Source organism: Lotus japonicus, chromosome 1, assembly GCF_012489685.1.
Source record: "Lotus japonicus ecotype B-129 chromosome 1, LjGifu_v1.2".
Lineage (NCBI taxonomy): Eukaryota > Viridiplantae > Streptophyta > Magnoliopsida > Fabales > Fabaceae > Lotus > Lotus japonicus.
Genome location: NC_080041.1, coordinates 35,277,042 through 35,421,220, shown reverse-complemented (window position 1 = coordinate 35,421,220; position 144,179 = coordinate 35,277,042). Strand labels below are relative to the sequence as shown.

Here is a 144,179-nt window from a genome sequence, read left to right as displayed (position 1 = left end):
AGCTCAAATGAGACAACTAAGGGCAATGTTCAACCACAAACTCAGAATCTCAAGAAATCCTATAAGTCTCAAGAATAAAACAGAAGTCTCTAAGCATGCTATGAGTGAAATTAACGCAGAACCAAGAATTGCAAGTGAGTCAGGATCCTCCAGAGAATTTTTATGGTGAAGGGTCAAAGATAGACCCTTAATGGACTCACCTCGACTCTTTTCTCAAGAGACACTCGGAAGGCCGAAGTCTCCTCCTCTCTTCCCCAACATGCAATCACTCATCCCCAAAAACAACCACAAGTATTCACAAAAGCATTTACGAAAACAGCACTAGTAGGGAAGCAAAACTATAGCGAAAACATGTGAGTATAGGGAAGTGAAGAACCCAAAAACGAAAACTTAAATAACAATGCATGATAAAAAGAAAAATAAAAACTATAAAAGAGAAAATATGTAAGAATGCATGAGCTAAACTAAGGGAAAAAGTTGACCTTCTTTACCGATTACCATGGAGGTCTTAGAGTCACCTCCTACTCTAGCATTTAGGCTCTCAATCCCTGCACAATGCAACAAACAAACAAGCAAAAATAACAAAACTTGGGTTGTCTCCCAAGCAGCCCATTGTTATAGTCTTAGGTAGACTATCCCCCTTATCAAGGAGGTTTGAAAAACATGGTTTCCAACTTCAGCACCTCACCACCTTGGTACACTTTCAACCTTTGTCCATTTACGGTGAAAGTGTTCTTGGTCTCTGGGTTTTCAACCTCAACAGCACCATGAGGGAACACCCTCCTGACCACAAAGGGTCCAGACCATCTAGACTTAAGTTTCCCAGGGAAGAGTCTCAATCTAGAATTGAAAAGCAGCACCAATTGCCCTGAGACAAATTCCCTATTCAAAATTTTCCTATCATGCCACTTCTTCGTCTTTTCCTTATAGATGCTAGCACTCTCGTAAGCTCGGAGTCGAAACTCATCAAGCTCATTCAATTGCAAGAGTCTCTTCTCGCTAGCAACTTTCCAATCAAAGTTCAATTTCCTTATGGCCCAATAGGCCTTGTGTTCTAATTCCACAGGTAAGTGACACGCTTTCCCAAAAACTAAATGGAAAGGAGAGGTACCAATCGGAGTTTTAAAAGCGGTTCGGTAGGCCCATAGAGCATCGTCAAGTTTCCTTGACCAATCCTTTCTGGAAGAATCTACCACCTTTTCAAGAATACGTTTCAACTCCCGATTAGAAATCTCAACTTGCCCACTAGTTTGGGGGTGATAGGGGGTAGACACTTTGTGCTTAACACCATATTTTTCCAAGAGAGACTCGAAAGCTCTGTTGCAAAAGTGGGTACCCCCATCACTTATAATTGCCCTAGGTACACCAAACCTAGTAAAAATATTCTTTTTTAGAAAAGAAACCACCACCTTAGAGTCGTTTGTTGAGAGTGCAGCGGCTTCAACCCACTTGGAAACATAATCCACAGCCACTAAAATATACTGGCAACCAAAAGAAGGTGGGAAAGGTCCCATGAAATCGATGCCCCAAACATCAAACAACTCAATTTCCAAAATATTCTTGAGGGGCATCTCATTTCTCCTTGAGATGTTACCAGTTCGTTGACATCTGTCACAACTCTCAACAAAAGCTCTACTATCCCTATGCAGTGTAGGCCAATAGAAACCACTTTGGAGAACCTTAGCAGCGGTTCTCTCCCCACTAAAATGTCCACCATAACTTGACCCATGGCAATGCCAAAGAATTTTCTCAAAATCAACTTCTGGGATACACCTTCTAATGACTCCATCAGAACAAACTTTGAAAAGGAAAGGGTCATCCCAGAGGTAAGATTTTGCATCATGCATAAATTTTTTCTTTTGCTGCCATGTCAAGTCATGGGGAATAAGTCCAGCAACACAGAAATTAGCAAAGTGTACATACCAGGGTAAGGGTTCCTCGGTGGAAACAGCTATGAGTTTCTCATCCGGGAACTCCTCTTGAATAGGTATTGGGCTGCACGCCCCACCTTCCAATCTTGACAAATGATCTGCCACGCCATTGTCCTTGCCTCTCCGGTCAATGATCTCAAGGTCAAACTCTTGAAGGAGTAAGACCCATCGAATCAACCTTGGCTTAGAGTCCTGTTTAGCAAACAAATGCCTCAAAGCAGCATGGTCAGTATGAACAATCACTTTAAAACCCAAGATGTAAGACCTAAACTTTTCGCACGCAAAGACTACACCCAACAATTCTTTTTCAGTTGTAGTGTAGTTCCTTTGGGCCTCATTTAACACTCTACTGGCATAATATATCACATACAACACTCTCTCTTTCTTTTGACACAAGACAGCCCCTAAAGCTAGATCACTAGCATCACACATGATCTTGAATGGTAGAGACCAATCCGGAGCAACAATTACCGGGGCTGTCACCAAACTCTCTTTAATCAACTCAAAAGCTTTCAAACAATTCTCATCAAAAGTAAAAGGTGCTTCCTTCTCAAGCAAGTTGGTCATAGGCTTAGCTAATTTGGAAAAGTCTTTAATAAACCGCCTATAAAATCCAGCATGCCCGAGGAAACTCCTAATACCCTTGATGTTAGTTGGGGGAGGGAGCTTTTCAATGACTTCAATCTTAGCTCTATCAACCTCAATCCCCTTTTCGGACACCTTGTGTCCAAGAACTATGCCATCCCTAACCATGAAATGGCATTTCTCTCAATTCAAGACCAAGTTGGTCTCTTGACATCTTTTCAAAACCAAGGCTAAATTCCCTAGACAAGCATCAAAATTTGGACCAAAAACAGAGAAGTCGTCCATAAAAATTTCGATGCAAGTCTCTATCAAATCAGAGAAAATAGCAAACATACACCTTTGGAAAGTAGCTGGGGCATTGCAAAGCCCAAATGGCATTCTCTTATAAGCAAACACGCCGTAAGGGCAAGTGAATGTCGTCTTCTCTTGGTCCTCCGGTGCAACACAAATTTGGTTGTACCCGGAATAACCATCAAGAAAACAGTAGTATTGATGCCCAGCCAACTTATCCAGCATTTGATCTATGAAGGGCAAAGGAAAGTGATCCTTTCTAGTTACCGAATTCAGCCTTCGATAGTCAATGCAAACCCTCCACTTCGTCACCTGACGAGTAGGAATCAACTCATTTTTCTCATTGGCAACCACAGTGATGCCTCCTTTCTTGGGAACCACTTGAACGGGACTTACCCATTCCTTATCCGAAATTGGATAAATCACACCTGCATCAAGCAATTTGATTATCTCTTTCCTCACCACATCCTTCATGGAAGGGTTAAGTCTTCTTTGAGGTTGGACTATAGGTTTGTAATTTTCTTCCAACAAAATTTTATGCATGCATATCGCAAGGCTAATGCCTTTGATATCATCAATAGTCCAACCCAAAGCTGACTTGTGATCCCTCAAAACTCTGAGGAGTTTCTCCTCTTCCAAGGGAGTGAGAGCACTATTCAAAATAACAGGTTTATTCTCACCTTCCTCAAGATAAGCATACTTGAGAGAGGAAGGGAGTGGCTTGAGCTCACTCTTCTCCTCAATTGGAATCTCCTCATCCCTAGTTAACTCTTCCTTCCAAATGCTTTTGGTGGCAAGAGATGAGACAGATTCTAATTGAGATAGAGTAGCATTAACCTCATGGTACAAAGAATCAAGTTCTCTCTCAAGATTTTGGTCCTCTATCTCTAACCCCTCCATGATTGTTGTTTCCAAGGGGTCCTTAATAGATATCCTAACAAACTCTTCACACACGAGCTCATCCACTACTTCACATCGGAAAACTTCCTCATCCGCTCGGTGTTTCAAAGAGTCAAAAATATTGAAGAGGACCTCATCTTCACCTACTTTCAAAGTTAGAGTTCCCTTAGCCACTTTAATCTCAGCCTCACCAGTGGCTAAGAATGGTCTCCCCAATATGAGAGGAACTTTAGAGTCCTCTTCCATGTCCAAGATGACAAAATCCACTGGGAAGACAAACTTATCCACCTTAACCACAACGTCTTCAATGATCCCGTAAGGGGTTTTCAAGGACCTATCCGCCATTTGCAAAGAAATCATAGTCGGGGTAACCTCACCTAAGTTCAACCTTTTAAACATACTAAGCGGCATCAAGTTGATACTCGCCCCTAGGTCACACAAGGCTTCTACCACAGTTAACCCCTCTATCTCCACCGGAATAGTAAAGCTCCCGGGATCTCTCCTCTTTTTAGGCATCTTCCTTTGCAAAATGGCACTACACTCTTCGGTCATCAAGATAGTTTCATCGACCTCACTCAACTTCCTTCTCTTACTGAGGATATCTTTCATGAACTTAGCATAGATTGGCATTTGCTCCAAGGCTTCGGAGAAAGGAATGTTAATGTGAAGCTTCTTAAAAACCTCTAAGAACTTAGAAAATTGTTTATCCAAATTTTTCTTCACCAAAGCCTTGGGAAATGGAATCTTGCGGAGTTCAGGAGTATGGGTATTTACAACTCTAGTCCTAGTGGGCCCTCTAGCTTTTTCCTCCATAACACCCTCATCTCTTTCTACCTCAGCTTCCTCACTTTTCTCTCCCTCAACTTTCTCCTCTGGCTCATGTAAAACTCTTCCACTCCTAGTGGAAACAACAGCAGAATTTTCTTGCTCAGTCAAAGTTAAAGGTTCGGAAGAGAACTTACCTTGGTGATTCTCGGACATTTGCTTTGCTAGCTATCCCAATTGACTCTCCAAGCTCTTGATAGCCATATCATGGCTCTTGTAATTGCTCGATGTATGATCGATGAATCTCTCAATCAGCTCCTCAAGACTCTTCTTGCCAACCGTCTTTACAACAATTTGCGGTTGGACAAGAGGCCCTTGTTCTGAGATTGGAGCCTTTCCTCCTTGAGTCAATGTTCTGACCTTGCCATCAACATCATTAACAGTACAACGGTTACTATCATGAGATTCACCACAAAATTTGCACTCCAAACTAGTTACTTTTTCTCCAATGGACTTGGCATCCTGAATATGTTTCCGCATTTCCACAACTTCCTCGGAGAGTTGCTTGTTGGAGGCTATGAGCTTGTCATAAGTTTCTGCTTCAAAAGAACTTCTTCGGATTTGGCGTTCATTCTCGGAGTTCATGGCTCTCATCGCCATTTTCTCTATCAAATCATACCCCGCTTGTGGGGGAAGAGCATCGAACTCCCCACTTGAAGCCGCGTCCAAGCCAAACCGTGATGAGTATAGTAACCCATCATAGAACTTCGCCACACATTCAGCTTGGGTAAGATTGTGTTGAGGACATTTCCTCAAAAGCTTCTTGAAATGCTCCCAAGCCTCATAAAGATTTTCATCTGAGGATTGTGTGAACGTCATGATGTCATTTTTCAATTTCCTCAAGAGGGACCTTGGGAAGAACCTTGTTGTGAATTTTTCTGCAAGGTCTTCCCAAGTAGTGAGACTCCCTTGAGGTTGTGAGTTCAGCCAATCCTCTGCTGCATCCTTCAAAGAGAAGGGAAATAGGCTCAACCGGATTGCTTCTGCAGAAACATTCACCACCCGATAAGTGTTGCAATTCCGGATGAACTTCTCCATATGAGCATGAGGATCTTCCGTGGAACCTCCACCATATTGGCTTTGGCTCACCATGTTGATGAATGCTGGTCTTAATTCAAAGTTCCCCACTCCTTCGGGAATGACAATACTTCCGGGATAGTCAAAGCTCATGGACCCCGAAGTTAGTTCCCGAAGAGTTCGGTTGGCATTCTCAACTTCTTGTTCACGTAAGCGGAGGGTGATACCCTCTTGGATCCTTGCCTCAATGTGGGCTTGCATCTCCTCCTCTGTCATTCGGCCACCCATGGTGGTGCCTCTCTTGAAAGCAACCTGCGTATGACACTCACAGAGAAAGATTAGTAGCACCAATTCTAGACAAGTTAAAACTTAAAATAAAACCACAAACTAAAAACTTAAACCAAAAACCACAAACAATTCCCCGGCAACGGCGCCAAAAACTTGTTGGTTCTCCTGCAAGTGTACAGAATCTACCCGGTTTTAATTTATCGAACCACAAGGAATTGGAATGCGAATTCGGTTTAAGAATCAAGTTCAAGGTTGGAAAGCAAATAAAATTCAGTTTTAATGATTGATTGTTCAAGTGATTGAGTGACAAACTTAAGAAATGTAAGTGTGTGATAACAATGGTGATCTTGCCTTGGGTTCTTGCTTAACTAAATCAGTTTTAAATTAACCTATTCTTCTCACAAAAATTCTGAGACTCTCCTTGATGTTATAGCCTATGTAATCATCTATCAATGCCTTGTATAGACAATCCTCTAAAGTCAAAAGATAGGTTCAATTCCTTGACAACCTAAACATTTGCTAAAGGCACTAAGCATGCAATTCAGGCCAACAAACCCCAACCCCTACTCTATTCCTAGTAGCAAGCATAGAAGAGGTAATCCCATATCATGTCCCTAATCTATAACAAATTTCCATTATATTACAGAAAAGCATAAAGCTAGCTCATGATCTAACTTGAAACATAAAGCATAGATATGGAATTCAAGGGTTTACTCAGAGGATTCATGTGAAGAAAAAGGAAATAAGATTAAAACATCAAGAGTCTTACAAGGAACCCAAAGCAAAAAGGTGTTTTAGCCAAGCATGGCTATGAAATCCATGCTAGAAGATAAAGATAAAACCTGGAACATGAGACCTAGGGAGGGCTCCCAAAGCTTCAGAACTCCAGCTCTCTCTTCTAACTTATGTAAAAATTGATAAAAATGACAAAAGGTACAAAAGAAATGGCAAAAAGCCTATTTAAAGGCTAACAGGTCGAGTCTGGGCGCTCAGGCGCCAATTCAGAGCGCCTGAGCGCCAATTGCTCTTAAAAAACAGGCTCTCTGGACCAATTGGCGCCTAGGCGCCCATCCCCCAGCGCCTAGGCGCTCAAGCTCGCTTGAAAATGACTTTTTGGCTTCTGAAACTCCTCTTTTCAATCCTCTTTATGTTCTTCATCAATTCCATGCTTCTTGGCCTTCTTTCTCCTTCAGTTTCTGCACTCCAAACCTAACCAACAAGACAAGGAAGATTCTAGAAGCTCCAAGAGCTCATTAGCACAAGAAGTCCTTCACTTAACACAACAAAACCATGCAAGTCCTAAACTTTACCTAAAATGCAAGAAAACTCCCTATAAAACTACTAAATTACCAAAACAAAATAAAAACTAAAGAAAAGATAAAAATGCATGAGAGTGCATGAAACACTACATGAGACTCAACAAAAAGACTCAAAACCTACAAAGAATTGACCCTAAAAACACTACTGAATCCGGGTCATCACCTCACAAGACTCCGAATCTAGACTCTTCATCATCTCATCAAGTCATAGATTCAGGGGGAGTCAGGGGGAGACCCCAGCTCAGAATCAGGTGCAATCCTAGATTCAGAAGGAGCAACATAAACCGTTACACAAGGATAAGTTTTATCTCTGATCTCGTCTCTCTTGTGTATTCAGTTTATTGACTAAGAATTGTTCATCAAAATACTTGTTTTGTCATCATCAAAAAGGGGGAAATTGTAAGATCAAGATTTGATCAGTGGTTGCATCTCTATATTTTGATGATTACAATTAAGGTTTTTGAGGATGAACAATTATGGTACTTTAACGTTTATCCTTTTAAGTTGTGACAAACAGGTTCTGATTCTGACCCAAGCCGATTCCATCAGAAGAAGAAGACCCAAGGGTAACCAAAAGAGAGTTCTAAAGCTCACCATGTTCGTTCAAAACAGTGGCAAATCCTTCAGAAGTTCTGAAGATAGAAGCTCTCAAGAGGTACTGAAGAACCGGAGTCAGAAGTTCTGAAGACCAGATGTTCCAGAAGGAACGGTCATGAAGTAGAAGACTCAAGTTCTGAATACCTGCAAGAAGTTGGCTCTGAAGACCCAAGCTATTCTAGCTCTGGCATTCAGAAGTTCTGAGGAACATGCCCAGAAGCAGAAGTTGCAAGGTCAGAGGATCCAATCTTCCGTCTGACTCTGATCAGAAGCTTCACCAACGTCTATCTGAAGCACTCCAGATCATAAGTCAGCTGGTGAAAGGACAGGTCGCTGTCATAGTACACATCGTACTGTCATAGCCTGTCCGCCACCTACTTCGTTCAGCCTAGCAGTCTGATATTACAAGATTGCCACTCCAACGGACAAAACCCTAGCAACAGCTACACCATATGCCTTGGAGTATATAAGAGCTGAACATAGAAGAAAGAACACAAGAAATTTTGCTGATATTCTTGAATCCATTCTAACCGATCTCTTGGCAATATTTCTTCATTGTTCTTGAACATCTGAGTTTACTATTTGCTTTTCAGAAGCATTTCTTGTAAACCCAAACCTTTTACAAACACTTTGTAAAGTTCCTTAAGAGACCAAGTTTGGTCAGGTCTTGAGAGGACTAAATCAAGTTTGGTTCAGTGTTTAGCTAGTCTTGAGAGGATCGGTTGATCAGCTTCTTGAGAGTATACTAGTGAGAAAATCAGTGTACTGTTAGTCACTTTGCAGGTTGCAAGTGCAGTTGTAACATTAATTGATTTTAGTGAATTGCCTTCATCAGAAGAAGGAAGAAATCATCTTCACGGGTGGACTGGATTAACTTGAGCTTTTATCTCAAGTGAACCAAAATAAAATACTTGTGTGCTCTACTTCATATTCTTTAGCACCTAGTTCTTATTTTTAAGTTAGTCAAAACTTAAAAAGGGGAAAACTTTTGTTTAAAAACTCTATTCAAACCCCCCCTTTCTAGTGTTTTTCGCACCTTCAACAACCATAGCAACTCAGCATCATAGCACAAGTAATTCATCATAACATAAGCATATAATTCAAACATGCATTCAATAACATGTAAGTAAATATCAATATGCTTTCGATCGTCATAACGGTTAAGTCATAGGTTATGTACCAAGACAAGGTCTTGTCTAACCCCCTTACCTCGAACTCTTAAAGGTTGATCGCTTTGAGATTCCACGTCTCCTTCCTTTGCATTATAAGTATACTAAGGTTATGACAAGTTCAATAATCTACTCATTAAGTTAATTATGTGTAATATATGCCTAATCACTTATGAACATTGCTTAGGTTAGCTTCTAAACCTATTAACCTTTATTTCCACTATCATATCCTTACCTACTAGCTTCTGACTTCATATCCCAAAGCTAAGCACTTTCTTGTTTCCTAGGATTCTCACGCCTAAGCTTACTTACGTACTAAGATTCATTAATGTTGAACTTATAACTTAGCTCTAAGGTCTATTTACTACCATTTCCTACTCTTTGAGACTAACTAACCTAACTCCAAAGAGCTCTGGTCAAAGAACTCTCCTTAAGCTTCCATTTTCATGGCTACCCGAGAAGGTGAAATTGTGCATTTCCCTCTCAGAGCCTTTCTTCCATTTCTGGGCATCCTAAGACGTTCTACTACCTTCCAAAGACATAAAACAAGCCTCATGGTGTTCCAATTCACTGCCATAACATCAATTAGAAGAGAAACCTGTGTTCAAAGGTTCAAATATGGGTTGCTTCGAATCCTAAGGTTTCAGGGTTTAAAACTAGTCTAAAGCTTCCTAAAATCACTCTAACATGCTCAAGGATGGTTTTAGAATCGAAAATCATGACGAAAAATGAATTATGGGCACTCACAGTTTGAAGGTCTGCCGGAGAAGATGAACTTCACTATGGTGGTGACGACGGTTGCCTCGCCGAAGTGCCTCTAAGTTTAGGGGCTGAGTTTAGGGGCTTGACCTACTCCTGAGGGGAAGAGAATGGTGGTGGTGGGTGGTTCTGGAACGGACGAAGTTGATCGAAAAAGCCAGTTGCAGGTCAGAGAAGCTCGCCAGAAACTGGAAAAGCTCGCCAGAAAACTCAGAGCTTCATCGTTTTCATGCTTTTCTCGCCTATAACTCAGCTAAAACAACCTAGATAACTTCCTCTCTCTCTCTCTCTCAGAAACTTAATGGAACAAGAATTTCACTCTAACTCTCAAGGAATAAGGAGGATCGAAGAGAAGAAATTGTGAGAAGTCTTCCCGGTTTTTCTAAGAATCTGAGCTCTCCTCTCTGCCTCACATAGTTTTGGGACTTGAAATGAATTTTTGAGGGTTCAATGGCTTCAGAAGATGCCATTTTATAGGTTGATAGTTGATTGACAAAAATAAAGCTTAACACTTAAGCATATTGTACCTCCAATGGAGCTTCATGCAAATGGATTATAACTTGGTTCCAGTTATGATGCAAGCTCTGAAAATGTCCAGAAGGGATTCCGAAGGGTTTATGGGAAATAAGAACTCATCATGGTCAGCTACTATTGTACAATAGTGACCTCTTCAATCGGAAATAGTGACACAATGCACCGGTTGGTTGATTATTTAATATGTCTTCAGGTCGGGACAAAATGGTTACTATGCTGCACTGTTCATGTCTGGTGCTGAGTTATTGAGAGTGTATTTTACTCTCTCAAGGCTCAATATCATCTATTATGAGTCTTCAGAGTCCTAGTCTTCCGAATTTGCTCGAGTTTCGATCAATCTGAGACAATGGTTTCTCATTGTTAGGAGAATTGATCATATCATCTTCGTATCACTCTATTCTCTCTTGAGTTTTATGCCCTATTGTTGGATTTATTAATCCAGCGTCACCCTTAGGATTCGATGGGCTTAACATCCCACCCCATGGCGCTTAACATCGCAGCCCCTTGAGGACTCTGTGCTATAAGGAAATAAAGTTGCACCCTCACTAACAGCAATTGCTTTTGGCGTAGTGGTAAGCGCTTGATCCAATAAGTGGTATCAGAGCAAGGTCATGGGTTCGAATCCCCCGGCTAACACTGGGGGGGAGATTGTTGGATTTATTAATCCAGCGTCACCCTTAGGATTCGATGGGCTTAACATCCCACCCCATGGCGCTTAACATCGCAGCCCCTTGAGGACTCTGTGCTATAAGGAAATAAAGTTGCACCCTCACTAACAGCAATTGCTTTTGGCGTAGTGGTAAGCGCTTGATCCAATACCTATTAGTACTTGTATTGTCAGGTTGCCCTAATTGACTTGCCGACTTATTGACTATTCCTAATCGAGTCCTATTATGCACATACATACTATGCACACACATGCACACATTCAGATACATATATATATATATATATATACTTATATTGTCATATAGTTAGCTTATCCTCGATATTAGGGTTAAAGTATCGATCATAAGGCCATTACCTAATCGGTGAGAGTGCGAAATGTTACATGTGACCCACCACCCACAACAACCATTGCCACCAATATTAGAGTTTGTTTCACTTTCACGCACAAGTAAAACAAGCATTGCAACAAAAGGGTCTCCAGTAAAATGAAAGTTGTAAACCTAAACCTCAATCACCCAAAGTTGTGTTAATTAAGATTAAATTGAAATGATGGAAAAACTCCTCAATGATAGCTCAAGTGCTAAGAGTTGGGAGACATATGATTTGAGGAAGAAAAAGTCCAAAAATCAATCTTTGGGGGTGTAATTTATATATATTTCCAATGTACCAAAAAAAGAAATGGTGGAAAAAAATAAGGTGTGTATTCATCGAGAAAGAAGATAATTCAAGATGTTCACGATGTACAAATTTTCTTAAAGGGATAAAATCATAAAAGGCTACGCAACAGGCGGTGGGTCCTAATTGCCTGATTTTGAGTGTGTTTGGTTTCACGTCCTCTTCTTCCAGAAGCACCAAACGTGGATCGCGAGCAAAATTTGATGTTTAGGTGCTCTATTTTGAAAAACGATTTTAGCCCCAAACGTGGATCTCTATGAAGCAGCTATGGGTCGCTTCTTCATTAGAGAGAATTGGTTCTCTCCACCTCTTGGTGCTACCACCACAACATTTATTGTTTTTGGAACAGTTCAGAAGTGTAGTCATAAACACAAAAGGTAACAATTTTTTTTTTACAACTTGACGCAACACTTCTTGGTTGTCTCATGTTCTGGCGTTAACTATTCCTTTTAGGGACAGTTTTTTGTATTCTCTAGTAACACTGTGAGAAAATGTAACCTATTGCAGAGAAAAAGCAAAATTATCACGTAATAATCGTTCCCTATTATTACATAGAGAACACTTATTTAGTGTTGTTATAAAATGTGTTGCCTAAAACGAATCATTTATAGCAACATGCACAAATTAATTCCCGAGACACTTTTTGTAAGATCAAGTTTTGATCATGTAGTACAACTCTATGTTTTGATGATTACAAGTTAACATTTTAGTATGAACAATTATGGTACTCTAACGTGTTTTCTGAATGTGCTCTTAACAGGCTCTGACCTTAATATAATCTCACACAAATCAGAAGCACTTTGCTTAAAGAGTGACCCTAGCAACGCTTTCGCAATCTCTATGTTCAATCTGAACAGTAGAAAAGCTTCAGAAGATCTGAAGTTAATCAAGCTCTGATATGGACTCAGCTCACTCGAAGTTCTGAAGATCCAGACGTTCTGATAACCCAGGCACTCTGAAGGTTCAGAAGCTCTGATGGTGTAGAAGACTCTGAAGATCCAGAAGCTGAAAAGTGGAGACTCTGAAGTCCAGAAGCAAACTGGCTCTGAAGACCAAGTACTTCTCCTCTGAGTTCAGAATCAGAAGGTACAACGGTCAGAGGATCCATGCTTCCCTCTGACTCTGATCAACAAGCTTCACAAGTTCCAACACGAAGCATTCCTCTGATCAGAAGTCAATAAGGTTAAAGGTCACGTCCCTATCCAAAGTACAAAAGCAAGTGTACTATCCTGACGACCTAACCTAACATTCTCAGCCACAGCAGAAGCTGGAAATCCCATATCTGCCCTCCAACGGTAGCATTCTCATGCAATGTTCAAACCCTAATCCTTGGAGTATATATAAAGGCTAAAGACTGAAAGATGTTGTTGGAAGAAACTTATACGCGCAAGCAATATTCAAATCTTCAAAGCAATCTTTCTTCATCGAATTCATTGTGTTTACTACAAGCTTTTAAGAAGCAATTTCCTTGTAAACAATATTCTTTAAAAAACATTTGTTTAGTTTACCTTTAGGAGATCAAGGTTGATCGGATCCTAGAGAAGACTAAGAGAGTGAATCATAGTGTGAGCTAAGTCAGTGTATTGTTAGTCACTTGTAGGTTTCAAGTGCAGTTGTAACAAATCTCTGATTAGTGAATTACCTTCATTCTAAGAAGGAAGAAATCACCTTCACGGGTGGACTGGACTAGCTTGAGTGATTCATCAAGTGAACCAGGATAAAATCCTTGTGTGCTTTTCTCATCCCTTATCTTAAGCAATTTCCTTGTGTTTCGAAAGATTTGTCAAAATCTTAAGTGGGAAGTTTTTATTCTGAAAACGCTATTCAAACCCTCATTTCTATCGTTTTTCATACCTTCACTTTTAACAACACTTTTTTTGTGTTCTCTAACACTGTGAGAAAATGTAACCTATTGTAGAGAAAAAGCAAAATTATCACGTAATAATTGTTCCCTATTATTACATAGATAACACTTATTTAGTGTTGTTATAAAATGCGTTGCCTAAAACGAATCATTTATAGCAACATGCACAAATTAATTCCCGAGACACTTTTAGCAACACTTTTTGCTTGTTGCAAATACGCATGTTACTAAAAGAAAAAAATGGTGTAGTGCCAAATGATCGATGCATTGCACAAATATAATGACACCATGATGATAGTGTGTGTTTGGATATATTAGGAGACCTAACTCAACCTAAAAACTAGCTCAAAAGTTGAGGTTTACACAACCATATATAAGCATTTGATTGGCTACAAATGTGAGACTCTAACACTCTAACACACCCCGAATGAAAAGGGTGGCCCAAATATGGGAGGTCTCCACAACAAATGGATCTAGGATAGGTTGTGATACCATATTAGGAGACCTAACTCAACCCAAAAGCTAGCTCAAGAAACCATATATAAGCACTTGATTGACCACATCTCTAGCTAATGTGAGACTCTAACACTCTAACGTATTTATTCTAACCGGATACTAATTTTTTCTTTTTATTACCATTGTTAAAGCGCATTTATCTTAATTCATATAAGAAAAGTTTCCTTACTTTTTTATACTTGTAGTGAGCGCATTGATGTAATTTGCTACATTGTACTATTCTTTCCCTTCTTTCTTCTTGTATTGGGTTGAAGTACCCCTTGTACTTCTCTTCAATATATTTCACTTGCTTATAAAAAAAAATCCAAACAGAAAGCCAAGTCATACAGTAACAATACAACATTCAACACCATACCACCATGGCACCATCATCCCATCATCAGAACCTTGAAATCATTCTCTAATGCAGTCCCATAAAGGGGAAAGCCCTCCACAGATTCTCTTGACCTCTCCACTTAATTTGTCACCTGAATGCCAATTCACGTCTTTTAATATACACTATTACATTAAAAAAAAAGGCGTGTCCAAAACGAACATACTAGTCACTATCAAACAAACATTTTAGATTTCTCAAAGGCACAACAAATTATTAAATAACAAAAAAAAATGTCACGATCATGAGGCATGACCGCACAAGAGTCCAAATTCCAAACCACTAAAAACAACACAAATGTGGTCTCAGTTTCACTCTATTAGATCATTCAATTCTCTAACGTGTGCTGCTGCTACTAACGGTAAACAAAAACCTTCGTTTCTTCTCACTCGGCAGTGGTCCACGTCATGTCGTTTTGGAAAATCCAGTGGCACACCTCAATTTTCCCGGGTCCAGCCCCAAGTGCCACGAAAGCTCCATGTTCTGGGCCCCACGCTGACGTGTCCAGGTGACAAATGGCAACCCCATGATTAATCTTCAACTTGGTGTCCACGTCAAGAATTTCAGCTTCATAAACTCTCACTTGGGGGACAGAGTGACAATAATACAGCAAGTAAGGGTACAAACTCTGGTGACACGAAACTGACTTCGTCACTTTTCCACCATCCACACCATAAACCCTCCCAATCATCACGTTCTTCCTCGAACCCTTCACATTCTCGGTGGCTCTCGCAACCGCATTGCGACCCACCACCAAGACAACAAACTCCACCATCTCCTCTAGCGACCCAACACACCGCTTTGTCTCGCCACGGCTCGGCAACCTCTCGCATTCCGCCAGCGCATTAACAATCACGCGCTCACTTGCGGATCCCTCCCTCGAGTGGAAAATCTCCCTCATTTCTCCGAGCCTCAACAACGAAAACGGCAATTTTGACGTAACTGCCAGGGGTAAAAACGACCTTTGAGGCATTTTATCCTCAATATCTGGCATAACTATCACATTCCCTTCTTTTAACATCGACTCCCTAAAGAATTTACCCGGCTCAACCCATCTATTTACAACTCTGCCACTGGTCACGCTGAAATTGCTGTACGCAGAAAACGACGCGCCTTGCTTGTTGTACCCTATGAACGCGCGTCCCAACCCGTAAATCTTGAACCCAAACACGGTCTTACCGGAAGAGCCTTTCCCGTACTCGGTGAATGTGTCGTTTCCGACGTTGAACGACTGGCCGTAGTTCACAAACGTGGCGGCGCCGGAGCTTGATTTCCCGGCGTAGCTCTGGAACGTGTCGTCGCCGACGTTGGCGCGGTTCCGGTAGCTGACGAATGTGTCGGTGGCGGAGGTGGATCCGGTGCCGTAGCTTTTGAAGCTGTTGCGGGGGTTGTTGCCGTTGAAACTGTAGGATCTGAACGAATCGTTCGTTTTTCCGGATCCTAACTCAGAGTAACCGGTGAATGAGGATTGCAGAATGTTGGATCCGGCGGCGTAGTTTGTGAAATCGCTGGTTCCGCCGCGGACGCGTTTGCCGTAGCTGGTGAATGATTGTGAGCCGGAGTTTGTTTCGTTGCCGTAGCTGGAGAACGAGAGCTTGTGATTTGCGGCGGCGGAGTAGTAGGTGGTGAAGCCGAGGTTGGGGACGTTGACGAGCTTGTCGTAGCTGGCGAAGTCGCCGGAACCGGAGGTGGCGCCGGCGCCGTAGCTGGTGAAGTTGGCGTTGGCAATGTTGCCGTTCTCGGCGTAGCTTTTGAACTGGTCGCCGTGGCGGGTTGTGGCGGCGCTGTAAATTTTGAACGAGTCGCGGTTGGTGTTCAGCCCGTTCGAGTAGTTCTTGAACGTGTTGAACCCGCCGGCTCGGGAGGAGCCGTAGTTGGAGAAGCGTTTGTTGGAATAGATGGTGAAGTCGGCGTCACCGCGGCCGGCTTTGGTAATGTTTGAGTCATTTTGGTTTTGGTCCTCGTCGAAGGAACATAATAAGTTTGGTGTGGTGCATAGGGAGTTGTGAAGCTCCTTATAAGAGAAGAAGGGTTTATGTTGTTTTTGGTTGAGGAGGTTCATGAGAGTTGCATATTGTTGTGGAGTGAGAGTGGAAGCTTTAGAGAGAAGAAAATGAGGAATTGTCTGCTTGTTGGAGATGTGTTTGTTCCAGTAACGAATGAGAGAGGCTTTGGGGCTGAAAGGGTTTACTATCTGCTTGGAATTTTCTTGTGTTTGTTGTGGGGTTCCTTTGCTGATAGTGGTTATTGCTAGAGAAACCTGCATTCATAAATATATTTTTTTAGAGACTAATCGAAGCGATAAGGGCTCAAATCGTAATCTAATGTAACATCAAGAAGAAATTAACAACTTTAGCAAAATTAAGGAGCAATGCAATGTAATGTAGTAAGGTTAATTAAACATTAGATAGAGAAATTGAAGTGAAAATTTTAAAAGATGGTGCAACTGAAGTAGTGTTTCTTACATGGAAAGATGAGAGTGACAATAGAAGGCAGAAGAAGTGAATCTTCATTTTGAATTGCTGAGCTTGTTGTGTACCTGATGGAGAGAAAGAGTGATATATAGAAGAAAAACTGAAAAACACAGGGACAATCGATCACTTGAAAGGGAAGGCTAATTAAATATAGAGAAGTGCGAAAGTTTTCAATTCACTCTCTTTCTATTTATTGAATGAGTGTCAGAACATGTTAAAATCAAATTGGACGTGGAAAGCATATTATAACCCTTTGTACTACTGAACTGCCATCAATAAAAGAGTCTGTTAAAGTGAGTATTACCTATCCTTCTCATTTGAATATATGGTCACCCCGACAAGGTGTGCTTTTCTCTGCAAAAGCATTGTATCAATCACCAGGAACTTTCCTTTTCCTTTTTCTTTATTGTTTCTTTTCTCTTTTTGCATATTATATACATTTTTGGGGATATCTATAATACAGCTGTGAAAAGTAAGAGTGGAATGATCTTTTCTTTTCCCCCATCCATTGCGCCTCAGGGTATGGCAAGATGGTGGTGGACTGGTGGCCTCGTCTTTTGTTTAGATAAAATGCAGGTGGTGAATCTAGAGCAAGCTAGGTTAGACATTAATTAGTGGATGACAAATGGTTCTAATGAAAAGTGAGCCACATCGAGTCTATAATAAACTGTAACCATTGGATGCTGACAATTAACGGATTCATAGTTTAACATTAGTACTACTTGGTATGGTTTAAACCATAAACAAAGAAGGTTTCCAATTATAAAACTCAGAACTTGGATATTCTAGATGTTTGCCTTTTGTCTTTAGCTATCCATTAACCGAGAAGACAGCTTCTATGCTCAAAAAGAAAATCGACGTTTATATAGCTGCATAAGGTATATCCACCTATTGAAATTATATAATGTAAAGCATGTGATATGTGTTGAAAATGGTATAGATAAGAGTAAAAGAATGAGAAATATAGAGAAGTAATTGGAAGGTGAAGAAAATAATGGGATATGAAAAAATAATGGGTTATACTATACTCTATTCAAACTATATTATCCGACGAGTGTTGGTCATAAACTCACAGTAGTAAAAATTAAAAAGTATATATTTGAATCCATAAGTCGTGAATTCAATTTCTAGGAACCACGTTATTCGGGAGATATTTAACCTTCACCATACTGGAGTTGCAGTTTAATTAACACACGGAAAAAAAAATCGAACTACATTTTATCATTATTATCAATTCTTTTTAAAAACTCAATCACTTAACTTGAAATCGTGACCATAAATGACGATTGTCATTTTCAAAGTAACAGTAATGATACACATACCTCAGCGTCTGTGACATATCAGCAACGACACGCGAAAAGTATAAAAAGAAAATTCTAGTTGGGGTTCTAAAACATTTTGCAACATAAATGTATGAGTAACAATTTAAAACCGCTATAAAATTTTCTTTTTCCTTTTTATATGTACTCTCGAGATTGTGGTCGTCGAAAACCGTCATATTTTGACACGGTTGAGATTGGGGCTTGAGGAGGAATTTGGTATTAGTGTGGAAGAAGCAAGTGCCCAGAGCATCACCACCGTTCAAGTCTTCAAGATGCTGCTGATATGATTGATAAACTTCTTGGGAGCAAGGCTTAAATTAGCTAAGAGGACATAACATGTCCAGTTTGGAGTTTTATTGTTTGTTTGATAGAAGGGGATTTTGACGTTATTATTTTGTCTTTTGTATTCCAGTTCTATTCTTTAAGTAACTGCTAGATACTTTCTGGACCATATTTAATTTGGATTACTATATATTACTAATCTGCAGCTTTTGTTTTTGCTGGTTTTCTCTAGCTGATTTTTTCTCTTTCTTTGTATAGGGTTGGGTACCCCTAATACCCCTTTATATATATAACATTTTAGCTTATCAAAAAACAAACTATATAGTTTTAATTTTGCAAGAAAAATAAATAAATCTATGTATGTTGAATGGTGGTTTTTTTTTTGACATATTTGAATGGTGGTTGATATTGTACATATGTGTACAAAAACCATTATTGTTGTATAAGTAATCATGCTCAACGGTACGATGCCATGGTGTGGATTACACACGGAGTTGCTTGTGTTAAAAGCAATCTTAGTAAATTGAATAAAGCACATTAATGATGTTTGGATCAAAGTGAAATTGAGGGGGAATGGGATGAGAAAAGAGAGTGTTACATTATTTGAGAGTAAAGGTTTGTATTTAGTTTGATTTAGTGAAAAAATTAAATAAGATGTGAGAAGAATGTAAAGTAGGTGACAAAGTTGCTTTTAATAGTTTTTGTTTATACATAGAAATCGGAAGGAAATAAAATTGAAGATATAAGTCACTCCAACTTGTTTCTTCTCATTGAGAAAAGTGAATACAGGGCATTTTATGTAAAAGACTAAAATAGTTATTATTGGCTTTCGACTAATTTGTTTGATTGTGCTTTTGGTTTTCGATTTTTGAAAACTATTTTTTAAATCAATTAAAAAATAAAATTTATATTTTTTATAGGCAAATATTAGAGACGCGTTTACACAAGGTGCTTTTGACCCACAATAGTGGGTTTTCCAGTTTTAAAACAAAATTCTTAATTATAACAATAATATAGCATTAATTAATATATGTTTCTTAATAACAACACATCTTCATCCTCGAAAAAACTTTCTCAAGAAATCTCCATCTTCCTCACCTTCAACCCAGCAAACCCTGAACCAACCCCCAACCCATCACTCCATCTACCTCCCACTCATCTTTCCTTCAAAAACCCAGCAAATCCAGAACCAACCCCCAACCCACCCACCACCAACCGAGAACCCACCATCACCTCCTTCTCCATCGTGACCACCACCACCTCCCTCCCCCCCCCCTTCTAAATCGCCACCACCACGCTCCTCTGCTTGCCACCGCCAAAAGCATTTTCAAACACAAGCCGGATCCTTGAATGCTTCAGACACTAACGATTAAGCACGCCTAGAGGTCGAAGTGTTTTAGAAGGCTCACCCACATAAGCCTAGATCCAGGTGATGAAGATGAAGCAAAGGAGCAAAACCATTTGAAGAAAGAGAAAAAATGCAAGGAAATAAAAATGGTTTGGGAGAAAATGGTATTAGAAGGAACGAAAAATCACATGCCTCTAAAAATTCCAAATCTAGTGGTGGTGGTTGTGGCACTTCAATATCCTTTTTTTTTTCTCATCGATACCCAGAACGACCTGCAACTCAAATCTGAAACCAAATCACCCAGATATGGTGGTGGTTATTATCGATCTGGTGGTGGCGGCTGTGGGGATTGTGCCAACGGCATTGTGGTCTTCATCAAAGGGAATCACCACCACATAAAGGAGAAGGATTGGTAGAGAGCGATATGGCTGACCAATTACAAACACTAGCAAAATTATGAATCTTTTTTACAGTTTAAATCCACATGTATAACGCGTCAACGGTCATGCCTGACTGAAGTGACAATGCAAGGCATCGGGAACGTGACACTACAGCCAAACACTATTTTCAGACAGAATTGAAAAATGGTCAGGTTCCTTCCTTCAATTTTTCCCATAGCAAGGTGATAGGGTTTCTCCGACGTAGTGGAGGTTCATGTGTTTGCTCATCCCCATTAACATTCAATAAGATGCCATTGGTGGATATAGGGATGGCAATGGGTCTACCCGCTTAAATTACCCACAATGGGTAGGGTAAAAACCCGCAAGATGACTATGGGTAACCCGCAAAAATTATCCAACCCGCCCCATACCCACACACACTTTATTAATTATTTTTATTATATGCATACACACTTGAAAGTATATATATCAACAAACTTAGTTAAAGTTTCAAACTTTCAAACTTACTCTTTTAAAAATGAATGATTTTACTTATTAAATACTTAAATAGTCTTTTGTGTTTTTAATTTATGCTCTTTATTTTATAATAGTAGTTATATTATTTTATGTTGGAGAATGGAAATTGCATTTTCATTAACTAAATTGCGTGTAATGGGAACGGGCATATAGGTACTTAGAGGGTACGGAGACGGGCATTCAAATTGCTACCCATGCGAGTATGAGAACGGGTACGGGTGTCTTTTGAAAACGCGGGTACGGGGACGGGTACTATAATACCCTACCCAAACTCTACAAATTTTCATCCCTAGGTGAATGTGATATGCAAAATATACAACATAAACCAATTAAGATGAAGATGAAGCAAGAAACCATGATGGTGGTGAGAGAGAGTTAATCGTGTTATAATTTTTGGGTAAGAAAAAATAGTGATGATGATGTGGAAAATAACTCATGTTTCACGTTTTTGGTTGGAAAAAGTAATAACAAATATGTATCGAGCTGTATGTAACTTTTGTCCTATTTTATATTTCTTCAACTTATTAACAATTGATAGTCATTAAATAAAAAATAAAAAATAATATTTATATTTATTATAATATGTAATATCTTGACACACGACATTAAGAAATATAAACTAATTAAATTAAAAATTATTATATATTGTTCATTTGATATAATTTATATGATGAAAATAAATAATAAATGGTTATATATATTTTCTAGATATAAAAAAGCATACAATAAGTACTGGTAGGGTCAACCGATTTTCGATACCCGTCCAAAACTGATTTTGAGTCGGTCTTATCAATTAGGGAAAACCAACAAAATCAGTTACCTTATCGGTTCTTGGTTCCGATCGGCCGGGCTAGTTGGATTTTTCTAAACGCTACATATTATTAGAGGAATGACGAGGAGGAAAGGGGTCGGGAGGGGAAGAAGTTTCATAATTTGGTTCAATATATTTAGAGGAATGAAGGAGCGCCTAAATACCTCCTCATTCGATTTTGCTCCCCTCTAATATTGAGGGATTTAGAAGAGGAAGAACACTCGTCTACCTCTTGTTCCATACTTGTAGCTCCTCTTGTTCCTCTTCGTGCATATTTCAGATACTCAGTTGCGTCTCAATGATCTAGTAAATGAGGACCGTTGAAATTTTCGGCAGCTATACACAGTGTTTTCGAAGGACATAAAAGCCACGATTCTATAGGTGAAATTGTGTTTGGTTTCTAGCCGTGATGATGCTTAGACTGGTGCAATAACAATAAGAGCGACTACATAATAAGGGATGCATATATGCTCGACTTCATTATCAGTTGCGCAAGACAAAGGACAATGAAAGTTGGCAGTGGATTTGGCGTATAAAGGTTCCAGAGAGGGTGAGATTTTTCATTTGGGAAACTTTGCACAATGCACTTCAAGTAAATGTGCACCGATTCCACTATAATATGGCTAACTCTTCATCTTGTTTCTCGGTGTTCAGCGGAGGTGGAAGATGCTCTTCACTGCCTTCGTGACTATCCACAATCTAGGGAGATTTGGATGAGGTTGGGTGCTTTCCCCGATTCGATTCGCAATAGACATGGTATTAAGTTCGTTGCCTTCAGAGTATATGGAAGTGGCGTCCCTCAAGCCTTAACAACATACTAACTAAGGCGACAATAAGAAGTCTCAATCGAGAAAAAGAGCTTTGTTATTCATTCCGAAGAGAAGTTTGGTGAAATGCAAGAATTGAGACGTTCCATTTATGGGTGCAAAGTTGGGATTTGACACCACACATGGTATGAGTTTTTTGAAAAACTACTTTGTGACATGTCATAATTTTTATGATTCGTCTTTTAATTGTTCGTAACATTAAGGATTTTCCCTCAGAAAATGTCACCTCGACTTTCTTTTATCATTGAACCCAATAAAATTATTAATATCAGCACTTATTTACATTTGTAATCTCTAATATTGAAAATTTGAAATGATATCCCAATTGGAGCTTAAACCCATGAAAACGTTTATTTTGGAGTGGTAGTTTTTTGACACAATTTCTTTTACTACCACTCTATATCTTTTTTTAACTTTTATCTCTTTCTTTAATTGTTATTTCTCCATCTTTTATCATACTTTTTGAGGGTCAATGCGCATTTTATTAAGATGAAAAAGTCGCATCTACAAAAAGAACGTTAGCTACATCGGGAGGAGATCATCCCACCACAAATTACATGGATAATTAACCGCAAGAGAAACTATAGTATGAGCTACATTATTTGCTTGGCTTTTGACATGCAAGAACTCTAGCTATGTTCCTAAATCGAGAAGCCAAAACCCACAGTTTGAATTACTTGTGCTGAATCTGCTTCAAAACAAGCTTCTTCAATCTCCATATCTAGCACAATGCAACGCCATGGCTTCCGCCACCAATGGACTTTGCCGCTGCATTTCAAGGAAAGAACCAGCAACCAGCAACTCTGCTCTAGACGATCGAGCCACGAATCCTAACATCAAAGGATGGCCCAAATACGGGAGGTCTCCACACAACAAATGGATCTATGATAGGCTCTGATACCATATTAGAAATTGGGTAGGCCTAACTCAACCCAAAAGCTAGCTCAAGAGTTGAGGTTTGCTCTACCCTTTATAAGCACTTGGTTGGTCAAATCTCTAGCCAATGCGGGACTTCTAACAAATCCAAAACCTGTGCGTGTTTCTCCAGACCAAACGGCATCAACATTAATTTTAATCTTCCCCACCGCCGGCGGCTACCAGCGAGGCACCTCCTTCTCTTGCTTCCGTGCACTACCATCCCCATCTTGCTGGTCTTGCCACTCCACAAGCTGCGACAATGCTAAAGACACACAAGTTGCTGGGTCCATGAGCTTATTGTTAAAAATTCTGTCATTTCGTGCCCACCAAACAGCCCACAAACAATACAGAATTTGAGCCACATCATCCTGCTCGTGCTTACTAAAGACATCCATCAACCACTGTGAAATTCTTCCCTGAATTGCTCCATTTTGTAGCCCCATAGGATGACTAAACCACAAGACTCTTGCCCAATTACAATGAAGCAATACATGCTCTTGATTTTCCTCCATTTGTTGCTCGCATAAAGAGCACTCAATTTGCACCTCAACACCACGTTTTGCTAAATTTGAGTTACAGGGAAGTATATTGTGAATAACCCTGTAAGCAGAATGTTTAACTTACATTAACAAAGAATGAACAAATCACCATTTTAATCATGAAAAATACTGGGGTTGTTTAAATCAACCCAAAAGATGATAATTAATTTTTTCATCAAAAAAGATCAATATAATCATTTTGTAACATTAACTAGGTAGGTACCCGTGCGATGCACGGATGCTATTTAAAAAAAAATTATATCATATTTTAAAATATATTAAAATATTAAATAACTTTTTTTACATGTTTCATTAGACCAAAAATGTTTTATCATCCATTCATATCTCATCATTTTTTTCTTTAATATTATTTATTTAAAAATTAGTTATTATACAATAAAAGTTTCATTTGATGTTAATACTTTATAAAATGAGTTTAATGGATAAGTATTACACTGACATTCAATCATTCTATGCCACATAGGACTAACAACTACATTCCTCTTTTATTTATGTTAATTTGAAATTGAGTTTTCTGATGTGAAGGAAAACAATTGAATGTTTATGTCAAAAAAAGTTTACACTAACGGTGTATCTACTCTTTTCTCTTCTAAATAACACTTCTTGTAAATGACAGCTCAATCTGTGAATGACAATAATATGTGAATGACAATATGCAGTTTTGGCTATTGAACTGATAATGTTTATTTGGGCAAACTAAACGTCACCTTAATTGATATAAGAACCAATTACTCTGTGAAGTCTACCTCATGAAGTTTTAATAGCAAATCACTACCACAATTGACATAACATTTTGGCTATAGCCATGTGCCAGCAAGCTTCTCAAAGATGAATTATTACTCGGGTTGGCAACAACTTTTGACATTATACATATTTGATGTCACCAAAACAAAAAGAAACTATTGTATGAGTAGTATTAATGGGAAGGATGGGAACGGCACCATTTTGTTCTATGATACCAATTATAGTTATCTTCTACTATCAGGTTCTTCCATTTTGAGTACTTCCATCAAGTTCTACAAACAAAGAAAAAGAATTCCAGCATGTACAGTTTCTACTACAACCAGATAATGTTTCTATAACTCTTTTAGAAAAATACTACTATATATTACTCAGAATTGATATCTGATTAGCCTCAATTCTAGGGCAAGGCAGTTTGTGCATGAACAAAGCTATTGAAATAGGAGAAAGGAACAAAATATAAAAATATAAAATGTACACATAGAGGAAAGCAGTACCTTTTTTTATGAGCAACTTTTGATACAATGAATTTCAACCGCTCTCGTACATGTTCATGTTTAAAGCAATTCGTAGTTGCATCTATGCTAGTTCAGGGGAGGACATGCTATTTTGGAAAGAAGAAAAACTAAATTCCACAAGCCTTTCTCAGAGCTCTCTTTCACTGCTTAAAATGACTTCTATCCAGATAGTAAATTGATTTTCAATTGCAAGGCAATGACATAGCTTTTCCAAGTTTTGAATCATTCTATTTATTCCAGTTATTTAATCAGCATCGAAGCTTTGCTAACACCGCACACCTACATATTATATTGAGTGAATGTAGCAGTTGAGAAGGAATGTTTGGTTCCTCAGAATTCCAATTGGATTTCCCTTTAAATGGCCCACATAGCTCTTCCATGTTTGCAGCTTCTAATAGATTCTCCATTGACATATTATCTTCTAACATCCACAATGCACTTCAGTCAATGAACAAATAGTAGAGGCTGAAGGAAGAATCTCAATACCTCAACTTGTCTCATAATAAGGGCTAAGAGAAAGATTCACATCTGAGATCCTGTTGAAAGATTCACAGTTGTAGCTAAGAGGGGTTGAAGAGTTCTCAGATAAAAATCCGTCAGATTTTGAATCTAAGAGCCACTCAGAGTCTTCATGTTCAAGACTGAGTAAAGAATTTAAGTAACTTTCTTCCTCGTGATCTAAAACCTCAGAGTCACACTTGTTCTTAGAGCAGCTAAAATTATCAGCAGCATCATTCTCTGACCTTGCATTTGGGGTAGCTGCAGAAACTTCCAATGTAGGTTTTATTCTGCAATCAATAAAATAGTTGACAATTTCTATTATTAGGACTTAGGAGGAATATTGTCTAACGCTAATTTCCTCTATTTGGGTTATCTTTATATGCGTCAATCAAAATATTAAGACAACCAAAATCAAATTAAAAGTTACTATGTGGGATATCTACTGCATGTGGATTGAGGTGATAGATGATGATACAAAAGTTTAAAAATCAAGAACAAAAATCAACTACCACAACCCAACTCCCAAATCAAATGATGCAAAGCTAACCAAGGCAGAGTTTGGAAGGGGATGGTGTGAATATCTACAAAATGCTAAGGAATCATGGGGTGAAACATAATAAGAGAAGAAATAACTAAACTACTGAAAGTAGGATGGACAAAAGTACTCTTACTATTCATACCTTCCATCTGACACCCAAAACTTCTTCTGCACTCAAATCCCATTCGATGAAAGAAGCACAAGTTTTTCGTATGAAATGAAAGCACACTCAGGGATGTAGATAGCCCCACCTAAATGTGTCGGATCTCCCGTCCGCCACATATCTATAGTTAAACTGTGTTTTGCCTGACAAAGAAGAAAATACAGTATGAGAGGCAAAATAAAAAACTCATACCAGACAACTTTGTGTGTTGTGGAGAGAGACTCAATATTGTTTGCAAAACATCACAACATTCTAGAGACAGAGCAGAGAACCACAAGAAAGAACAAAAATATTAACATGAAGATATGAATGTCAAGGTCTACCTTGATATATGGCGTTGCTTGTAAGTTTTCTTTAATCTTCTCCTCTAGTTCTACCTTTTCCAAGTTCTCAATTTCTAAGAAGCCAAACACGACCTAAAGAGGACATATTAACAAAATGAGTTAAGAACTACATAGACACGTGGCTAAATGCCAAAATTAAACCCTATTCATGGAAAGAGTCGGATTGCTTACCAACAACAGAACCCCACACACATCAGTTCTCAAGTGTTCAGGAACTGGAACCAGAAATTCAATGCTAAACATAGAACAAATAGATATTAGCTATTAAAAGAAAGTAACAGAGAACAAAAAAAATTAGTAGTCTACACCTCAAATAAAATTGAAATGACAGGAAATTGTGTTTGAGGAAAAAAGTACTGTACAAATTTTATTATTTGAAAACAAACAAAACCATCTTACTAACATTCATATTATGTATCAAGTTGCAATATATCATTTTATCCTTGCATCAAGACAATGCTTTTCATATTTTTAGTCATTATTGATCAGGGGGCATAGATAGAAACCAAATACTTGATTAACATTAAATCAAAACTTAATCTGAGGCCCAAACACATACCTCCTCCAAGTGGCTTCAATCACACACCTGCACTATCCGAAAACCGAAATCCAGAAAAGAAATAAGAACAAGTAACAGACTACATGCATGAAAAACACAATGAAAACTAAAATAAATAAAAAATACATAGAAGAAAATGGTGCAACAGAGAAACTGGAACCCTGGTTACTGAATACCAGGAGCCCCTTGTGAGCAAAGGCAGAAAATTTTAGAGAAAAAGAAACTGCAAAATGAAGAAAAGAAATTGGCGTGATGAGGGAAACTCAGACTACATATATCATATTAATTGACTCACCAGGCGCAGAAGGGGGCAGGGAGGAGAGAGAGAGAGAATATTACTGACTACATAACATCTAATATGACACAAAGTACAAGCCAAGCAACTCCAACAACTCTAACTGACTCACCAAATAACAAAGCTGCAAGTACAACCACTGTTGAAGGCTGAGTCAATTATAACCTGCAATATATCGAGGAATGATAACCAGCATTTGAGAGTGGTGGCGGCAGTGGTGGACTGGTGGTGGATGAGTTCGGGGTGGTTGATAACTCGGTCCAGCAGTTGCAGGGTAGCTTGGTCCACCCACATATGGGTTCGAGTAGTTTGTAGGAAATGGAACTGGATGTGAGTGAGGGTTATTGATTTGTTCTTGTTTTTCTAGTCCATGGAATGAAGCTAGAGCCATTTGTTGTGGATACGCTTGTCCAAATCCACCCTTCTTTCCATGATCTGAGAGAAATATTCCTTCCCCCCACCTGTATAACAAAATATAGAGCTGAAATCACTTGAAAATACTTTTAAAAATTTAGTCATGTCTAGTTATCAGTTGGTTGATCTTAGAAACAACATTTCACTCTAATATACAAAAGTAAAAGGAACTCATTCTATGGACTCAATTACAGGGTGAAGCTTATAGGAGTAGCTTCTGGGTTTCAGAGTTGATTTTGCTGAATGAGAAGCTGATCCAAACATTTAATCAAAACACAATACTCTAACTTTAGTTTTAACTTATAACAGACACACTTAATAACATGTTTGGTTCCGAAGTGAAATGCTCGATAACAGTTCTAGTTAAAAGCTAATAGCAAACATGCCTAGACTTATGTGGGAATGGTGAAACCAGACATTTACTTAAACTTCAATCAAAGTTGTCAACTTTTCCACAAAAGCATGACACCCAATTTGAGTATAGTGAATTAAGAACTGGGTAAGAAAGCAGAAAAAAAGAACTATAGTGGATCAAAAAGTAATTATTTTTATTTCATTTGAAGGTTGTGAAATAACCATATACCTAGGTGTGAATCTACCTCTTCCTTGTCCTTAAAAACACGAATTGAAACATCAACAAACCCACTTGGCATGTTGGATTTCTTCTTCCTCAATTGGTAACTCCCAACTTCCTCACGCCTCAAAATCTCAGAGTTTTGGAGCTGCTTGACAAGAAACTCCTTGAGAAGAACACTTGACACAAAGTACAAGCCCAGCAACTCCAAAAACTCTAACTGACTCACTAAATAACAAAGATGCAAGTACAGCCACTATCGAAGGCTATGAATCAATTACAACCTGCAATATATAGATGGAACATAGTCAAAGTAAGCAACATTGCTTACAATCAGAACTGAACTAAGAATTTGAATCAAAACAAAGTTCACTCAAAGAAAATTTCTCTTATTATTCTACACATTGAACCGGAACATGGTTATCAGATAATTGGAAGAATTCCAAGCGACGACATGCTGAAACTCTTCCAGTGACAAAGTAATCTCAAATCAAAGACTAAATTTAGCATTTAGCATATGCTTCCTAATCCAGGCTAAAACTGAAATCATGAAAATTTTGAAAAAACTATTTTGCTCATGAATGAAAGTATCACATTATAAAAGCAGTATAGATAATTAATCTACCTTTTCCAGCTTCCCTAAACTAATAAGCCTCCTCAACCTTGTACTCAATGCCGTGTAGAAATTTTGAGGAACTTTAATCTGAACTTGAAATTGAAGCAATGCATGCGACTTCGACTGAGAAATCAAAATAAAAGAAGTAAGAATCTGAATTGAAAATAAAGTACGTTGTGAGGATTGGATGTGGAACCTGAAGTAATAAGAGACTGAGAAATTGAAATCGGAATCGAATCCAATGCTCTACCTCGCAACCCAATCACGAGACCATCATCTCCTTTCTTGTCGCCACACCCCGCCATCAAAACCCCACCTTATCACCACCAAAGCACGAGAGTAATAGGTTATGAACAAAAAGCTTCGAATGTGGGTGGTTGGAGGGATTAAATAGATGAAGAAGAAAAGTTATAATGGTTTTAAACTATCAAAAAAGTATGCTCAAAAGTTCAGTTTTTCTGCAAAAGTAACATTAGATATCAGAGAAGATGAAAAAACATGAAAAGTACTCAGAAAAGTAGAAAAGTGGTGAAAACTGAAAAGGCAAATAAAGTTGATTACCACCAGCTAAAATAACAAAAAGTAACCACATAATAAGTTTAAAATAGACCTTCATTACATGGGAGAAAAACCCTTATGTGAGGGGGCGTTTGTTTCACGGATTGGAAAAGGATACCCGGGAATGTTGTTCCCGGGAATATTATGATGGGAATGCTATTCCCAGGCATCTTTAAAAAATCTGTTTGGTTCACAAAATCAATTCCCGGGAATCTTTTCCAATATTCCTGGGTATAATTACAATATATGTTTGGTTCAAAATGTATATTCCTGGGAATAGATTGGAAAATTCTTAAAATACCCTTGTTATATAACCACCATACTAACGTTTATATTTATTTGAAGAACTAAAAATGCAAGGTGATCCAATCGAAGTGCGTTACAAAGAATACACTGAGAGGGGTATAATAATTGATCAGTTTACCTATTGTATAAATAGTTACAGAGAAGCTACAATGTCAAAGGATCCTAAATTTGATCACATTGAGATCAACGAGAAACAAAGGTCTTAAATGAATGTGTTGAAGCTGAGAACTGGCTTAGGGAGAAGAAGCAACAGCAGGACTCACTTCCAAAATATGCCAATCCTGTACTCTTGTCCGCTGAAATAAGAAGGAAAGCTGAGGCTCACATGGAAAAAACTGTAAATATGAAGTAAAACAACATTTTATTATTTCCCCAAATTATGGTGCATGTACCAGTACTTTCCAAAGGAAACAATATTCAACAATCAATTCAGCCAGTACAGTGCCAGGAAACTCAGAATATGGGTAAGCAAGTGTTAAATAAATAAGGGATACCATAGGACCTACCAGTTCTTATATAACACTCATGACTTTGGAATGAAACAAGCACCAAGAGTGTAGAATAACCAGAGGAATGCTGCAACAAATCAGCACTAACAAGCCTCCTATTGAAGGTGAAAATTGCTTCCAAAATCCACTCCATGGCCCACCAAGAACACGCCAAAAGCCCACCCACAAATCACCAAAATTTCAACAGACCTTGATTAACCAAAGCACACACCAGTGAAGCCAAAACACAATCCAACTGAGTTCCTCAAATCCCAAATAGATACCATTTGCAGCACCAAAGTTTCCAACCAACAAAACCAATTAAAAACTGATATAAATATGCAATCTTTTTTTTGAAAATGAAAATATATTAGAAATAAGGTGATCTTGAGAACAAACTCTCTCAAGTGAGAACAACAACAAAGGAAGATACAATGCAAAAACAGAAAAAAAAAAAAAAAAAAAAAAAAAAACAGAACAAGAACAACAGACTAGAAAGCTAGAACCAAACTAACTAGTACATCAACTAACTAGAAATGAAAAGAGCAAGACCAAGGCAACCTCCAATAAGGTGAGTGAACCAGCATATCAAACGAAACCAGCCAAGAACTACACCAATATAGCTGCAGCAACATCTTAGAGAAGATGCAAACACCAATTTTGCAGATCGGTACCAGCTCAAAATGCAAATTTCACAGCATCAAATATTGCAGTTCTGCAGCAGCTCAATTTACCTTGTGATAGAACTGGGAACTCCAATAAATATGCAATCTTTCAGTTACAAATTCAAACACCATTGTGAAATAATACTAGAACTGCATATTATTCAAACTTAATTAAGACTTGTCCTTCTAAAAACGAAATTTAAATACTAAGTACTCATAAAATTAACAAATATAAAGCTAACAAATTCAAACACCATTGTTATTCAAAACATAGCGCACGAATTCCTCCTTCATTTCGAGTGTATCAACAGAAAAAAAGCAGTCGCTCAGATTACTGTTGTTGGTGATCAATATAGCTGCCTTTATCACATCCGCGTTAGACAATCCTTCAATTTCTCTTAACATTGAGTAAACTTGAGTCCTCCGATCAGCTGTCTCTTTCTCAGGTAAAAAGCAAGATGTTAGTCGGTTAATATTCTCAACAGTTCCAGCATAGAACTCACCAAATTTGCTCATTGAATTGGCTAAGCTTTCACTAATGTCATCATTCTGCTTGGCTTTTTTACACCCACGCCGTCCACCTCTAGATCCAGAAGCATCAAGACCCATTGGTCTTGCTCCTTGAGTGTTGTCATATGTAGGTACTTCTGGGAATTGAGACTCAATGTTGTTGTTATCATCTTCATTCAAATTTACTTCAGGCTCACCACCTTCTTCTGTTGGAAAAAACTCCTTCATCATAGCAAATGCGGCATCAGCTGGACTTTCTGCATGAGTTCCTGTTGCCCTATCTTTCCCAAACACAATATCCAGACTATCAAAGTGAGGAAACGGTTTGCCATACAAACCAACTGCAACAGGGTGTGACTGCATCAAACAAAAAAAATGTATCAAAAAGATGTATGAATTGTATGTTTAATTTAAAAAATACTATTATAAATGGTATATCACACATTACCTTGCACCATTCTCTGTATATTTCTCTTTCTACCACAATCATATTCCTAGTAGGATCCCACCCAAAACCACTTGCACTTGGACCAAACATATCTTTGATTGCAAAATATTGCTTCTTGATATGCTTTACTCTTGATTCGATGTGAGGACTTGCTTTCAGTTTGCAATCTGGAATCTTTGTTTGAAGATGCTTCTCCAATACTTTTGTATACCCAGGTTTAAACGAGTTAGCATCAGCTTTCCATCCATCATCCACCAATTGCAACAAACCAGCCACCAATACTGCATCTTCTTCTGCAGTCCATTGTCGTTTTTTTGATTGCTGTGATTCAGTTGTGCCTTCCATCTATATTACAAATACATTATTGCATAGATAAAACAATTATAAAAACCAAATTCACGATATATACATGACTGAAAGTGGACAGTACATTTAAAATAAAATTTACAAAAAAAAACAAAATAGCATGACATGACATAAAATTTATCAATGATGTCCAGCTCTCCATGTATTAAACATTTGTTGTGCTAAATCATCCCTCCATCGACTCCATGTATCACTTGGTTCCACGACGGTTATCATGTCACCGAACATGACTTCATTTGAGGAATCTAGATCACCTAAATTTGTTTCCAATGGATCCACAGCCATTTCTTTGCGGATATGGTTATGTAAAAGACAACAAGCAGTGATTATTCTTCCTTGGGTTTTAACAGGATAGAATGATTTTTCTCTCAATATAGCCCACCGTCCTTTCAAGAGTCCAAAACATCTTTCAATCACATTTCTAGCAGAAGAATGTTTCATATTGAAAAATTCTTTTGGTGTAGTTGGTTGTGCTCCATTCCTCCACTCACTTAGGTGATATCTTTGAGATCTATAAGGAGTAAGAAATCCTTCCCCATTCATATAGCCAGCATCACATAAATAATAATGCCCTATCATGAATAAAATTAATATTATTATGACAAAATACATAATACCATGGATTGTTTATTATATAAATTTGTACTCTATACCTTGAGGAACCTTTAATCCATTAGGTTGAGAAATAGCATCTCTGAGGACCCTAGAGTCAGCAGCTGAACCCTCCCACCCAGGCAAAACATATATGAATTGCATATCCGGAGAACATACACCTAACACATTCATAGCTATCTCGCCTTTCCTTGTTCTGTATTTACTTTTTTCAGCTTCGGGCACATTGACCCTGATGTATGTGCCATCAAGAGCTCCTAGACAATTCTATACATTTCCATAACTATAACAGTTAATACATAGCAACTAAAGTTTAAGTCAGATGTTAATAAAAAACAGATTTGATTAATTTTCTTATGTACCTGGAAGTATTTCCATCTTCCATCAGTGCTGTTTTCCAAAATAGGCCTAGGTTGTTTTAACAATTCTTCATGACACCTCAAAACTGCCAATAAAACTTTTGAAAAGTGTCTACTAATTGTTTCCCCCGACCTAACAAATTGTCTTTTTATTATTCGGTTTTTTGCATGATGTGCTAGTATGTGTAAGAACATGGCCACTAACTCTTCAACACACATATGCCTAGTAGGAAGTAGTCCACCTACAGTTCTCAACATTTCACACAGCTTATGAAATGCCGCTCTATCCATTCTTGTATTCTCAATACAAGCCACATCATTCATGAAAATAATCCTATGGAAATGGACCTCTCGAATTAAACTTCTTTCATAACAATCCCATGATCTCTTTCGCTTTTTCAACCGCCTACTTAGAACATGGTAGCATATAAACATCATAAACAAAGCTAAGCAATTCAACATCTGTAAATATATTATTAATATTGCTACAATCCTTTTCTTCCTTTGTCGTGGTTCCATCGATTCTGCCATGATCAAAATTAAATTATACTTGGAAGATCTCCATAATACTATCTCACATACACATAAAAATAGTAAATAAAATGGTTCAAGAAAAGGGATGGCAAGAAACTAAAACAGAACTGGAAACAATTTGTTCAGATTTAAATTTTGAAAGATCAGCATGCAAAACAAATAACCATTCCAATAACTAAGATACATGACAGACACACATTGAAAGTATAGGCCTATAATGGAATTCAGACTTAGTTAACTAATGAAAAATGAAGTGTAAGTTCATCTAAAAAGCTAAAGAAACTACATCTGTTTTGTTCCAGTAGCCCCTTGTGCATATATACCCTTGAGTAAATATTAGATGAACTCAGTTAAATCATTCGAGAATAGTATAAATGAAGAAAAACAAAAGTAGGAAAAAAAGTGCTTGAGATTGAGAAAGATTAAATTTTGCTTAACTACTGGGTATAGAGTTTATCATCCAACTTAAAAAAAGGCTAAATCAGTACAATAATCAAACACATACACAAGAGAAAAAGATAATATAAACTAAAGCAATTAATTGAAAAAATAACATTGCAAATTAAGGGTACCTTCGAAGGAATGAGAACTGAGCTAGTGTTGGGTCCAACTTCTCACACCAATTTAGATAGTCAGGGCCACAAACACCACCTAAAACAAAGAAGTAGGTGGGTCAATAGCAGCAAAGTTAGAAACTTGATGGGAAAATTGAAATGGATATAGAAAAAGCAAGTGAAATTTTTTGACTAAGGGGCGTTGGATATAGCAAAATGACTCTATGCAAAAGCAAATTGAAAAGGGGGTAGCTAGGTGAAAAGCACGACATATATATAGCAAAAGCAATGGGTATGTTCATCCGCACCACATATGAAAAATCTGGGCACAAAAAACGAAACTTTCTAACCTGCACAGAGCAAGGTGAGCCAGATCTAGAGAGGGATGATGATTGGAACTTAATGCAGGTCACAATATATACAACGACACTGAGGATTCAGTTAGAGACTTTCTGGGATTCCTCCAGAAAAAATTGTGGGTAGTGGCAAAACGGGCGGGATCCGTTCTTCACTTCCCGGGTTCAGCAAAAAAAAACGTGGGTAGTGGTAATTAGGGAATTTCCCACAAAAAATTCCATTCCCTTTTCTTCAGGAATGAGAAAGGCTTCTGAATGGGCATATGACTTACCCAGGAATGGAAGATACCCGGGTATATGTTTTTCAAATCTGCTACCAAACACTGGAATGTAGATTCCGGCCCAAACATTCCCGGGAATCCTTTTTCAATCCGTAAAACAAACGCCTCGTGAATAGTGGAAAAAATGTAAGCCCTTTGTAGTAGTTATAGATACTTCATGATGACTTATTGACTTCAATGCCCGTTTCAAACCATGCATAAAAAAAAACATTAAAATTGATCCTTAAAAATGACTAAACTAATCACTATTAAATTTTTGGATGATGAAAAAAAGGGTAAAATAAGGTGAAAATGAAGGTAAAGAGTGGGTGAGTTCACTTCAGTTATAACTAATCACTATTCAATTCCCTCCCTCGCTCTCTCTTGCCTTCAATGTCCAAATTGAAGATCAACAACTCATTTCATGAAACATCCTTCTCCATCTCCAATTCCCCTCTCCTCCAACTTCCATGCATTTTCCACTGCTGTATAACCCCCTGATACGACACCGCTTCATTCTAGGGTTTCCCCTCCCGCCATGGCCGTCAGAGGAGTCTATTTCAAATGGTTAGTCTCGATCTCGATCTTTCTCTCTTCATTCTCTTCATCCCAATTTGATGATCATCGAATCGAAACACGCTTCTTGCTTGCAGGTACGATGGCTTTTTCTTGTCCATGCTCGCCATCAGTGTGTATCCTTCAACAATTTTCACCTTCTGCTTGATTCTCCTAGTTTTTCTTTCATTCTTCCAAATTTTTCATTACTATGATGAGCAAAAAGAATGAAATTAAACATGAATTTCATCAAATTCAGCAAATGGGTTATCGCATAATCTGTATTTTCTTTGACAATTTGACTTATAGAGCTATTGTGGCTATTAATTGGAAGCGGTACCATTCGTGTGCTCACCCGTTGCACATTTGGATTGTGGTAGGGTTTTTTTTATTTATTTAATGATTGGTTTTTTGATTTTTTGATTTTTTGATTACTAGATTGCTATTTCTGGTTTCTTGATGTTGTTGACTCAGAAGTTATGCAATTGTTGTTTTTCTTTTGATGGTGCAGGTTCACTACACTACTGTTTTTGTTTTCCGGGTTTTGATGTTTGTTGATAATGGCCTTGCTTCGGGAATGGGTTTGTAAGGCCTTTCAATCTTTCATCTTTTGAGGTTATTGTTCTCGAATTTCTTATTCCAATTTGAATAAAGAAAATTGTAAGTGCATTTGTTAATATAGGAACTAGAAAGTCTGGGTGAAATTGGAGTACAATGAATGAATTGATGATATATGAGGTGTGGTATTTGATTGAAAATTAGGGATATCTGAATAAGGGTCAAGGGAGGGCTTGCATTTTGTTATTACTATTATTTTTGCACATAGAATAATCAGGGTGTCAACTAATAGATTGTTAATGGAATCAATCTAGATGAAATCAATGTGACCGTGTTTAGTATGGGTAGGACTTTTTGGTTTTAGCTTTTAACATTAGAGAATAGTTGTTCAGGTAGTGTAGCCATTTGCTTGAAATGGTGCGGCAATTCCTGCTATAGATAGCATGGCTTGGGTTAAGCCTATACTGTAGAAATGTATGGCCAAATTTCTATAAATAGATAGTCACTGTGTCCTGTGATTTAATGGGAAGTTACTTTTTATATATTACACTTTGGAATATGAAGTTTCCGGTTTTCATTTCACTTAATTTTACTTGACTGTTAAGGGTCAGAAACTCAAGTGCAAAATCATTTTTTTCGTGGCTGATTTCTCTGATTTCATGACATAAAACTCACTAAACTGGTCTGGATTTTTAGGAATTTGTGAAATCAATTTACTAATTCAGATGCTTTTATTTGTCCACTCTTTTGCCAATGCTTCTAGAGATTTTGGGTGGCAGCAGAGGTATGCTCGATTTTGTGGAAGAGTAGTTGTGCTTTCAATCCTTTCAATGCTTTTCTACCCATTTCTTTGGGCTTGGACAATAACTGGTACCCTGTGGTTCAACAATTCTAAAACCTGTGTACGTTTTATTTTTATATAATACTCAATGGTACTTTTTTAAACAAATGCATAGTGCTTAATCTAAATAATTATGTGCAGTTGCCTGGACTGGGTCAGAAATGGGGCTTCCTCATCTGGTTACTTTTTAGCTACTGTGGTCTCCTTTGTATTGCTAGCCTGTCAATCAGGAAGGTTAGCGGTTCTCTATGTTACCCATTAGATGTTTCTATGACTTTGTTTCCACTTTTCATAATTAAAATGCACTAAGAAAAACTTTTTTGCTTAACATGTCATTCTATTTTTGTTACTAAATGACCTATCAGCTGCACATGTTTGGAGAGGCTGTTTCCTTCATTGTTTCTTATCTCTCTTTTGGTCCTCTTTCAAGTTCTAGTTTGGTTAATTCCATGCAGTGGTTGACACGGAGACAAGCATATTTGTTAGATGCCCAACAGGGGATTCCTGTATCCGAATATGGGGTAAGTTTTACCTTTAGGTCCTTTACTGTTTTTCATATGTTTGACATATGTACCCATCTTGATGTAAACCAAAGAGCCCTTATTGGAGCTTATTTAGTGCATTTTCTAGCACTCACGGAAACTCCATTTTGTCATGGCATGAAACTGCTATGGTTGGCATCAAACAGGGGTATTTCTAAACTGTATCCTGAATGAACTTCTCTTCCTCTTCTCCCTATCAAAATGAAGGGACATAAAAATATTCTTATTTTGGAACTGTGTAATAACTTTGGTTCTTTCTTATGAACTTTAACTAATCTGGCAATGATGCATCCTGTAAGCTGCCCATTTGGAGACTGCTAATTAACATTTTAGATTCTTTGGTTTTGTGCAAATTGTCTACATCGTATAATGAATTCAATTTATCACAGTTTAGCTCTTCTAGATTCTGAATAAGTTATGCTGTCTTCAGCCACCAGTTTATGGTTGGCTGTTCTGTTTGTTGTCCTTATATAACACTGTTCTATTGCACATTGTTACTGAGACACAAATCCTTGTTATTTGGTAACAAACTGTTAATTAACGAGCTGTATCAATTTTTATCATATCTCATTATCTCATGCAAACTTAATATCCTCTATGACTTTCCCGGATCTCCTTCAAGCTGTGGAGAAAGTATTGTTACCGTGTCCTGCTGCTTGTTCTTTCTTAAGTGTTGTGCCAATACCATTTTTCTAATCGTGTCTCATCATTTCAAACATGTTTCTTATTTGGGGTCCATGGGGGTTTTTAGAAATCTAAGATGGTATTTGGTTTGTTTTCATGCTGTCATTTTCATCTTTTATTATATGTTTTTATCATAACAGCAACAATAACAACAAAAGTCCTACCGCACTAAGTGAGGTCGGCTATATGGATCAGAATACGCCATTGAGCTAAAACAAGAACCAGATTTTGAGGGATAGTATTGATAATGAGGCCATTTTTAACAATATCTTCCAATGTTCTTTTTGGTCTCCCTCTACCCCTCTACACAAGACTAAAGACCATATGTTATCGAATCTTCTCACTGTGCCTCCAAAGGTCTTCTCTGTACATGTCCATACCGCCTTAATTGATTTTCCGTCATCTTCTCCATGATAGGCGCTACCCCAATATCTCCTCTTATACGATCATTGCATATTCTATCCTTTCCAGTGTGGTCACTCATCCACCTTAATATTCTCATTTCTGCTAGTCATGTTTTTTCTCATGTTTTCCTGTTAAAGCCCTACATTCGCTACCATAGAGGATAGCAAGTCTTAAAGCAGTTTGGTAAAACTTTCCTTTGAACTTAGTAGGTACTTTGCAGTCACAAATAACTCCTAATGTTTTTCTTTGTGTAACATCTTTGTTGATTTCCCCATTATCTTGTATAATTGATCCAAGGTACTTAAACTATGAAAACTGTGGTATGATGTCGTTTCCAAGTTTTACTTGCAGATTACTTCCAACATCAGTCTTACTAAAATTGCAATGCATGTACTCTGTATTACTCGTGCTTAATTCTTTCTCCAACTCTCAAGTTTATAATCATTACGAAAATTCCACCTGATTTTCTTTTTGTTTCCTGTTTTTAAAATTTTGTGAAGGAAACAATGTAAACAACTTGAAAATGGAAACATGAAAATAGAAAAAAAAAACTCTACATTCCTATTTGATTCTCCATAGTTTAGGACTACAGGATGGTATTGGTAACTGTTGGTATTTTTTTGTGTCAGGTTCTAATTGAAATGATCCGAGTGCCAGATTGGGCATTTGAAGCTGCAGGTCAAGAAACAAGGGGCATGGGCCAAGATGTTACTCCATATCATCCTGGAATTTACCTAACTCCAGCTCAGGTTATTTTAGCTTATGTTTCTAGATGTCTTTACTCTTTATCATATATTGGAATTCTCATGAATTATTCATATCTTGTGCTTTTGCATAATTTGTCGGTTAGGATTATTTGTCAATTCTACTGCTGATTGTTGGGTTTCTTGTTGGAGTTGAATACAGAGAGAAGCAGTTGAAGCTTTAATTCAGGAACTCCCAAAGTTCAGTTTAAAAGCTGTTCCTACTGATTGCAGTGAATGTCTCGTTTGCTTAGAAGAGTTCCATGAAGGGAATGAGGTATACTTTTTCATAATTAAGGGTCCAAGGTCAGGCATCATATTATTTACTATGTGCTAGTGAAAAACATGCTTTTATCCGATTACTTGAATAGCTGATGGACCATGTTGCCCCATCTGACTACATATGGGGCCTATTTGGTAATAGTAAAAATTATACATAGATGCGCTTACTGAACATATTCAAGAGATGATGCAAACATGCATGCTTTTTGTAGATGATATGATTTTAGTGGGAGAGTTGCGAGAAGATATGAATTGTAAGTTAGAGATATAAAGACAAGGCTTAGGAAACACATGGCTTCCATCTATGTAGAAGTAAAACGGAGTATATGAATGCAAGTTTAACTAGAGACAAAAAACCCGAATGGTAGAGGTGAAACTTGGAAACATAAAATATAACAAGTATCACCCTCTAAGCTCCTTGGGTCTGTCACACGAAATGACAAGGAGAGGGAGGGAGATGTCAACCATCGAAATCAAGTAAGGGGGATGAAATAGTGAAAATTTGAGCATGATTTGTGAGAAAATAGTATTTCTCAAGCTTAAAGGATTTTACAGTTCAGTTATAAGACTGTCGATATTGCATGCGACTGAATGTTGAGCAATAAGGAGCCAACAAAAAAGTAAAAATACTCACAGAAATCAGAATGTTAAGATGAATGATGGTTATACAAGACGAAATATCATTACAAATGCCATCATTAAGAAGAAAGTTAGGGTAGCTCCTATTGTAGAAAAGTTGGTAGTCTCGCCTTTGATGGTTTGAACATGAGTAGATAAGGTCTATAGAAATACAAGGAGGGTTGACCTGATTGAGGAGATGTCAAATAGTCAAATAGTCAGAGATTGAGGAAAACCAAGAAAAACTATACGCTGAACAATTAAATGAGATTTATAGTTTAATGTTTTATTTTTGAACTAAATGCATGATAGAGAATATGGTGTCATAAGATTCGGGCACATGCTTATTGGAACTTATCTATTAAAAAATGCACTAATTAAACTCAAATAAGTGTTATTTGGTTTGCATCCAAACGTGTACCTACCTACTACTACTACAGTACTGCAGATTCCATCAATTTCTTTTCTTCGAATCTTCCATAAGTTCTGTTGTTTATCAAATTACTTTAGCTCTAAACTAGTAAGGGAATTTAGTTGTGATATATGCCAGTGTAATTGATTATTTCTAACTTGATGTGGTGAAGGTCCGTGGCCTGCCGTGTGCTCACAATTTTCATGTAGAATGCATTGACGAGTGGCTTCGACTGAATGTGAAATGCCCTCGGTGCCGCTGCTCAGTATTTCCAAATCTTGATCTCAGTGCTCTGTCCAATATCCATTCTGAGCCTCAAGTCTGAACGGTACCCTGTCATTATCGTGACAAGAACCACATAGGATACAAGCCATCCTTCTAGTCAGAGCTAACGTTCAAGTGATTACAGGACTTCTCTGGTCCCTTCAATATGTGTTGAAATTTGAGGGCCAGTTGGTGGTACAGACAATGCTTAGTAAAATGCTGAAAATGGGGTTGGACCTCTTGTGACTCAAAATATGTCAACTGAAGACCAGAGTGCTTCTGTGGAAAGCATGCCTGTCTTACTTATTTTTGCAATGTTTCTAAACTTCTATTATATTTCTAACCCATTGAGAAGTTGAAAGGGTACATATCCACATCCTGCCATTGCCTCAAGCTTTTAAAATTGGTTTACATTCTGACAAATCCATAAAGAAATGGATCACACCTCGCTTCTTCTTAGTGATGTTGTAGAAATAGGACTTGTAAAGATGAAATACTCTTTTTGCTTAGATAACATAGGTTAGAGGTGCAATTCTGCAATTGTTTTTGGTGATTTAATAACTAACAGTATGTTGTTTTTAATTGGGGCAATATTGTTTTCTATTTCTTGTAAGCTGGAGTTTGATATGGAAATGAAGTAGATATTTGGTTTTCTCTTTTCATTGGCCACTATACAGTTAATGGTGTGTCATATTTCGCTCTTCTCTATGTGTCTGCATGTTATGACTTACTCTAATGAATATCAGCTCGTGAAATGTTTTGCACACCAGAGGGCAGGGATTGCATAGCTCTTTTTTCCACCAAAATTTTAATTATTCTAATTTGTGTTTCAAAATAATCATTTCTTAAATTCAATAATTTTTTTTGCTATAGCCTTATTCATAATTTGGATAATTTTTTCAGAATTATTTGAAGTAATTTTTCGATGTATAAAAAAAAGAATTATTTGAAGTAATTTTTTGATGTATCAAAAAAAAGAATTATTTGAAGTAATTACTACAATTATATATCTTGTGTATGAAGTCATTGTCAATTTGTCATTCTCTTTTATTTGTCTTATTTCTCTCTTTTAAGCACAAATGAAGATACTTTACATAAAATTAAAATATAATAATTGATATATCAATTAAAAAATGTAATCAGCATGCACATAGTCTTAATCATAATATATTTTTGGAGTGGAAGTACCCACGAACGAACACGTTCAGGCCCTTGACTTCTGGTTCTGGTTTTCGTGAGTTTGATTGTGACTCTTGTGTTGTTCTTTTTAACTTGTAACATTTGAGCTGGTTCTTTCCTAGCCCTATATTCATATCCATGTCTTTTACAATAATTCTTGTCGTAATCATGAATACATAAAATACTCTCCAGATGGAATTTCAATTTTCGTACGTGAGTGAAAACACTGCGCCATGTCGGGCAGAAATTTTTCAAGAGTGACGGTTAGCAGTTAACAACTTTGATTTCACATTGAATTATTTCATAGTCACTTTATTCTACAAAATTAAATCACCCAATAGCTTCATTTAAAAAAAAATTAGGGTTCGTTGGGTATGAAGTAGTATAAGACCTGATAGTATAAGATTTAATAGTATTAGGTCTGATAGTATGAGATCTGATAAAAATTAAAATTTAATATTATACAATGTTTGGTTATACACTGTATAACTTATCATTTCGTTTAAACTAATATAAACATATGTTTCGTGAAATATTGAATAGCTATATATATTATAAAAATCTATATATATATGTAAAGCTCACTTGAGCTATAAGTATTAAATGCATTAATGATTAAACAATGAAGTTAAACAAATTTCTATTTAACTTTCAATATACATCCCCTTATTATTAATTATTAATTAATAATTGTTAAATTTTTCAATTTCTCATATTTTAAATTAAATATTAATATTATTTAAATTTTAATTATTAATTACATATGAGGGAAATTTTTAAGTAATAATAATATTTGGAATTGACTAACTTTACATTAATAACAATATTAGATAGTTAATATTAATCTTTTATACTTCTTTCTAATCGTAAAACTTTCTAATTTGTTATATATTAAACTTAAAATTAAAATTAATTTAATAATAATTATGCATCATAAGTTGAGGATTTTTAAAAAAATAACAAATAAAAATTATTACTATTTTTCACACTACCTACTAAAATGTAAAAGTTACTTTAAATCTTTGTATTAAAATTTTCCTTTGTATTAAATAAATTAAATTAAAATATTAGCTATTCAACTACTACTAAAATGTACAACTCAATTAAAATTTTGTTATAAATACACCAAAAAAACAAAAAAAAAAAATTGTATTATATACATTAAACTAAACTAAAAACTTATCTATTTCCTACTGTAACAAAAAAACTAAAAACTGATCAATAAAATTTTCAAATCAATTAGTTGTTAAACTACCAACTAATTTTCGTGTTTTTTGTATAAGGTAGAATAGAACATGACAGACGACTCCTGAAACATAACTCTTTAGTTCTCTAAAAAAGAGTGAAAAAAAAACGAACGAGACACTCTAATAAACAAAAACTACACTTTTATTTGAGGTTGGAAGGTTAATACGAGTCAATATAATAAATTAATAAAATATTTAATTAGATACAAAATATTTCAAAAGAAATATTAGTCATAGTCATTTATTTTTTAATTTAATTATCATAAAAAATTTAATTAAATAATTAAGCAGTAAAATCTTCCAGCGTTTGTATTAAAATAAAGGAATATATAACAAATTTCTTTGTAATTAATATGTTAATAATAAAATTAAAAACTGAAAAAAATTGTATTGTTAAAAGTAATTCAACTGCCTAAATTGAAAAATTGACTTGAATTTTGCATAAGGGGAAAATAACAAAAATTAAACTTGATTAATGACAATATAATGTTATCAATATATAATTTAGACAAAATAGTTTAAATTTAGAAATAACACTATAAGTTATTTACCATTAACTATAACATACGTGTGTTTTACATGAAGAAACAATCTCAATATAATTTTATGATCTTATTATACATTAGTAAAAACGATTTTGAGCAAGCTTAGTAGAAAAAAGTTATGACCAAAGTTGAATAAATATAAATTTACTACATAATACATGATCTATTTAATTATATCTTATTATAGTTGAAAAAAATGAAATTACTTTATTTTTTTCGATTTTAACATGTGTAAACCTGTTTGGGAAATTGAGATTGCCCTTCCCAAAAAATTCCTTTCTCAGTAAAAAGTATAAAAAATGGTAAATCAACTTTTTTTAATGGTATTAAAAACTTTTTGCTTAGTTATTTTTTCAAATGGATTGTATTATTTTTTACATTATTAAAAAAATAAATAATTAAATTTATAAAATGATCAAAGGCTGATTATTAAATATTAGTTATTAAATTTGAGTAATATTAATTATTTACAAAGAGAACTCTAATACTATTGAAATTCTTTTTTTTGGAAATTATTGAAATGTTGAACACAATTATTATTTTTATTTTAAAATAAAAACTATTTTAATATTTATTTAATAATTTAAACTATAATCATTATTATATAATGTTAAAAAATGTTATAAATAAACCCGTGCAACGCACGGGTATAATACCTAGTGAGGATGGTATTAGTGGGTGGTAAACAGGCGGTAGCCACCGATGTGGCTGCGATAATGGCGGTGGAGGTGGTGGCGGTTATGGAGGGTGGTGGTTGTAGAGGTGGCAGTGGTGATGTTGAGTGGCGGTTAAGGTGATAGCAGCGACGGTGTTGGAAGTGATGGTGATTATGGTGGTGGTGGTGGCAATGATGGAGGATTGTGGTGGTCGTTCAAGTGGTAGCGGTGGTGGTGGTGGTGGTGGAAGTGATGGTGAGAATAGTGGTGGAGGGAGGCGGTTGTGGCGGTAGTGGCGTTGGTGGGCCATGGCAGTATGTAGTGGTGGTGGCGATGACGATGGTGGTTGAGGTGGTGGGGGTGGCAGCGGTGGTGGTATTGGAAGGTGATGATGATGGTGGCGGTGGCAGTAGTGGTAGGTGGGGCGGTGGGCCGGTGGCAGTGGCGATAACGATGACGGCAACGACAGTGGTGGCTGTGGTGGAGGGTGGCGTTGGTGGATAGTGGTGGTGGTGGTGGTGGTGATGGTTGAGGGTTGTGGTGGTGGCGGTGGATTAAATATTTTTATGTAACTTTATGCATCACACTCTTATCATGTCTTATCCATCATCTATAGGGTGAATTAAATAATCCATCATTTTAATGTATAAGAGGGATTGATGTATTATAAGCTTATACAATACAATGTTAACACAAAACAATGGATAAGTCCCATAATGTATTGTATAAGCTTATATTGTCATGCCTAATATGGCGTGCCAAGGGGCCAAAGACACCAAAACACGACTTTTGGGCATTCCTTTCACTTTCTTCTTCTAATTTCTCACTTCCAATGCTAGGGCAAAACAATTTGAGGCTCTTGGGAGGTGGAATGAAGGCTACAGAGACATGCTAGGGCTTGGGATGACTTCCCAAATCATGGTCATGTCTTCCTTTGTTTCCTCTTCTCTTTCTTCCTCCATTGTATCTATGTGTAGCTCAACTCATGTGCTAGAGAGTGATTTTGCTGATTCTATGACTATGTAATGATTAAGATTCTTTTTATGTATGAGTTTTCATTTTCTCTTCATGAATCTCCTTTCCCTTGCTTTATTGTACCCAAATGCTTGTTTGTTTATCTATCTAATTCTTGCACAATTGGAAAATTGGTTTGATTTAGGGTTTTGAAAGAGGTTGATTGGGATTTTTGCTACCTTAGGGATAAGTGCAATACCTAGTTGTGATTGACTTGAATGTTGAAATATTAATGCTTTGATTGACTATTTAGGGTTAAGGGATTGACTCTTTTACTTTCAATTGATAGCTCCAATTATGTAAGGGATTAGTGAGTGAATAATTAGGCTTGGCGCCATGGGTAATTGAAAATAACTCATATATAATTGGGATGTTTATTAACATAGGATTAGGTGATGAAATAATTTCCTTAGCATGTGTTTCTTTGTTATTTTTTGTTCTCTCTTTGTTTATTTTTTCTTTGTTAACTTTTTCCTTATTGAAAAACTACAAAAACAATTTCACTTTTCACATTTGAATTGTCCTTCCATTAGAAACTAGCTAAATTGGTATTTAACTCACAACCCCTATGGATACGACAAAACCCAATAGTATACTACAATTGAGTCTTGGAAGAGATTTAAGAGTAGTTATGGTGGCAAAATAATTTTTTGTCAAGTATCATAAATTAACAATAATTTTAACATGGAATTGAATTACAAGAGAGCACTACAAAATAAATTTTGTATGTAATCCTAGTAATCAAAGTAAAAGGATCGCAGTCATTGTGGTGAGCATCTTACTTCTACTGAACATGCAAATGTAAAACTAAAAACTCCTATGAGAAGTTAAATCAGTTCAATTGTAAAGGAGAAATGTGACCCTGTCTTTTGATCAAGCGGCGCAAAATGAGAAGACTACTAATCTTCATTTCAAGGGCTTATGATGGGAAATAATCCTGAAGGTGATGGTGGAAATAGTCCCGGAGAAAGCAGAAACTCATTAATCCATGATTCTGAACTGGGAGGTAAAGGAAAACTTTCAAAAGAAGGAATCTCCATATCTGGTGATAATAGTGGATTATAGGATTGAGAGGATATGAGATTCATGTAAGTAGTTGGTGACGAAGGTGGGAGGAATTCAGATGTTATAGAAGGTAAAATAAGAGGGGAGCTTGCTTGTAGGGAAGGAATATTAGGCATAACTGTGTTAGCAACATGCGGATGAGCAACAATATTCATAGTAGGCTCTAGGGAATGAGTAGAAGAAACACTCAAAGCTAACACATGTGGATTTGTAGCAACATTCGTAGTAGCCACATGTGAATGAGAAGGAAAAGATGGATTAGAAGTAGAATTCGCATTAGGGTGAGTAGCAGCATTCGCACAGGGAACAGGTGGATGAGCAGCAATATTCGTAGGCATGGTAAGGTTATTTGATGTTGCGAAATGTAGCATAGGCTCATGTGGATTGTGAGTTAAAGAAGATGAAGGTGGATGATGAGACTGCACATTACACGACCCTTGTGGTTGCAGAGGAAAAAACTGTGATTTAATTTGATACTGGATGCCTTGTAAATCAGGATCTGTCATTGCATTCTGAGAGTACCTCTGGTAGGCAGACATGGGTGACTCAACTTGATTATTGTGTGTCATGTTCCCTCGATTTAGTTGCTGCAAAAGACTTGGTGACTCTTGTCTAAATGTATCACATCTTGGCAATGAAACATTGTTATTGTTAGGAATCGGCGGAGGGGTTTCCAACATCGGTGACCTCCGGACATGGGCTAATGGTAGTGGCCTCATCTTGTTCAACCTTGTGTTCTGCGATTTTTGGGGATTGTAAACAGGACTCGGAAGATTATCACAAGATTGTAACCCGGTATGCTTCTGGACAAAATCCTTAAAATCTTCCTTGTTAATGTGGTGAATAGGAGGCTTTGCCGGTTGTTGCCTGACAAGAAGGAAACCATCCACTTTGATGCGATGGGAAGAGCCCTTCCTTATGGTACTAGTTTTTTTGACGCCTAGGTTGTCTTTGTTATTGTTTTTCGAGCTCTCCATTAATTCCCGAAGACAAACACTACGGATAAAAACTTTTGAAAATCCCAAGAACTTCAAAATGTGATAAAAAAAAAACAACACTAGTCAAAACCTATTTACCCCTGGATCTCAAAGACTTTGTGGAGTCAGAGGATATCTAAACTTACAACAAACCTAAAGGAAAGAATTCAAGTTAGAATATCAAGAAGAGAATGATGTACACTTTTTAAAGACCCTCCCCCCAATACAATAGAATGAAGAAGAGGGAGTTTAAGAACAAATAATGAAAAGACACCGGAATAAGAATTGAGAAAAATGTATTGGAATTTGTCTGAGAGAGTCACACAATGAGACCTTTGGGAATAACAAGAAGGAAAAGATGAAGGGAAGATCAAAGAAGAATGAATGATGAGTATGAAGGAAAAATGTTGCATTTTATAGTATTTTGTGGTGAGTCATAGTGGAAAATGAGAATTTAAATAGAATGAAATCCATTTGCAACTTAATTCATTGGTCAAAGTGAATGTGGAGTCTCCAGTCTCCAGTCTCCTCTATTGAAGGAGTAATGCTCACAAATATGAGTCAATAACTATTTAATATATTATATAAAATATTTACAATTAATTATAATATAAATTATTATATAATACATGTATTTTTAGTACAATAATACTTTATCTTTCAATAGTTTGACCAAATCTTTTTTATTTTATTTAAAACTACCATCGTGGATAATAACTAAAGCACTAAAATTAATCTGCAAAATAAGGAAAGTAGAATTACATACACTTTTATGAGAATCTCCCTCCCACCAAATTGAAGGAAGAAGATGTGGTTTCAGAAAAGAAAAAAAAAACCCACTTTATTAACACAAGAAAGATTGGAGCTTAACTCAAATGGTCAAAGAATGATGGAGGAGGATGAAGAAAGTAGAAAATATTATTTTATTTTATAATATTTTGTGGCGAGTCAACGGTGAAGAATGATAATTTAAATGAAAGTTCTATTAAGATAAAGGATTATGTTTTACAATGACATAAATGGGTCAAAGTGAACAGTATGAAATCACTCACAAGAATTAAGAATAAACAAATAATTTGTTAGTTATTAAATAACAACTCTTACAAATGTTTGTTAAAACTATTTAGTATATTTTGTGAAATATTTATAATATTTTCAAATTTTTTATTAAATCATATGTATATTTTTAGTATAATAATTGTATTCTATTTCTCGGATTTGACCAAACTTTTATTTTTTTAGACATACTTTTTGTCTAAAATAACAGTTTTTATTTAGAAGTACGATATGATTATGAAAAAGGAAAAAGTATGCAAGTTTTTTTTTGAAAAGTATAAAAGAAAGTAAAATAAAGAAGTTGACAAGTGACATAAAAGAGACAAAAGGGTATTCATTCACTAATCTCAACCACATATCTCAATTACGGGGTCATATCGAGTGAGAGGGGTACCTTAAGTGAAAGTGGGAGAGATCATTTTTAGCCATTGAATTTAAATTCGTCTGCCACTCAGCAAGCTCGTCGGTGCTTCGCTCTCTGGCGAGGACTAAATTCAAACTTTCTACAATCTTGAGGACGAATATCATAATATTTTCCGGCGAGAGACCAAACACAAATGACCTTACCAAGAAAAGAACCAATTTGATGATTAACCCTCCATATATTTATAACTTTAACATTTTTATCATCAAAACATAGTAAGGATTTTTAGGTACCCATTGTAAGACCATGAAATAAATAACTAGATTATTTATTTAATTTTGTTATATTCATTAATTGAGTGTTTATATTCTATTATTTTTTATGTAATTTTTCCTGACTCGAATTTAATTGTGAATCATGAGAATTATTTATATGATAATTAATGTTCATAATATGTTTAATTATGACCTTATAGTCAGTTTGAATAATAGCACAAGTCATTTTCACATCCGACTAAGGTTCAGAGTGTCAGAAAAAGGCTAATTCCGCTACTAGAGCATTGTTTAAGTTATATTTCAAATCCACAAGAAAGTTAGACCCTTAGGGCATTTTTCTGATGACGTTTGTTCCGTTACGGAACTTTCGACTGTAAGCTCGATAGCTTTCACTTTCCGGAAACTCGATAAAGTTAGACTTTATCTTCGTAGGGACTTAAATGAGACCCTGAACCTAAGGTTTTTGTGTTCGGAACTTCTTCCGGAGTTTCCGTCCGCGTAATCTTAATTCCTTCACTGCTAGGAGTCGTTTTCATGAAGGAAGTTTTCTCATTCGACGTCAATTGCAAAAAGCGGTTTGCGGCATTTTGGAAGCAGGTTGCGTTCAAGCTATTTTCTCATTTTAAATGAGCTCCGAAATAAGTTTCGACTTTCTGTCGTCGAATACTTAATTGAAATCAGCAGATGAAAGTACCAAAACACCCGGACCCGCAAAATATTTCTTTTTCTTCTTTTCCTCCCCCTATAAATGGAGGAAATCGCTATTCCCCCTTCATAACCACCATGGAGCCGCACAAGGAAGAAAGAGAGAGGAGAAGAGTTCACACCCAGTGGCGGAGCTTCCTTATGACATAGAGGAGCCCTGACTCCCCCAACATTTCTCAAATCTTTTGGGGAATATTGGCTGATCTTCATGTTCTTGTTGTGGTGGGCTTTGGTTTTGTGCAATTGAGAAAGAGGAGAAGGATGCGGGGCTTGCTTATGAGGCAGCGGGCTCTACTCTTTGCTTCTTGTCTTATTGTTCTCTTGTTTTGCTGCTTTTCTTTTGAGCACCTCTGTTTTTGCTCTTGCTCTATTGCTCTTTCTTTTTCACTTTCTGGTTCTTGTTTCTCTTTGTTTTTGTTTTGTATGTGCACTTCTTTTAGCACCTCTGGTGCTGCTATATATAATATTAATTAACTTTCCAAAAAACAATTCAAGCTTACAATTTGTTACAGCTCCCCCAAATATTTCTTTGAAGCTCCGCTTCTGTTCGCACCCGTTCGTTCATTTCTCAACCGATCGGCTTGATTTCAGTTTCATCGGGAAGGTTAAGAGGTAAGGATCACCTTTCTTGCATCTTTTTCTACTTTCTCATGTCTTTTTTCATGTCTTTCTGTGCTCAAAGTTTGGAGCTTTTGAAAAAATTTGAGTTTAGCTTCATTTATTCTTTCAAATAACGTCTGTAACTTCTCTCTATTCCATATTCATAACCCGTACTCTAAGATCCTATTTTGGTTGAAGTATATCTGAATTTAGAGAGAAACTCATCTTTGCTCAAAAAATCAAATCTGTAACGTGCTAGAGCCTTACCCATGCTTAGCGCCTTTAGAATAGTTGTTGATAAATGCATTGTTTAAATCTAGGCTTAATACATCAGAAGACCCCTGTAATTGTAAAGGGGATCAAATCTAGGGCCTAGAAAAATTTTGCATCAAATTGGGTCCCTAGGAAAATTTTTTTAATTCAATTAAGGCCAAAGTGTGTCAGCCTTCAATTTTATCCTAGTCATCAATTCCACGTGGCTTTTATAAATTTTTTTAATTAAAAAAATTATAAAAAATTAATTTTTATTTCCAACTCAATTATTTAATCAGAAATTGTTTTTTAATTACTCAATTCCAAATTAAACCCAATCCCAATCTTCCCCCAAATTAAAACATTTTCACCCCCAAATTAAACTCAATCCCAATCTTCCCTCAAATTGAACCCTAACTGAGGAGAGAACAAGAAAATTCATTCTTCTTCTTCTTCCCCACTCCCACCCACCCAACAAACCCAGAAGCTTCAATGCTGCACCTACTTGATTTGTTCAAGCATTATGGAACCATTATATCGGTTGAGGTTCTTTCCTTCTTTCCATTTGTTTCATGTGTTGAATTGTTTTTTGATTTTTCTTGTTCATGTTATGGGTCTTCATCTCATGTCTTCACCTCATGTTTCTGGCTAGAAAAATAAATAACAGAGGTTGGGGATGGTGCTGGGGTGGAAAATATGGGTCTTCACCTCATGTTTCTGGGTTATACCCACAGATGTAGACTTTTTAGGTTCCAGAACAGTGGGAGGAGGGTAAAAGGTTTATGGGGTTGGTTTTTGGGTAAGGGGAAAAGATTTTTTGTGGATTGGGGTTGAAGATGAAGATGATGGGTGATGTTGAATTTGTAGTTGTTTCTGGGTTTATTTCTGGATTTTTTTAGTTGTTTTTTGTGGGGTTGATTTCTTGGTAAAGGGAAAGGTTTTTGGTGGTTTGAACTTTGAGGATGAAGATGAAGATGGTGGTTGATGTTAGATTTATTGTTGATCCTGAGAATTTTTTCTTTCTGAATTTGTTGTTGTTGATTCCATGGAGATGGAGGGAGATAAAGATAAGGATATAATTAGGATCAAAGTTAAATAAATTGTAATTTTTTAATATTTTTATTTTTATTTTTCTCCTTAAATAAATGAGATGAGTTGGAATTAAAAATAAATTTTTTATAATTTTTTAATTAAAAAAAATTAAAAAAGACACTTGGAATTTGGACTGGGCGAGCCCCTAGAGGGGCAACGCCCAGCATGTATCCCGCCCTGAGGCGGGGCCCTGGCCTTCAGATGGGCCTTGATCTCGGAGGCCCAATTGGCCCAATAGGTAGTACCCAAGCTCTATAAATAGGAGGTAGTTATCAATTGGAAGGGACTTTTGCCTCATTTGATAAAATAACACATGAAATTCAGCATTCTCTCTCTTACTCTCTCTCTAGCACAATCTCTCTACCCTTAGGTACTATACCTTCCCTCAATGTTCATTCCCAGAACATTTGGCGCCGTCTGTGGGGACTGTAAATTTTCTACTCCCATTCACGTGGATTGATTGTGCATGAAGTTACTTCTGATTGTGATTAGGCAACTCTCTGGTTTTCCGATTTTGATTCTGTGACTAGTGTTGGTTTTCCGATCGAGTTTGCATCGTTCCTGGTTTAGATGGAGACTCGACGCAGGAGGCAACATCATTCACCAATGCGACAGCGGATTTCGCCGCCTCGGCGGCCTCATCGTGTGGACCTGGATTCTCCGGTGCGAACGGCAGGAGTACAGTCGCCCTCTCATCCTCCTTCACCACCACCTCCTCCATCGCCTTCACAGGTGGGATCTCGGGAGCACTCACCAGGGAATTCACCTGCTCCGGAACAACAACCGGCGGTGACGCAGGAGCAATGGCGCCATTTGATGCGCAGCATTGGCAACATCCAGCAGCGGAATGAGCATCTACAGGCTCAGTTAGATTTCTACCGTCGCGAGCAGCGAGATGATGGAAGCAGAGAAGCAGATTCCGTGGCTGAGTTCCGTCCGTTCTCGGAAGATGTCGAGAGTGTGGCGATTCCGGATAACATGAAAACGTTAGTTCTGGATTCTTACAGCGGAGATTCCGATCCGAAAGATCATCTACTGTATTTTAATACGAAAATGGTGATAATTGCGGCGTCAGATGCGGTGAAGTGCAGGATGTTTCCATCGACGTTCAAATCGACGGCAATGGCGTGGTTCACAACTTTGCCGCGTGGATCGATTTCAAATTTCAGAGACTTCTCATCCAAGTTTCTAGTGCAATTCTCGGCAAATAAGAATCAGCCGGTGACGATCAATGACCTATACAATATTCGCCAGCAGGAAGGGGAGTCACTGAAAGAGTACATGGCAAGGTATAGCGCGGCGTCGGTAAAGGTAGAGGACGAGGAGCCTCGAGCTTGTGCTTTAGCATTTAAAAACGGTTTGCTGCCGGGAGGGTTGAACAGCAAATTGACACGTAAGCCGGCGCGCTCGATGGGAGAGACGCGTGCTCGTGCCAGCACTTATATTCTCGACGAGGAGGACGACGCTTTCAAAAGAAAGCGCGCGAAGTTGGAAAAGGGCGACACGTCGCCCAAGCGCGTGAAAAAGGATAGGAACGGCGAAGATAAGGGGGATGGCAAACAGCAGAGGCCAGGTGAGGGGAAGTCGGTATTCAAACCGACCAAGGAACAGTTGTATCCACGGCGCGATGATTATGAACAACGTCGGCCTTGGCAATCTAAGTCTCATCGCCAGCGGGAGGAAACTGATATGGTGATAAACACAGATGTATCGGATATGCTCCGAGGGGCAAGCGACGCAAATCTAGTGGATGAGCCGGAGGCCCCAAAGTATCAGCCACGAGACGCCAATCCCAAGAAGTGGTGCGAGTTCCACCAGTCCGCCGGGCATGATACGGATGACTGTTGGACTTTGCAGCGGGAGATTGATAAGTTGATTCGGGCGGGATATCAAGGAAATCGTCAAGGCCAGTGGCGCAATGGTGGCGATCAAAACAAAGCGCACAAGCGGGAGGAGGAGCGAGCGGACATTAAGGGCAAGAAAAAGCAAGAATCAGCGGCTATCGCCACAAAAGGGGCTGATGACACGTTCGCTCAACACTCAGGACCGCCCGTCGGGACCATCAACACCATCGCCGGGGGATTTGGCGGCGGTGGCGACACTCGTGCGGCGCGTAAGCGCCATGTTCGTGCCGTTAATTCCGTTCATGAGGTCGCTTTTGGATTCGTACACCCTGACATAACAATCTCGATGGCGGACTTTGAGGGGATAAAGCCTCATAAGGACGACCCGATTGTGGTGCAGTTAAGGATGAACAGTTTCAACGTTAGAAGGGTACTCCTGGATCAGGGTAGTTCGGCTGATATTATCTATGGTGATGCATTTGACAAGTTGGGACTAACTGACAATGGTCTAACTCCATACGCGGGAACCTTGGTAGGTTTCGCGGGGGAGCAAGTAATGGTGCGGGGATACATTGATCTAGACACAATATTTGGGGAAGACGAGTGTGCTAGGGTTTTGAAGGTAAGGTATCTGGTTCTCCAGGTGGTAGCATCCTACAATGTCATCATTGGGCGAAATACATTGAATCGCCTTTGTGCTGTAATTTCGACAGCCCACTTAGCGGTCAAGTATCCGCTAAGCAGTGGAAAGGTGGGAAAGCTGAAGGTGGACCAGAAGATGGCGAGGGAGTGTTACAATAATTGCCTTAACTTGTACGACAAGAAGAGTGCGTTGGTTGGTCATAGATGTTATGAAATCGAAGCTTCGGATGAAAATCTCGATTAGGCGGTGAGCAAATTCTGGCGAGCACGTTTGCTTTGGCGAGCTAGTGTTGTTGGCGATGGAGTTCGACGGCGAAGTTTGGCGAGTAAAGCGTTGCTATGGTTAAGATCGCTGGCCAACAAATTTTTCCAATTCCTTCAAACTTTTCCTCCATCTTTCATTTGATTCCCTTCTCAGTTGTTGTATTTCCTAAATTTCTTATTTTGAAGTTGGTATTAGAAGTTATATTGTCTTCACTGGTTTTGATTCAGGCAGAGAGGAGCAAATCGGATCAAAGAGAAAGAGTGGGTGAATTGAGGCACACCATTAAAGTTTTGTGAAACTTGGAAGACTCTTCCATAAGCGGTTTGTTATTGGGTGGGACAAGCTCCTGATGGCGCGATTTAGTTACAAAGTGAAACAAGTTTCACGATGAACTAAATTAGCCCCGGAAAAGCCCACGTAACAACCGGATTCATTGGCGATGTGTGGGGTACAAATTGCCCATTCTACTGAGCACCGCTTTGGTAATCCAACTGGCCATTGGAACCCAAAGCACTTTGAGTCCCGAAAAGGGACGATCACACCAAGGGTGGCGACCTACCGCTAGGGTGGTGACCTCATGCCAAAGGGTGGCGACCAAACGCTATGGGTGGCGACCTGTAAGACTCAGTTTAGACACACAAAAGTCGCCAAAAGGGTGGCGACCTCACGCTAAGGGTGGCGACCTACCGCAAGAGGGTCGCGACCTACCGCAAGAGGATGGCGACCTACCGCTAAAGGGTCGCGACCTACCGCCAAAAATGAGGGTAGCGACCTACCGCAAAATGGTGGCGACCTACCGCAAGAGGGCCGCGACCTACCGCAAGAGGGTCGCGACCTACCGCCAAAAATGAGGGTAGCGACCTACCGCAAAATGGTGGCGGCCTTACGTTGGGAGTGACGAGCAAGTCAAACTAATTTCTTATAAGGCTAAAGCAAGATGGTGATGACGATGCGGTGGCGACTAAAAGTGTTCGGCGGAAGCATTCCAATATGACTTACAAAATATCCAACGGCGATATAAAAAGCTATGGCGCAGGGTTGCTTAAACATATACGAATGGCGGAAAAGTACACTACAAGGTGACAGTAAAAGATAAAAGTAATGTTAAAAATTACATTATTCATTGTTTTCTTTCTCCTGTTCTTCTTCTTCCTCTTCCTCTTCTTCTTCAGTCGCTGTCCAGAGGTTTTGGTCAATCAGGGGAGGATCGTCGGGACCAACCAGTCCTGCGGCGGTTATCTCTTTCATTACTCCCATGGCGCTAAAGTCAAAGTTCGGGTACAAATGTTGGGCCTGATCTTTGGCGAGGTAGAAACCGCGCTCGCGGTTGTCAAGGGCGATGTCAGCGGCTTGTTCCCTCGCCTCAGTGGCTTTGGCCTTCTCCGTCGCCAGCTCGTCCTCTAGACTTTTGATCTTTGCCAGTTGGGAAACAATCTCAGCATCTTTTGTGGCGAGGGCCTCGGCATGAGTTTCGGTCGCTTTCTTGATCTCCTCGGACGTAGCCTGCATCACCGCCTCCATGTCAGATTTCGCCAAGGCCAAGGACTCCGCAGATTTTTTCTCTTGCTCCGCCAACGCCTTTTTCACTAACTCCAGCTCAGCGCGCAGTATGGCAAGCTCTGACTCCTTAGCAATCAGCGCCTCGCCTCGGGCGATCAAGTCCTTCTCAGCTTGCTCTTTTTCCTTCTTGCAAGCTTGAAGGCTTGCATCAAGCTCATCTGCTTCTTCCTTCATCAGCGCCAGCTGATCCTCCAGCTCGCCGATTTTAATCCCCGCCGTGCCAATCATCTTGTCGGCATAGACTTTGTCTTTTCCTGCCTGCGTCGCCAGTTTGTCGAAACGCTTTTCCCAAGCGGCGGCGGCTTCTTGATGCTTCGCACTTTCGGCCTTCAACCGCTCAGCTTCAACGTTGGCGGCATTGAGCTTCTCAAACGTGTGAGCAAAGATGCACCCAGCGCGTAGGAGGCAAGCAAGAGTCTCCTCCTTGGTGTCATTCAGGCCCCGACTCAAAACTTCTTTTTCTATGACGTCACGGTTGAGACCAGCAAGTAAGAATTCTGAGGGTTCAATGGCGTTGGGGAGCATATTATAATAGCTTGAAGAACCGACCTCGGGAGCAGGGGCTTGTTCAATTTGAGCCGCTTCAGAGGTAGTGGCAGCGCCAGGACAGGATTTTTCCCCTTGATGAGGCGGGGAAGGCATGGAGCCCGCATCACGTGTTGAGGGCGGGCTAGGAGGCGCCTCTTGGCGAGGGGGAGACTTTGGGGTTTCATTTTCTTTTTCCTTCTCTCCAATAGGAGTGTCGGAAGACGCAGCAGCTTTTGTGGCGTTAACGCCGGCGGAGGCGGCTGTGGCGCCAACAGAGGACTCAGCGGCAACAGCAGCGGTCGCACCGGCGGAGGCAGGAGTAGAAGCTGGTACGGCGGTTGGCTCGGTAGCTGCGGCGACGGAGGCTTCAGCGACATTTTTGCCTTTAGGCGCAGCAGCAGTGGTGGGCTGAGCGCCAGGGTTGGATGTGCCGGCGCCGGAGGAGGTTTTGGCCAATCTTCTCCTCTTGGGAGCTTTGGTGCTCTCGGCTTGGTTCTCAGCACCGCCCCGTTTTTTCGCGTCGCCCTCAGTGTTGAATTTTGGGGAAAAGCGAGCCATTCTCCTCTCGCGGGCCTTCAGGAGCTCGGCGTTCGTGAAATTCATATCTTCTGTAACAATAAAAAAAAAACGATCAGTGACAACATAGGAGTCGAGAAAGGAAATGTCAATAATAAAAGTGAGCTATGGGCAACCTAAGTATTTGGGAGTTCTTGAGAGGTCAGCGCCCTCAAGGACTGTTGTGCAGTCAAGGATGGGAAGTGGGGCAAGGAGATTAAGAAAGGCTTTATCGTTGGCGGACAAGGATTCCTCTGAAGGATCGGTGATCCCGTTGGGCTTCTCCGTCCAATAAAGAGGAAAGAGGGCGGTCCCGTCTCTGAGGGTGAATGCCTCTGGGTAGGCGGGATGAACCGCCACACGGAAGTACTTTCGTGCGAAGGAGGACTTCGCGTTACTTTTGTGAGGATGCAAACACTTCCGGCCGGCTCGGGCCTTCAAGGAAATCCATCCTTTGTTTTTGATGGACTTGGGGTCGACGTCGTAAAGGTAGAAGAAACTGGTGGGGGATGGGGCGATGCCGACAGCGGCGCTTAGGATTTCAAAACATCGAATGAAAGCCCAGGCGTTAGGGTGGAGTTGACAGGGAGCCGCGTTGATGTCGCGGAGGACGGTTTGGACAAAGGGCGAGAAAGGAAGCCTGATTCCAAGCTCGCTAAACATGTATTCGTACGCAAAGAAGAAATGGGATCTCTTTACGTCGCCGTCTGGCTTGTGAAGCCAGGGGCGATCCCCGGGACTGCAAACCCAGATCCTGAGTTTGGCGTTAAACTCATCGTCATTGGACAAGCCACCCAGGGAGTTCACGAATTGCACAATGGGATCGCTGTCTTGGAAGATGGAAGGTTGATCTATAGCCTCGTGTTTGGGGGCTACTTGGACTGGAAGGGGCAGAGTGGCGTAGGTTTTTAGTCGGTAAGCTGGGATCTCTGGAACCTCTAAACGGAGGCCGCCGGCAGCGGTGGAGTCAGGGTCGCTTTCGGAGGAGGAAGAAGAGTGATTAGGGGAGGTAGGGTTTGAAGCCATTTTTAGAAGACAGTGAAGTGAAAGAAAGGAAAAGATCAGTATGTGTGCGATGTAAAGATAAGGACAGTGGGACTCACCGGAGTAGGATGTGAAGAGTGGGTAGCGGAAAGGGTGATAAGCGACGGCTCCGGAGCGGAAGTGGGCAGAAGGAGTTTGGTAAGCGATTAGGGAAGTAAAGAGGGGTCTCGGAAAGGGATGACAGTGGGGAAGAAGGGTTTTTATAGGAGAAAGGGAGAAGCTGGAAGGGTGACGCGTGTTGGACGCGTGTGGAAGGTTGGAAGTCATGATGGTTTTGGGGAGGTGGGTCGCGTGCAAAGGGGAGTTACTGCGCACGATGGGACGGTTATGAAAGGTGAAGTGACGGTTCCGGAGAAAGAGGGAAATTGATGTAACCAACACATCACGTGGGGCAGCCACGTGAGGCAGATTGAAATTTGAAAGGGTTTTAAAATAAGGGAAAGCGCGGAAAGCCTCGCCACTATAAGGATCAAACGCCATCGCCTGACGATTGACACCAACAACGAGGTTCAGTCGCTCGCCGGGGTCACCGCCAGTCAATGATTGAATGATCGGCACATGACCCATGCCTGCCACCTTTCCCGCCGGCGAGCGATCATACACCTGCTCCAACTTATCACCAATACAAAGTAGTCGTTCTCGCCGCTTGCGGACTTGTGGACTTGCCAGCTCGGTTTGCTCGTCAAGTCAGTGGACTGGGTAACTGAAAATGCTAGTTTCCTTTTGCTCACGCCATGTTGGCGATATAGTTAACTTCTCTTTTCTCAAGCCATGTTGGCAGTGTAGATTCCGGTGTACGATAAGACATGTAACAGCATTTGAAAGACACCCTTAGCTCTCGTACCTCGAGCTCGGTGTCTTGTGGACTGGGCGAGCCCCTAGAGGGGCAACGCCCAGCATGTATCCCGCCCTGAGGCGGGGCCCTGGCCTTCAGATGGGCCTTGATCTCGGAGGCCCAATTGACCCAATAGGTAGTACCCAAGCTCTATAAATAGGAGGTAGTTATCAATTGGAAGGGACTTTTGCCTCATTTGATAAAATAACACATGAAATTCAGCATTCTCTCTCTTACTCTCTCTCTAGCACAATCTCTCTACCCTTAAGTACTATACCTTCCCTCAATGTTCATTCCCAGAACAGAATTGATGTCTAGGACAAAATTGAAGTGTGGCACACTTTGGCCTTAATTGAATTAAAAAAAATTTATTAGGGACCCAATTTGATGTAAAAATTTTCCAGGTCCTGAAACTGATTCCCTTTACAATTTCAGGGGCCTTCTGATGTATTAAGCCTTAAATCTATTCAAAACCTATTTAAAAAAATACCAACTTTGAGTTTTTGAGCTTTTAAAGTGGACCAAAAAGCCCTTATTCATGTTGTATGTCCCGTAATTTTACTAAGTGTTTTCCTACCCTAGATATCACTAAGAATGCCTAGGAATTAAATTAGATCGAAGAAAAAGTTTGGGAAACACTATTTTGCTTAGGTGGTCGTGAGCTCCTTAGGGGTGGGGGAGAAAATCTTTTTTCTCGAAAACTCTTTCATTCGTACTTATGTGTCAAACTCTAAGGCTTAGAAAGCTTTTTCCGACTTCGGTTAGGTTTATTAGATCGTTTTGTTTCTTAGTAACTAAGTAATGGTATTTTGCTTAAGGTTTGGATCGAGCTGAGTTGGGAAGAGAAGACTCGAAACAAACTGTGAAGCTGTAGAACAGAGGAGGACACCCCAGAGGTAAGGGTAACTCAGTATAGAAGTGTCATTTGAGTCTTTCATGCTTTAATTGAATTGTTTGCGTTTGAGATGAAGGTGTTTTAGTTTGATTGTCGTTTGATTATGAATTTGGCATGCTCTACTCTATTGTATACTTGCTAATTTTTAAGGAATATAGCTAGTTTACCTGATTTCCTTATTGTGTATATGGCATGAATTTCTCAATAACTTGCTTGAAGTGAATTCTATGAGAATCTATTTGTTGTTAATACTGTTTTGATGAGTTTTTAAGCATACTTAATAAGACTTATGCTTGTTGAAATTTGAAATAACATGTGATTATTCTCACTTGATTATTGGATTTGGAATTGTTGATCGAGTGACTATTGAAGTCACGGGATGTTGTTTACTAACTTTGGCATATAAGGCTTGAGCTTGAAGTGGAAATGTGATGGTTATTTGTCCTATGAGATTGTCTCATTGTTCGGAATGTCTTGAATTGCTCGAAGTGGCGATGTGGTGGTGTTTGTCTCCCGTGATCGTCCCGTCTTGCGAGACGCTATTGATCGATCCATCTTGGTAGTAACATATAGTTGCATTATAGGGCACTAACATTTGATTTTGTTGATATCTGATTTGATTCTATGTTGTTGGATGTGTTGTTATCTATCTTGAATTAAGTTGGTAGCTTACTTACCATGTCATGTATTAAATTCGAATAAAACATGTTTTTCTCTCTTATGTGAAGTGATTCCATGGAGTTAACCCTTTCTGTTTGCTACTTGTTGTTTGAGAGCTTAACGCTATTAGGTGATGAAGAACCTTCAATGAAGCTTAACCTATGTACGAGTCAGAGATGAGAACTTGAAGAACAGTGGAAGACTCGAAGAGTAGTGTCGGGTGTAAGGCTAGAGTCTTGGGATATAGAGCTTATCATTATTGGTTAAAGCTTGCATCATGATTTCATGAATTTATATTTGAGGTTTCGGGTAAGTTCTGGTGCATTGCTTTCCTACGGTTCCTCAATGTGGAAATCGTAGGGAGTATGTCGAATTTATGGTGTCATTGCATAATAGATTATTTGTTGAATCTCATTCTATTTGTTAGGTTTTGTATGTTGTGTTCATTCGTTCTTACCTTCGGGTACTTGAATTGTTCAAGGCTGGACGTAAATCTATATGTAATTGGGAGTATGCATGACATGTTTTGGAAATGCTTTGAAAAGAAAAAATATATACTCGCTTCTTATGAACCATTTTGGAAATCATTGCATATTTACTTTGGCAGATTACTAATTCTGACCCCTGATAGTTGGAGTGTTACACCCATCGTTAAGACTTAACATTGCTTCTTCCAGAGCCCGCACAACCCACCGCAAAAATATTTTGTAAACCAGCGAAACCTGTAAACTTCTACATCATCATACTATATTTATATGTCTCCGCATAATAAAGACCATGCGACCTTCATTATTTGTGAGCGATCAACACATTATTTGTGATATGCTAAACTTAATCACGTTGATTTTAAGAATTATTATGATGACTTAGCTTAGTTCTGACTTCGTACACTTATTTGAGTTTTTAATGGAAAAATGTTAACTCTTCATTTTTTTGCTTCCATGACCCTTTTTCACTATAACAGGTTAAATATGGATCTATAGTGATCAGAATGAGACAATTGATGTGTCATTGGAAAGCTAGAAGAAATATCCCAAACTTTTATGTTGAGCTCCACTACTTGATTGTTCTCAAAAAGGCAAAATCTAGTTGCAAGCTTGTTGTTGCTGGAACCTGTGAGTTTGAACGGGTTGGGCCAAAATGATCATAACTTGGGCTATAGAATTCCAAATTGGGATCTATTTGAAGTTTCGCAAAGCTAATTTAAAGAGCTACAACGTTCATGAAGAACTATTGAGAACAATCGATTTTTAATTGGGTCCCGCGAGAGTCTGAAGCTAACTGATAAATTGGGTCAACTGAATACTGGGCTGCTTACTCCTTTGGGCTTGGACTTGTGAAGTGTTGAAGAAGGGCAGATGAGATAAGTGTCTGAAGCTAACTGATAATTTTCTGTTGGTTTCCCCTATTAATACCATATTCTTAGGCTAAGTCAAGTCTCTCTAGATTCTTTTGATGCTTAACACTTGTTTTCTACAATCCTTATTTCGCATAGTTTCGATTGCTTTCGTTTCTTATAATTGTTTTGAGTTTTCACCCAAATTCATGGGTTGCTAAACTCCTTAGTCAATCCTAGGGTTTTAATCTTCATTTGTATGCAAACCTGAGGTCTTGCTCTTAATAATAAATATTTCATCTTTTTATTTAAATTGATTTACGTTCTTTTACTTCGTGCGTTTCATTTTCTTTTGGTTCATGACTGGTTAAATTCGAAATTATATTATGTTTAAATTATTCATTTAAGCGAGTTGGGATCAGTCAAGGATTCTTTAACTGATTGATGAAACGATGAAGCGATTGTGGATTATATTTTCTTAAGAACGAAAATCTCTACCAATGATAGGTTGTTAGCTTTGGGGATTCTAGGAAGAAGATTGTTCTCTTACTTTGAGGGAGCGATGACTCCTTTTTAACTTGAACAAATCAAATTCTGGACGATTGTACATTATAGAATTTGGATCTTCCAACTTAGGAGGTTCGACTCAAAGACTTTAATAGAAAGTAAAATTAATCTTTTGTGACCAAGAACGGTTTGCTACACTTAAATGAATAAAACCTGAGGATTGATGCTTTCCTGCAGACAAACAATCAACCAACCCCCTTGTTACTGTGTTCTGCTCTACTGCTTTTATCAATTGACCGAGTCCTCAAGATCGATCCTAGTGTTTCTACATCTTGTACTGCACCCTTTGCAGATTTAACTTTGACACGCACACACAACAATTTTTACAGATTTAATCTTTTACAAACAAGTCTAGAGCAGACAAGTTTTTCTTGTGTGAAACAATACTTTAATCCACAAGCTCTGAGCTAGATAATTCCATCTTTTCCCCGAAAAACTATCGCTCTCACTAGAAACATGAACATTGAGAAACATTCAAATATATCTTAGGGAAAAACTTACCTACAGTTGCTTATCTCAAGTTTATCCTGTTTTCCAATTAAATTTTGCCATGTGGATATTAAATAACTACAATTAACATAATACTAAACGGAAGTTATCTTTTAGATGGAACCATTATGCCTTGACTGACCTAGCTCACAAAGCATCAAAATTCAATTTCACCCATGAGCCACCATCCACACCTTGGCTTTCGCACACACCCAAGATCCTAAGGGGAGACTGTCGGCGACGAAGGTGTTGTCGGAGGAGGATCCGGCAACGAAGAAGACGGTGGAAACCCAAAGGGCGTCACCGATGTCTTTGAGGAACTCGAAGTAAGAGATGTCTTAGGTTGCGGTGAGGGCGTAGCACTCCTCCGACGAGGCTCTTAGGATTTAGGAACCACTTTTGCTCCCTGCACAAAGACACCACAGGGAAGCCCTCCTCCTTGGAGCCTTTGTAACCCATATCAAATGAGCTGTATCATTATCAATAATCTTGTCATTTTCGAGCGATAGAAACGCAGTGGGTCATGGCATTGTGCAAATGGAGAGGAAAACAGAGAATGGTGAAAAAACAAGGTGGGATGGTGAGAAAAATTGGGGACTCAACCATTATTGTAACACTTGCTGTAGAGCCACGAACAATGAATTGGGAACAATAATGCACAGGTAAAAAGAAAAAGTTAACCACAATCTAACTCCGTTACTCATTATTATAAAATTATACAGGTGGCAATATTTTATTGGAAAACATGACAAACTGAATATAAGCAACTGGAGGTAAGTTTTACCCTATATCTTATCATCTTGCCTATTTAATATTTTCAATTTTAGTTTAATTATGACGTGATGTAATAATACAACTTAATTGGATATTCGTGTAAAACATATTTTGTATAGTTATTAAAAAATTGAAATAATAAATAATTTGTTTAATTTACTTCTTTAACATACTCAACCCCCTCATTAGCAATATTTTATTCACCTAATAAACATATAAATAACAAAACAAAATTTAATCAATTCACTTTTTAAGCAATTCCAAACTTATAAAATTTTTAAAAAATTAAATCACATAAATATTTCCTTGTGAAATTGGTCTAAACTCTAAATTGCTGAAAATTTTGTCTCACTGCCAACACGAACCTTTTATCCGACAGCACACGAGAACTGTGGGGGTATCAATCTTCAATTTCATCATCATCATCTTCTTCTTCTTCTTCTTCTTCCAAACACAACCATGGTGGTCATGGTGGGTGTGTCTCAATCCATCTCTGTCTCTTCCCAGCTCAGAACCCCTTCTTCTTCTTCTTCCTTCGATTTCCACCCAAAGAAGCCACCACCAACCTCTCTTCTGGGTTGGCCCAACCCTCTTCAACCCACCCCTTCAATCTTCTTCAGAAGGAACCGCACCCTCCCACTCCACTGTTGCCGCTGCACCCCAGATTCCAACGATGCCACTGTCAACTGGGATTGGAACCGATGGTGCTGCCATTTCTCTGAAATTGAACAGGCTGAGAGCTTCGCCTCTGTTCTCAAGGTACCCTTTTGCTCTTTACATTCTTTATTGGTATTTTTAATAAAAGTAAGTTTTTTTTCAGCTAATTTTGGGGGGAAAATGTTCCCATATAGGAAAAAGTTATCATTTTTAGCTGGGGTATATGTTGTTTGTAGAATTGACAAGTGTTATGCAATGGGAAATTTGTTGCAGGGTTTCAGTGTTTTTTTTTTCCAAGAGGGTGGGGTGGTTTATGTGTAGATAGTTCATGCTTATATTGATTATATGGTTTGTAATCTGTGCTTTTCAGTTTCAACTTGAAGAAGCTATTGAAAAGGAAGATTTCCAAGAAGCAGTGAAGTTGAAGAGGGCCATAGCAGAAGCAACATCCAAGGACAGTGTTGCTGAAATTATGTCTCAGTTGAAGGTAAGAGCAGATTCTGTCTGAATATATGATAGTTATGATACAAATTAAAAAGTGCTTTTTTTATTTTAGAAAGGAGCTATACTTAGTAATTTCAACTTTTTTCCTAGAAGCTCAGAATAATATAGTATCAGTGAAGTTTAAATAAACACACACACAAAATTTGTAGGTGATATTTTTAAAATTAAAGTGATTTTCCATAAGAAAAGCTGAAACTACTCAGTTTCTCAGTTTTCCTACTTATGGTTTGGTCAATAATAATCTGTGTTTTTGTATGTTGCAGAATGCCATAGATGACGAGCGCTACCATGATGCATCAAAGTTATGTAGATACACTGGAAGTGGACTGGTACGTAACCTTTCTTGGTTGCTACTTTTTGCTACCCGTTATTCAAAAGCATTTCTCTGGCAGTTTTTTATTCTCACATTTGCAGAATTGCAGCTTCATTTTATATATTTTTACCTTTGAAGATGCAGTTTTTATAAATGTTCTTCTAATCTAATTGGTTTGGGAAAATCCCAAATAATAATATCGTAATAAGTTAATAACTGCACAATTGAACTCATATTTAACATGGCTCACCAAGCTTACATACATTCATTGGAGAAGATGACTAAAATATCCAGTGCTTAAAATAACAGTTTACTTTGTCTGCTTGGGATAGAATGGAGAAACTGTGTTTTGGAAAAGTTATGGGAGCGATATGGAGGGAGCAAACCTGCCAAAAGCTTTTTCACTCACTAGTGCAGCCTAACTTTTGATTTTTATGTAAAAAAAGATGGGTATTTTAAAATTGTTTTTGTGAAGGAGTAAATAAGAGATATATGTTTGGATAAAATTTGGAAATTGTCTTCATTCAACATATTATAGCTAAGAAAAAAAGTCAATGAAGGTTATGTAATAGGATAGTGACTCCAGAATAAGTAGTGTACTAGATAAACAGACAAGCTTGTGTTAGTAAATTTATGCAGTTGCCTGGAAAGATAAAGAGACCCCATCTTGAAAACAGAACTGTAGTATAATTCAAATGGTGGTTATGATTTGTGTTTAACAGAATCAGAGTGTGTGAGATGGAGAGAGAAAACAGTTAAGAGAGAGAGAGAGAGAGAGAGAGAGAGAGAGTGAATAACATAATTCTGTTACTATTGTTATTGATGAATTCATTGGGCCACACCACCTGCAGATGATTCATTCCTACAAAAATTCCACATTCTAGATGTCCAGACCTGGGCGTGAGGGGGTGTGTTGAGAAGTCCTACATTGACTAGGGATATCGTCAAATAAGTCTATATAAATGGTAGAGCAACCCTCACCTTCAAGCTAGTTTTTGAGGTAGAGTTAAGCCTAACCTAAATTCTAATAGTGTTGATTATGGTACTAATAATAAACTGTTTCAAAGACGTGTGGATTTCCCCCTTTTTTTGGAAAAATAATGGAACAACCCTCGTTCTTTTGTTTTGATATTTTGGATTCAAGTAAATCTTTTTTATGTTCGGAAATTGGATAAGAAAAAAGACTATTAAAAACTCAGATTATACAGACGAACAAGCAAAAGAAAGGTTCTGCTAATTGATATGTTTCCACAAATAATTGAAATTCAATTTCTTGGTCTGTATCTTCAATTTTTCAGCATATTTTTTTGTGAATCAAGCCCCCTTAGTGTCCTGTCCATTGACCATTTTTACCTTTTATACAGGTGGGTTGGTGGGTGGGGTGCTCAAAAGATTCAGAGGACCCCTTTGGTAGAATAATTCATATAAGTCCTGGTATGGGTAGATTCATTGCCAAGAGCTACAGTCCAAGGTATGCTCTTTCTAATCTCTATTTTTCCCACTGATTATTGGGGAGCACTGCTTACTCCTGTTTGCTACAGACAGTTGCTGACAGCATCTTCTGGGAGACCAATATTTGAAATCTACGTGGTAAAAAGTTCTGACGAATCATATCATATGCAGGTAATATTCAGATTTTCTAACTAAATGATGCATTTCTGTTTGAGAGTTACCAATACACTAAGGGAAAATAGAGTCTTAACTCAAATTTTGATTTGTTGGTCATTGATGATTTTGAATTATGTCAATCTGAAAGAAGAAACTTGTATGAGTAATATCTAAACATGAAATGAAATATTGAATTCGTACATTATATTGAAGTAAAAATTGGAGCTTTTTTCTTTTTGATTAGTTGACATGTCTTTACTGCGAGTCTCTATCCTTTGATACTCGACAGATTCTGAATTGTTGACTTATGTAGTATAAGTTAATGCTTATGATTCAATTTGGCAACAATTAATAGGTAGTGTATTTGAGACGAACCAAAGGAAATTCATTGAGTAAACCCCCATCTATACCTGCTAAAAGCCCATCCACACCCGAGGTCGAGAATGCATCTTCAGTTGAGGTGCAGGAACATGAAGAGAAGGCTGAAAGAAATGATGAGAAAAACAGCAACAGCGAGGGTCCAACTGAGGAGGGCATTAAAAGTGTGATAAATTTTCTTAAAGAAAAAATTCCAGGAATGAAAGTCAAAGTTATGAATATTAATGTTGAAGAGGAAGCAGCAGAGGACAGTGATTCTATAAAGCAATTGATGGAGGAAGAGAGTAATAAAACAAGCTCCAGTGAGAATCCTGAAGAGGAAGTTAGTAATCTGGATCTACCTGATGGGGTCACTCTAGAGGGAGATGGTGATGCCTCAGCAGAAGATAAGGATTTGGATATGAAGCTGTTTATTGGCGGGGTTGTACACAACACTGAAGATGCTGCTCCTAAGGATGAATTTATACGCCTCCCAGCTGAAATAAAGGATATGGAAAGGGATTCTTTCCTCTTTCATATTCCTCGAAGAAGTCTAGGTTATGATAGAAGAGAAGATAAAGTTGCCAATATTAAAGTGGCAGCTCTAGCAGCACAAGGAATTTCAGAGCTTATGCCTCCAGAAGTTGCTAAGGCATTTTGGAATTCTGACAAAGTCTCCTCTAAGGTGAGATTGGAATATGTACTATCTAAATCATTATTGAAGGAAATATACATTTATTTCTGTTGTTCTGTTAGGTCTTACAAATAGTAAGAATTAAGAAATGCCTGTTATGATTGTGATGATCCTACTATGGTTTTTATTTGTGATAAAATCATTTGGCTAGATTTTTTTAATGTATTTCACTAACCACCCCAAACACTCAGTAATATGAAACTAGAGGAATGTCGTGTATGTTTTGTAAACCTCAAGAGAGATTTATTGTAACTTACTCATTTATTTTATTGACTTTTGGTCTACTATTTAAAGATGTAAGTGTAGTACTGAATAAATGATACTTTATTTGCTGCAGGAAGATATAATTTTCCAATTGAAATGTATAACGAATGTAGAAATTTTTATTTCAAAACTGTCGTAATTTACTATCATGGTTATCATTGACAAATGCATCCATAGAAAATGATTTTCTTTTCCCCAAAGGATGGAGGTGGTAACTGTTGAAAGATAGAATTTTCAAAGAAATTGTCTAGGCTGCACATGTATTGTTCAATTTATTGGTTGATTTACAATCAAGGAGTAACCTCGGATGAGAAAAACTAATCTCTAATCTAATAAGCAGTTACTGATTTTTGTTATCTACAGCAACAAAAGCATCATTAGTTTTTAGTCTGCTTTATCGCTAGCTAACTACATGGTCACAATCTATATCAAAATTACTGTTGATTTTTGTAATCTAATTAATATTGATATAGTTCACTATATAGTCTACCATGATTGTTAACATTTTAACTCTAATTCAATGTCATTACCATGGACTCTGTTCCTGTGCATATATAACTATAACCTGAGTACTTTTCTTGTCAATGAACTGACTAATGCTTCACTTAGGTTTCCAAAAGTATACGTGAAATTCTCAAACTTGCTGTTAGTCAAGCACAGAAAAAAAGTAGATTAACAGAGGATACATGTTTTAGCCGGATTACCAGTTCAAGAGGGGATTTTGATCCTTTCGATGGTAACGTTTCTAGTCCTTGTGTCAATGATGTTCTTTGTTATTTGAGTAACATAATAGCTTAGAGAATGGACTGTGTTGGTTTAAATGCAGGACTCTATGTTGGTGCATTTGGTCCTCATGGCATTGAAATAGTGCAATTGAAGAGAAAATTTGGACATTGGAATGATGTAGACAACGAAAACAACCCTAAAGATGTGGAATTCTTTGAATATGTAGAGGCAGTGAAGTTGACTGGGGATCCTAATGTTCCTGCTGGCCAGGTTTATAAAATTTGTATATCCTGATCATTGTTGTCATATTGTATTATGTACTTCTATCAAGTTTTTTGTGTGATTCTGATAGGCAAGCAATTTTCTTTTTCTTTTGTGCATAGGTGACATTCCGGGCTAAAATTGGTAGAGTCAACCGCAACGCCAACCGTGGGATGTTCCCTGATGAATTAGGAGTGGTAATTTTTTCTCTCGTGTGTGTATGTGTAGGATATGTACATTTTTGTAGGGTGCATTCTTATTTGCAATTTTCACTCCAGCACCTGCACCTGTGGACTTGTTTCAGACAATCTTATTCTTATATGTTATAACCCTGCACCTACTGTCCCGCTTAATGTTCTTTAGTATTCAAATAAATATGAACTTTAAATGTGAGAGAGTTGAATTGCTTCTCATTATTGTAGTTTTAAATAACGCTATTTGACTATTTCATTGGCACTCGATACTTATAGGTAATATTATAATATAACCTTTTGTGTATACTGACTTACTAGTTTAAGCTTTTAGAATAGTTGGTTCATAACGTGATATCAAAGTTTCTATAACCAAATAGTTTACAATTTGAATATTTTCACCTTCATTTTTTTAACAAAAAGATTGGATTTTCGCATAAGTGAACCTTTTTAAGTCCATGCTTTAAGCGTGAAGGGATTTTGTTTTTGGGGGGGGGGAGGGGGGCTGTTAGAGATTTAATATAAAAATCATTTATGTATCTTTATCTAATAGTTCAAACTCTTGGAATAGTTAGATTGTGACAATTATTAAGAGTAATATCACATAATACATTAATAGAATTGGTTGCAGCAAATAACCAAGCTTTTTGTTCAATCTCCTCCTAGTTGATTGCGGATAATTTTATATGCACTTGATGATGTTCCTGAGACTTATATATGTTTTTATTGGTATGCATCTTTTCTTCTTTGCCTGAGTTTTCTTTTTTGAGGGGTCATTCTGTTGACTTTGGATTGTTTGGAAAATGTAACTGATCTTAAATACTGCACTCGTTTACCAACAGGTTGCAAGTTATAAAGGCCAGGGACGAATAGCAGATCTTGGTTTTCAAAGTCCAAAATGGGTTGACGGAGAATTGCTCCAACTCAATGGCAGGGTAAATTATTAGACAGATGTGTTAAACACACACACACACACACATATATATATATATATATATATTTCAATGTACAAGCATGGTTAGTGGTTTCAATTAATAGTCTATTTTTGGTACAATTTCTGTTAGACACTTTTATGTTCTGATGTTGTCATATTTAGGGCATGGGACAATACTTGAAAGGTGCAGATCTTGGTTTCCTTTATGCTGTACCTGAGCAAAGTTTTCTTGTGCTGTTCAACCGGTTGAAACTACCTGAGTGAGCCACATTGCCCTTATCCTGTATAATTATATACCTTCTCTGATGTGGGGTGGAACATGAAGGAATCTGACACTGGTGACAGGAGTAGTATGCTGCTACCTTTTCTATTGGGCTTGTTACCCAACACACGAGCACTTGTAATTTTTTCAGCCTCTGACTCCTATCACGAGTTCTTTTTTGTTGTTCCATTACCCAATCTCTTTGCTATGTCATCTTGTGTATATAAATTTTGCTGACTGACAAAATAGTGAGATAGGAACTCTAGAAGGACCTTGAGGGATCTTTGTATGTGCAATATGGGTTATGGCTGTGTTCCTCCTTTCTTGTTTGTGGTTCGGCTCAGGTTGTCTGCCTACATGAAAGGAAGCCATTGATAATTAAGTGTTGTAATAAAAGCTACAGGCATGTGTATTTTGTCTACTAAGGTAGCATTTGGTCAAACAGGACATAGAACTTATGTTCCATGTTTTTTATATTGTCAAAATGGAATGGAACATAATGCTCGTGGAATGGTACACTTTAGTTTCTTTGAAAATAGTGGAATCAAAGAAAACAGAAGAGAACAATATTACAAATTTCTGCACAGATAAAATTATCCCTAATTTACACTTGAAGCCTAATAGTTACATAACTTACATTATAATAGAAGAGAGTTTTATAGGGAACTGAAGTCTTATGTTTCTGTTTGGTATTAGTTTTATAGGGCATTAGTTTTAACACCCCCCTCAATTAATCATCCACCCTCCTTTATGCACCAAAATGTCTCAAATACCCTTAAAATTTAATTTCATTCCAAACATATCCCTTTTCCTACCTTATCACTACCCTCATCTTTGTTTGTCACACCACCCTTCACTTTTACTCTAATCTCATAGTTTTCTTCGTTGCTATTTTTCACACTTAATATATGTGAAAACATTTCATACTTTGTAAGTGTGAACCGAGGTATGTTCATTCCCTCTTCATCTTTTTCCTTTCGTTTTAAGTGTTTCACACTTAGAAAATGTGAAACATTTTCACACTCAAGTAAGTGTGAAAATTTCATTTTATCACTGTTGTTTGTATTTCACACTTTAGAGTGTGAATTTGGTTTGTAGTTCACACTATGGAGGGGGAAATAGTTGTTCCGTTCACACTCAAAAGTGTGAAATTTACTTGTTTGTGAATTTTTCTTTTTTATTCTTACTCTTTTCCATTTCAGGATAGCTAATCATGTCTCATGTGCTCATTGAGAAAGTCGATAATGTGGCTGAAGGGAATCATATCAAGGTTGATCATGTGAAAAAAGTAGATAATGAAGTGGATGATATGAAAGAATGGGGTCACATATTGAAGGAGGATGAAGATTTAATGAATGCAATAGATGACATGAATGCATTATCTCATATTGTTATGGTAGATTGTACAGAAAACCTTCACCACCGATAAGATTCACATATCTCATGTGCTTAATATGATATATACAATTGATTGACTTTATTAAATAATAAGCTAACCGTGTTTGTTGTTTGTAGAAATTCCAAAATCGGCATGAAAGTCTTTGATTGGGCTCGGTTGGTGGGGAAGGACAATGACTTTGTTGTTGTTATGATAAGGTCTGACTATGGAACCTTGCACGGGAAGGAAAGTTTGACATTAGGGTGTGAGCAGAGTGGTAAATTCAAACCATACAAGGAAAAGTTTGACATTAGGGTGTAAGCTTGTCTTTTTCGCACTCTTGAATGTGAAATTAATTATAAAAAAAAATGAAATTTTTAAAATTAAAAATAAAATTCTTAACAGTTGGTTCCTTCACACTTTTGAGGGTGAAATTTGAAAATATTTCACACTCTTGAATGTGAAATGAAAATATAAAAAAACCAAAAACTATTTTTAAAAATAAAATTATTAACAATTTAATAACTCACACTCTTGAGTATGAAATTTGAAAATGTTTCACACACTTGAGTGTGAAATTTAATTATAAAAAAACGAAATATTTAAAATTAAAAATAAAATTCTTAACAGTTGGTTCTTTCACACTCCTGAGTGTGAAATGAAAATATAAAAAAACAAAAAAACTATTTTTAAAAATAAAATTATTAACAGTTCAATAACTCACACTCTTGAGTGTGAAATTTGAAAATGTTTCACACACTTGAGTGTGAAATCTAATTCTAAAGAAACAAAAAATTTAAAATTGAAAATAAAATTCTCAACAGTTGGTCCATTCACACTCCTGATCATGAGTGTGAAACAGAATTGTGTTTCACACTCTTGAGTGTGAAACACAATTGTGTGAATCGAGTATGTTCATTCTCTCTTTATCTTCTTCCTTTCGTTTTAAGCGTTTCACAGTTAGTAGGTGTGAAAATACTATCACACTTTGATTATCTCTTTATAAGAGAGGGTATTAAAGGAATTTAAAAAATAAAAGAGGGTGTGGAATTAATAAGAGGGGTGTTAAAACTAATGCCCTTTGGTATTCTCTATTATTCAAAAGCCATTCATGGAGGGTTATAACTGATATATCCATGCATTCTTTACTTGACCTGGCACAAGTTTTCTAGTAGGACAGGGGACACAAAACAGGAACATATGATCTTAGGGTGTGTTTGGGGTAAAAAGCTTAGTTAAACGCTTATTCATAAACTCATTTGAGAAGCTTATTGAAATAAGCTAAAATTATGTTACGGAAAAGCATAAACTCTTATTCATCAATAAATCTGAATAGCTTATGGAAACAAATTCAACAACTTATAGCAATGCCAAAATTTATTTATATAAGCTCTCAAACAGTTTCATAAACGGTTGTGCTAAAAAAATAAGCTCTTTCAAACGAGGCATAATTCATAGCCGAACACCATGAAACTATCTTGAGTTTTATGCTTATGCCCCCAATCCCCATCATGCAGAATGAATATGGTTAAGGAAACGACATCTTAAAAGTTGCCTAAAGGTTATGTATATACTTATAGTGGTTTTGTTGTTAAGAGTCCTGTGAGAAAGCAATGCCATTTAGCATGTTGCCTTTGGTAGGTGTTTTTTAATGAATAAATTGATCTAAAACGCGCAGGATGAAACTAAAGTAAAGACTGAAGAACTTTGTGTCTATATCGCACTAAAGGTAGCCCACTCTCGAAATCAATCAGACACCTTTGCTGAAAAAGCTTGTTTAGGTAATTGAACCTACTTTATTTATTTATTTTTCGTTTATTTAAACCTCAGCAACTTTTAAAAAAAAGACTCCAACAGCTTATAATTGAGCATTGAAAAAGTAAGGTGTTATATTAGGCATTAAGTATCAAATCATTCACAATATTTTTACTTATTAAAGTAAGTAAGGCCTGTGTGGTACAAAAAATGTAAGGAAAAACTCTAAAAGTATTTGATCAACTTCGATTTCTTAAAATTAATTTTGATATTCAGAAACTGGCTTTTTTCTGAATAATGTGATAAATAATATTAATTGGAAAAAGGGGATGAAAAAAAAAATATTTAGCTGTCTAGGGTAGTTTCTGACTTATACTTTATAGCATTCGAAAGAATCCTTGCGAATGGTAATAGGACAAATATATTCAAGTGCTTTTTCAGTGTTTGAGACAAATTATGACATGGAATCTTGCTTTTTCAGTCTGGCATTCGGTTTGATTCTCGCGAATGCCAGATTCCTCTCCTTCCCAATGCACCTGCAGATCTGACCGTGAACAAAGACAAGGATTCGAATATATTCTTACGAATGGCTGACAAGTTGACATGATGGGAGACAAGGGAACAGAGGGGAGGGCATGCACTAGCCACCATGGCGAACCAGAAACTACCCCAGACAGCTAATTTTTTTTTCACTCCCTTTTTCAAATTAATGTTTTTTTTTTTTCACGCCATTCAGAAATAAAAAGCCTCAGAAACTACTCATAGAACTTTTTTTCAAAATTGATTTTATTTATATAATTAATTGTACATGTGTTAAGTAAGTTTGTAAAGTAATTGATAAAGATCATTCTGGGTGTGCTTGAATTATACTGGTGTTTAATGTAAACCCTCACTTATATAGTTTTTTTTATAGGCAAAAAAACCCTCACTTATATAGTGAATTGTAATTTTGGTTTCTCAAAACTATAAAAGTAAACACATACATAAAGTGATGACTATTAAAATAAATTAGTAAAACCTTTTTTTTTTGAAAGCGAACCCATTTTTCTTGGATATTAATTAAGTGTAATGTAATCAGACTTTTATTTCAATTTATAAGAGTTATGGTTCACTTTTTTATTTTAAATTAAGTGCACGTTACTTGCATAAGTGTCAACGGTATTCAATTTTTAAATTAAAATTAAAAAATAAATAACATGATTTATAAATTTCTGATAAGTTTTATGCATGACACATAATATTAGAGTCGTTATAACTAAATCACTTTTAAGACAGAATTTTGGCAGATAATTTTTAAATTAAAATAATGAATCGCAACACAAGATAATTTGGATTGAACATCATTTCACAAGATTTTTAGCAAAAGAATATATTAACTGTATGATATAATAATGTTGATATAAAATTTATCTTACTTGTTAAGCTTTTAATATAAAAATTTTCTCACTCGGATGTCGACACTTATTATATGTCTATCTAATATTTTTTATAAACTTTTCATCCTACCTATAATTATTTCTTAACTCCTCTTTATCTTCTTTTTTTACTCCGAATGTCTACACTTATTGAGTATGCTACCCAACATTTTTCATCAATGTCATCCTACCCATAATTTTTTAATTAATGATTAATCATTGTACTTATCTATGAATATGGTGATTATAGTAATGGTAGATGATTAAAGATCTAAAAAGTAAGTGGATCCTTCAAACAAATTACTATGTGATAAAAGTGAGGTAGGAATGTGAAAGATTCAACGTGGCATGCTCTAACACATAAAAAATCAAAAAACACACACAATCAAAAAACGAGTTATGATATATACACACCTATTCACTTTTTTTTCACCTATATTCTATTTATTTCTCTCTTCTTTATCAATCAAATCACATATTACATTTTTACTTTCTCTCTCCTTTCTTCTTATCTCTCTCTTCTTCCACCTTTTGAGGTGTGAAGATATAATTATCCTAAAAAAACTATAGCCTATAATAATCCTCTTTTACTTTTCACTTTTGTTTCCTTTTCCCACCACCCAAACACAACTTTAACTTTTTCAATTTTTCTCATTCTTCATTTCTCTTCCTATTAAAGCCCGCGAAAAGCAAAGAGGACTTAAACAGACAAAACTCAAAAATGAACACTCATCCAAACACTGCTTCCAATTCCATGAAGAAATCGTTATCAAGAGGCTCCGAGTCATCGACTCAGTTCGAATCGCCGCACCATTTTTCCTCTCCGACTCTATGGGTACCCGAATCGACCGAGTCGCCAGAGTATCGGTCACCTCAGAACTCACCGGGAGTGTGGGTCGACAATTCGTTGGCGGTGGTGCCAGTCAAAAAGTCCGCTCCCGGTCCCGGGAAAGCTTCGGAGCGCCAGAAGCCGCCGGAGAACGCGGCATCGGCGGCGGTGACTGTGTTCAACCCGACGACGACGAGGGAGGAGCCCCAGCGGCCGGCGACGAAGGTGGGAGAGCGGAGATCGAGATCGGCTCCGGCGGGGTGGAAGGCGGAGGAAGTGGTGAGGAAGGTGGCGCTAGGGTTTCGGCTGAGCGAGGTGGCGGTGTGTCTGATTTCGTTTTCGGTTATGGCTGCGGATCGGACTCAAGGTTGGAGTGGCGATTCCTATGATCGTTACAAAGAGTACAGGTATATTATACCCAAAATTTATAGATTTTGTTTTTTCAATTTTAATTTTAATTTATGATGTTTAATTTTTATGTAATTTTCTTAATTTATAATTCTCATTTTTATTAAGATTTCTAGCTAATTTATAAATCTCATTTTATTGGTGCCTTAACAGTGTAATAAACCCATCATTTGTTTTCCAAAAAAGTGTATATATCATGAGTTCTTTCAATTGGTATCTTAAGAAAATTTTAAAAAATTGATAATTAAAAAATTATTTATTTAAATATCAATATTAAGGAAAATTATGTGTAGAGATTTGCATAGTGCAGACGGATAATCCAACTGAAACCTAAAATGAGAAAATAAGTAATAAAAAGAAAGAATGAGATGTCTGATGGGTATTTGCAGTGTTTGTATGTCTGAGTATCATTACGATTTACGGCAATATTAGTTACATGGGTATGTTAAAAAATCATGATACATAATAGACATGGCACAATTCCATTGGTGGAAGACAGGATTAGGGTATAGATGATTTTGATCCATAGATAATTAGATATCATATAGGAAAGTCATGATGATTATTACCAGTAAAATGTGCAACTTATTTGCTACAAAATCATTTTGTGGCAGGTATTGTTTATGTATGAATGTGATAGGATTTGCACACTCAGGATTACAAGCATGTGATCTGGCATGTCAGCTAGTCACAGGGAAACACATAATCAGCCACCACCTTCGGTACCACTTTGATTTCTTCATGGATCAGGCAAGTCTCACATATGACTCAATTCCTATGCATTTAGTTATTTTCTGTCAGAAAGTGGGGGCATATTGTGGTCCATGTGAGTCTTGCAGCACCTGTTGCTAAGGGGCTTTTTTACTCCCAAATTAATCAATAAGCATTACTATGATTTGCATTACAGTGAATTCATTTTTATACTCTGGTTGTCTTGTGTGTTAATGTTATAGAGATTTTGCAGTTTGCACTAGAGCAAGAACTCTATATTTCATTCAGAATTGTAACATTTTTATGGCAAATTGCTGAGCAGGTTCTGGCATATCTTTTGATATCAGCATCATCCTCTGCAGCCACACGGGTCGACGATTGGCAATCAAATTGGGGGAAAGACGAGTTCACAGAGATGGCCACTGTTTCAGTTGGGATGTCCTTCCTTGCTTTTGCTGCCTTTGCCATGAGCTCACTCATCTCTGGTTACATTCTCTGTACCCGCAGCTCCATGTGAATATATTTCGCCGTTTCATATTATATACTAGTTGTCTATTTGTACGAGTTTTCTTTTGTTCTGCTGTGATGGAATGAACTCAAGAAATTGTTGATCCCTGTGATTATACATTGTAATGAGAGACTAATGTATATATACAGTTCAGTATAATGTTTGTCTTAGGACTTAGAGGGTGGAGAAGCAGAATTTCCTTGTTTGGTTTCTTTTGCGTAAATCCTCTGCGGAAAGGTCATCTATAGAGGCGTTTAACATACATTAGTAGAAAAACTCAAAGGGAAAAAAAACACAGTAGTGTAATTGAGAAGAAGATAGGAATAAAGGGAACTGAAAACTGATTTTTCATCCGTGAGTAATGTACAATAGTCTATATATATATATATACACACTTGTTATTGTATACTACTAGCTTAGTAGAAGATTAATACTGTAACAAAAACTTAATCTTCTAACTAAACAACTACAATCTCCTATCTAACTTGCACATGAATTAGTACTGCAATAGCTTGTAAGACCCTCCCACAAGCTGGAGGTTGGTAGATATCCACCAAGCCCAGCTTAGCTTAGTAAATACATCCGCCAACTGATCATGTGTAGATAAAGGAAGTAAACGCATCAAGCCAGATTGAACACACTCTTACGACATGACAACCGATATCTAACGCTTTGTTCTCTTATGAAAAACAAGAATTGTGGCTATATGAATTGGACTTTGGCTATCACAATATAGAACAACAGGAAGTGGTGTGAAGATCATGGAGGAGAAAGGATAACCATTAAAGCTCACAGGTGGTAGTGGCAATAGCACGATATTCTGTTTCTAAGGATGATTGAGCTACAATTGGCTGTTTCTTGGATGTCCAAGAAATTAAAAAAATTCCCAAATAGAAGCAAAACCTTGCAATAGATCTCATTGTGTGTGGCCATCCTCTCCAATTAGCATCACTATAACCTTTGATTCATGGTGGGCTGAGCCATGTACTGGCTGAGTTGTTGAATAGCAAAGGTAATATCTGACTGTGTAGCATCACTGTAACCTTTCATTCACTTAAACGGTAATATTTTCTCGCTTTCTTATTTAGTGGGTACTGGGTAGTCAATGCTCTAGTATCAAGGATGGTTCTCTCAATTTCATAGTTTGTGAATGAGTTTAATTTTTGTAGTAGCTGTAGTTGGATACTTCAAAAGTCTCATAATATACTTAAGATATCAAAGCCACACTACTGTGCTATTCAGAGGCCAGCTAAAGCTTCAACAGAACTATCATTTGAAGTCCCACATTAGTTGAAAAAATAAACCTTTGTTTTGTATTGGATGAAGTCCCACATTGACAAAAGAAACAAACCAAAGTGATGGAAGCTCTTATATAATGCAGCATCCACTGATTGTGAAAAGCATCTTTGCGCTTGGGGCAATGACGCAGCTTATGAGGTTCTAACCGAGGCGCGTCTATTGCTGGTTGAAAACTATTTCCAAACCCCCTCTTAGACTTGGGCTTGTCCTAAGTCTTCGAGAATTTCTGGAAGGGCTCCCTTTAGGGTAAAGCCCTACAATTTCAGTTCAAATATATTTAATGAAAAATTACTTAAGGAATTTAATATGATTTATGGTATGTAATTTTAATAGCTATAAATAAGATTGAAGAATTGTTTACGGCGATTTTTGGTAAACAAATATCCTCTTAGTTCGACTAAAGGAAGTTTAGATTCGGGGTCCTTTTGAGAAAACGTCTTGCCAAAGTGTCGTGTGTGAGTTAGTGTTTTTCGACAGTGATGATCGGTTTGAAAGAAAACTGGATTTTATTAAGCAAGGATCAATTACATGAAGTCACATAAATCAAAATAACATGAAAACTACAAGAATTCGACAAGAAATCACACAAAGGAACTGGAAATTAACAAGCTTAAAGCAAGAAAACTAAAAGGTTGGTTCTGCAACGTACTCCTCCATCATCACACCTTGCTCCTTGAGTCTCATTGATGCGAACATTAGAGCTTTCTGGTGAATTTTTCAGAGTTTGAGTTGGGAACCTCTTTTCCGAATTAGATTTTCCTATTTATAGAGCTCTATGTCCCGCGTGTCCTTGGCGGTTTTCTTCCTTGTTGGACGGGTTAGTGGGTCTGATTCCCCACGATCTGATGCTTGCTCCGGAAGTTCCATGCGTAATGGTGAGAGTCGTGTTCTTCAACTGCCTCAACCGTTTCTTGGCCACGTTTTCGACCAACGTGGTGAGAATCTGACTTGGTCAATGCGGCACGTGTTACATGTGCCTGTGTTTAGCAGTAATTACTAGTGTCGAATTCGGCTGCCTCCTTAACTTGGTGCATTTTCCTTTTCCTTTCTTTAGTCTGAATTCGACTACCTTGGGTGCTTTGGGCCGAATGCGTTTTTTCTTTCTTCGGCCAAAATATTGGGCCAACAGATGCCCCCCAAAAATGTTGATTCTCGACTACCAGACCTTGGAGGGATCAAGCATTTTTTGCTCGTGCATTTCGATGGAGCTTGACGGCTGTTCGCGACTTTTCACTTTCTGATTTCAAGTCCCATCAGAGATCCTATCGTTTGACTTTTGCTCCAATCAGAAGCCTTGACGTCTGACTTCATCTGTCGTCTGCCGTCTCTATTCTAGGGTAATCATGGCCCTTTTCTAGCCTTTATGTTAGGGTTTGCAGTTATATAATAAAATAAACGTTGGATTTCAAAAAATTTTATGCACCATCTTATAATGTAGCTTCGCGTCCGACCCTTCATTTGCCTATAAATACGCCATTGTTGGCCCTCTGGCTTTACCGTTTTTCAAACACTCAAGCTTTCAAACACTCAAGCTTTTGCCTGATTCTGCTTGTGACCATCTTCAATCGTTTGGTTTCTGCTTTCCTGGTGTATTCTCTGAACATTTCTATGGCTTCTAGTTCTAACAACGTCATCCCTTTGGCCGCTGCATGTGAGATGAATGAGGCCAAACGCACTCCTATTCCAGACCCGCCGTATGAAGTGGAGAAACGGACTATCTGGAAATCCCAGGTATTTATTCCTATTTCTGTAAATGGCAATTTACGTGCCATTTTAGGCCCTTTGAAGAAGGCAAAGAAGGGCAGGCCTAACAGTCTCCCTGAGGGTTACGAGCATTTTCACCCCAGCATTTGTGGGGATGAGCTTATTCTTGCATTTCAACCCTCTTACCGCTTCCCTTTTCTGAAAGATCCCAAAAGGACTTTCAGGTCTGCGCCTCCTAACCCAACTGCTGGTGAAGGAGCCTATCTGAAATGGCTCGACAGGGTGGAGGCCAGTAAGTCTGGGCATTGGAAAGTCACTGAAATTTTCGACCTCATTCAGTTGTCGAGGTCGCCGATTACTTACAACCCTGCTATGCTTCTGAGTTCTCTTTTCTTTTGGGAGCGGTCTACCAATAGCTTTCATGTCCCCTTTGGGATGCTTTCTCCCACTCTTCTTGATGTTGCTGCAATTACTGGCCTTTGGGTGGTGGGTGATGATTACCATTCTTCTGCTGCTCCCACCAATCCTATTGCCATTCCGACAGATACTATTGCTTTTAGTAAGTTTATTAAAGATCACTATGTCGAGAATGGTGAAGTCTCCGATGCTGAGCATGTCGCGTTTCTGCTGTATTGGCTTTCTGCTTATGTGTTCTGCACCAAATCCTTGAGGATTCCGGCTAAACTCCTTCCTTTAGCCAACATGTTACATGAGGGTCGAATTATCGCCATGGCCAGGCTCGTGCTCGACAATCTCTACCAAATGATCAATGAAGCGATAGCTGATATTCGAGATCCTAAGGTTGCGTCTTTGAATGCAGCTGGTCCTTTCTGGCTCCTTCAGCTTTGGATGAATGCGGTTTTCGAACCATTTCTTCCAGCCAAGAACCCTCCTCCTGTGGTGTCTAGCACAAGGATCGATGCTTTCAGGCTTGAAGCCCTTACTCCTCCTTATGATGCCTCCACGTTCGAGCTTGACTTTAAGAAGTATTTCACCATGTTTTTCGAGCTGAAACGTTTCCGCTCGAGCTTTGCGCCGTATCACAAACCTTCTTATGGCCCTCGGTGGCTAAGGAATTCATACCCTAATCTTCCTGGTTCGGAGAACCTTTCTCAGCACCAAGTCGAGCTTTGGCAGACTATATTATCTCCCAGGGTGTTGACCATCAACTTTGCCAGTAATGATTTCACTCTTTGCGGTTACAATCCTCAGCTTGTGTCTCGACAATTTGGGCTGAGCCAAGATTTGCCCAATACCTTGTTCGACAAATCCCTCATCCTCTATCCTGGTACCATCACCAAGCGTAGTGCTTTCGACACTACCATTAGCTATTACAATGAGGAGGAGCTGCTTGGCCTTAGTCCTTTCAATTTTACTCCATCCTTTTACGTCACTCAGGCGTTTAAGACGTGGTGGTCTGCTTATTGGCACGATATTTCGACGCCAATTGAAGGTTGCTTCCAGCGCATAACAAATATTTTTCTTTTGCAGAGGCAGGCCCCAAAGAAAACCAAAGGTATGGATACATCTGAGATCAACGCTTTTCAACAATTCTTCGGTGTAGTATACTTTCCGGGTCCTCGACTTCAGGAAACGGTTGCCAAAGCAGCCCAAGTTCTAAGGCGAATGTGGGAAGCTAAAGCCAAGAAAACCCGATTGAGCCTTCCCTCTGATGAGGATGGTCTTTCTTTTATTATTCGAAAAACAGGCTTTAGGTTCCCACCACTGCCTACTTGTAAGTATGCTTTGGCTTTTCCGGTGGTGCTTCCTAAGTGGGTTGATCATGTAAGTATCAAAAACTTTTACCACAGTGCACTGCCCCCTCGGAAGCGGGTGACCTGGACCAAGCGTTACCTATGGAATTACCCTCTCCATGTGCCGGTCGAAATCTTCAACCACATATCGATAAGAACGCTTATTGGTCAAGGTAATCATTTCGACCTGGCATCTTTGCGATATTTATGGCTTAATTTTCCTTTGTTTTCCTTTTGTAGCTGAACCAATTCCTCGACCGACCCCTCAGGCTTCTCCTCGGGTGGTTTCTGCGACTGTCGAAGTGGAGGATGATGATGATGATGTTGCCTTGGTTGATAAGCTCAAGATGCCTAAGGTAATACTGAAACCTGTGAACCCTTGACCTTTATTTCGTCTTTGTGATCATTTGTCTTTTGTTTCAGAGTCGAAAGAGAGGGGCCACCCCTACCACTTCTACAAGCCAAAAAAGGGCTAAGGGTGCTGGTGAACCTACTGTGGGAAATCCTTCCCCGGCTAAGTCAGCCAGCCAGCGTGAAGAAATGCAGCAAGGTGGTGATCAAGGTGTTGATCAGCAAGCTTCCAGCCCTCTGCTTCAAGGTACTGCACCAATTCGTGTCGAGATGGCTCAGGCCAAGAAGACCTCCGGGAAAAGGTCTAGTCGTAAATCTGGCAGCTCCTCTTCCCACCATTCCAAGAGTTCAACCAGTTCCAGTCCCCTCAGAGAATCTGGCCCTAAGGTGAATCATTAATTCACATCTCGTCTCAATTCGCTTTCTTTTCCTCTTTCTCAATCATTTTTACTTTTATTCTTCAGAGGGTTGGCATGTCTAAAATGGTTGTACCTCGAGCCACGTGGTTTTCTTCTAAACCCCCACCAGTTATCCTATCTAGCTCTTCGAGCAGTTTAGAGTCCTCTAGCTCGAGTTTAGACTCTACCGAGTCAGACCCTGTGTGGGACAAACTGACATTCTATTTTAACTCGAAACCAATTGCTTGGCAACATCCTGGTTGTGAACCCTATTATACCAAAGAATGTCGAGATAACCTTTCTAATTTTCCTCCGCAGGATATGCAGAACATGCCTTCCCCTGCTCGTGAAGAAAATGTACCACATGATGAGGTGCAGGGTAGTGAGGGTCCAATCATTCAGCCTGACCAAGTGATTGGTGTGATGCCCCCACCCAAGGCTGATATTCTGGCCTCCACTCATTCTGAACCTTCTCCTCGACAGCTTCAAACTTCTTCCCAACAGCCTCAATCTTCTCCTCAGCTACTTCAACCAGGTGCCAAAGTCGCTTTGCTTTCTCCTCATGCTAAGGGAGGCTCAGCTTCTTCTAAGACGGCCGCCTCTTCTCATACTTCTGGTGAGAGGCTCAGTGCTCTTTTAGTCGAGGATCCTCTTTCCATTTTCCAAAGCTTCTTTGATGGTACTCTGGATCTCGAGTCTCCGCCACGCCAAGCTGAAACTACTGAGACTGCTCAGTCTGGTGGAGTGGTTGATGATAGCCGGATTGAGGAGGCTTTGGTCAAGTTAAAAGGGCTGGTTTTCGATGCGGGCTTTGTCGACGGGGTTCGAGCTAACCCTCGATTAGGCCAGGAGGTTAAAGAGCTGCTTGCCTTCCTATTGGGCCAACGACTTGACCAAATTCGAGCAGATGCTCTCGTTGAGCTTCAGACTCTCTTGGTCGATATCTTGGCCACACTTGACAAAGCCATTGCGGTGGAACAACTCATTGGGACTAAGCAGGCACAAGTGGCTTCCAACACCAATGGACTCTTGCCTTCGAAGGATGAAATTCTGAAGCTGACTGCTAGGAAAGCTCTTATAGCAGATGAGTTGTCAAGTGTTGATGCTCGACTGGACGAGCTTCAAAGGGAGGTGGCAAGGCTCGAGAAGCAGAAGGCGATGCTGATTGATGAAGGCCCAGCTGTGAATTCCCGGCTGAATACTCTGGCTGCCGAGTGCACAAATGTGATGTTATCGACATCTCAGCTTTCTAAAGAGGTTGCAGCGGAGCGGCGCGTGAAGCAAAGCTTGGATTCTAGGATTGCTGCTGCCGGGGTTCAGCTTGAAGCCTTCAAGTCGAGGATTTAGGCTTCATAGTTGTTGTTTTATTGTAATGGCCATGGATCTATTGTGGCCTTTGTTGCCAATTTTGTAACAATCATTCCTGTATCTCTGTTCGACTTCTGATTAATGAATGAATTTGTATTGGCAATGCTCGACATGCTTTATTTCTCGATTTGCATTTTATTGTCGATTCAGTCTTTATTACGTTACTTCCTGCATCGCATTGCCGAGTTTCACACCATTTAACTTGGCAACCTTTCATCTTCTAAGTTTCCTTGGAAACCACGATACTTTATAACGCTTTTTATCACGTTCTTGTTTAACGACTTAAGAACTTCCTCCACTTGTGGTGGTGGCTGACGTGGCTTTCCGTGTTTGGCTGACGCTTTGGTAACTGCATGCTTGCATTAATGCGACTGTTTGCTATATCCCTATTATAAATGGGGCTGTTTTTTACTCGTCTTTCACCAGTAACTCCTCTTCCTTCCATTCTCATCTTTTCCTGCAATCTAAGAACCTTTCACTCTTAACCATGGATAGCAGCATCATTCTTCGTCGTATCAGGGACCTGGCTTTCCAGGATGACGTTTTCCAGAACCTGTATGACTCCTCTGCCGGCCTTGATGAGCTTTTAGGGCTCATTGATCAACTGCTTCATAGGCCAATCATCGCGCGCGTCAGAATTCCTCTTCAGGAATTCCAGGGGCTTCTCTTGGAAGCCAAGCCTCTATTTGAAGAGTTCCGGGAGCTTTCAGTAATGGTGTTCTTTCAAGAACACCAAATAGATGAGTGGAGGGAGAAATTCGATTCTCTCCAGGCCTCTTTCGATCAACAAGATCCAGAAGGTCTCGTTCGATTAGCCGTCGAGATATCTACAGCCTCCCATGAAGACCTGGTTGCTCGTCAAAAGAAGGCTCGACTTGAGGGCCAGATGGTGGCGCTGGTGGATCGATTAGCACCCATGCAAGCTAGATATGACGGATACAGAGCCATTTTTCCTTTTTAGGCTTCTAGTTTTATTTGTATTCTGCCATACCTGTAATTTTCCGATCAATGAATGTGATTTGGCAATTTCAATGCTTGTGTTTCATTCGATTTTAATTTCGTGCAACATTGGCTTATATGCTTTTAAATACTTGCCATTTATCGTAACACTTTGACGTTGATTGCTCAATTCCTTAATCACGTAAGCGTTATTAGGTAACGTCTTCTCGATTGTAAATGGCCCTTCCCAATTGGGGGTCCATTTCCCGTCAGCTTTATCTCTTTTATCCATTGGGAGGATAACTTTCCACACATAATCACCTGTAACAAAAGATCGATTTTTAACCTTTTTGTTGTATGCTTTAGCTATGCGATCCTTTTGCCTTGTTAAAACGTCCAGTGCCAAGAGCCTTTCTTCGTCGAGGTTAACCACTTCATCTAGCATCATATTCCAGTAAACTTCACTTGGGATTTCCTCTTGTCTTTGAATTCGACACGATTGCAAATATACTTCTGCGGGCAGCACGGCTTCTTGGCCATAGGCCAGTCGAAAAGGCGTTGTTCCAGTCGCTTCCCTTGGTGAATTCCTGTAAGCCCACAAGACTTGGCTTACAGATTCATGCCAACTTTTTGGTTTTCGACCCACATGCTTTTTGATTAAGCTTATTAGAATTTTATTAGCCGCCTCTACTTGGCCGTTTGCCTGAGCGTAGTAAGGGGTCGAGGTTAAGAGTTTGATCCCCCAGGATTCTGCAAAAGCTGCCACTTTGCGTCCCACAAACACTGTGCCTTGGTCCGTCGTAATTGACTCTGGTAATCCAAATCGATACACAATATGGTTTTGTATAAACTCGATTACCGTTTCCTGTGTTACGTTCTGTAATGGAATAGCTTCGACCCATTTAGTGAAATAATCGACTGCCACAATGATATATTTGTGCTGTCTTGATGAGGCTGGGTGAATTTCGCCAATTAAGTCTATTGCCCACCCCCGAAAAGGCCATGGCTTGATAATAGAGTGCAATTCGCTGGCTGGTACGTGCTGGATTCCTGAATGTTTTTGACAATCTTGACAACCTTTTGCATACTCACTGCAATCCTTCATGATAGTTGGCCAATACAAACCTTGCCTAAATAGAATCCATTTCATTTTCGCCCCTGCTTGATGAGCACCACACAGGCTGTCATGAGCAGCTGATACAGCTATAAATGCGTCGTCCTTGCTTAAGCATTTCAACAATGTGTCGTCGACGTTCTTTTTAAACAACTCGTTGCCTAAAATGGTGTAACTTAGAGACCTGTACTTAACTTTTCTATCAGTTGACCCTACTGGGTTCTGGAGGTACTCGACAATTGGCTTTCTCCAATCGTTGGAGGTTAGATTATCAATAAACATAATGTCGAGATCCGAAGGGCTCAGCTTTTCCTTGATCTTAATTAGCTCTGTCAGCTTTAGTTTATCTACCATATACCCAGAAGCAATCTGCGCCAATTCATTGGCTTCTTGGTTCTCCATTCTAGGGACATGACCTATTCCAACCTCGTTGAATTTAGCCAACAAATTATTTGCTTTTACATAATATTTGGCTAGATGCTCGCTAACGCACTTGTATTCTTTGGTGAGTTGCTTTATCACCAACTCAGAATCTCCTTTTACGACAACGTTCTTTGCCCCCAGAGCTAGTAAGATCTCGAGGCCTGATATCAATGCCTCATACTCAACTTCATTGTTCGAGCAACTATCCTTGATCCTAAATTTGAACTTAGTGGGGATGCCTTGCGGGGATATGATGAACATCCCGATCCCGGTTCCATTTTTATGGCTGGAACCGTCGAAATACAACTTCCAAGGTTGTGTGCCCACGTAAGTTACGATTTCTTTGGGCATAGTATGATCCGCTAAAAAATCAGCAACTGCTTGCCCCTTAATTGCTTTTAATGGGGCATAAGTTAGTGAATATTCGGTTAGGGCCAAAGCCCATTTACCAATTCGACTATGCAAGATTGGTTTGGATAACATGTGCTTTATTATATCATAATGAGAAAAACCATTACATCGATTGGCTTTATATAATATTTCAACTTTACACAAGAGAAGTACAGACATAAACACAATTTCTCGATCATAGTGTATCGAGTTTCTACGCCATTTAACACCCTACTCAAGTAAAATATGGCTCTTTCGTTGCCATCTTCATCTTCCTGAGCCAGCATACTTCCAATGGTTTCATCTGTGGCAGAAATATACAGCTTCATTGGCCTTCCCTTGATGGGTGGTACCATTACAGGTGGATTGGACAGGTACTTTTTGAGTTCATCGAATGCCTTTTGGTGTTCTGCTTCCCAGCGGAACACATCTTCCTTCTTTAGTCGAAGAAGCGAGGAAAAGGACTTGGTCTTCTCACTAAGGTTGGTAATGAATCTCCTCAGGAAGTTAATCTTTCCTAATAGTGATTGCAGTTGCTTCTTGCTGGTTGGAGGACTTGTGTCGAGAATGGCTTTAGCTTTATTTTTGTTGATCTCGATGCCCTTTTTATGCACCACAAATCCCAAGAAATCACCCTTTGGTAGGTCGCGCCAGCGTTTTTCAACCCAAATGGCATGACCACCCACTCATATGTCCCCAAGGCACCAGGACATCGAAAAGCCGTCTTCGACACATCCTCTTCTGCTATGAAGATTTGGTTGTAACCTGAATAACCATCCAACAAGCTTAAGTATTTGTGACCCGCAGCTGAATCCACCATAATCTCGGCAATAGGCATGTGATACTCGTCTTTTGGAGTGGCAGCGTTAAGATCTCGAAAGTCAATACAAACTCTCATCTTTCCATTCTTCTTGATCACTGGGACCACGTTGGCTAACCAATCCACATAACGAGCTGTTCTGATGAATTTGCACCTGAGGAGCCTTTCTATTTCTTCCTTGATTTTTACCAATACATCTGGATGGAACCTCCTGGGTAATTGCTTGACTGGTTTTTTGTCTTCTTTGATGGGTAACTGCAACTCTACCAGTTCTCGACTAAGCCCTGCCATTTCATCATAATCCCAAGCGAAATAGTCTTTGAATTCTCTGAGTAATTTCACCATCCTATCCTTTAACTCTGGGTCAATAAGAGCACTGATGTATGTTTGCTTCTTTTCTGAGCCATCACCCAAGTCCACTTCTTCCAAAGGGTCCTGTGCCTCCATTTTCTTGGAAACGTCGATCAGTGGCTTCTCGAAACCCAATGGGCTGTCATCATAGATGCAATCCAGTCTTAAATTGCAGAGATCTTCAAATTCCTCGACACTCTGCTCGTCTTCTTCCAAACGCATGTTATCCTTATTCGTTGTTGCCTCATTCTGAAGTGTCGTTTCGACGGGTAGAATTGAGACATCGTCAACTTCATCAATAGCCATTTCTTTGGCCATTCTTGCGGCCTCTAAGGCCGTTCTTATTTTGTTCTCGGCTGCGTAAGCCGAAATTCGAGCTATGCTCGAATTAATCATCTTTACCACTGGTTTGCCACTCAGTAGTGGCATCTTTTTCTTCATCGCTGTGTCATCCACTCATGGCATCAGGTTTGCAAGCTTCATTAAGGTTTAGCCCCCGGATGGGGTCCAACGTCACTGAGTATTCTGAATATGGATTGAAATATTGATTGGCCACTGTGTCCAAAGGAGCAATTGTGGCTAAACTTTTCTCGAAATTCTTCTTACCAACGTAGCCTGTTTCTGCTAAATAGTAGCTTTGATCTGCTTGTACATTTTCGACGACCCCATCAGCCTTCCAAATAGATATACGTTGGTGCAAAGTCGAGGGAACTGCTCCCACGCCATGAATCCATTCTCTTCCCAGCAGCAAATTGTAATTGGTCTTTGAAGGAACCACAATGAACAAAGTGGAGCGGGCTACCGTTCCTACGGTTACATTCAGCATGATTGCCCCCAGAGAAGAACCTGTCTTTCCTTCATAATCAGAAAGTACCATATCATGTGGGATTAGGTCTGCTTCGGTTTTACCCAGCTTTTTGAGCATAAACCCAGGCATCAAGTTGATTGCAGCTCCTCCGTCGACAAGGACCTTATTAACTCCTTTCTCCTCGACTTTGGCCCAAACAAATAACGGTTTCAAATGGCTCTTCATCTGCTCGGTTGGCCTTTGGAAAATAGCTCTCTCATCCTCGACAGATCCTCTCTGCATCACATAATAACACAAGGGGTTGTCGTCTGGTTCTTCCTCGACATAATAATCCTCTTCACTTTCTGTAACCTCTGATATTCTGTCGAATTCAGCAGACAAGATAGACACTATGCAGATGATGTTGAGGTCTTCTCCATCGCTGTCATCGAAGTCTTCGAGCATATCTTCATCCTCATCTTCGACAGCTTCTTTCCCCTTTTCCTTGGCCGGGTTTGGTGGCACAGTTGCTTCTTGTTTAATGGCGTGGTCGAGCTGATTGATAATCGACACCACACTAGGTTCATTGCGAGGGTTGTCTTCTGGCTTTATGTCCCATAATGAACGGAACTTGCCACCTCTTTCCCTTTCAGCTTTCCTTTTCCTCAGAAAACGTGTGAATTGAGTCCTGGTCATTTGCTCAGGAGCATAGTAGTTCCCAGAGCCATAGGAGTAGCTTCGCGACACACGGGAATTGTTGATGTAAGAGGATCCTTGGCCCAAGTCGATTTTCTGCCACTTTTGGTGTTGTTTTGGCCTTGGAGGCGCTGGCCTGAACCATTGATTTCTTGGAAACCCAGCATCAGGGACGTAAGTCTTGTCTTTACTCCTCGACTTCTGGCCTTTATGGCCATCGAGTTCCTGGCCTCTCTCAACCCACTCCTCATGGGGATATTTCAACCTCCTAGACACAGGCACTTTGTTCTGGTAATGCCTTTTCATTTCAGAATCTTGGTAGGCTTTGGCTGCCGACTTGTCGAAAACGGCGCTGCATCGAGGGCACAGCATGACTTCTTTCTCGCCATCTTTGCTCCGGGACAAAAACTCAACAAGAGTTTCTCCGGCCTTGGGGTAAACCTCCTCTAGGCTCACCTCTTTCTCGACCTCTGGTTCTTCGACAGCAATGTTTTCCTCCTTTGCCTCCCCAAGTGTCAGGCCCAGATCTAGCTTCTCAGAAATGTCGACCATGCCAATGTAGAAAGGTTCCACATAGTTGGCTTCAGCTACCTGCAACGGATCAGAGTCAATCTTCATTTGGCTTTTGGCTTTTTCATCATACTTGAGTCTTCCTGAATCCAATGTCCCCTGCACAAGATCCCTGAAACGAACACACTGTGAGGTCCAATGACCAAAAAAGTTGTGATATTTGCAATATTTCTTCCCTTTCCTTTGTTCAGGAGAAGGAAGTTTTTGGTCTTTAGGGACCACAAGCAAACCATCAGACACAAGTATATCATAAATTGCGTCACATTTGGTCACATCAAAAGTATAAGTTTTTACTGCAGGAATGGTATTCTTGGGGCTTTCTTCCCCAAGTTTGTTTTCATGTGGTTTCAATGCTTTACAAACATAAGGATCGCCTGGCTGGAGTTCAGCCAGATTGACATCATTTATGTCGACATCCGTGGGAACTTCTCGATAAATGCATGGACTTTGACACACTGGGTCGGTGTCTATGTACGCTACTTTTTCCTTCTTTGGCCACTTATTGGTTTTGGCCCTTTCCTCAGACTTTTCGGCCTTTAGTAATTCGATGTGCCTTACTCTGTCTGCGAGCAGAGACATATCTCGAATATATTGAGTATCAATTTTCTTTCTAATAGAATACTCTAGACCACCAGCGGCTAAGACAACTAGCTCGTGTTCAGGGACATGAGTGAAACATCGAGATTTGAGCATCCTAAACCTGTTTAGATAATCATCAATGGACTCTGCTGGCTTTCTTTTAACGCTAGCCAAATCTTTCAAACTCACTTTGCACTCTCCCCTAAAGAATTGCTCATGGAAAATTATTTTTAATTGGGCCCATGTATGGACTGACCTCGGGGCGAGGGTGGTAAACCAGGTAAATGCGTTCTTAGTTAAAGAACTTGGGAAGTATTTCATTTTCAAGTTTTCGTTGATGGCTAAATCCCCTGCTTCGATTTGGTACCTGGCTATGTGTTCTACAGTGGACTCTCCTGAATCCCCAGAGAACTTAGTGAATTTGGGGACTTTCCAGCCTCGAGGAAGTTCGGATTCGAGAACCTCTTCTGTGAAGGCCGACACAAAATGGGGTCTATTCGCGAAACCCACGTTGAAGCCATGTTGGCTCAACAATTGTTCCACTACAGCAGCAACATTTTGTTGCCCCCCAGCGTTTTGGTGTCGAATTCTTTCTAGCACACCATCAGCACGTTCTTCCCTGTTCACCATATACACATTTTTCAATGGTGGTTGCACTGCCTCATTCCCCCTAAACAAAGGGTTTGCTCCCATATCTTGATGTTGTGGCGCTTGATAACGCACAGGAGCAGGGACATGGTTAGGCAATGGGATTTGGTTAACCCCTGGTGCCGGTTGAATTTCGACCGGTGCTCCCAGGGCCGTAGCCAAGCGATCCATTTGACGTGCCAAATGCTGATTATTGGCATTATTGTTTTGGAGTACAGGGTTAATTATTTCGCCTATCTGACGAGATAGCATGTTAACCATTTCATGGTTACTATCATCGACTTGCTGCCTAATGGCTTGAAGTGAACCAGTGTTCATACCTGTAGACAAATAAATTTGTGAACTAGACCCAGGAATAGGGCCAAGAGGACTAACTCGACTACTCCCTAAGTTCAACATTGTTCCATTTGCCCCAAAGGGGGGTATGCTGAATGGGGGAACATTCTCAGGGAACGTCGAATACGTGCCTTGTATGCCTTGCATCACAGATATAGGCATACCATAAGGCATGTCTCCTCTTGTAACCGTTGGAACCAGTTGTGCCTGCACTGATGTAGATACAGGCATTTCTGCAACTGCAGAAATTGCCACGTTCTGGGTTGGCATAGTGGTGCTAGGTCCCATCCCAGTAGACACTTCTTCATTATTATTACCACTACTTCCCCCGGGGCTGCCCTGATTGCCCACGTTAGACCCTTGGGGGGAAGTTCTTCCTCGATTGCTTGCCATACTCACAGTCTTACCACTTCTCAGGTGCATATAACGCGTAAATCACAAGTAAAGCAAGTAACAAATACCAGGTAACATGCAATACAATAAACACACAAAACGCTTCTGTAAAACTTAGTTTTCACAAAAACGGTCCCACTGGGCGTGCCAATTTGTTTACGGCGATTTTTGGTAAACAAATATCCTCTTAGTTCGACTAAAGGAAGTTTAGATTCGGGGTCCTTTTGAGAAAACGTCTTGCCAAAGTGTCGTGTGTGAGTTAGTGTTTTTCGAGAGTGATGATCGGTTTGAAAGAAAACTGGATTTCATTAAGCAAGGATCAATTACATGAAGTCACATAAATCAAAATAACATGAAAACTACAAGAATTCGACAAGAAATCACACAAAGGAACTGGAAATTAACAAGCTTAAAGCAAGAAAACTAAAAGGTTGGTTCTGCAACGTACTCCTCCATCATCACACCTTGCTCCTTGAGTTTCATTGATGCGGACATTAGAGCTTTCTGGTGAATTTTTCAGAGTTTGAGTTGGGAACCTCTTTTCCGAATTAGATTTTCCTATTTATAGAGCTCCATGTCCCGCGTGTCCTTGGCGGTTTTCTTCCTTGTTGGACGGGTTAGTGGGTCTGATTCCCCACGATCTGATGCTTGCTCCGGAAGTTCCATGCGTAGTGGTGGGAGTCGTGTTCTTCAACTGCCTCAACCGTTTCTTGGCCACGTTTTCGACCAACGTGGTGAGAATCTGACTTGGTCAATGCGGCACGTGTTACATGTGCCTGTGTTTAGCAGTAATTACTAGTGTCGAATTCGGCTGCCTCCTTAACTTGGTGCATTTTCCTTTTCCTTTCTTTAGTCTGAATTCGACTACCTTGGGTGCTTTGGGCCGAATGCGTTTTTTCTTTCTTGGGCCAAAATATTGGGCCAAAAGGAATGTAATTTCATTGTATCGCAAATGAGCTTAAGGTACTAATTTAGTCGATTTATATACTATACTTTAAATGAAGGTGTTTGCAGAGACTTTGAAGGAAGGTATGTTTTGGCTTTAGTAGAAATTTGGGGTGCTCAAATGTGCTTTGGAGCGAATTATGGGGCGTCTTTTCATGCTCCAATTAATTTGGGCGCGTGGAATTCGGAGGACTATTGTTCAGAGTGACTCTCTAGTGGCAGTTAATCTAATTAATGGTGAGAGGTCTCATCCTTATGCTTCTATGGTTCTGCAGATGCTTCTTCGTTAACTAAATAGTACTTAGAGATAGTACCAGATAACGAATACATGGTAATAGCTACTAGTTTGTTTAGAGAGACACAAATTTGAAGAAGCAGAACCCAAGGTTGATTAGAGACCCATTCACACATAAGTCCCACATTGCTACTTTACCACATCCAGACCTTCATGAAGGAGTGATGTGAATGCTTCCAGCATATTGTGCAATTAAGGCATCACTATTTAGTAACTTGAGATGCAAAGGAAAAATCTTTTCAAAACTGTTGAACATAGGTAGAAAAAAACTTATGTGATCAATTGATCCTGAATCCATAACCCTAGAATTTCCAATATGATGTTTGCTACTAGACAAAGCTAAGGATTTACCTGGCTTATCAGTAAACTTGATAGAATTCATAGGTTCTGTCACTGATGTTGCACTAGTTGAGCAAATTTGATTTACCGTTGGTGTTGTTCCAACACTGCACTTTGTAGCTTGTTGAATGAGATTCACCATGCTTATATACTATTTAAGGCTAAAGGAGTTGTTGCTCTTTATTGCATTGGTTTCATTCATTTCCTTCACTTCATCAAAATCTACTTCATATGATTCACGAAGGATTTTATTTGTAGAACTTGAATTTTTTAACTTAAAATTCTGAGGGAATCCTTGCTTTATATCGCAAAACTCAACTGTATAACCTAATTTGCCACATTCATAAATACAAACTTTGTTTGGATACCTAATATTGTTCCCTCTTCCTCTACCATGATTAGCTTGATCACTCGGTTTCCTATGCTCTGAAGTCTGAACTCATATTTGTCATATTGGCCAGAACGGAATTAGGATAACAAAGTTAGAGTCATAAAATGCTTATGTAGACAATTTAATTGATGTGGCAAAAGTTGATTGGAGGGGCAAGGCTAGGGGACATGATATAAAGACAGAAGATTTGAGTCCACTGACCCACATGCGTAAATTTATCAATATCCCTCTAATGGATTACGAGTTTGGCCAACAGACGCAAGGCTCTAGAGGAAGCATAATCCCTTGAGTGTGGAGCCATTTGGCAATTTAGGCTTGGAGCTCAAGTAGCCATTCAATTAATATGCAACTTTAACTACTTATTGAGATATAAAAATGTGGAATAATTCATTAAGGGTATTTTTGTCAAGAAACTAATGCAACACAAAATTAAAGTAAGTTACTTATAAACAGGACTCATGAAGGTTAGTACTCTGCCAAGATTATATTTGAATATCCATTGTGCACATAGATTTTTTATCCAAATAACTTCAAAATATATTTTATTTCTCATTACTTCTTCCTTCCCTATCTCTCTTTTTTCTACCAAACAAAGCGTTAAACTCAGTTAGGGTCCGGTTCCTCACTTTAAATAGGACTATGTTTTTTGAAGCTTCTATGAACAGTTTCTTTTTGGTAAATAAACAATGAACAGTTGTCAGCAGACATTTTCAATTAGTGAGCCGGGACGCAGGCTAACTTGGGTTGCAAATTGGAGTTCTTTTGTTGTTATAGACATTGAGATTGGACTATTTGCAAATACTCAGTCTACCAAATTGGGCCTATTCCTCACTTTGGGTTTTATCTAATCTTTGATTAATATAATAATCAATTTTTTTTATACAGTGGAGGGCCTAAGCCCATAATGATCAAAATTTTGAATTTATATTCTCCCAACGTTCTTCTTGACCAAAAATATAAAACTCTCCCAAAGTTCTTAATAATATCATAGTATCAATATAAGGAAAAGATAATAAAAATCATGACAAAAAAAGGGAAAGATACAAACTTATATGAGGTAAACCCCTACAAGGAAAAACTTGTTTTCTTATAACACAATAATGTCTCGTTCTTAATGTTATTGTTTTAATAAGAGGGAAACTGAGCGCCCAAGCGCTGGTAGGTTTCGTGGAAAAGTTAACGCTAGACACCGGCGAGAGAGTGAGTACGCAGTGGACCTTGTTCGTTGATGGCTCGACAAATGGTAAAGGAAGTGGTGCAGTGAGTTTGGAAGGACCGGGGGAACTAAATTTGGAGCAATCTTTGATATTCGAGTTTAATACCAGTAAAAACAAAGTAGAGTATGATCCACTAATTGTAGGTTTGAAGTTGGCGATTGAGGTGAAGATTGAAAGCTTGCTGATTCGCACCGATTCCCAGTTGGTGGCGAACTAGGTCACCGACGTTTATCAAGTGAAAAAGCCTCAACTGGTCAAGTATCTGGAGCGGTTCCGTTATTTAATGAGTCATTTGCTTGAGGTAACAGTGGAATTTGTGCCCATAATGCAGAATCAAAGGGCGGACACACTTGCGAAGTTGTCGAGCACGAGGAAACCAGGTAATAGTCGAAGTGTGATACAAGAAAATTTGATGAATCCTAGCATTGAGGGAGAATTGGATGGGCCCGATTTTGGATTTCTTGGCTGGAACGCCTGAGGAGGTGCGGAAATATACTAAGGAGCAACGACGGGAGGCCAGTCATTATACACGGATAGATGGGGAGTTATTTCGCCAAGGTTTTACATCACCATTGCTCAGATGCATAACACCAGATGAATATGAAGGAGTAATGTCGGAGGCTCATGAGGGGATTTGCGACAGTCACAATGGAGGAAAGTCATTGGCGAGCAAAGTGTTGCGCGCGGGATTCTATTTGCCCACTTTGCGGTGCGATTGCCTGGAATATGTGAAAAGATGCGAAAAAATGCCAAGTGTTCGTTGATTTACCCCAAGCCCCGCTAGAGCAGTTGGCGACAAGAACTGCGCCATGGTCGTTTGCAATGTGGGGGTGGATTTAATAGGTCCCTTCCCCACGGCGAGGTCACATATGAAATTTATTCTAGTGGCGGTGGATTACTTCACCAAATGGGTTGAAGCAGAGCCACTCGCCACAATCACTTCCTAAAAAATTATCAACTTCTATTGGCGAAGGATTTTGTGCAGGTTTGGTGTTCCACGGGCGATAGTCTCTAACAATGGAACTCAGTTCATTAGCAAGCAAACCAAGGAATTTTGCGAGGGCATGAGGATTCAGGTGAGGTTCTCGTTAATGGAGCACCCTCAAACAAACAGGCAGGCGGAGGCGGCGAACAAGGTGATTTTGAACGGTCTGAAGAGGCAGTTGGATAAAGCTGTAGGTAGGTGGATCGATGAACTCTCGATGGTTCTATGGCAATACAATACGACGCCACAATCTAGCACGAAGGAAACACCTTTCCAATTTACTTATGGAGCTGATGCTATGCTCCCAGTGGAAATCAGTAATTTTTCCCGGCGAACGAAGGCACAACATGAGGAGGAAAATGAACAAAATATGGCGGTTGAGTTGGACCTATTGGTGAAAACTCGGGAGGAAGCGTGGACCAGAGAGGCCACTATGAAACAAAGAGGCAAGGAAATATGATAGCAAGGTGAGGCCAAGAAAGATGCAAGAGGCGGACTTGGTCTTAAAAAGGAGAACAAGATCGCAAGGAAACAAGCTTAGCCCGAACTGGGAAGGGCCATATATAATTCTGAAGGTTTTGGGTCAAGGAGCTTATCACCTTGAAGAGTTGGATGGACGACGAGTACCTAGATCATGGAATGACGCCAACCTACGCTATTATTACAGTTGCGGTAATAGGGAAAAAATGTAAATAATGTCGTACTCTTTTTCCTTTATGAAAAGAAAGTTTTTTAATGAGGAGCAAAGTTTTGTCCATAAAAGTTACAATCAAAAGTGATGATTGAAAGTTTAGTCAAAAAATTGGGTTTACTTACAGAATGTTTAAAGTTACGGTTTGTTGTGGGGTGGGAAAAGCTCCCCGAAGGTGGTAATTCGATAACGACAAAGTGTCAAGAATCGCCCTGGGAACGCCGATGTAACGCCCCAATTTCTCAACTGAGGAATCACATTAGTAACCTAACAAAGTCCAAGGACTAATTCGTAATCCTAAGGAAAACAGAATATATATTTTTTTTGAAAACAACTAAACATAGTTGAAGACATATCATAGCATTAATTAAACAACCCGTTCCCGACATATAATAATAGTGACTTACAATAACATAAGCAAGGTTCAGAATAAGCACGCAAACTTAAACAGTGGCGAAATTAGGGTTTTAGTAACAGAGTTTTCAGATGACGAAGAAGACTCAAAGCATAAACTACTAAGAGGAAACTAAACAGCTTCTTCCATCCTCGCTCCGCCTCTTACCATCCCTCTTCCATCTCAGCATGGCTAAGCATCGCCAGAAGGCTCTTCATCGCCTAATAGCGTTAAGCATCCAAGCAACAAATAGCAGACAGAAAGGGTTAACTCCATGGAATTACCTCATATAAAAGCGAAAACATGTTATTCGAACTTAATCATATAACGTGATAATTAAACAAACAACTTATGTCAAGTTAAATGACAATTCATTAAACAACATAACATCAAACCAAACATCAATATCATCGAATGTTAGTGGCCCTATAATGCGACTATATGCTACTACCAAAATGGATCGATCAGTATCGTCTCTCAAGACGGGACAATCACGCGGGACCACACCCTCCTCATCGCCACTTAGCGTCACTACGGACGGGACAATCGCGTGGAACCACACCCACCTCATCGCCACTTTAGGACATCTCGAAAGATGGGACAATCCCGTGGGACCACACCCACCTCATTGTCACTTTATTACGCCTCGAAAGACGGGACAATCACGCGAGACCGCTTCCACCTCATTGCCGCTTTCCCTATATGCCAAGTCAGTCAACGATAATTCCCAAACCAATATTCAACTTAGAATAACCACATGTTATTCATAATCTCATCTACAACCAATGGCCGAAGCCCCAGAAAACGGAGACACACGTCTCAATCAGTTCACACGGCCGAAGCCTCCAGAAAACATTTGACACAAGCCTCAGAAACATTTAACATAAGTAAGCATACAACATTGCAAGCATACAATATTTCAATCAATGCCAATCAAATTCAATATCTTCATCTCAAACGCAAGCAGTGCGATTAAAACAGGCAAGACTCAAAGACGCTCTAAAACTGAGTTACCCTTACCTTCGTGAGTAGAAGTAGTGCATGGAAGTTTCGAACCTAAAACATAGAAACACGGTCGTCAACACAAGCTCCACTAGAAGCAAACAATCTATTAACACTAATTGAAACCGAAAAGAAAGCTCCTAAAGCTTCAGAGTTCCTATTTAGGCACGAATGGACAACGAAGACTTCGTTCGCTAAAACGCTCATAACTTGAGCTACAGAACTCAGAATGACACGAAACCAAAGCCACAATTTCGACAATTGAAAGAGCTACGCTATAGCTTAGGCCATACAGACCCAAAAATTATTTTTGGACACGGTACCATACCAAATAAGTTTCGGCCACTATCAAAATAGGGTTTCCCGAACTTCTTCTTCGATCTTATTTTATTCCTAGGTATTCTTAAGCGATATCTAGGCCAGGGAATACCCTGAGGTAAACGTCGATTCTGCGATAAAAATATATTCCAACAACAAAAGAGTGCAAACACCCTTGATGACTACTTGAGTCATCCGACTCATCCATCGGATGGTCAAAACTGCTCAGCGAGCAAAAGGGTACCAACGTACTTAGAAACTTATTATTTTCCCCGGCTTATCCTTCAGATAGCCAAAAAACAAACTGCTCATCGAGCAAAAGTGCCAAAGCACCCAGGGTTTCCCCAAAACTTGGATCGCCGACACTTCTCTTTTTCCAAAACTTATTTCTAAGCCTAAGCTTCCTTCAGAGATTGTTATCATTATTTTAAAGTGTTCGGATGTTGTTTAGTGTATTATGCATTTCTTTTGTAAAATATTTTCCATTTATTTTTGTCTCTAACTCTATAAGTTTAAAAGATCTCATCATCCCCAGTAACTCCCTGAGAAGGTCTCGATCAACTAAAAACAACAAGGATTCGAACCTCGGTTCGTCCCGTCAAACATTCTCTCAAAATCTCGTCACTAGTATGGCATAACTTCCCATTTCCCCACACTCTGATGTTCCACAGATATATGTATAATTGCACAATATAGTCAGTACAATCCAACAAAACATGAGGATATATATCAACATCACTAATGATTAACCACTTAGCACGTATAGCATGTGAATCAATCAACAACAACCATAACAATAACCAAGCAACAACACAAGTGTCGGCCGAAGCCTCAGAAAACGAAGACACACGTCTCTATTGATTAACAACGGGCGAAGCCTCAAAACATTTTCCAGATCAACTTAATCAAACATAAGCATTAGCAAATAGCAAGTTGAAGTTATCGAAACTTAAGTCATTATCTAGCAAGTAAGTTGCCCTCACCTCCGGTTCATCCAGCTTGATACGACAGGGTTCCCTCACTTACTTCTCCAACATCTCTCAAGGTTTCGACAGTCGAACCTTTTGAGCAAATACAACAAAATTCAATCACAACAAGTCAATACTAACCGAACAATATTCACTAACGTCAGACGAAGCATTAGAAGCTTCATAGTATGATAATCTAACACGAGAAGACGAGTTTTCGCGAAAAAAGAAAATTTTCCTCCCCCGAAGGGTGCTCTCGGTCGTGGCACTATTTTTAGTGTTCCGGCGCTTTTTCTTCGATCAAACTTGATTCCTAGGTTATCATAGGTCGTATCAAGGGTGAATTAAAGCTCGGAATAATTATCGGGTCGAAAACTGAAATAGGGATAATTTGGTCAAGGTTTTAAGCTCAAAAAATTCAAAGTTGGAATTTTGAAAATAAAATTGATGAGGTTGTTGACAACGTCGTTTATAGCAACTAATCCTGAAGGCTCTAAAATAAGTCGTGAATTGTTGATTTAAAAAGCAAACCCTTAGTGGAAAAAAATGGGTTTTTGGTATATTTTCAATCTCTACGACGATCCAGCGAGAATCGGTGGACATCGGCAGAGTAATTAAGACGTATGAATGGTAGGGATGAAGTTTTGAAAGAGAAATCGAGTTATTTGGACAATTATACAAAAGCTCAAAACTTTGAGCACAGAAAAAGATGTAGAAACGTGATAGAAAAGACGATCAAAGGTAAGAAGTAAGATAAGTACCTCAATGTCAATCCGTAGCAACTGAGAGCACGACGATCGGTCAAGAAACGGCGAAAATATTCCTCTCCCCCCTTCTCCTCCTTGCTCGCGGGTTTGGTGATGAAATGGTGAAGATATTTTTGATTTTTTGTTATTTATAGGAGAGAGAAAACGCAGGAAAATGAATATTTCGCGATTCCGATTTGTCGTGTACATTCGTCTTTGGATTCTAAGTGTGTTTCTGGCGACAGAATTCCAGAACTCAAAACAGGTTTCTTGGATTTGAAGTAAACGATCCAGAAGCGGTATGAATCAATTCAACCCGGAAAACTACTTTTTGCAGCTGACGTCGGATGAAGAAACTTCCTTTTGAAGAAAGGTTGAAATCGTCGAAGGAAATAAGACTACGTGGATGGAAACTTCGTTAGAAGCTCCGAATAGAAAAAGTCTTCATCCAGGGTCTAAATTAAGGCTCTTGAGAAGATAGAATTTAGTTTCGTCGGAGTTCCGAGAAGTGAAACCTATCGTGCGTACAGTCCAGTGTTCCATATCGAAACACTGGTCATGAAAAGAATAAAGAGACGTTCTTATTTTTCTTAAATATTTTGAATTTCTCTTAAACAATGCTTTAAGAGCGGAATAACCTTTTACGAACGCTCTCTCCCTAAGGCGGAAGTGGAAAAGGCTCGTACTATCACTTAAAACGATTATAGTACTATCTTTGGTCATTTCATGAACTTTCCCCTTCATTAAGTCTTCCAATTCTGCAAACACTTGTTCAGGTTCCTTTCACGATACATCGAAACCTAAGCGTGAATAGGAAACTAATTATTTAATCTATACCAAAAAAACTAGGGTCTTACAATACTATCCTCCAAAAAGAAAGTTTCGCCCTCGAAACTTAGGGTTCAGTGAAAAGTTTCAGATAATGTTCCTTGATCTTTTCTTCTAACTCCCATGTAGTGTCGCTCGTGTCTTTGTTCCAAATGACCTTCACCAACACGATCTCTTTTCCTCTCAACTGTTTCACCCTTGTATCCCCAATGCAAACTGGCGGCGTCTTAAAAGACAAATCATCCTTCAACTCTATGTTATCTGGCTCGATAACATGCATCGGGTCTGCAATATACTTCCTCAGTTGCGACCCGTGGAACACATCGTGAATGTTGGAAAGAAACAGTGGTAGTGCAATCTGATAAGCCACTGGTCCCACTCTACGAGTGATCTGATAAGGTCCTATAAGCTTCGGTGTGAGCTTTCTTGGCTTAATCGCTCGACCAACTCCTGTAGTCTGTGTAACTCTCAGGAATACGTGGTCCCCCTCTTCAAACTCTAGGGCTCTGCGCTGCTGATCGACGTAACTCTTCTGTCTACTCTGAGAAGTCTTCATCTTCTCTATGATCCGCTTGATCTTCTCTATTGTATGTTGCAAGAGTTCTGGTCCAACTAACAAGTTCTCCCCATCTTGATACCAACACAACAAGGTTCTACACTTACAACCATACAAAGCTTCATACGGTGCCATTCCTATGCTCGAATGAAAACTATTGTTGTAAGTGAACTCAATCAATGGTAGGAGATCATCCCAACTTCCTTTGTTGTCCAGTACACAAGCTCGCAGTAAGTCTTCCAACGAATGAATAGTTCTCTCTGTTTGTCCATCAGTTTGTGGATGATACGCAGAACTTAACCTCAGTTTTGTCCCTAGTGCCCCATGAAGAGCTCCCCAAAAATGCGAACTAAGCTTCGGATCTCAGTCAGAAACAATACTAGTTGGTACTCCATGCAATCGTACAATCTCAGCTACATAAATCTCTGACAGCTTCTCCACATTGTAGGTACCCAAATCGAATCATATCCCTTCTGAGTTCTTGGAAAAGCCACCACAAAGTCCACAAGACACCGAGCTCGAAGCATGAGAGCTAAGTGTGTCTTTAAGCAAAAAACAAGGCGACATCCCTAAGAATACTGACTAAGACCTAAAAACCTTAAGAATTCAGAAGTGAAAAACAATGGCCAACATGGCCTGGTAAATAAAGCCTCTACAATCAACACTTTGGAACTTCAGTCGTGCCCTCTTCTTCCGGGCGATCCAAGTCCACAAGCAGGCTTGTGGCGAAGGCTTCTAGTCCGCCCACCTCGACATAGTTATGCACGTGCCTTGCATCGTGATACTCCGCTGCGTGTTGTGTCCATCCTATGCGCTGAGCCTTGAAGTGACGCTGGGGTTAGTGAATCCACAAAATCTCAACCGCTACCTTTGACATGTCTCTTCCAGTCACATCACTTCTTTGACAATTTGAATTTCAACCAATCGGCAGCAACCGTTGCAGCTTTTCATTTAATGCGTCTTTCCCACTCCCCAGAATTTCGCAACCGCAATCATGTCATTTCCTGACGTCATGGGGCACAACCTCTCTTTTTCCTCCACATCCCCCGGTAACCGTCCACAACTTCTTCCTACACGTTTTCCTCCACACGTCGCTCCCCGCTTATAATAACATTGTCCTACTCATTCCTTCCGTTCCTTTGCGACTTACGAATCTTTGCTGCTCCTTTACTCTCACACGAACTTGTCCAGTGTCAGAATTACCTTTGTTCCTTGCAATCCCTCTGCCATGACTTCGAAACGTCAGACTAAAAATCCCAAACGAGATGTCGTCGCGGCCTCCCTTCTACGGTGTGTTCCTCCAGTTCCCCCGCCCCCTCCAGGAGGCGCTCCTCTTGAAGAAAAAGAAGTCATTGCCTTCTGAACGAGGACTTGGGAATCTTTGAGTGCTCCCGTTGTGAAGGCCTTGCCCGCCGGGACAATACCCAACCAACGGTCGAGTTTGGAAAAGGAATCATCCATTTGGGAGATTTCCTCAGAATCTGGTGGACTTTGTCATGAGAAACCTAGCCAACTTCATCCCAATAGTTGGGCCTTCCTCCGGTGTTTCGAAATTCTCTGCGACGCGATTCACCAGGAACCTGAACCTTCGACTTTCTTTTATTTCTATCGCGTATCTGTCCAGCCCTCCCCGCAACGTAACTGGGTTTCCCTAGAAGCCAGGCCTGATCGTCAGCGCTTCAACCCCATCTGGCCTAGTATCTCCATCGATTTAGCCCGGAAATTATTCAGGGTTGTGGTGTCCCACGAATACCCTGAGGTTTTTACACACATAGATGGCACCGCTCGATTTCCTTTCTACTGGATTCAGGGCGCGCGCCAAATAGTTGACCCGTCTGAGGACTCCCTTACTCCTGAACACAAAGCTGTCATCGACTTTCTGGCTCGTCTTGCCGTTTCAGACTACTCTCGAGTGATTGGTAAATCTTCCTCTTTTACCCTTCTCGCTCTTTCTATTTTCGGTCGGCTTACACTTTTTTGTATATTTTTAGGACAAACTCCCCGCGCCGAAGGGGAGCTTTTGGCGGCCTTTAAGAAGAAGAATAGCGTCTCCTTTCCCCCTCGAATAAATTTAAAAGGCGACAAGGCATCTCTATTGAGAATCCAGGCGGGCGGAAAACGACCCCTAGGCGAGGAGGATCCTAGCCCTTCCCCAAAAAGATTGAACTCCGGCGAGCCTTCAGGGACCATCCCAGCCCAGCACGGCAAGTTGGGCGTGTTGAGGGTGTGGAGGCGAGATACCTCAGATCGCAGCGCGTCAGCGTCTTGCGGAGTGACTAAAGCAATGAAAAGCGTGGAGATCTGTCGCCAACGCGCCTTCGGACACGCTGCCTAATCCGTGCTCTTGAATCCTCTCATTCATCTTAGCCACCTGGGCAGGCGTAAGGGATATGGAGTATGGCAGCCCTCGACTCTCAGAGCTCGAAGAGGGAGCATTCGGCGGCGGCGGAGGAGTTTCGCCGGCCAATGCCGCGCCTTGACCAAGGGACGGCGGGACAACTGTTGGCTGGGAGCAGGCCCTATCCACGGATTTACTTTGAGAATTTGGAGGGGGAACCGGCATCACCCACGAAGATTCGCCAGGGCGGGTTAAGCTGTTGGAAGGCTGTAGCTTTTTAAGGGAAGGGTGATGAGATTCCTCGCCAAGAGGTCGCTTCTCGCCCGCCTGGATTTTCGGCATGGATGCCTTGTCACCGTTCAGATTTACTCGGGGAGGAAAGGAAATTTTTTTCTGATTCTTGAACAAACCTAAGATCTCCTCATTGACTTTGTGCATTTCTCCTGGGATGAAAAGAGCGAGGGTGAGGTATGTAAAAAAAAAAAAAAAAAAACGTAAAGTAGAAGGAAGGAAGAAAAGTTCACAAATCACGCGGGCACAATCCGAAACCGGAAGTTTGGCTAAGAAGCTGATAACTGCTTTATTAACAGAAGTCAAGGAGTCCTCGGGCGGGTCTATCACCTGGTGTACTTCTCGGGTCCAGTAAAGCGGGAATCGGGCAACCCTGTCTATATGAGTAAAAACCTCAGGATATTCATGGGAAACCACAACTTTGAAGAACTTCCGAGCCATGTCGACAGTAATGTTGGGCCAAAAGGGGTTGAAACGCTGCCGACCGGTCCTGGCTTCCAGAGCAACCCAACTACGCGGGGAAGGGGGCTGGACAGGCACGTGGTAGAAGTAGAAGAATTGGGAAGGTTCAGGCTCTTGTTGAATTGCGTCACACAGAATTTTGAAGCAACGCAAGAAGGCCCAGCAGTTAGGATGAAGTTGGCTAGGGGCGACGTTGATGCTCTGGAGAACTGAACAAATGAAGGGGGAAAAGGGAAATTTGATTCTCAAGCTTGTGAACATATACTCGTAGGTATAAAAGAAGTGAGGGGCACCCACGAAGCGATCCGAGGGGTGAAGCCAAGGGCGTTCAGTGGGTGAACAAGCGCTAAAGCGCATGAGACTGTCAAGGGGCTTTTCGTGGCAGAATCCACTAGATTTCGAGGAAATCTCCCAAATGGACGATTCCTGCTCTATGCTGGATTGCTGATTGGGCATTGTTCCGCCGGGAAGAGCTACATGGATAGGGGCCTTCAGGGATTCCCAGGTTTTTATCCGGAAATAAGCAATGTCTTTTTCTTCAAGAGGAGCGCCCCCCGGAGGAGGAACATACCGAAGGGGAGTAGCGACGGTAACATCACGATTGGAGTTCTTGGTCTGACGTTTCGGCATCTTTACAGGAAAATGGTGAAGTGTGAAGGTCACAGTGGCAATTGGAAGGGAGAAAAAGTAGAAGACTAAAGGTTTGAGCTTTTTGAGAAGGTTAGGATTTATGAAGGGATGGTTCTAAAAGTAGGAGGTAACGTGTCAAGGGTAGGGCATGAAGGGGGGATTGTGCCCCATGACGTCAGGAAAAGACGTAAGAGTGGTTGCGAGATTTTGGGGAGTGGGAAGGATGCATTAAGAGAAAAGCTGTAACTGTGGACGTTGATTGGCTCAAATTCAAACTGACAGGTTCTGAAACGATCTGAAAAGACGTTTCGAAAGTGGCAGTTGAGATTCAGTGGATTTGCTGACTTAAAAACTACTTCAGGGCGCAACACGTGGCGAACGCACGACACCCGTCAAAGTCTCATGATTTAGGGCACGTAAGCAGTGCTGGCAAGGCGAGCAGGTCAAGTGCCATCGCCCTGGGACTGCTTGTGGACTCAGTTTGCCTAGGGAAGGGATGGTGCACCAATGGGTACTTAAACTCTGATGGAGTTACCTTCTGAACTAGACATCTTCTGATAAAGAAGCATCATAGTCAGAGGTTCTGATCCATCTTCATGCTGGACAAAAGTCCATATTCAGATTTTTCAGAATGAAATTAAATCTATCTTCTGCTAAGGGCATTGTAAAGATATCTGCCCATTGATGGTTAGTATCAACAAACTTCAGAAGAAGTACGCCCTTCTGAACATAATCTCTAATAAAATGATACTTTACCTCAATGTGTTTTGCCATTGAGTGTAAGATAGGATTCTTACTTAGTGAGATTGCAGCAGTATTATCACAATAGATTGGGATGTTGCTCTCAAGGATTTGATAATCCTCCAACTGATGTTTCATCCAGAGCATCTGAGTGCTGCAAATTGCTGTTGAGATATATTCTGCCTCTGTAGTGGATAGTGCAATGGTTGACTGCCTCTTGCTTGCCCATGAGACTAAGTTGCTTCCCAGAAATTGACAATTTCCATAAGTGCTTTTTCTCTCTGTTCTATCTCCAGCATAATCAGCATCACAATAACCTGAAAGCTTATACTCTGATGTTTTCTTATACATCAAGCCAAGGTTAGTGGTGCCTTTCAGATATCTCAGGATCCTCTTAACAGCAGTTAAGTGGGTTTCCCTCGGATCTGATTGGAAACGAGCACTGTAACACCCCGATTTCGGTGGTGTCACTTTAGTAACCGAAAAGAAAGTTTAAGCGGAAAAACGTGAATATTTTTTTTTCTCGATAATACAAAATTAAAACTGAAAGAAATAGAGCTTGACAACAGAAGATAACAGAACTCATATACAATAATAATTACAGCCCCCGCTGTAAGTAGTAAACCACGTCACGAGTAACCCTCCAGTGACGGACAGCAAAATAGAGTAACGCCCGAAGGCAAAAGGTACAATCCAAAAGAAAAGGTTAAGTGTCTGCAACACAAACCCTCAAAATGAGAATAAGTCAGCCCAGATGGCCTAAAACAAGACCCCCTAGTCCAACCAACTCTCTGTGATTTCCGTAAAGAGAACCACAAGAAAATCTAAAGGTCGGGGACCTACCCTGCCCAAAACGAAAGACTGAACATCAGAGCCAAGACGCTACTCCTACACTAATCCCAACTATGCATCCCCAAGATCGTCGTCTGAATCTAAATCCAAGACGACTATGTCGATGACTGCATCGGTCTCCACAGCTGGTCGAGCGGGTTCTGCACCCGATCCCAAGTCTATAGCAGCCGCGACAGTGGGTGAACTAGTGCCTGAAGAAGTCCCTCCCACAGGCACCTCCTCCGAGGGGTACTCGTCGTCCGAAGGCGACGGTGGTGGTGGCACTCCCAGTCCAGTCCCGCAGTGTACACCCGGTGGCAAGTTGAAGCTGATAGTGTAGTGCCTCCAGACTCCGTGCGTCAGGCTTGGCATCCGGTCAATGCGATCCTCCATTATTCGCCCTGAATAGATAGCTCGGTGGCCGGCGGGGTCGACCACCCATGAGCTTGGGGTGTCTTGGTCCAACATCTCAAACCTGGTCCCCCCCGAAGGGACGACCGTCTCGTACCAGTCCGCCATACTCAACTGACAATGGCGTAGTCCGCCCAAACACACACAGAAGACGCGAGGGTCAACTCCAAAGAATTATATAAATAATAAAACCAGATATATAGGGTAATAATTATTTAGCCTCTCAGGCTTATACGTTTAGGGATAACATCCTAGGGTTGCATATATCACAATGAATATAAAGATCATAATAACAATTAGCATGCCTCAAGTAGGATAAACAGGTACCAATCACACTCAGCAACTAAGTCAGCATGTATGTTGCATGAAATGCAATGCTGGGTAACAAAATGCATTCCGGAAGAAGGATGGACACCATCGAGTCAGCCCTAACACCGGCCAAAGTGGGACCATTCCGCTCGGGCGCCTCTTACACCACACAAAAGTAGTCAGATCAGCAGTGAACCCGTAGGTCTGCCATTCCGTCTGCTACTGAGGACAACCGTAGTGTCCTAAATATGGAAATCCAGGTCTTATGACCATTTTGGAATCCACCGAGGTCCGGTAATCCGCCGTGTATTAACCTCAAAATGAGTGCATGAATGCAAGTGATTAGCCAAACAACGTCTCCGACCTCACTCGACACGTCGCCACGTGTTCTAACTAACTTAATGTCTCTAAAAAGCCTACCCTAAGGCAAATGTCGATTCTGCGACAAAATGAATTAATCAAAAGAAGAAGAATGTACTTGGGAACTCATGGTTCCCGGCTAAACTTTAGATAGCCAATCAATAAACTGCTCATCGAGCGAAAAGGTACCGAAGTACTTGGAAACTTATAGTCTCCGGCTAAACTTTAGATAGCCAAACAATAAACTGCTCATCGAGCGAAAGAGTACGAATGTACTTGGAAACTTATGAGTTTCTCCTAGTCTTGGATTTGCCGACACTTCTCATTTTCAAAACACTTATGTTCAAGCCCTAAACTATTGTCTGAGTCTTTTATCATTATATTAAGGGTTTTGAGGTTGTTTAATACATTATGGAGATTCATTATGAAATTGTTTAAGTTTCGTCTCTAATCCTATTAGTTTCAAAGATCCCATAATTCCAATGATTCCCTGGAGATGGTCTCAAAGAAAAAGGTCCATCATCACCCAAGTAATGGCCCGAGAAGTTCCCAGGTAAGCTGGCCGGGCACAATGCCTCATTAAAAGCCCTTCTTGCCTTAGACAGAACAACCCAAGTTCTTACATGAATTCAAATGGGGTTTTTCCAATATCATTTTCAAACTCATTTTCCTTAGAGAAGGTCTTGATCCATAAAACAATAATAGGGTACGAACCTCGGTCCGTCCCATCAAACTTTCCCAAAATCCCAAAGTAAAATCGGCATGACGTGCCCGTTATCCTCACTCTGAAGCATAACAGATATAAGTGGAGTAACATAAATAAATCAGCTCAATCAATAAACATAAACAGCATATTCCAACACATCCTAGATTAACCATTTAGCACATAACATGTGAATCATTTAGCACACAATATCATGGCATCAAGTACTCTACAAGATCGGCCGAAGCCTCAGAAATCATTTCAGGCAATTAGCAATTAAGTGCATAACACATAAATCAAGTCGAATTCGTCGACACCTAAAGCATTAGCTAGTAATTCAGAGAGTAGCCCTCACCTGTTGATTTTCCAGCTCGCTCCTTGAACTTTCCTTCACGATCTTCCTCCTCAAGTCCTCCGAATTCCTCAAACGAGCCTTAAAGAAATTTCACAGAAATCAATCACAATGAGTCAGAAACTCAGCAAACAATAAGTCCTAGGGTCACACGGAACACTACAACTCCGTGGTACGCCAATCTAACGCGTTAGGACAAGTTTTCGAAAAAGTCGGATTTCCTCCCCCCCTTGGTATAGCTCTCGGCCACTTTTCCTAATTGGGAGGGTCGATTTTTCTTCGATCAAACTTGGTTCCTAGGTTATCATAAGCCGTAACTAAGACGGTTCTAAGCTCGGAAAAATTTTCGGATCGAAAACTGACATAGGGGTAGTTTGGTCATTATTTTAAACTCAGAATTTCAAAACTGGATTTTTGAAAAACAAATTGGATGGAGACGTCAACAACGACGTTTATGACAACTAATCCTACTAGCACTAAGCCAAGTCGAGAGTTCTAAGCTAAAAGATTGAGACTTTGCCCCAAAATGGGTATTTGAGGTAGAATTGATTCCGGCGGAATTCCGGCGACATTACGAAAAAACTAATCCGACAGAAGTGCTCTTGGGCACGTAGGGAAGATGTTTAGACAGAGAAATCAAGCTATTTGGACAATTTTCCAAAAACCTCAAAACTTTGGACACAGAAAGACTTAGGAGAAGTCGACAGAAACGACAATGAGAAGAGAGATATAGTTTACCTACCTCAAGGTCTTCGATTAGCAACGATCGGTGAAGCAAACGGGCAAGAATTCGCGAAGATCAACTTCCTCCTCTTCTCCTCTCTTGGCCGCGGTTTTGGGGAAAGGAAATGGGTGAGTTTTGCAAAATTTTCATTTTCTAGCTTATAACCTATATATAGTGAAGGAAATGGAGATATTTTGCAAAGTTTGGATAGGGATGCATTGGTGGATGGATAAGGATGGATAGATATTTTTGAGAAGATATTTTGGTAAAGATATTTTGTAAAGATATTTTGTAGAGATTAGATAAGGATGAGTAGATATTTATCAAGGATCGGATAAGGTTGAATAGATATTTATCAGAAATTGGATAAGAACGAATAGATATTTATCAAAGATTGGATAAGAACGAATAGATATTTATCAAAGATTGGATAAGAACGAATAGATATTTATCAAAGATTGGATAAGAATGAATAGATATTTATCAAAGACTGGATAAGAACGAATAGATATTTTAGGGAGATATTTTGAGAAGATATTTTGTAAACCGGTACAGATTAGTTTAGATACCGGAGGATTTAACTCATAAAGTTAAAATAAAAATATAAGAATGATTCCTATTTTTCCGGCTTCATTCTCCGTGAGTTCTAAGATAGGTTTTGGCGACAGAATTCCAAAACTCAACAGAGGTTTCCTTGTATTTTAGGTGACTAACGCAAAGTCGGTGTAAAACTATTTTACCCGATAAGTTACTTTTTGCAGTGGATGTCGGATGAGAAAACTTCCTTCTGAAGAAAGATTAGAAATAACGAGAGAAATAGGCGAACGCGGGTGGAATCTTCATTTGAAGCTCCGAATATAAAAAGTCTTCATCGTCCGTCGATCTTAGTTTTTTCGAACTATCAGGGATTCCGTTTCGGCAAACTTCCGAGAATTGGAATTTGACGTTCGTACGTTCCAGGGTTTCGCGTCGAAATACTTGTTTATAGACGAATAAGAGAAATTCTAATATTTCTCTGAGGTTTTTTTGGAATTAGTTTCCATCGTGTCCTAAAGTATAAATTAACTATTCACTAGGGTCTTCGACCTAAGATTAGGCGAACGTTAGTCGTGCTATAACTTTTATCGGTTTTGATATAATCCTTGGACTTTTCCTGAACCTTCTCTTTCATAAATTTATTTCATCCAATAAACTCTTGTATTTTATTCCCTTATCCAAAACTTAAAAACTTGGGTCTTACAAGCACATAGATGAACACTAAACAGAATATCTGGCCTAGATGCAGTTAAGTATAGAAGAGATCCTATCATACCACGATAGAGCTTCTGACAAACTTTACCACTTGCATCTTCTTTCTCCAGGATGCATGTAGGATGCATTGGAGTCTTAGCAATTGTAGATTCTGTCATGTTGAACTTCTTCAAAAGTTCTTTAGTGTACTTCCTCTGATGGATGTACGTTCCTTCTGGTGTTTGATCAACCTGTATACCCAGAAAGTACTTGAGTTCTCCCATCATACTCATTTCAAATTCAGCCTGCATCATCTCAGAAAATTCTTTGCATAGAGATTGATTAGCAGATCCAAATATAATATCATCAACATAAATTTGCACAATTAAGATATCATCTTTGTAAGTTTTGCAGAAGAGAGTTTTATCTACTTTACCCCTTACAAACTCATTCTCCAGCAGTCTGATTGTTTCTAGTCTTGCTAATGGAGCAAATGTTTCAGTATAGTCTATTCCTTCCTGCTGACTGTAGCCTTGAGCAACTAGCCTTGCCTTGTTTCTGACTACATCTCCTTTCTCATTCAGCTTGTTTCTGAAAACCCATTTGGTTCCGATCACATGAACGCTTTGAGGTTTCTTCACTAGGCTCCAAACATCATTCTTGGAAAATTGATTCAGTTCTTCTTCCATAGCCAGAATCCAGTCCTTGTCTTGAAGAGCTTCATTAATTGACTTAGGTTCAATTAATGACACTAATCCTTTCAGACTGAGCAAGGTCTCTTCAGAGGGTCTGAAGGCTGATCTGGTTCTGACTGGTTCATCTTTGTTACCCAGAATCAATTCCTTAGGATGAGCCGCAGTGATTCTGCTCTTCTTCTGAGGTTGTGAATCAGAGGGACCGACTTCTTCTGGTTCATCTTCCTCTGGCTCAGCTTCCTCTGGAGCTTTGCCTTTGTCAGGAACATTTATACTTAAATCTGCAAACTTCTCAACTAGCTTTGACTGATCAGAGTCAAGCTTATCATCAAATCTAACATGAATAAATTCTTCAATTGTTTTAGCATCAATATTATAAAATCTGAAACCTTTAGATCGATCAGAGTAGCCAAGTAATAGACATTTAGAAGACTTAGCATCAAACTTATGCAATCTATCCTTAGTGTTAAGAACATAACAAACACAACCAAAAGGATGAAAGTAAGAAATGTTAGGTTTTATTTTCTTCCACAAATCATAAGGAGTCTTATTCAGAATTGGTCTCACAGAGATTCTGTTCTGAATGTAACATGCTGTGTTTACTGCCTCTGCCCAAAAGTGCTTAGCCATGCCAGTTTCTTGGAGCATGGTTCTAGCCATCTCCTGAAGAGTTCTGTTCTTCCTCTCAACAACACCATTTTGTTGAGGAGTTCTGGGACAAGAGAAATCATGTGCAATTCCATAGGAATCAAACAGACTCTCAAACTTGTCATTCTCAAACTCTCCACCATGGTCACTTTTGACACGCACAATCCTACAAGCCTTCTCGTTTTGCACTTGGGCTATGAAGGTAGAGAACACGGAATGAGACTCATCCTTGCGGGATAGAAATTTTACCCATGTCCAGCGGCTATAGTCGTCCACGATGACCATCCCATATCTCTTGCCACCTACAGACTCAGTTTTCACTGGTCCAACGGCCTTGAGGTAGAGACAACATTCTTTGCCTTGAAAGGGACTTTTGTGAATTTGCCTTTCTGACATGCTTCACAAAGAGCGTCTGAAGAGAACTTCAGAGTGGGTAAGCCCCTGACAAGGTTGAGCTTACTCAGTTGAGAAATTTTTCTCATACTGGCATGCCCTAACCGTCTATGCCATACCCATTGCTCCTCATTAACAGAAAGAAGGCACTTCACATTATGAGATTCCAACTCAGATAATCTGATCTTATAAATGTTGTTCTTCCTCTTGCTGTTAAAAAGAACAGAGCCATCGATCTGACTTACAGCCCGGCAGGACTTTTGATTGAAAATACATCATAACCCTTGTCAGCTAATTGACTTATAGACAATAAGTTATGAGTTAAGCCGTCTACCAATAAAACATTATCAATGCATGGACTACTATCAACACAAATAGTACCAGTACCAACAATTTTACCCTTCTCGTTGCCACCAAAGCCAACTTCGCCTCCAGGCTTAAGTTTTAGCTCTTGGAACATACGCCTTTCTCCCGTCATGTGACGCGAGCATCCACTGTCCAGATACCATGACTGGTGTTTCAGTGGAGCTATCAAGGATATCTGCAACATAGATAATCTTATCCTTAGGTACCCACTTTCTGGGTCCTCTCTTGTTAGTTACCTCAGAGGTTCTGATCACCTTGGGTTTCTCAACATGATAGTGTAAAGGAATTTTGGCATGATATTTAGACATGGAGACAATTCCCTTTTTGAGAGGGGGGTTAGCAACTTTAACAGGTAATGGTTCAGGAAATATAGTACCAGAGGGTACAAAACATTCATATAAGGATTTAGCCTTAGGCATAAGAGGCTCATTTCTATTGGGTCTAGAATAGCCAATGCCATGCATTCCATTTCTGCTTACGCCATAGATCATCGAAGCCATTAAGCTTCTATCTACGCTTTTAGCCAGGAATCTTTGAAAGGATTTTTCGTATTTAGATTCATTCTTACTATCAGAGGCATCACAAGCAACTACTTCTTCTAACTTAGCAATCTGGTTCTTAAGCACAGAGTTAGAATTCACTAAAGCATGATTATCATTTTTCAACTCAGAAATAATTTTCTCATGTTCAGAAGGAGTCTTAGAAGCAGCAGAGAAATCCTTTTTCAACTTTTTATGCTTAGTCAATAAAGAGTTATACTTATCCATAATATCAGACAAAGCATGTTTTAGTTCAGAGGTTGAGAAAGAAGCGAATACCTCATTTTCATCGTCTGAGTTAGAATCTTCTTCTGATGCTGAGTCAGAGTCAGTTGCATCTTTTGACTCTGCTTCTTTGTCTTTGACAATAGCCATGAGCCCTTGAACTTCACCATCAGAGTCAACATCTTCTGACTCTGATTCGTCAAAAGTCACCATCAGACTTTTCTTTGTCTTGAAGTGCTTCTTTGGCTTCTTGTCCTTTTTCAGCTTTGGACAGTCACTTTTGTAGTGCCCTGATTCTTTGCACTCGAAGCATGTGACTTCCTTGATTGAGGACTTCTTCTGGCCTGAAGAGGATTCAGACTTTCCTTTGGCCTTTCCAGAGCCTTTGTACTTGCTCTGCCTGTGCTTTCAGATGCGGTTGAGCCTTTTTGAGATCAGAGTCAGCTCATCTTCATCAGAATCTTCTGATGCTTCTTCAGATTCTTCTTCTTCAGCTTGAAGAGCTTTTGACTTCTCAGATTTAGCCTTCTCAGATTTGGATTTCAAGGCTATAGATTTCTTCCTCAGATCCTGCATCTCTAAGCGCTTCAGCTCATGACATTTCAGTATGCTGATGAGCTCTTCTAAACTCATACGTTCAACATCTAATTCCAATTGAAGGTATGAAAAACGGTAGAAATGGGGGGTTTGAATAACGTTTTCAGAATAAAACTTCCACCTTAAGATTTTATCAAATCTTTCGAGACACAAGTAAAGTGCTTAAGATAAGAGATGAGAAAAGCACACAAGGATTTTATCCTGGTTCACTTGATAAATCACTCAAGCTAGTCCAGTCCACCCGTAAAGGTGATTTCTTCCTTCTTAGAATGAAGGCAATCCACTAATCAGATAATTGTTACAACTGCACTTGAAACCTACAAGTGACTAACAATACACTGACTTAGCTCACACTAAGATTCACTCTCTTAGTCTTCTCTAGGATCCGATCAACCTTGATCTCCTAAAGGTAAACTAAACAACTGTTTAAGAAATATTGTTTACAAGGAAATTGCTTCTGAAAAGCTTGTAGTAAACACAATGAATTCAATGAAGAAAGAATGCTTAGAAGATTTGAATATAGCTTGCGCGTGTGAGATTCTTCCAACCGCATCTTTCAATCTTCAGCCTCTATATATACTCCAAGGATTAGGGTTTGAACATTGCATGGAAATGCTACCGTTGGAGGGCAGATCTGGAATTTCCAGCTTCTGCTAGGTCGTCAGGATAGTACATTTGCTTTTGTACTTTGGATAGTGACTTGACCTTTAACCTTGTAGACTTCTGATCAGATGAATGCTTCGTATTGGAACTTGTGAAGCTTGTTGATCAGAGTCAGAGGGAAGCATGGATCCTCTGACCCTTGTACCTTCTGATTCTGACTCAGAGGAGAAGTACTTGGTCTTCAGAGCCATTTTGCTTCTGGACTTCAGAGTCTTCACTTTTCAGCTTCTGGATCTTCAGAGTCTTCTACACCATCAGAACATCTGAACCTTCAGAGTGTCTGGGTTATCAGAACGTCTGAATCTTCAGAGCTTCAAGTGAGTTGAGTCCACGTCAGAGCTTGATTAACTTCAGATCTTCTGAAGCTTTTCTACTGTTCATATTGAACATAGAGATTGCGAAAGCGTTGCTGGGGTCACTCTTTAAACAAAGTGCTTCTGATTTGTGTGAGATTAGATTAAGGTCAGAGCCTGTAAGAGCACACTCAGAGAAACACGTTAGAGTACCATAATTGTTCATACTAAAATGTTAACTTGTAATCATCAAAACATAGAGTTGTACTACTCGATCAAAACTTGATCTTACAGGTTTGTCCCACGGGATTGTCCCGTCTTTCGAGGCGTTATAAAGTGGCAATGAGGTGGATTTGTCCAATGCGATTGTCCCGTCTGTTGAGACGCTAAAGTGGCGATGAGGTGGGTTTGTCCCATGGGATTGTCCCGTCTTTCGAGGCGTTATAAAGTGGCAATGAGGTGGATTTGTCCCATGCGATTGTCCCGTCTGTTGAGACGCTAAAGTGGCAATGAGGTGGGTTTGTCCTGCGTGATTGTCCCGTCTTTTGAGACGCAAAAGTGGCGATGAGGTGGGTTTGTCCCACGTGATTGTCCCGTCTTGCGAGACGTTATTATTTGATTGATATTGTTGAGGTTGTGGATATCTGAGTTGATTATATTGTTGGTTCTATTGATATCTGGGTTGGTTTAAATTGTTGGCTTGACGATATCTGATTTGATTTATATTGTGGGTTTTGTTGATATATGAGTTGATTTGTATTGTTGGTTTTGTTGAAATTTGATCTACATCTATACTGTTGAAGTTATTGTTATCTAAATTAATCTATGATGTTAAGTTATTGATTCCTGAGTTAATTTATGTTGTTAAGTTGTTGATATCCGTTTTAAAACCATATCGTTTGATTCTGTTAAATATATGATTCGATTTCATGATTGATAGGATGAGTTGTCATCTAACTTGAGTCAAGTTGCTAGTTATTTACCATGTTATGTAATTAAATTCAATAGCATGCTTTTCTCTTTTATATGTGGTAATTGCATGGAGTTAACCATTTCTGTTTGCTACTTGTTATTTGGGCGCTTAACACTATTAGGCGATAGAGAATCTTCGATGGAGCTTGACCTTTGTACGAGTCGGAGAGGAGAACTTGAAGAACTGTGGAAGACTTGAAGAATAAAGTCGGGTGTAGGGTTAGAGCCTTGGGTTAGAGAGCTAACCATTATTGGTTTAAGCTTGCATAATGATTTTAGAAATTTATATTTGGGGTTTCGGGTACTCGCCTTGTTCAAGGCTTGATGTATATCCCTTTGTAGTTGGGAGTATGCATGACATGTTTTGGAAATACATTTGAAAAGAAAAAAATATACTCGTGTTTATACATCCTTTTGGAAAACATTGCATATTTATTTTATCAGATTGTTACCGTAACCCTGAAATTCGGGGCGTTACATTTCTCACCCTTGTCGAGTACCCTTTCGAGCGGTTTGTTCGCCATGAGTCCCTCTGCCCCAGTCCCTTCTTCTCAGGTGCCTCCAACACTATTGTTCTCTGCTTAGCTAGGATGGCTTTTGAAGTCCCAGCCCTTAGATCATAATGCCATGGTTCCTTGCCTCTGATCGTCTCCAGCTTCTCCTTTTCTGGTTCAGCGCCTCCCTCTGGTTCTAGAGAGAAGGGAGAGCACATCTCTCTAGTTTTTTATCTGAACATGCCTCTTACAAAGTTTGAGAAACATTTATTATTATTTTCCATTTATGCCCCTCACATTTATTGAGCTTTCATAGTTTCAAGATGTTGATTACCACTATCATTTAATTCTATACTAGATATTATACTCGTGCGTTGCACGGGTTTATTTATAATATTTTTTAATATTATATGAAATTTACTATAGAGTAATTATCTAAAAATAAATATTAAAATATTTCTTCAATATAAATATAATAGAAAAAATTATTGTGTTTAGACATCTAAATAGAGAGTATTAGAGTTTTTCTATGCATTAAATTGCTTGTATTAGAGTTCTCTTTATGTAAATAAATGATATTACTGTAATTTAATAAATTTTTGGGTTAATGATCAAATTAGTCCTTGAGTTTGTAAGCGAGTTTAATTTTAGTCCATCTAAAAAAAATTATGTTTAGTGGCAGTCATATTTACAATCACTGACAGTTTGTGACTGCCACTGAACTTCATTTATCCTCATAGTAACTAAAATCAAACTCGCTTACAAACTCAAGGATTAATTTGACCATTAACCCTAAAAAAAATTGAAAAAGAAAACATTATTAATGACATAAGAAAACTTGAGAAAATATTTTTACTACTATATAATAGGTCAAAAAACACATTTGAAACTATTTTCTTCAAATAATACACTCATGCGATACATTTAATAGTAAATATTTTATAGAGACATTTATTTAATTTTTAAAATATTTTTCTAGAGTATTCATTAATAAATTTTGATCTAGACAATTATTTAATTTAAATTATTAATATTTTCTACATATAAATATATTTATTAATTTTTCCCTCAATTTATGATTGATAGTTAATATTCTAACTATTGTTAAAAACTACTTAATAAATTATTTTTTTATAAGAAACTGAAAAGTTGACAATTAATAGTTAATAAAGTTAATAACATAATGCCCCTTTTTTTTTTACTTTTTTGACGAATTCTTGGGGGATATGCCGCCGGAAAGCTCTGATCAATATGTTCGCCGGCGAGGTGGGGTGGATGGGAAACCGGGGTTCTCCGTGTTTGTTGATGGTTTGGGAGATGAGTTTACGTATCAAGGGTTGAAGGATTTAGGTTTACGCTATGGCAGAGTTCTAGGAGTGTTTATTCAGCGTGTCCAAAGACAGGGGCGAAAGGCTCGATTTGGGTTTGTGAGGTTTAAGTACAAAATTGATGCAGATACGGCGGTGCAGGAATTGCATGGGGCACTGGTGGATAATTCCATCTTGGTGGTTAATAGAGAGAAGTATGAGATTGGAATGAGTGGCAAAAGGAGAGCTTCTGAGTGGCGGCCAAAGGGGAAGATTGCAGCGACTGTGTCGGAAGCCTAGGTGAAAAAGGTTTGGCGGGTTAAGGATAAATCAAAATTTCAGCAGCGAGGGCCACCGCATTATGTATCGATGGAGGAGGAAACTTTGCGGTTACAATGCTTGGCAGTGGCAACGTTGCCTGAGATTTACACTTTGGAGGTAGTTCAAGATTTTCTTCACACCTCAGGCTTGGGTGTGATCGTTGCTAAACCTTTTGGTGCAAGAGAAGTTTTATTGGAGTTTCAATCGAAGTCTGAAATGGAGGTCATTCTGAAACACGGGCTGGATTATCTGTTGCAGATGTTTGAATCAGTGAGACCCTGTTCGGAGGGGACGTGTTCTTCAAGCCATCGTTTGTGGGTTAATATCTTTAATGTTCCGGTGAAGGTTTGGGGTTTTGATTTCTTTGCGCTGGCCATGGAGTCCTTGGGAAGGATTATTTGTCAAGACGACGCGACCAGGGACAGGCGGCGTTTGGATGTTGCTCGTGTGTTGTTGGAGGTAAAGAAACCTTGGGTCGGAGGAAGGGAGGTTTGGGTGCAGGGGGATAACGAGTTACATAAACTTTTTTGCGTTCCAGAGCTTCCTATTGCTGGTGTGGGGGAATTTCGTGGGGCTTACAAGACTTTGCAGGCCAGTTTGAGTGACAGTGATGATGAATCTCTAGGTGATGATGATGGTGCAGGTGGTGGCGTTAATGACCTGAGTGATGATGATGGTGGGGGTGGTGGCGTTGATGGTTGTCTTCATGATACATGTGGTGGTGGCCGGGAGGATTCTGGCGAGCCATTAGGGGAACCAGGGTGTAATGGAAGCGAGGGAATTCAGGATGGGCTGTTACAAATTCAAGCACGTGATTTTCTTGAATCAGGATATTTGGAGGAAGAAATTAAGGAGTTGGATCATTTCAACAATTTGAATTTTGAATCATTTGCTATCTTTATGGGATCAAAGGGGGTCCATGAGAAAAAAGTGCATTGGCAGAAATGGTATTTTGACCATTTTGATGATGTGGTTAATGGTGTGTTGGGGTGGGCCCGGTTTGTTACAGCTGAGAGACGGTTACAGATGGAAGGGGAATTTATTCAGTTAGTAATGACTCAATATTCTGATGACAAAGGACAAAATATCACTAACTTATATTGGGGACCACAGACAGAAGAAGTGAAGAAAACAGTTGTTTCTTTCCCGGTTTGTTACGTTCACGGAAGAGGCGCATATGAGTGATTTTGCAATAAATGATTATGAGCCCGAAAGTGTCCAGGAATTAGCTTATGATAATACACCTTTGGCAGCTTCGAAAAATCAACGCAAGACAAATTCTGTGATGAGACAGAAGAAACGACAGCGAGGGAGGCCGCGGAAGGAGAAAATGCCGGTTGTAGTAGATAAGCCTAAGAGAGCACGAGGAAGGCCGAGAAAAGCAGAAGAAAATTCAGAAGTAGCACAGCTAGGAAGATCTTCTTCCCAGTGGCAATTAATGCATGTTGACTTCGATAGCCCGGATGGTGTGCAGACTCGTGCGCGACGTGCATATATTAGGAGCTTGCAGGCGGGTATGCTATTTGATTGCCCGGAAGAAATTGTTATTCAAGGCATTGCAAAACAGTTTGCTACTCGTTGTTGATTCTGGGTGTTGGGTCGTTTGTGGGTAATTTGGATCGCCAGGGGATTGTACAACTGATCTGTTTCTTTGTAGTGGCATAGGTTTTTGCAATGATACTAGTTGTGTTTAATTTGGTGTTAAATAGGGTGGTAGTTTGAAGTGAGTGTACAATGTACTTGCTTGTTTGTGTATTGCAGATGTGCTGGTTTTTTTGTAGGTTTTGCTTACCCAGTTGGAGAAGTCTCGTGGCTTGTGTGCTGGTTTATGTGGAGAAAGGGGGCTGAAATGTTGCTGGTGTGGTTTTATGTGATGGTTTGGCTGTTTTGTGTGACTAATTGTGAAGACACCAATTGCTGATTGGAGTGTGGTGGCGTGGTTGTTTTGGCAATGTTTGGGATATGGCTTTTGAATGTTGATAAAGTTTTAAAGTCTTCAATTTAGTCCTTATAGTTCAAAAAAAATTCTTTCTCCCCCACCACCATCACCCTCTTTTCCTCCCACCTTCCTCCCCAACCGTCCACCTACTCCACCACCACCACTCTAAACCCAGAAATTTAACCTTCTTCCAAAATCATTTCCACAAATTTGGGCACCAATACTGCACATTTTCCGATCAATTGAACTAAAAATGTGATAATGTAAGTCCTTCACCTCCCTGTAATTCACCTTAAACTCTTCTAAATTCCTAACATCCTGCATCAATAGTACCAAATGTATTCAAAATTTCAAATTCATATTCCAAATTCCATAACAATGAAGCTTCATCCATCCCATATGAGGAGTGAACATGGAATAGAAAAGATTGAAACTTTACATCGACCAAGTGAAAAATAAAACACATCAAACAAAATCAAGTGAACCACAAATAAAAATTGAAGTTCAGCAGCCAAAATTAGCTATTTCGAATGAAAACCTACCCTAAAATACCCAGAAAGAGGAAGGGAAAACAAGTAGGTACATTTACAAGACATGAAATAAAATAGAAATGGAGAAGAAATCACAGATTAACCGAGAACACAAATCAATTGCCAGATTGAAAGAGAGACAGAGGATGAGGGAATCAAGGTGGGTTTGCTTTCAGAGATTGAAGAGAATTTCCGTCTGAGAACGTTGCTTCGTTGCTGACTGACTAAACTAAATGGTCAGATTGAAAGATTCAATTGTGGAGCGAGATGAAGGAACCCAGATCCAGAAAATGGAAAGGGGTATAAAGGGTTACATAAAAATCAAATCTTGAGAATAAAGAGTAAGTGGGTGGTGTTGGGGATAGAACATGTGTCATCGGAGGTTTGAGAATTGGAGATCGGTGGTGGTTTGATACTTTGATTTGAAGACAATACACATTTCCTTTTTTTTTCTTTAACATCTTTGAAAATTTGGGGTTTCTTGGCTTATGGTTTTTCAGTTGGGATTTTAGAGTGGTGGTGGTGGGGTGGGTGGACGGTTGGGGAGGAAGGTGGGAGGAAGAGAGGGTGATGGTGGTGGGGAGAGGTAGAGGAAGATGGGGAGAGAAAGAATTTTTTTTAAACTATAGGGACTAAATTGAAGATTTAATGTTTTGGTCAAATCACATTTCTTACGTGGAATTTCCAAGTGGAAAATAAACATGACAAGTCAGCCTCTCCGTAAACGTCTGTTAAGTTTTTTAACGTCAGGGACTAACTTGAATGCATTTTGCCATATTCAGGAATTACGGGAGGCATTTTAAAAGTTTAGAGACCAAGTTGAAGGCGGTTGACACATTCAGGGACCAAGTTGGCTATTTACCCTTTTTAAAATTCATCAACTTATGATTAGTAATTAAAATTAAAATTATTATTTTACTTTTAACATATAAGAATTTGATTTGTTTTCAATTAGTTATAAATATAAAAGTTATTTTTACTATATATTTTTATTAATGTAAAGGTAGTCAATTTAAGTTATTATTATTAAAAAAATTTCCTCAAGTTATAATTAATAATTAAAATTTAATCAATATTAAAATTTATTTTAAAATATGGAAAATTGAAAAGTTTAACAATTATTTATTAATATAATAAATAATAAAGTAGATGTTGTTTTTTTTTTAGTTTTGTATTTAATTATTTAATGTATTTAATGCAAATGTAAACTAATCAATGCAAAAGTTCAAGTGTAATTTACATATATATATATAGATATAGATATAGATATATAGATGATGCTTCCCAATACAACTCAAGGGTAAAAGAGAAAGATTATTTAACTTTTTATAAAACCAATACAATAATTTATACCTTTACATGTTTTATTAATAAAAGTAATTTTTTGGAATAGGTCTTACATTTACGAACGGAGAGTAGTATAAGATAAGGTATCAATTTTTTTTTTGTTAATTATCCTTATAATATCAAGAATATTCATTATGTAGAAAGTACGTTACAAATTGAGACAAAAGTCACAATTGATATCCATTAAATGTCAAATACGTTACAATTAATTTTAATATAAAAAATAACCATTAAAAAAATAATTGTCGGCATATATCTTTTGTTGATTATTTTGATAGAAAAATTAAACATTAGACATTAAATGTTAAATACGTTACAATTTGATAGAAAAGTCACACAATTGACTTTTGTTAATTATTCTGATATCAATAGTAACGGTTAAATGTCATACGTTACATCGTAAATAATTCACATTTGTCTTTTTTATTTTTTTACATTTAATACCCTAGTAAATAAAGAAAATATGGAATTATTGAATGTCAAAATTACTGAAAAATTATAAAGTATAAATATGACATCACCTACCTACTAATAATACCATGAGAGAAAAAACTACTCAAGAAAGACAAAACATGAGAGGGTGGCACCTGTCAAAGTTGTCACTTTTAAGTTTTAAAAATAATATATAGTATAGGATATATAGCGATCAAATTGAAAAATTTCCTTAAGTTCAATTTGGGCCTTTTTATTTTTCTATGGTTATCATGCCTCAAAGAAAAAATAAAAAATAAAAAAGAAACTCAAAACTCTCATTAATTACCAACAATGTCTAGCACATGCATCTAAGGTCGGCCCAAGGGTAAAGCCACCCAAGCAAGGGCTTTAGACCCCTAAAAAAAATTTACTAAGGAAAAAAGGCCCCCAAATTTTTTTTTTACTAAGTAAAAAGGGGCCTCCATAGTTAAAATTAATAAAATCTTATCTTAGATCAACAATGTCTCAACAAAGATTAAATTGATTAGCTTTCTAATCAATTGAAAATGACATGTTAAATCAAATTAATTATGATAATTTAGGTCTCACTTTAATGCTCGCTTTAGGCCTCATTTGGTGTTGGGCTGACCCTGAGCACATCTGGTAGATATATAGCTGAATTGAGCTTCTTGAAGTTCTAGTACCCGGTTCAATCCCTAAACGGTGAGCATTGAAAATGATTTTTAAGAGAGACTTGCCCACTTAATGTGTGTTTGAGGAATTTCGAGGGGATTAATCTTATAGTTGTTAGATGTGGAGTACGTCGGGACAAAAACCTCTCATTTGTTGTTGTCTGCTTTAATTATTTTCTGAGTTTGTTGTTTCATTACCAAAATTCAGAAGTTATATATGTAATCACCTCAGACATTAAGAATGAACATGTTTGGCGAAGGTTGATGTTGAGTGTTGATGTCTGAGACCAACAACAGCACGTTGGTCTTTCCTTGCCGGTACTCTTGCTGGAACCTTGTGGGGTTTTGCCTTCTCAAAGACAGGCCAATCCACATGCCATATACAACTAATAGGTATTAAGTGCTTGTGATTTCTATATATCAAAGACATGGGAGTGACGAAAGGACAATTCACCATAAATGCATTGCTAACAATATTATGTTATATCCACACAATTAAAATTATATTTTGAAATTTATTTCAACACACAAATATTAGAAAATTTGATCTCCTATGGTGTTAGTCTTCCATTTATTTTAAATATTATTTAAATTAAATTGAATGTATAGTATCCTAAAGTTTATTGGAATATTCACAATGGATATTCAAAGTCACATGAAAGTGTGCTTGAATAGGTTTTTTTTTTATAGACAAATGTTAGTTGTTAGTAAATTAATACAAATTATTTCGCCTCATGGTTCGAACCCTGGCCTTTCACCTGCAATTACCCTTAACTCAACCATGTGAGCTATCAACTTCATCCTGCTTGAATAGGTAACCTATAACTAAATAGAACATTAATGGGTAATGACTATTGTAACTTTTCATTAGAAAACATGGTCTGGATTGTGAGTTGTACTCTAATATACAGTACTTGGAAAATTGGTCCTCTATTTATCATTGAATAATTGAGGGTAAAATTGAGATTTCATTAATATTTAAGTTTTATGACTTTCAAACAAGTCTCTTTTCTTAATTAATATATGGTATACGAGTACTGACCACACGTGCCACCATCACCACCACTTCCAACCCTTCATCGCCTCAAACCCAAATGTCGTCGTCTTTCTCGAATACAAAACATTTTGTCCTCTTTGATGTCCCCAAGGCTGAGAAGAGAAACACCTTGATCCCTAGCACTATACCCTCCACTGAATTCACCAGCAGCTACAACAACTTCTTCTACCTCAACCCCTTTGAGGAGAAACACGCCTAATAATCTTCCTCCTAAACTTTAGAATCATCCACGTCATCCCTGAGTTCAATTCCTCTTACACCGAGCTCTTTGACACACCTTGGAAAATGAGACCTCGCCGCATAAGAGAAAGAGATTTTCACAAACATCAACAAGCAGTTAACTCCTTGTGAAATCTTTATATATGGGGAAAACCCTTCCGAGATGAGCCTCAGCGACGATGGTCCTAGCATTGTTTAGAAGTGGACGTCATTCTAGCTCAATCTGATTCTCAAATTGGGTCATCCAAAGCTTATAGAAGATTTCATCCACCATACCTTTCGCATCACTCACTTCAAAAAATGTGAACCACTAACACACCTACACATAGTAATAGGTAGGAAGAGAACATAAAAAATGAGTTATATGATGGACGATATAACAAGAAATAAGAGAAAGATTAGAAAATAAAATAAAAGAGAAAGTGGGGTATGAATATATCAAAATTGTTTAACTTATTAATAATATACACCCAGGGACGTATCCACGTTGAACAAGGTGGGGGCATTTGCCCCCATGTCATTTTAACAAATTCTTGATACAATATGTATATATACACTAATGCCCTCATGATCGATATAATTAAATGCTCCCATAGTATAGTACAATTTGTAGATATTTAGACTTTTCAGGCATCAACTTTAGAGTTCGATCCTTACGTGGTGTGTATAGAGAATGTTTTGTTTGAACATACTCACCAACTTAATGTGATATATTAATCTCATAATTATGAATACCTTGTAAAAAAATAGATCACATTACTGTTTTGAGATGCAGGGCTATTCAAAATAATAATTCATGCCAGTAATAAATTATTTACTTTTAGAAGTTGTTCATTAACATTCTTTCTCCACAATTTTTTTTTCCTTTTATAATAATTTTTTTACAAGAGGAAAATTCCATTAATAATCTTTAATTCTAACTCTATCTATTCTTTTTATTAAGATTTATATAATTAGTTAAAATCATTGTTAATTTTAATTTATAGACTAATAAAAGTTATGTATATGCTGTCCCACGACTTAAAATTTCTGGATCCGTCACTAAACACACCCAATATATTTTTTAGTACATCAAAAAAGAAGGTATACACCTGATATATTAACTAAATAACAAATGATACTCACACATAAAAATATTAAATCATCCAATAAACATCTTATGTTTCTCACTGTTTCTTTTCCATTATTAATATTTGTCAACTAAACTGATTAAGATTTTTTGCCTACAACTTGTTATATGGTAATTATGGCTCGTAACTTGTGAGGTTGATGTGGAAGTGATTCACGTGGTACCCACGTTCACGTAAAACACAAATATGTACTAGCTGACAAAACTTCCCAATTACATCCATCTTTTTCTATTTCTACATCAAACTATCGTCAACTCCTTTTCTCCTTTTTAGCTCATTTTTCTCTCCACTGTACTACAACTGTACAATGATATCGTCCCTTACTACCCCTTTAACCGTACACACCAAATCTTAGCCATCCAATTCTAATCCCCACTTGGCTCCTCTCCACGTTAACCATATATGTCTCAATCTTTCTCAATCAACACCCTCGTCATCATACTGTTGATTTGATTCTCAATAATTGGATTTAGCACATCCCAACCATGGTTAATCAATGCACCAAACATTATTTAATTAAAGTTAGGCTATGCCATATACTCCTATGTACTGGTTTGCAACAATGATATATACACATCTCATGTTTTAAACACTTAATTTTCACATATTTTTATTTCTACTTCTTTCCTTTTAATATCTATCACATCTCATATTTTCTCTCTTTTACCTTTTCTTTTCTTTCAATCTCTCTCTTCCTCCACCTCTCTCCACCTCATTTTAGAGGTGTGAAGATAACATTATTCAGTAGTTTGTGGTTGTGTCGTGTACTACCACCAAACCATGCTCAATTATAGATTTATGGCCAATCCAGTTGCTACACGTGGCAAATTTGTCCTGCATTACGTCCCAACAGTGCATGTGCTGTGATCATAATTAAATTTTTGTTAAGGCAGCAGAAGTAAAGAGAACAAAATCAAGAATATATCAATTACCAGTTGTCGTCACACATAATTCAATCGGAGAAATTATTAGAAGAGAGAACCACCACCTAAAACTATTTTTTTTCTTTTGCGATTGGCTAAAGTCTTGACCAAATCAGATTGTATTTATACATGCTTTGATTTTGATATATATAACCCTGTCAATATATATATACTAGTATTTTTTACCCGTGCACATTTAAATTTTGTATTGTGTTTTCTTATGTTTTTTTTTTTAATTATTTATTTGTAAGAAAATGAGAAAAAATAAATTTTTTTATAATTAGGTGTATTTTTGCGAAGTGTTAATTTATGTTTTTGGTTGTGTTTTTTTTTGTCGTAGTTTTTTTATGAGTGCATTTGCTTTTTTTTATTTGTGTCGTTTGTCCTTGTTTATCTAATTGATGCTTTAGATTTATTCTTTTGATATAACCATTTTATTGTACTTTACAGATAAATGTAGTATTTTTTGTAAGATTTTATTTAATATTAAGTTTATCTTTTTGAGGCTCATAACTCATATGAAATAAATAATAATAGTTTTTTTAAAATAATTTGAAGTTAATAGTATAAGTCCATAAAATGACATTGATGAAGGAAGATCAAGAGGAAGAATTAGGAGAGTTTTTTCATTGAATGACATTTTACTTTTAAGGTTCTTTATGAATATTAATTATTAGTTGATTAATATTTTAACTGATATACACTATATGTTTTTTTAGTGACATCATATTTAAAATTAATTTTATCCTGTGACATTCTATAATTTATAATCAAGAGTTACAAAAGCAACAAATAAAACGGTCAAGAATATAAAAAGTTTGTTTTTTTTCGAAAAAGCAAAATATAAATTGATTGATAAGGAAATGTCAAGGATATACAACCTCCTCAAAAGGGACCAAAAAATAGACAAGCCCGCAACAACCCCACCCGCCCAAAGCACCAACCAAACCTGTAAAAGCAACCAAGACCAACCAAAAAGCCTAAAAACCAGGGACAACCAAAAAGCCCTCAAGACCCCCAAAAAAACCAAAACCAACTCCCAAAAGCTCTCCATGTACAGACCTAAGAAGGCTAACGCGCGCGCGCACGGATCCGAGCTGCAATCTGGTACTCAGCAACACCATCCGAGCAATCGAACGTCATACCTAGGCGCTTACCCATCAAGACTGCGCTCCGCGCCCTAGTCAAGATGCCGTAAGGCTCTAACAGCTCTGCCGGCAACACCATAAGCTCCTTCCCAAACGGTTCTGCAACTTCAGCCGCATCTTCTGCTCTCGTAGTCTCGCTTGTCCAATTCTTCAGCTGCATCTTCTCCTTCTTCTTGATTCCTCCTTTCTCAGCTTTCCTAGGTCTTCCCCTGGGCTTAGGAAATTTCACTTGATCCTGGGCTAAAGGAAAGCAACCAGAACCGTGGGAAACCCCCATATCAGAAGAATCAACACAGATACAGCTTGAGGCTCTCAAATCTTCATGGCTTGGATCGTCGCAAGACAGCGCCATACCCTCTTCAAGCTCCAGAACATCATCAACCCTGCAAGAAGAAATTTCAGGGAAGAGCACAAAGGGATGGAAGCAACAAGACGGTGAGCCATCCCTAGGTAGCCCAACAAGCATGTGGTCTTCATCCTCAGAGAAAGTTCTGCAATCCATGGCTTCCCTGGTGGTCTTAGAGATCCCATCGAGCACTGCCGCTCCCTGAACTCTCTTCGCATCCTCACCCAAACCAGCAGCAGCAACCCGCGAAAATTTCGGCACCGCCACCGACAGAGTTGACCCACCCAAACGGAAGCCATTGAGAAAGGCAATCGCCTGAGTCGCAACTTCCATCGAGGTAAACCTCACAAACCCAAACCGGAAAAATCGCCTAAGCTTCCTTTGCCTCTGAACGAAAACGTTGAGCACCCTTCCAAATTGAGTGAAGAGCCCTCGGATTTGGTGATAACAAAAGGTTTCATAATAAAATGATCAATGATTAGGATTAGAAGTAATGAATGACAAAGATTGATTTCATATTAATTTACTCATAAATTTACGTATATGACCATGAAAATTTTTTCACTTATGTGTATTAAAGTATTAAATTACATTTTTACCCTCATGGTTGCAAAAAAATCTCCTTTATATTATAGATTAATTAATGATTTCTTTTTGAATTTCATAACCCATATGCAATAAATAATAAAAAAAAATTAAAGTAATTTTCAATTAATAGTATAAGTCTATAGAATTAGATTGACGAAGGAATTTCAAGAGGAAGGGATAGGGAAGTTTTTTTTTATGGAGTGACATTTAACTTTTAAGGTTTATTATTAATATTAATTATTAGTTGATTAGTACTTCAACAAATCTAAACTGATAATATGTGTCTTATGGAATTAATAACTAATATCATATTTAATATTTACTTTGACCTATGACATTCCATAACTCATATAAGTTAAACAATAATAAAAAAATTGAAAATACTTTAAGCTTAATAGTATAAAGTTATATACAAATATTGATGGAGAAAGTTCAAGGCGATATCGAACGGCTGAGATTAAAAGTCTGCTAAATATCGAACTGTTTTGAAAAATCTCATATGAAATAATATGTATAATTACTTAAAAGTTCATAGGTAAAAACAAATATATGAAACATTGTTTATTGATAGACTATTTTACCCTACAGGTTTTAAACTTATCCATTATATTATATACAAATAAATATAAATACCTTTTTGAATTTTAGAACTCCTATAAAATAAATAATAATATATTTATTTAAAATAATTTTCAATTAATAGTAGAAGTCGATAAAATGACAATGATCAAGGAAGTTCAAAAGGAAGGGACACGACAGTTTTTTTTTTATTAAGTGACCTTTAACTTTCAAGGTTTATTCTTAATATTAATTATTAGTTGATTAATATTTCAAAGAATAAATTATAATAAAACCCATGTTTAAAAGCCAATAATATTGGAGATGCAATCAACGGCCCTGATCCAATCTAACGAAATAAGTAGTATTTTTACACAAATGTCCATACTTAATTTGAGAATTATGTACAATGAATTGTTCAATGACAAAGTTACCCTCAAGGTAGCAAAAACTCTTCCTTTATAAATAGTATAGATAGATATTAATTATTAGTTGATTAATATTTCAAAGAATAAAGTATAATAAAACCCATGTTTAAATTTATTAAAAATAAAATGGTAGAAGAAACTTTTTAATTTAAAATGAAACTTCAAACAACGATAATTACCATAAAAAAGTTTATTTTTAAAACTATTAAAACTATAACGGTGGGGAAATGAATTTTAATTGAAACTAAAAGTAAGTATTTAAATAAAATTTAATCTATTTATCTTATGATTGAGTTTTTTAATAAAATAATAAGATAGAAATAATTTAACTTGAATGTTATTAATCCTTCAATTTTTTATTTATTTTTATTTAAATAAACAAAAATGGAACAAAACTCAACAAATAGAGTTGATATATAAAAGGAATAAGAAGGTAGAATTAAATCGAAAACGAAAAAAATAATATAAAATTTGTGACCACATTCATAATGTAAATGACATAAATTGAATTAAACTTAATGTGGATGATGAAGATGACAACATCACACCTAGTTGTTAAATAAAATAAATGTGACTCTCATTTAGCCGACTATGTTCATAATGAAACAATAAATTTTTTGAAAAATGCAAGAAACTTACATGTTTTCAAGATGTAACATTGGAAGAATTGAAAACAACAATGAAAAAATCTGAAAGAAGAAACAAATTGAAACTAAATCAATGAAATGTAAAAGGAGAAAAAAGACTTCATTATACCGGATTAGAAGAAAAAAAAAATCATTTGATCAACTAAATTGATACTAAATTAATCAAAATAAAAAAGCAAGAAACTTACATTGGTTGAAGACATTTGTACTTAAATATATGAAATGAACAAAGAAAATTATCAAACGTTAAAGTGATCCCTAAAGTTGCACATCATCAAGTAAACCACAACTTCCTTCGTTGAGAGTAGGACTTGCAAGCATGATTAAATGCCAAGGGAAAAAAAGTGTAATTCATCAAGCAAGAAGTTAAAAAAGGAAATACATAAAACAAGAACAAAAGAAGGCAATTGATGGAAAAGATGGTTTTGAAGTGAGAAAGATTATTGAGATATGAAACCGAAAATAATCAAATGACTAAAGCATAGGAGATTGAGTCATACCTTTATGTCGAAATCGGTGCATGTGGTGCAAAGGGCTGGTACAATGGTGTTTCTCTATTGTGTGTGTGCTTTGATGTGAGGAAAACTTGTTTAAGAGATTTTATAGGAAGATGGTTGAAGCTGAAGAGGTGGGTGATAAGGTGGAACTTGAGAAGGTGGAAGAATAAGAAACTATGCGAATTAAATTTGTTTGAAGGTGGAAGATCTTTGAAGCTCAAAAGGTTGATGAGAAGTTGTAACTGCTGAATGTGGAGATGAAGAGAAATTAACGTTTGAAAGAAGGGCAAAAGACAATAATATTGGAGATGCAATCAACGACCCTGATCCAATCTAACGAAAATAAGTAGTATTTTTACACAAATGTCCATACTTAATTTGAGAATTATGTACAATGAATTGTTCAATGACAAAGTTACCCCCAAGGTAGCAAAAACTCTTCCTTTATATATATATATATATATATATATATATATATATATATATATATTATTAGAGAAAGCCGATCAAATCCTCGAATAGGTGTTGATTGAAGAGAGAGCGGTGGAGCATAACTCTGAGCTGGGGAGAAGGGGATAATGTATGGATAGATTGGGTGGAAGTGTAGGGTCCGAGCACCGTGGATAAACTTGTGGGAAGGTCTGCAATGATACTCTGATGCCTAAGTTAGTCCAGAAACCATTCTTGGGAAATCTCTATGCTAAGATTAATGAATACTCCAAATAGTAGCATGAGTTTATATATATAGGTAAAATATATACTAAAAAGATACTCATTGAAATTAGTTTGGCTTAATTGCAACTTTAGTCCCTGACGTTTACCAATTCCATAATTTTGGTCCCCCACTTAATTTAATTACACGGATGGTCCCTGACTTTGCTGTTTGTCTGCAATGTTGGTCCTGTTGTTTATTTGTTAACGGAGGAGGCTTACATGGATGTCCAATTGGAGAGAGAAAGAAGGACTGAAGTGAGAGGAAAGCACGTGAGTTGCACGTGAGACATCTTCTACCCTCTTCCTCCTTAAAAAACAGAGCACCGTGAGGAACATGTTTCGAAGCTTGAGATTGAGCGAAAAGAGAAGAGATAAAGAACGAACGAGTCCCTAGAGGCGAGGAAGAAGGTTGAATCAGTTGCTGGTCTCTTTCTCTCTCCAATTCAACTTCTACATCAGCTAAGTGACCATCCACGTAAACCTCCTCCATTAACAAACAAACGATAGGACCAACGTTGCAGACTGCCAACAAAGTCAGGGACCATCTGTGTAATTAAATTAGGTAGGGGACTAAAATCATGGAATTGATAAACGTTAGGGACCAAAGTTACAATTACGCCAATTAGTTTTTTAGGTTATTTTATAATGGAATATGGTTTAGGGTCTTTTATAATTTTGTATTTATTTATTAGTTATTTAATTTTTTATTAAGAGTATTATTATAATTTCATTGTGGGTTGGGTTGTTGCTGGTTTTTGTGCCCTTTTGAGGAAAGTTGTATATTCTGACATTTTCTCTATCAATAGATATTTTGCTTTCGAAAAAGAAATTCATTCATATATATGAGGTGATGACTGGTTCTGGAGACGCTCCAGCCGATCATCCGGAGTCGATCACAATGTCTCCTAAACCGATCAATTACAAGGACGATCAACCTTGGCCGACCAACCCTAGTAACTATGGACCAGCAACCAGGACAAAAGCACAGAGCTCTAGGATGTACTAAGAACTCATGACCACCTTAAACCGCGCAATCTCAAACTTTATAAAGTTAAGGCCTGAAGAAGATAAGTTACACATTATCTATCACAATCCTGAAATCCCTTAAAACCCCACGTTCTAACATAAGCATCGAAGTATCATCACATGGACCCCTCGAGAGTACGATGCACAACAGATCATCGTGAAGATCATCATCTAGCCACCTTCCACGCCGGAGTTTCACTATTCTTGTTCAATCAACACACTTCCAGGTGATTTTGTCAGATTCGTCCGATCAAGATCCTGCGGGGCAAAGAGATTGATCCCCACCTCCATCCACAAATTTTTCTCGAGGAGATTTCGGTCCTCATTCCCATCCTCACATGAAAATATTTTCGTAGATCATGGCTCAAACTAGGTAAAGATCCCTATATGTAAATGGAACCCATACCTGTAATTTAGTTAATTAGAAGATAATTTTTTTCTATTTTAATTTTCAATTATATATATTTTTACTTTTCACTCACTTTGCAATAACTTAGTTGAATAGAATTTATTTTAATAAAATTAAATTAGGAAGAATTAATTCTAAAAGAATATATTTCTAAGAATAAAAAATTCAATTTGTTTTATTTGACAAGATAAGATTGCTTCTAGTTATTAATATAATTATATTTTATAGATCTTACATGTTGAATGACTTTTACTTATAAAAATAAATTAAAAATTAATTTACTCTCATATCTCTAATTTTAACATCAGATATTATATACAGACTTTTCTCATTATACAAAAATTCATTCAAATAAAATGTGCTTTTTCCCATCTTCTTTTACAAACTCAAACCACCGCAACAAAAAAAGTATTGCTAGCACTCAAAAGTCATCGATAATTGTGAATAATTTCGTAAAATTTACAGTATTAATTATATGCTGACAAAATTACTATATTTGATTATTTACTATTAATGTATCGCATGAAGTTGATCAGAGTAGCACAAGAAATGAGGGGTTTGAATTGTGTCATCAAAAAACTTAGATTTCCAAACGATTGAAACATTTATCTCCTTGTTGAAATCGTTTGGTGCAGCGGAAATATATGGCAAAGAAGTAGACGATGCACACCAACATTTTTATCCTGGTTCACTCACAGAACGATAGGGATACATCCAGTCCTTGGCATCACCAAGATTTCACTAAGCTAAAGTATCAAGGACTTCTCCATACAAGTATTATTTAACCCCTGCCTCTTCAGGAAAAACAAGCATTCTTTGTCCCTACCTCTTCAGGTAGAACAAGTATTCTTTGTCCCTGCCTCTTCGGGCAGATGAGTATTCTTTGGCCACCGCCTCTCTAAGCATTGTTGAGTATTCTTTGGACCCTGCCTCTCCATGAAAAACGACTATTCTTAGGACTCCTCCTTTACAACAAGTTTAAAGGACTTCTCCTCAGAACAATCTTTCTCAAGACTTCTTTCTTCTACATAGATCTCTTCTTCACAGAGTGATTGTAGATCAATTAAGCTTAGGAACTATAAATTATTGTTTGTTAGATTTGACTCTTATGCATATACTTTATGTTCAATTACATGATAGAGGTAGAGAGGATTTGACTCTAGATGAGAACTATTGTTCATATAGAAGCATACGATATTGATGATCATCTTTGAGTGATGAGCTCTAAGACTTCTGTTCACGCTTAATTGGGTTGACCATGGAAGCTCAAGTTTGGTGAGCATAAGCGCTAATTCTTCAATTCTTCACTCCTGAATCTTCTGTGAGATGGATTACAGCCGTTGGAGCTTGTTCTTCATGAAGATTATAGTTGTTAGATCAAACAGTATAAAATGTACTTGCATTAGAGCATAGTACTGTTTGATGAAGACATTTTATCGTAAAGATGTAATCTGCCATCTAGTAGGCAACATAGGTCTGAACTTTTATCCGTTGGTGTACAAATATGCCAATTTGATAGTGACACCATGGTTCCTTTATCTTCATCATAGCATTGCGCCAGAACTTGAGATTTCATCTTTGTGACTTATGCACAAAGCTTTCTTAGCTTCTTCTTCAACGAGAAGTTTTCTTGATTTGACTTTGTTACTTTCTTTGAGTGTAAGCTTGAATTCTTCTTTAGATGAGCCTTCTGCTTCTATCGTCTTCCTTTTACATCAGACGATATTTCTTCATCGTTCTTTCATTTTTCAGGTGATAAGACATGCTTCAGTCATTCTGCTTTTTGTTTTAGATGATTTGACTGTGAATGTAACGCCCCGAATTTCAGGGGTTACGGTAACAATCTAATAAAATAAATATGCAATGTTTTCCAAAAGGACATATAAACACGAGTATATTTTTTTTCTTTTCAAATGTATTTCCAAAACATGTCATGCATACTCCCAACTACAAAGGGATTTACATCAAGCCTTGAACAAGGCGAGTACCCGAAACCCCAAATATAAATTTCTAAAATCGTTATGCAAGCTTAAACCAATAATGGTTAGCTCTTTAATTCAAGGCTCTAACTCTACACCCGACTCTATTCTTCAAGTCTTCCACAGTTCTTCAAGTTCTCCTCTCTGACTCGTACGAAGGTCAAGCTCCATCGAAGATTCTCCATCGTCTAATAGCGTTAAGCGCCCAAACAACAAATAGCAAATAGAAAGGGTTAACTCCATGCCATTACCACGTATGAAAGAGAAAAACATGATATTCATATATAAGGGCATAACATGGCACATACGCTAGCAACCTAATTCAAGATAGATGACGACATATATTCAACAATATAGATTTAAATCAACTATCAACAACCTCAACAATATTTCTACTCAGATATCAGCAACTTAACAACCTATATATTAACTCAGATATCAACAACTTAACAAGGTAACATTTATTCAGACATCAACTTAACAGCATATAACAACTCAGATATCCACAACTTCCACAGTATGGAATCAAATCATATGACAATAATCTCAACAATATAACATCAAATCAGATATCAACAATCAACAATATAACAACAAATCAGATATCAATAATCCTCAACAATACAACATCAAATCAGATATTGACAACCTCAGCAATATAACATCAAATCAGATATCAATAACCTCAACAATATAACGTCAAATCAGATATCAATAAAACCTCAACAATATAACGTCAAATCAGATATCATTAAAACCAACAATATGAGTCAATGAATAGCGTCTCGAAAGACGGGACAATGATAGGACACACCTCCTCATCGCCACTTATAACGTCATACATGACAGGACAATCATAGGACACACCTCCTGATCGCCACTTAGCGTCTCACAAGACAGGACAATCACGCGGGACAAACCCACCTCATCGCCGCTTTATAACGTCTCGAAAGACGGGACAATCTCGTGGGACAAACCCACCTCATCGCCACTTTAGCGTCTCAAAAGACGGGACAATCATAGGACACACCTCCTGATCGCCACTTAGCGTCTTACAAGACGGGACAATCATAGGACACACCTCCTGATCGCCTCTTAACATCACACAAGACGGTCAAATCAAAAGCGTCTCGCAAGACGGGACAATCATGTGGAACGAAAACCACTGATCTGTCACTTAATAACGCCACGAAGGCCACACAGTACAATCCAACAACGCATATGCACAAATATATATCAACAATTTCAAATCCAATAATCAAGACAGAGTAACCCTATGTTACTCTTAATATCAACAAGCATACGTCAACTCAATTCCATATCAGCACAACCACATCAAGCTCTATTGAGCGATGAATCAATAATTCAGTGCTGGAAAACATAACCCTGTCATATCAACTAGAAAACAGTAATGACAGAAACCAGTAAACGGCCGAAGCCTCTCAGAAAATGGAGACACACGTCTCAATAAGTTCATTCGGCTGAAGCCTCAAGAAAACATTTGGCACAAGCCTTAGAAAACATTCAACATAAGCAAGCATACAACATTACAAAACATGTCAATATTTCAATCAATAGCCAATCAAATTAAACACCTTCATCTCAAACGCATGCAGTGCGATAAAAGCATTCAAGACTCAAAGACGCGCTAAAACTGAGTTACCCTTACCTTAGCCAATTTCTCCATCCAAGCTCAACATCCAAGTCCAATCCAGAATAAAGCTCCCGAACCCAGCAAGTTCCCCGGGCGTCCTCCTCAGTTGTGAAACCTCACTAATTGCTCCAAAGTCTATTTCCTCAGCTCAACTCGTTCCAAACCTTAAGCAAAGTATCATTGCTTAGTCGCTAAGAAACAATACAACTAATAACACTATCAAAATCCGAAAAGAAGCTTTCGAAGCTCTAGAGTTCGACATTTAGGCACGAATGGACAATAAGACATGTTTTCGCTAAAATGCGCATAACTCGAGCTACAGAACTCGGAATGACACGAAACCAACACCAAAATTTCGACAATTGAAAGAGCTACGCAATGGCTTAGGTCATACAGACCCAAAAATTATTTTTGGACACGGTACCCTAACAAACAGGTTTCGGCCACTTTAGAAAATAGGGTTTCCGAACCTTTTCTTCGATCTAAATCAATTCCTAGGTATTCTTAGGCGATATCTAGGCCAGGGAAACTTTCAGAAAAATTATCGGATTGAAAACTAGAACAGGGGTATTTTGGTCAAGATTTTTAGCTCGGAAACTCAAAATCAGAATTTCGAAAAATAAATTGGATGAGGTCGATACCAACGACGATTATGACGACTAATCCTACTGACGCTAAGCTCAGTCGAGAGTTTTTGACTCAAAAAGCGGAACCTCAGTATAAAATGGGTATTTTGAGCAGAATTGAAGTTCTGCGGCGATTCGACGAGATTCGGCGAAATGTAATCCGCTAAACATGTTCTTGGGCATGCAGGGAATAAGTTTAGACAGAGAAATCAAGTTATTTGGACAGTTTTACAAAAAGCTCAAAACTTTGAGCACAGAAAGACATAGAGAAAAGTGACAGAATTTACGATCAGAGGTAAGGAAAAGCATCAGTACCTCGAGGCCTACGCGTAGCAACGAACAGAGCGACGATCAGACAAGAATCGGTGAAAATCTTTTTCTCCTCCTTCCTCCTTGATGCTCACGGCCGTGTGTGTGTGTTGGTGGTGATGTTTTTGTTTTTTTTTCATTTTTCAAGCTATTTATAGAAAATGGAAAACGTGGGAAAAAGAATATTTCGCGATTCCGATTTTTCCTGCACATTCCTCCGTGAATTCTAAGATAGGTTCTGGCGACAGAATTCCAGAACTCCAAACAGATTTCTCAGAATTAAAGCAAACGATCCAAAGTCGGTGTAAATCTATTTTACCCGAAAAACTACTTTTTGCAGTTGATGTCGGAAGACAAAACTTCCTTCTGAAGAAAGATTGGAAACATCGAAAGAAATGGGTGTACGCGTGTGGAATCTTCGTTTGAAGCTCCGAATAGAAAAAGTCTTCATCAACAGTTTACTTTAAGGTTCTTGAGCTAACAGGGATTCAGTTTCGGAAAACTTCCGAGAATCGAAAACGATCATTCGTACATTCCAGGGTTTCGTGTCGAAACACTCGTAAGGGAAAGGAATAAGAGAAATTCTTATAATCCTCTGAATATTTTTGAATTCCGCTTCTACAGTGCTTTAAGAGCGGAATAGCCTTTTACTAACGCTTTCGCCCTAAGGCGGAAGTGAATAAAGCTCGTGCTATAACCTATAGCGACTACATAACTATTCTTAGTCGTTTCATAGACTTTATCCTTCATAATACTAATCCAAACATCAACCACAAGTCAAGTTCCTCTCACGCTGACACAAAATCCTATGCGTGAGTTGGAAATTAATTATTTATTTAATTCTAAAATCCTGGGTCTTACAGTGAAGCTTGTTCTTCTTTCTTTCTTCTGAAGCTGCAGACTTCAATTCAAGATAGACGTCGTTCCTTTCAGAAGTTCTGCTTTCATCGTTCATGTAGTCTTTAGACGATGGTTCTTGCTTTGATCATTCTTCTCTCAAAAGATTTATCAGTTTAGCTCACGCTTCATTTTTTTCTTCAGTTGGTCATTCAGAATGTGACTGATAGCGTCTGACCAAATCTTCTTCTTCTTCAGAAGTGGATTGTCCTGTGTTGCCTGAATCAGATTGATGCTTGTAGGCGTAGATAATAATCTTTGCTCCATTTCTTCATTTCTTGGTAGAGATAAAAAGAGAAAACTTTTGATGTTGACATCTTTGTACTTGTTTCCTTGGTCAACGTTCTTTGTGAGATATCACGTGATTTCATAACACTTGACTTTCTCCTCAATAATGTCAGAGATATTTCCATTTGAATATGACGTATTTTCTCTTGACATTGCTTCATTTGGTCAGCCTTGAGAAAGACGTTGAATGTAAACTTTGAGTATGGTCTTCTCAGACGACCTGACAGCTTCGCTTGATCTTGCATGCTTAGTTCTGAAGCTTTGATAGCTTGAAACTTTTATTTTCTTCGTCATATGATCCTATAGATTTGACTCTGTTTGCTTTGGCCGTTTATATAACTTGAACTTCTTCTATATATATATATATATATATATATATATATATATATGTTGTCCTTAGATGATCTTGTTGATATGTCTCTCCTTGGTTGTATCGTCTCCCCTTGAAGCTTTTGACTCTTCTTGTCGCGGATCATCTTGAGTCTTGATCTTTACTTCCTTTGAATAGACATAGCTGATTTGAAACTTCTTTACTAGCGTAGTTGCCTTGTTGCTCTGGTCATCCTTTTCCTTTCTTTGGTCAGACGATCTAGTAGAGTTGACATTCCTTTGCTTGTAGTCTGCCTTGTAGCTTTGACATCTTCTTTCTTCTTCTTGCTTAGACGAGGCGACATGTTTGACTTCTTTCCCTTGAGTCGTCTTCCTTTGATGCTTTTGTCCTTTCTCTTCTTTGGTTGAACGTCTTCTTACGTAGTCTTATACTTTGAATAAAAGACGACAGCGAAAGAGGGCATAATTGTGATTTCCTTAAATACAATTTACATGTTATATTTAATCACATCGTTTATACTCTTGAAAATTGTTATCATTCAAAACATGATAAATAATATGATTGATGCTTGAAAACAATCTTCCATTTTTGATGATGTCAATTTTATAAGTGTGAGAGTAAAAACATATTTAAATCTGTTTTTATATTGTTATTGTGAATCTTGAGGAAATGAATTTTGAAAAAGATGGATCCATGCAAAGTTGCAAACAACATTAACTGAAAATAAAAAGTCATTGGAATGCGTAAAGGTGCAAGGTCAGAGACCGTATACGGAAGAGGACCATACGGCTTGTCCGACACGTCCACGGAAAGCACACACAAACCACGCGCCATGGGACCCACATGCAATTGAATTCATTCTCCAATGTGTTTTCTGTTGCCTCATTTCCAGTTATAGTTACTCGTGACCAGCTCTTTGCAACCGAAATTTTCTCCCTTGAATGTTACTAATTTGCCCCTACGTGGGACCCACTCTTGCTTTCCATCGATGCGATGCAATGTGACTCCAACTACCACATTCCCATGCTCAAATTACGGGTGTTCAGTAGTTAGAGTATTTTTTTTTTTTGAAATGAGTAGTTAGAGTATTACTCAAGAGTAATTAATTTTTGACGTCATTAAATGATTTTAGTTTTATATCTTCCAAATTTGTATTTTACATAAGTACCCCTGGAATTCAATAAATACCAATTCGGAGTAGTACATAAATACCCGTCGAATTCAATCTTGTATTTTACTACTAACATAAAAATCTTGTTTTTTGTTTTAAGAGTTTAATGGATATGCACTGACAGTGTAAAATAGTTTTACACAGTCATCCAATCAAAGCATGCCACATAGAAAAGATAATTACATTTGACTTTAATTTTAATTAAAAGAATAAGATATTTTCTGATTTGGCGGAATTCAATTGGATGTCTGTGTAAAACTATTTTACACTGTCAGTGCATATCCATTAAACTCTTGTTTTAAATACATGAAACCTTGTTTACTTCTTATAAATAGATCCTGAAGTAGTATATAAGTATCGTTAAATTCAATAAATACTTACATGTGTCGTTAGTGCCTCGGTTTCTTGGAGGTCCACATTATAGCATCTCCAATCCTAGGTTAGCACTATTCATGTGGACATTATTGTTAGAGAGAAAAAATTAATTTTTTATACTAAGAACTCAAAAAGTATAACTCTTCTATAAGAATTAGTTATTATTTTTAAGAACTAAGAACTCTACGTCAGCCCCCTGCAATAGTTAAAAAATAAGAACCTTGCATTGGAGATGCTCTAAGAACCAATTTAAAGTTGTAAGAATTAGTTCTTATAATTAAGAACTAAGAACTCCATGTCAGCCCCCTGCAATAGTTAAGAACTAAGAACTTTGCATTGAAGATGCTCTAAGAACCAATTTAAAGTTACGGTGCATTAAATATTTTTTTGACAAAAATACATTTTAAAGCAAAAGAATATATATATATATATATTATTACTTAAATGCACATCTGTTTCCTATAAAAGGTGAATTTCCATTCGAAACCATCTTCCCATCGAACTGTTAGCAAATCGTTATCATTGTCGTTCCACTCCGTATCAGACTCGTCGCCACTAGATTCGTCCCACTCCGTAACTTCTCCCTGTCGCCACTAGATTCATCAATTTTTGATGCCCACTACTCCCCCACTCACGAAATCCCTCCAATCGGACATAATCTTCACAAAACCCAGAAATTTATCCAAGTTTTTTCTCCTTCTCTTTCTTGATCTGTCTCTTTCTATTGATGATGATTAAAGCTTGAATTTTTTCCAAATTTGTTGATCATGTCTCTCGATCTTTGATGATGATGTTTTCATATCTACTTTTGATGTTTCTCTTTCTCGATCTGTCTCTCGATCTCTTTCTCATGGGTTTAGGGAAGGTTTTGGAGAAAGAAGAAAGTTGAAAATGAAGATGAAGAAAAGAGAAAGTTTTAGAGATGAGGCACGCAGTTCTAGAAATAGAAGAAGGTTGAAGTTGAAGATGAATGAAGATGTAGAACAAATAAAGTTATGGAGATGAGGCAGTTTTAGAAAAAGAAAAAGGTTGAAGTTGAAGATGAAGAATAGAGAAGGTTCTAGATAATATTTTCGTACTGTGATATTTTTAATTTTAATAAATTTTGCAACAAATCTTTCTCGATCTCTTTGAGGAGATGGTGTATGTGCTTGTGCAGCCCACATAGTCACCATATGAAGTCTTCTCTCTCCTAATATGGTTCCACATCACTTAAAAATTACCGCGTAGGACAAAAACATTATAAAATTGGCAAAAGGATAAAAAAATGTTGACAGAGGGTAATGCTTGGGACTAAAAATGTTATTTTTAAGGTTTAGAGACTCTGTTTGCACATTCACTTTTCATGGGGGACAAAATGTGCATTTAAGCCTAATAAAGTGTTGAGAAACAACTCTCTCAACATGGGTACGCTGACCTAGCTAATATAAAGCTGGTAAAAACTCTAGCATTATAGCAAAAACCTCCTAAAAATACCTCAAAAAACCTAGAAACACACAAACTTGCTTAAAACGCCAAGCCAAAAAACCTTAGCACTTACCCCATTGGAAAGGTCCCAATTGAAGTCAAAAAATGGTGATTGGTTCAACCGGCAAGGGAACCTATCAAGCCGCTCGACACCTATAGACAGAGATTCAAACCAGCCAAGCAAACCAAAGCCCTACCAACAAAAATCCAACAAATCGTTATAGAGATGAAACTCATAACCTAACGATGATAAGAATAGAAAGATAAACAAAACAAGGAAATGCTAGAAAGGACATTAACCAGCAACAAAGGGACCGCCACCATAGCCTCCATGACACACCTCCAGATTTAGAGATGCAAAATACATATATCTCCAAGTAGGACTCATTGCACCCGCATGGAGGATGACTGTGAATCAATACTAAGAGAATGGAGGACTTGAAAAGGTCTCCACCCAACACAACTAGAGTGCCCTCCATGGTTTGAAACATAGAAATCAGACCGATCAAAGCGCCATTGTTGCACGAGAAGAGGAGATCCCATCCACGCCGCTAAAAAACTTGCAAAACCCATAACCATCCCAAAGACCAAAGATTGGCGACAAGGTCGAAAACTCGCAGAGGAGGATGAGCGAGACACCGCCAAATGAAGCAGCTATAAGAGGATCCAGGACCGGGATCAAAACAAAACATAAAAAATATCCAACTAAAACTCCAAATCTAGAAACTATCTGGTCGCCAAAAGGAGATGGCGCCGAACTGGATCCAGGACTATGTTGAAGAAGAAGAGGTGGACACCCAGAGATCCTGAAAGAGAACAAAAGGGGAAAGCAACAAAATACTACCCCAAGAACAAATCTAGTATCAAAAGGATCCCAACACGAAAGCCACAATTTGGGAACCTCCTCTTCGCAACCCATACAACCAGCTTCACCCTTGAGAACCGTCGTCGCATGCCAAGCTCAATCCTCCAAGGTCAGTTGCCTTTAAATTTTTTCCTCTCGTTTCACTCTGTAAAAGATTAATGACACATACAAAATGTTAGTTAAGGGTAATTTGGAAAGCATACATAATTTGATAACAAATTTCATGTTACTAACTACTATATTCATACCAGCATAGTTGTAGTTTAAGGTTATGCACACAGTTTAAGAGCTCATTAAATTGATATATAATTTGACTAAATCATTATTATAATTAAATAAAGCATTCCTTACTAGTGCTCTACTAG

General features: G+C 38.5%; 8 protein-coding genes and 2 non-coding genes across 18 annotated transcripts; 6 read left to right on the top strand and 4 right to left on the bottom strand.

Moving 5' to 3' along the window:
- The first annotated feature begins 5,262 nt into the window (after positions 1 to 5,262).
- On the top strand, positions 5,263 to 5,369 carry LOC130734850 (small nucleolar RNA R71). The gene has a single exon (XR_009018189.1). It is a non-coding gene; the product is annotated as a small nucleolar RNA R71 (small nucleolar RNA).
- An 8,824-nt stretch (positions 5,370 to 14,193) lies between these two features.
- Positions 14,194 to 17,039, bottom strand: LOC130734533 (polygalacturonase 1 beta-like protein 3). The gene is made up of 2 exons (XM_057586994.1): positions 16,778 to 17,039; positions 14,194 to 16,572 (listed from the first exon to the last, which is right to left on the bottom strand). Exons 1-2 carry the CDS (start codon positions 16,823 to 16,825, stop codon positions 14,698 to 14,700), a joined length of 1,923 nt encoding a protein of 640 aa, XP_057442977.1. The 5' UTR covers positions 16,826 to 17,039; the 3' UTR covers positions 14,194 to 14,697.
- Positions 17,040 to 26,211: 9,172 nt separating this feature from the next.
- LOC130734530 (protein ANTAGONIST OF LIKE HETEROCHROMATIN PROTEIN 1-like) lies at positions 26,212 to 35,155 on the bottom strand. Of its 9 annotated transcripts, none has more exons than XM_057586987.1 (13): positions 34,785 to 34,940; positions 34,453 to 34,531; positions 32,010 to 32,354; positions 30,948 to 31,918; positions 30,405 to 30,642; positions 29,285 to 30,233; positions 29,044 to 29,157; positions 28,428 to 28,702; positions 27,543 to 27,891; positions 27,136 to 27,167; positions 26,748 to 26,811; positions 26,556 to 26,648; positions 26,212 to 26,375 (listed from the first exon to the last, which is right to left on the bottom strand). In XM_057586987.1, the coding sequence occupies exons 3-4, from the start codon at positions 32,352 to 32,354 to the stop codon at positions 31,298 to 31,300; spliced, it is 966 nt and encodes a 321-aa protein (XP_057442970.1). In that variant the 5' UTR covers positions 34,453 to 34,531; positions 34,785 to 34,940; the 3' UTR covers positions 26,212 to 26,375; positions 26,556 to 26,648; positions 26,748 to 26,811; positions 27,136 to 27,167; positions 27,543 to 27,891; positions 28,428 to 28,702; positions 29,044 to 29,157; positions 29,285 to 30,233; positions 30,405 to 30,642; positions 30,948 to 31,297. The 9 variants fall into 9 exon arrangements, with proteins under 9 accessions (XP_057442970.1, XP_057442975.1, XP_057442967.1 ...); XM_057586992.1 differs by having other exon boundaries at positions 29,285 to 30,194; XM_057586984.1 differs by having other exon boundaries at positions 29,285 to 30,642; positions 32,010 to 32,947; positions 33,029 to 34,531.
- Positions 35,156 to 35,395: 240 nt separating this feature from the next.
- On the top strand, positions 35,396 to 41,623 carry LOC130734532 (E3 ubiquitin-protein ligase SIS3-like). Its single transcript, XM_057586993.1, has 10 exons — positions 35,396 to 35,617; positions 35,704 to 35,742; positions 35,915 to 35,981; positions 36,117 to 36,190; positions 36,927 to 37,065; positions 37,146 to 37,238; positions 37,460 to 37,525; positions 39,265 to 39,384; positions 39,542 to 39,655; positions 40,863 to 41,623. The coding sequence occupies exons 1-10, from the start codon at positions 35,589 to 35,591 to the stop codon at positions 41,013 to 41,015; spliced, it is 894 nt and encodes a 297-aa protein (XP_057442976.1). The 5' UTR covers positions 35,396 to 35,588; the 3' UTR covers positions 41,016 to 41,623.
- A 4,883-nt stretch (positions 41,624 to 46,506) lies between these two features.
- Positions 46,507 to 47,637, bottom strand: LOC130733952 (protein HAIKU1-like). The gene has a single exon (XM_057586245.1). It carries the CDS (start codon positions 47,635 to 47,637, stop codon positions 46,507 to 46,509), a length of 1,131 nt encoding a protein of 376 aa, XP_057442228.1.
- A 15,711-nt stretch (positions 47,638 to 63,348) lies between these two features.
- LOC130734529 (protein EXECUTER 2, chloroplastic) lies at positions 63,349 to 71,167 on the top strand. The gene is made up of 12 exons (XM_057586981.1): positions 63,349 to 63,974; positions 64,355 to 64,734; positions 65,003 to 65,119; positions 65,400 to 65,465; positions 66,814 to 66,920; positions 66,991 to 67,072; positions 67,413 to 68,099; positions 68,982 to 69,108; positions 69,199 to 69,368; positions 69,482 to 69,556; positions 70,393 to 70,485; positions 70,647 to 71,167. Exons 2-12 carry the CDS (start codon positions 64,435 to 64,437, stop codon positions 70,746 to 70,748), a joined length of 1,926 nt encoding a protein of 641 aa, XP_057442964.1. The 5' UTR covers positions 63,349 to 63,974; positions 64,355 to 64,434; the 3' UTR covers positions 70,749 to 71,167.
- Positions 71,168 to 75,986: 4,819 nt separating this feature from the next.
- Positions 75,987 to 77,927, top strand: LOC130734528 (CASP-like protein 4A3). Its single transcript, XM_057586980.1, has 3 exons — positions 75,987 to 76,530; positions 77,146 to 77,281; positions 77,565 to 77,927. Exons 1-3 carry the CDS (start codon positions 76,016 to 76,018, stop codon positions 77,757 to 77,759), a joined length of 846 nt encoding a protein of 281 aa, XP_057442963.1. The 5' UTR covers positions 75,987 to 76,015; the 3' UTR covers positions 77,760 to 77,927.
- A 964-nt stretch (positions 77,928 to 78,891) lies between these two features.
- Positions 78,892 to 79,316, bottom strand: LOC130733941 (uncharacterized; the record flags this gene model as incomplete). Its single annotated transcript, XM_057586234.1, has 1 exon — positions 78,892 to 79,316. A coding segment is annotated over one exon (111 nt), but the record flags the coding sequence as incomplete, so codon positions are not given.
- Positions 79,153 to 79,303, top strand: LOC130734976 (U4 spliceosomal RNA). Its single transcript, XR_009018303.1, has one exon. It is a non-coding gene; the product is annotated as a U4 spliceosomal RNA (small nuclear RNA).
- A 39,522-nt stretch (positions 79,317 to 118,838) lies between the features above and the next one.
- Positions 118,839 to 119,219, top strand: LOC130733932 (serine/arginine-rich splicing factor SC35-like). Its single transcript, XM_057586223.1, has one exon. The coding sequence runs from the start codon at positions 118,839 to 118,841 to the stop codon at positions 119,217 to 119,219; it is 381 nt and encodes a 126-aa protein (XP_057442206.1).
- Positions 119,220 to 144,179: the final 24,960 nt, after the last annotated feature.

What these genes read in the sequence shown, in the direction of transcription:
- LOC130734533 (XM_057586994.1), bottom strand. Translation starts at nt 16,825, where the DNA reads ATGAAGATTCACTTCTTCTGCCTTCTATTGTCACTCTCATCTTTCCAT. An exon ending in TGTCACTCTCATCTTTCCAT is followed by an intron (nt 16,573 to 16,777) that starts GTAAGAAACACT and finishes TTATGAATGCAG; the next exon opens with GTTTCTCTAGCAATAACCAC.
- LOC130734530 (XM_057586982.1), bottom strand. Translation starts at nt 33,865, where the DNA reads ATGGAACCACGACAAAGGAAGAAAAGGATTGTAGCAATATTAATAATA. An exon ending in GAAGATGGAAATACTTCCAG is followed by an intron (nt 33,255 to 33,349) that starts GTACATAAGAAA and finishes GGAAATGTATAG; the next exon opens with AATTGTCTAGGAGCTCTTGA. An exon ending in TGGATTAAAGGTTCCTCAAG is followed by an intron (nt 32,948 to 33,028) that starts GTATAGAGTACA and finishes TATTCATGATAG; the next exon opens with GGCATTATTATTTATGTGAT.
- LOC130734532 (XM_057586993.1), top strand. Translation starts at nt 35,589, where the DNA reads ATGGCCGTCAGAGGAGTCTATTTCAAATG. An exon ending in TCCATGCTCGCCATCAGTGT is followed by an intron (nt 35,743 to 35,914) that starts GTATCCTTCAAC and finishes TTTGACTTATAG; the next exon opens with AGCTATTGTGGCTATTAATT. An exon ending in AGTTCCATGAAGGGAATGAG is followed by an intron (nt 39,656 to 40,862) that starts GTATACTTTTTC and finishes GATGTGGTGAAG; the next exon opens with GTCCGTGGCCTGCCGTGTGC.
- LOC130733952 (XM_057586245.1), bottom strand. Translation starts at nt 47,637, where the DNA reads ATGGAGAGCTCGAAAAACAATAACAAAGACAACCTAGGCGTCAAAAAA.
- LOC130734529 (XM_057586981.1), top strand. Translation starts at nt 64,435, where the DNA reads ATGGTGGTCATGGTGGGTGTGTCTCAATCCATCTCTGTCTCTTCCCAG. An exon ending in GATACACTGGAAGTGGACTG is followed by an intron (nt 65,466 to 66,813) that starts GTACGTAACCTT and finishes CCTTTTATACAG; the next exon opens with GTGGGTTGGTGGGTGGGGTG. An exon ending in GGATTTTGATCCTTTCGATG is followed by an intron (nt 69,109 to 69,198) that starts GTAACGTTTCTA and finishes GTTTAAATGCAG; the next exon opens with GACTCTATGTTGGTGCATTT.
- LOC130734528 (XM_057586980.1), top strand. Translation starts at nt 76,016, where the DNA reads ATGAACACTCATCCAAACACTGCTTCCAATTCCATGAAGAAATCGTTA. An exon ending in GATCGTTACAAAGAGTACAG is followed by an intron (nt 76,531 to 77,145) that starts GTATATTATACC and finishes ATTTTGTGGCAG; the next exon opens with GTATTGTTTATGTATGAATG. An exon ending in TTGATTTCTTCATGGATCAG is followed by an intron (nt 77,282 to 77,564) that starts GCAAGTCTCACA and finishes ATTGCTGAGCAG; the next exon opens with GTTCTGGCATATCTTTTGAT.
- LOC130733932 (XM_057586223.1), top strand. Translation starts at nt 118,839, where the DNA reads ATGCCGCCGGAAAGCTCTGATCAATATGTTCGCCGGCGAGGTGGGGTG.